This window comes from Chionomys nivalis, chromosome 1 (genome assembly GCF_950005125.1).
Source record: "Chionomys nivalis chromosome 1, mChiNiv1.1, whole genome shotgun sequence".
Lineage (NCBI taxonomy): Eukaryota > Metazoa > Chordata > Mammalia > Rodentia > Cricetidae > Chionomys > Chionomys nivalis.
This window is the reverse complement of record NC_080086.1, coordinates 64,370,148-64,512,066: the sequence shown is the minus strand read 5'-3', so window position 1 is coordinate 64,512,066 and position 141,919 is coordinate 64,370,148. Positions and strand designations below refer to the sequence as shown.

General features: G+C 44.0%; 5 protein-coding genes, 1 long non-coding RNA gene and 1 other non-coding gene across 17 annotated transcripts; 6 read left to right on the top strand and 1 right to left on the bottom strand.

The window, feature by feature from the left end:
* Positions 1–5,170: 5,170 nt before the first annotated feature.
* Positions 5,171–11,836, top strand: Fam136a (family with sequence similarity 136 member A). Its single transcript, XM_057778158.1, has 3 exons — positions 5,171–5,293; positions 6,004–6,144; positions 10,027–11,836. The coding sequence occupies exons 1-3, from the start codon at positions 5,207–5,209 to the stop codon at positions 10,213–10,215; spliced, it is 417 nt and encodes a 138-aa protein (XP_057634141.1). The 5' UTR covers positions 5,171–5,206; the 3' UTR covers positions 10,216–11,836.
* An 868-nt stretch (positions 11,837–12,704) lies between these two features.
* On the top strand, positions 12,705–17,600 carry Snrpg (small nuclear ribonucleoprotein polypeptide G). The gene is made up of 4 exons (XM_057773188.1): positions 12,705–12,794; positions 15,415–15,437; positions 16,221–16,345; positions 17,414–17,600. The coding sequence occupies exons 1-4, from the start codon at positions 12,763–12,765 to the stop codon at positions 17,462–17,464; spliced, it is 231 nt and encodes a 76-aa protein (XP_057629171.1). The 5' UTR covers positions 12,705–12,762; the 3' UTR covers positions 17,465–17,600.
* A 15,347-nt stretch (positions 17,601–32,947) lies between these two features.
* On the bottom strand, positions 32,948–41,936 carry Pcyox1 (prenylcysteine oxidase 1). Its single transcript, XM_057783357.1, has 6 exons — positions 41,772–41,936; positions 40,756–40,962; positions 39,222–39,396; positions 36,931–37,142; positions 36,454–36,606; positions 32,948–34,437 (listed from the first exon to the last, which is right to left on the bottom strand). The coding sequence occupies exons 1-6, from the start codon at positions 41,881–41,883 to the stop codon at positions 33,779–33,781; spliced, it is 1,518 nt and encodes a 505-aa protein (XP_057639340.1). The 5' UTR covers positions 41,884–41,936; the 3' UTR covers positions 32,948–33,778.
* Positions 41,937–50,263: 8,327 nt separating this feature from the next.
* Positions 50,264–50,334, top strand: Trnag-ccc (transfer RNA glycine (anticodon CCC)). The gene has a single exon. It is a non-coding gene; the product is annotated as a tRNA-Gly (tRNA).
* Positions 50,335–50,668: 334 nt separating this feature from the next.
* On the top strand, positions 50,669–84,723 carry Tia1 (TIA1 cytotoxic granule associated RNA binding protein). 6 transcript variants are annotated; one of them, XR_009056707.1, is made up of 13 exons: positions 50,669–50,889; positions 64,511–64,607; positions 66,717–66,815; positions 69,385–69,439; positions 69,608–69,640; positions 70,866–70,953; positions 74,420–74,495; positions 75,024–75,132; positions 75,878–75,973; positions 76,089–76,173; positions 77,009–77,132; positions 77,273–77,381; positions 77,968–78,106. XR_009056707.1 is itself a non-coding variant. In XM_057763208.1 (13 exons), the coding sequence occupies exons 1-13, from the start codon at positions 50,864–50,866 to the stop codon at positions 82,252–82,254; spliced, it is 1,164 nt and encodes a 387-aa protein (XP_057619191.1). In that variant the 5' UTR covers positions 50,669–50,863; the 3' UTR covers positions 82,255–84,723. The 6 variants fall into 6 exon arrangements, 5 of the variants coding, with proteins under 5 accessions (XP_057619191.1, XP_057619202.1, XP_057619222.1 ...); XM_057763208.1 differs by lacking the exon at positions 77,273–77,381 and adding an exon at positions 82,128–84,723 and having other exon boundaries at positions 77,968–78,116; XM_057763219.1 differs by lacking the exons at positions 69,608–69,640; positions 77,273–77,381 and adding an exon at positions 82,128–84,723 and having other exon boundaries at positions 77,968–78,116.
* Positions 84,724–91,146: 6,423 nt separating this feature from the next.
* Positions 91,147–130,655, top strand: C1H2orf42 (chromosome 1 C2orf42 homolog). Of its 6 annotated transcripts, none has more exons than XM_057772040.1 (10): positions 91,147–91,264; positions 97,121–97,374; positions 98,783–99,617; positions 100,719–100,829; positions 102,445–102,549; positions 111,939–112,043; positions 116,270–116,377; positions 120,775–120,875; positions 125,921–126,083; positions 130,069–130,655. In XM_057772040.1, exons 3-10 carry the CDS (start codon positions 98,795–98,797, stop codon positions 130,275–130,277), a joined length of 1,725 nt encoding a protein of 574 aa, XP_057628023.1. In that variant the 5' UTR covers positions 91,147–91,264; positions 97,121–97,374; positions 98,783–98,794; the 3' UTR covers positions 130,278–130,655. The 6 variants fall into 6 exon arrangements, with proteins under 6 accessions (XP_057628023.1, XP_057628064.1, XP_057628056.1 ...); XM_057772073.1 differs by lacking the exon at positions 91,147–91,264 and adding an exon at positions 91,358–91,400; XM_057772047.1 differs by lacking the exon at positions 91,147–91,264 and adding an exon at positions 91,459–91,831.
* Positions 130,656–133,002: 2,347 nt separating this feature from the next.
* On the top strand, positions 133,003–135,747 carry LOC130885026 (uncharacterized). Its single transcript, XR_009058128.1, has 3 exons — positions 133,003–133,088; positions 133,306–133,439; positions 135,189–135,747. It is a non-coding gene; the product is annotated as an uncharacterized LOC130885026 (long non-coding RNA).
* The last annotated feature ends 6,172 nt before the right edge of the window (positions 135,748–141,919 follow it).

Genomic DNA, 141,919 nt, shown 5'->3' with positions numbered 1-141,919 from the left:
GTGCCCCTATGAGTGTACAGAGCCTAAAGCCAGAAGAGAGTATCTGATCCCATGAAACTGGAGTTTCAGATGGTTGTAAGCCACCGTGTGGGTGCTAGGAATTGAACCTGGGTCCTGTGCAAAGTAGCTAGTGCTCTTAACTGCTAAGCCATCATCTCCCCGGCCCCTTAATTCACTTCTTGTCTGTCACGGCCTTTCTCGTCCAGCAAGGAAGACGCAACACCGGAGCTATTCTTGCTAAGCAGTTTATTTCAGGACTTTATTCACAACTTCTTTCTCTTTCCTTTTCTCTCTCTCCTCTTGGGCAAACCTCTCTCTCTTTTCCTCTCTCCCTTCTTCCTCCCTCTCTCTCTTTCTCCCCCTGGGCAAACCTCTCCCAGCCCTTAAGTAGGCCTGGGCCGCCAACCCCAGATTGCCAGGTGGGCACTGCCCATAGGTCCACGCATATGAAAGCAGCTGACGATCATTGCATGATAACAGCATAAGTCAGGCCTAGTTGATATTAGGAGTTGATTATCACAGAGAGCACTCGCTTTCGGGATCGCGGAGGGCAGGAGCCAGCACCATGAGGTGCGACTCCACACAGCTCTCTACACTTATCAAGTACTTTGTCAGAGCACTGAGACTAGTAACATATACTGGCCACTGCTGGCTCCAAAACTGTTATTCCTGCCATCCTTGACCATGAGAGTCACACTAATAAGAGAGTAAGAGAAAGACACACACCTTCAGCAACAATAATAACTGTTTACCTTGTTCCTCCTAGACACAAGCTCACAGCCATCACCACACCTAGGAGTTAATAATACTGTCCACACTTTCCAGAAGGGAGGAAGGGTGGCTCCATCACTGTAGGGCGCATAGTCAGAGGCTGAGAACACAGAGGGCAGTGTGATGCTCAGCCCTCGATGGAATCTGCAGTCTGTGTTTCCTCAGCTCCAGACTTCAATAACAATCCTGATCATAATCCAGAGAAGATCGTAATTGAGGGGCTAGAGAGATGGCTCAGCAGTTCAGAACACACTGCTCTTCCAGAGCGCAGGAGTTCAGTTCCTATTACCAGAGATGGACAGCTTACAGCCACCTGTAACTCCAGCTGCAGAGGAGCCAACGCCCTCTTCTGGCTTCTTCAGGCACCTGCACTGACATGCGCCTACACACACACACACACACACACACACACACATTCGCGCTTAAAATTTATTTCAAGAAACAATCTTAAGAAGGGATGGCTGAAACTGTGTCGACTCCCCATGGTAGCCCTCACCTATGGGGGAGTGGATGGGGGATGGACTGGAGGGAGGGGAGGGGGCAGAAGGAGAGGAGGGAGGGAGAACCTTGATTGGAATGTAAAATGAACTAAAAATTAAAAAAAAAAAAGAGTTGGCTGAAGACATGGCTCTGTAGTTAAGGTTTGCTCTTGAAGAGGATACTGTTTAGTTCCCAGAACCCACACAGTGATTCACAGTTGCCTGTAACTCCAGTTCCAAGTGATCCAGTACCCTCTTCTGGTCTCCAAGGGCTCCTGCGTGCATATGATCCACATATACTCATGCATGCTCACATATATACACAAAAAAAATCATAAAAAAGAGAGAGATAATTTGTTTACAACTGTGCACACCTGTCTCTCTCCCTCTCTCTCTCCCTCCATCTCTCCCTCCCTCCCTCCCTCCCTCCCTCCCTTTCTCTCTCTCTTTCTCACACACACACACACACCTGAAATAAACTTTCACAGAACAGTTATCTGACCCTTACTGTGTATGAGGTGCTAATTCAGGGCCTTCTGTTCCATCATGATCTGTTCTGCTTTGATTCCCACAGCACTGAGTACACTAAGTGGCAACAGGAGACCCCACCCAGCACATCAGAGGCACTGCCTGTTTCCTGATGTTGGGGGCAGTTGCTAATCACACTGAGTCTTGGAGTGCCAATAGGGGCTGCCTGAGCCCCTCTATTACAAGATTCACCCTATGGCCACTACCCCTCTTGAGTATGATCACCTTCTTGGGGTTCTAAAGGCATACATGCCTCTTGCCTGAAGTAATCAACCTATCTGAGGATTCTGTTAACAATCACCCCCTCCCCTCCCTGCCCTAAGATTTGTTCAAGTAATGATATTTGTATTTTAATTTCATTCCTCTTCCATTTTCCATATAGTCACTGAATATATGAGAGCAGGGGGAGACCACATAACTGGCCGCAGAAGAGGAAGGGAAGGCTTCCCTTTAAAACTTGGAGAGGGAGCTAGGTTGGGTGCACGCCTCTAATCCTAGCACTCAAGAAGCAGAGGCAGGTGGATCTCTATGAGTTCGAAGCTAGCCTGTTCTACATACCAAGTTCCAGGCCACACAGTTATTAGTTTCAGATCACCAGAGTTATCTGGTAAGACCCTGTCTCAAACACTAAAATATAATGCCAGGTGTCGTGGCGCACGCCTTTAATCCCAGCACTCAGAAAACAGAAGCTAGCAGATCTGTGAATTTGAAGCCAGCTTGATCGTGTACATGGTGAGTTCCAAGACAGCCAGGGATACATAGTGAAACCCTGTCTCAAATAAATAAATACTAAGAAATAAAAATTCAAGAGGGGCTTTATTACAAATGAGAATAAGATGAAGCTGGAGAAGTGGTTCAGCAGTTAGAGCACTGACTGCTCTTACAGAGGACCCAGGTTCAATTCCCAGCACCCACAGAGAGGCTTACAACCACTTGTAACTCCAGTTCCAGGGATCTGATGCCCTCTTCTGGCCTCCATGAGCTCCAGCATGCATGCAGTTTATATAAAATAAGATAAATATGTTTTAAAAAGAGAATAAAGAGGGAGAGACAGAGACAGTTGCCAGGAGAGGGAACTGTGGGGCAGAGGAGCCTCTTCAGAGAAAGTCTCCAAAGCAGTCCCAAGAACAAAGGAAATAGGAACTTTCTGTGTGCGTTCTGAGGAAATGGAGGGCAGTTCATATCATATCAACATAGCAGCCGTGACAAAGAGGATGGAAGAGCGGAGTACTGGTCAGGACCAGTAATCAGGGAATGCTCTGAGACCACAGCACAGACAGCTAGCTTCTTAACTCCCACAGAGAGCTGCAGAGGGGTCTGACCCGTTGTCTTCAGGTTGTGAGATCCGGCCTTTAAAAAGTAAACACTGTCCTAACAGGAGCAGGCCCATGTTCTGACACGTGTCAAGAGTCACTTTCCATAAATACCACACAGCCACCCTCTCTTGCGTACTGAAACTAACAAAGTCGTATTAGCAAGGACTTCAAACCACAGGTCAGTGTGAATAACCAAGCCTTAATGAAGAAGAGGCTGCTGAATGCCACCGTACATTTTAGGCATGAAGGGAAAGAGAAGTGTTAGACTGTGCTATTATAAAGAACTTTCTATGGGATCTGGACTCATGAAGTCAGTCTCAAGAGAGACTTCTTTCCACAGTGCGGTGTCAGCCAGGCTGGCTAGGGCGTCTTGCCCCGCTAGGATTTAATGTTCCAGAGCCTTTACTTTGTCTGCCTGGATTTTCTGCCCAATGAGAGAAAAATGAACAGTAAAGAACCCACTTCAGACCCCATGCCAAGTACTTGCAAAACACCTGAACTGTTGGCAACCGCTGTCATTGTCAAATCGGGGTTATCCTGCCATCTAGTGGCCAGTAGAAGCAAGTGCCTAAAGTCGCCAGCACTCACGCGCCCATCTTTTTCCACTCCAGTCGATTTCCACAAAGCTTCTTTTCGGTTTCGTCCTTTTTTGTTTTTAACCTCTTTCTCTGTTTCGTCCACGGAAGCTTGCCGTGCCTGCCTGGCATTCTTTTCCTGCTCCTGAGTGTCAGGCAAGGACCTTCTGGTTCAATCTAAAGGCCGGGCGGTGGTGGCGCACGCCTTTAATCCCAGCCCTCGGGAGGCAGAGGCAGGCGGATCTCTGTGAGTTCGAGGCCAGCCTGGTCTACAGAGGGAGTTCCAGGACAGGCTCCAAAGCTACAGAGAAACCCTGTCTCGAAAAACCAAAAAAAAAAAAAAAAAAAAAAAAAAAAAAAAAAAAATCTAAAGATTCAATACAAGCTCACCTCTAAGGGAGAGATTTCCGCGAACACTTGAACCGTTCCCTTCCTTCTCTCCAGCGGGACCACCTACTGCCCAGCTCTTCCAACACAGCCTGCAACTGCCCCCTTCCCTCCCTACTGCTGCTCCTCTCTGCACCCCGCCCCTACGTCGTAGACTAGCGGCCATGAGTGTTTGACAGATATCAGCATAAGACTATAGAAATGGGAGCGTGAGGGCACACGGCCCATAAAAGCAATCCAGGAGTTCAGGAGCGGCTCGCTCTTACTACCATCCACACTCTACAGCCTCGATATCCACAGGCCTCCCGGTATCCCTCACTGCTCTTTAAGCTAATTCCTTTCACAATTACATGCAGAAATGCAGATCTGCCCTACCCTAAACCAGAAGAAACCCGTATCTACAAATAATTTCTTCAAGAGTACCCTTTAGTCACAGTAACTAGTCACGCGTCAAAACTGTTCACCAACTGGGAAACTGAGTAAAGAAATTGTGGTATATACATCCAATGAAATTCTACTCCGCAACAAAAAGGAACCAAGACAAAATAATAACTGATCAAACTGTACACCCAAGAGCTAATAATTACATTAATTTTTTGGTGTCTTGTTTTTGTTTTTAATTACAAAGGACGGGGGGCGGGGAGAGAGAAAAGGAGGAAGAAAAGAAGGCCGATCCGCCTGGACCTCGATGGCCACCAAAATCTTGATCTGCTTAAGAAGCTGGGGCGTACGCAGTCTCCTGCCTGTAGTTGCTTAATCTGGACGCCAGGAGGCGATGAGGGCTCGGGAAGGGAGTGCGGGCTGAGAACTAGGTGTGCGACGGCCAGGGGGCGGGACAAGGTACCCGGTAGACTTTGCGGTGAGCCGGCGGGGGGTCGGGTTCAGCTTGAAAGGACGGGACTGAGTGGCTAGGGGCCGAGGCGTGGCTACGAAGGGCTGGGCGAAGAGGGGCGGGGCGTGTGGGAGGGGCGGAGCCGCTAGAGGACCCGGCATGGGCGCAGGGGGCGGGGCGTAAGGGAGAGGCGGAGCGACAAGAGGATACGGCACGGGCGTAAGAGGCGGAGCTTGGGGACGGGGCGGAGCAATTAGAGGACTCGGCACGGGCGCAGGGGGCGGGGCGCAGCGGGTGCACGCGGGCGCCAGGGTCGCCATGGCGGAGGTGCAGCAACTCCGAGTGCAGGAGGCCGTGGACGCCATGGTGAAAAGTGTGGAGAAAGAGAACATCCGGAAGATGCAGGTGGCTGCGCGGCCTCGCATTCGGGTGGGATTGGAAAGCCCGGGCGGGGGTGGGGCGGTGACATTTGAGCGCGGGGCCGTTTCCTCCATCCTGGCCTCGGTTACGCGTGTTCAGCCGCCCTTGAGGTAATCCGGCGCGAGGCCCGAAAGGCCCAGCTCAGGAGAACCACCAGGACTCTTCTGGCTGTCCTGTGCTGGTTCAGATGCCCCGAACCCTGAACACCGCGGAGACGGCCCCGCCTCCTTTCCCTGCCTGCTTCTCTTAACCTTACGACCCCACGGTCGACTGTGGGTCGTCCCCCTAGTGGGGCGTTGACTAACCAGGCCGACCTCTGAACTCTGCCTTAGATACCTGGTTTTCAGAATATGTTTTCTTCCACCCAGTCGTGGGCGCGTTGTGTACCCGTGAGACAGGGGCTCGTTTAACCCAGGTTGGCTTCCAACCGCTGATCTCCCTGCCTCCCACCTTCGGAGTGCTAGGATGGATCACAGGCTTGAGACTCCTCCTTGGTGGTGAGGATGGAACGCAGGGCTATCTTAGAACTAGGCAAGCGCTCTCCCAAGAACATAAATGCTAGCTGGGGTAATCGTCCCGGTCTCACAGGGAAAGTGAAGCAAAGGGTGGTGAGGAAGATACAGGCTGAAGCATAGCCTCCAAACCCTGGTAGTTTCAAGAGTCTCTATTTTCTAACCAGGCTCTGCCCTCCCCAGGGTCTCATGTTCCGGTGCAGCGCCAGCTGCTGTGAGGACAACCAGGCATCTATGCAGCAGGTGCACCAATGCATCGAACGCTGCCATGCACCTTTGGCTCAAGCCCAGGCCTTGGTGACCAGTGAGCTAGAACGGTTCCAGGTGAGGAATGCCTCAGAGTTCTCAAGTCCTTGAACAGCTCTTTGGTGAGACAGGAGAACAATTTATTCTGCTGTGGGGCCTTAGTTCTGTTAACACTGGTGGCAGTCCTTTGACCAACTGGTATTCTTGGGGTTTGAAATTTTGGAAAAGGCCCTGGAAATTGAGTGCTTTAAGTTGTGCCGTATTTTCCCATAGAAATGTACTTTTTCCATAACAATAGAAAGTTAGCCAGGCGGTGGTAGTGCACGCCTTTAATCCCTGAGGCGGAGGCAGGCGGATCTCTGTGAATTCAAAGCCAGCCTGGTTTACAAGAACTAGTTTCAGGCCGGGAGGTGGTGGCGCATTCCTGTAATCCCAGCACTCCATACTTTTTCCATAACAATAGAAAGTTAGCCAGGCGGTGGTAGTCCACACCTTTAATCCCTGAGGCAGAGGCAGGCAGATCTCTGTGAGTTCGAGGCCAGCCTGGTCTAGAAGAGCTAGTTCCAGGACAGGAACCAAAAGCTACGGAGAAACCCTGTCTCGAAAATTAAAAAAAAAAAAAAAAAAAAGAACTAGTTTCAGGACAAGCTCCAAGCCACAGAGAAACCCTATCTTAAAAAACAAAAAAAAAAAAGTTGCCAACAGAGTTTATAGCCAAGTGACTTTATGCCTTTTTGATTGTCGTTTGATGTGCTGGGTGCCAAAAACAATCTATGTCGTGTAGTATAAAACTTAAAATGCACTCATATGGTGGCTCGCAACCACCTGTAACCTCAGTCACAGGGAATCTGAAGCCCTCTTTGGCCCTCTGTGGTCATTGTACACATGGTGGTGCACAAACATATATTTAGGCAAATACTCATACACATAAAAGGTAAGAATCTCAAAAGAATTAAAACATACAAACTTAATTATTATTTTCTTCATTCTTTGACTATTTCATACATATAATATATTTTGAAACCATTTTTACCCCCCCCCCCCCAATCTCCTGGACCCATTTTTATAAGTCTTCCTCCTATTCTTTTTACTTACTGTTTCCTCTGGATTCAATTAAGGTTGGATGTATGAGCATGGACAATTTAATAGTGTTGGCATGACTAAAGAAAAATGACTGCTTCCTGCAGCAACCTTTAACTGCCAGTAGCTCAGGGCTGGAGAGACGGCTCGGTGGATTAGAGCACTTACTGGTCTTAAGACCCAGGTCAGGTTCCCAGCACCCACATGGCAGCTCACAGTCATCTGCAAATCCAATTGCAAGGGATATGACAACTCTTCTGAGCTCTGCAGGTTCCTACACACACGTGGTACACATACATATATTCAGGAACACAATAACTATCGACCAGGCAGTGGTAGTACACCCCTTTAAACCCAGCACTCAGGATGCAGGGCCAGGAGAGTCTCTGGGTTCGAGGCCAGCCTGGTCTACTGAGCAAGTTCCAGGATAAAAAAAGAAAGAAAAAACTAGCTCCTCAGCTAAGAAGGGACCTCACGAGTTCCTCTTCTTGGATTAATTTTTAAAATAATGTAATTTCCTGAAAAGTTGACTAAGGTATTAAGTCTTTAAAAGATGCAGATTATTGGCTAGCTCAGTACTTGCTACACAAGCCTGGCAAGTTGAGTTTGATTCCCAGAATCCACATAAAGATGGAAGGAGGGAACCAGCTCCACAAGTTGTCCTCTGACGTTATAGGCATGAAACAGCGCACATGCCAGTTACACGTGCACACACAGTTTAAAAGGTGCAGACTAGAGGAAGACCTTCACGATATTTGTGAACTTAAACCCTCCCCAGAACATCTTCTGTTTAGGACACCTGGAGAGAGGCTTCCGTAGTACAGAAAACTCAGTCATAAAAAGCATTAGTATTCCACAGGTTTTTGAGACAGGGTCTCAGCTCTGGCCTGAAATTCAGAGCAATGCAACTGTGTCTGCCTCCCACCTGCTGGGATTACAAACCTGTGACACCAGGCCCCTACAGTGTGCTATAAAATCTCCTTTTCCCTCCTGGAACAAAAACTGTCCACACCTTCATTTTTCTCCCTTCCTCTAAGTGTATTTTGTGGGATTGGAAGCACTCATCTAGTAGCATGGGGTTCCATTCACCCGACAGTTACACCTTATGTGGGATACTGTAACACCTGGTTCTGTGTTACCCTCTTGGTACAGTTCACGTGCCACTGCATTGCTTCTTTTTTCATTTTGAAAAACTTCCAGATGAGATCTTTAGAAAGTTGGTTCTTGGGCTGCTATATGAGTTTCTCCTTCCTTCACTTTAGTCACTGCCTGCTAACTCTCGCTCGCAGAGCTGCTCACAGTGGTGATGAGGACGGTACCCACAGGACTAGGTCTGCAGTCTGTACTTAGCCCTCTGCCTTGACTGTCTGCACAGTAATTCCCTCTCCTTTAAGCATTTTAACCATCTGACCACAGAACACCTCACTCCTGGTTTTCCACCTTCCAGGCCATTTGTCTCTGCTTCCTTTGCTGTATTTGCCCCCTTCCAGCTTCTGCCCAGTACAGCACACAGACCCGCATTGGTCCTGGCTTTTTTATTTATTTATGTATTATGTACATGAGTGCTCTGTCCTCGTGCACACCAGAAGAGGACATCAGATCACATTACAGATGGTTGTGAGCCACCATGTGAATGCTGGTAATTGAACTCAGGACCTCTGGAAGAGCAGCCAGTGCTCTTAACCACTATGCCATCTTTCTAGCCCTAAGTCCTGACTTCTTTTCTCATAACTGTTAATATCCTACAGCAGCGATGTCCAACTTGTAGCCTCTGGGTCACATACAGCCCAACATAAAATTATAAACCTATTATGAGACATTTTGCATATGTGATTGCTATCTTTCTTTTTTCTTTTTTTCTGTTTTGTTTTTGTTTTTTTTGAGGGGAGGTTGAGACAGAGTTTCTCTGTGTAGCCCTGGCTGTCCTAGAACACTCTGTAAACCAGTCTGACTGGGAACGCAGAGATCCACCTGCCTCTGCCTCCCAAGTATTGGGAGTAAAGGCATGTGCTACCATGCCTGGTAGTTTTACATTTCCAGAGCATAAAGTTTATAGATAACAGTATGGCCAAGAGAAGCCAAAATGTTGGATACCCCTGACTGCTTACTTATATTCACTCCTGAGCTCCTGACACATATCCCACTCTCTTCTTAACGCCTCTACGCTGGACTGTAAATTCCATGTGGGCAGGAACAGTTATGCCTTGGTCGTTTCTGTATTTCATGTTAGAAGAAAGCCTGGCATATAGTAGATGCTTGACAAATGTTTGAATTGTTTTTCTGTAGCAAGGACAGACATTAAAGAATTAAAATGTCTGCTAGGGAGATGATTCAGGGGTTAAAGCACTTGCCACACAAACATGCCCAGAGTTCAGTTTACCAAAAACTATTGTCTCTTTGGCATGGCAGCCCACCTGTAATTCCAGCCTCAGAAAGCAGAAGCAGGGACTATCTAGAGCAAGCTGATAAGCAAGACTGACCATATTAGTGAGCTCTGGGTCTGGTTGAGAGCTCCTGCTCCAGTGAATATGTGGAAAAACGTGGAGGATGGTACCTTGGGCCTCCACGTCCACAGATACACATATCTAAAAACACACACCACACACATAAAAAAATGAAAGAAGAAGAAATTTAACAGTAGTCTTTTGTTTGCTGCTAGCATCTTGAATATAATTCATTTTTTTCGATCCTCTACTTTCTAATAGTTCCTAGTCTGAGACTTCCCAATGGTACCTTCTGTTTTAGCTAAGAAAATATTGTACTTAGTAACTGGTAGAGAGATCTGTATGAAACCTGTAACCCAAGGCCTAACATGGGACCAGCACCAGATAGTGGAAGCCAACCTCTCAGCCTTCTCCTCTCTCTTCCTCCTCACTACAGGACCGTCTGGCCCGGTGCACCATGCATTGCAATGACAAAGCCAAAGACTCCATAGATGCAGGAAATAAAGATCAGCAGGTGAAGCGACAGCTGGACAGCTGTGTGGCCAAGTGTGTGGATGACCACATGCACCTCATCCCAACAATGACCAAAAAGATGAAGGAGTCTCTGTCATCCATCGGGAAATAAAATTGTTTGCCAGTGACCACGGGTCTGAGGGCACGCTATTTAGAAGGAAGAATGGAAGTTTAATCTGTTAAGCAAGTTTATGAATGAGGAAAACTCAGGACACAGCAAGTTCCAGGCAAATGCTGCTCACCTTTGCATCTGAATCTTAGAAGGTGAAGTGGAAAGAAGCTGGTGCTGAAATTCGGATGACATATAGCACAGGGAAGAATTCTAGATCCTAAATTTTCGTGTGCAGGTGCTTGTTCTGGCAATAGAGATTGCCCTTTTACCAAGGGCTCAGACTCTCACGACACAGACATCTGGTAAAGTTGGAGGAAGGTGTGTCTGATACCGAGCTCCTGTTTCCCACAAGCGTCCCCACACCTTGCATGTGCTTCGAAACAACACCCAGTTTAGAGGGAGGAAAGGGGTTCCTTTGTCTTATATGCAAGGGCACAAAGTGGGTTTAAGATACAGGAGGGAGAGTAGCTTGAATAACTTCTGAAGGCTCCTTGTACTTTTTGGCCATCAAGATGGGAAAGTCCACTTACTCAAATTCTGTCAATTCTGGAAGCCCCTGAAGGAAGGCAGTATCACAGTGCATGGGAAACAGCTTCCTTCTCTGACTTGTGTGCAAATGACACATTTCCATGAAGAACAAGGGGATGTGATTGTCACTCACATACCAGTAGCTAAGAGTCAAATGGGAACTGTTGAGATGTACTAGGTTTGGGAAAACCTAAATTTTACAAAGTAAAAGTCCAAACCCAGTATTACTCCCTCCGCTCCCTGAATTCACAGAGCCTTTTGGAGGTAATCCTCTAGCAACAAGACCTAAAACCAACCAATTTGGGCCAAGGAAAACTAGGACCACTACAGAGCAAGAGAGGCACACACCTTACCAAATGCCATTTTTGCCTGGGGTTTTGCAGTGCAGTGTTGCTGCCCCAACATGGCACCTTATCTTTTGCATAAGTACTATGTTGTGTTTATACCAATTAATTACTTGAAACAGTGATAAGACTTGTCAGTTTGCTGTCAGGCCTGCAATATATTTTCCAAGTGGTTTTGTTTTTAAATAAAGTTTCATTGTCTCCAACTCTTTCCTAATGGGTAGTGATACATCAGTATGCCTCTGAATTTTAAGACATCCTAAGAGTGCATAGTAGCAGATGGGAAGCATTAAGGGAAAGTCAGTGCTTGAAGTCTCTTAATATAGAAAAGATACCCAGAGCCAAGTGGTGGTGGCACACACCTTTAATCCCAGCACTCGGGAGGCAGATCTCTTGAGTTTGAGGACAGCCAGGCCTACACAGAGACACTGTCTCAAAAGCCCCTCCAGAAAAAAGGATCGGGGTGCAATGGTTGAGGGAAGGATGGTTGCCCTGGTCTGAGGACAGCTTGGACTACATATAGAGACGTCAAAAAAAAAATGGCTGAGTTGTTTCAACGTTCGTTTTCTAGTTCAAACTAACACACCAAGTGGTGGGAAGAGTACATAGTTTAAGACTCCTTGTGCTGCCGGGCGGTGGTGGCGGACACCTTTAATCCCAGCACTCGGGAGGCAGAGGCAGGCGGATCTCTGTGAGTTCGAGGCCAGCCTGGTCTAGAAGAGCTAGTTCCAGGACAGGAACCAAAAGCTATGGAGAAACCCTGTCTCGAAAATCCAAAAAATAAAAAAAAGACTCCTTGTGCTGGTTAATTTTCATCAACGACACAAACTGTAGTCACAAAGTTAGGAACCTCGGCTGAAGAGCTGCCTCCAACCGACAAATCTGTGGACAGCATGTCTGGGGATGTTCACTTGAGGACAGCGCCATCCCGAGAAGGTGCACACCTTATCTATCCCCAGGACACGAGGCAGAGGCAGGCGCAAGACCTCAGGACTTACATGTGGTTCGCCTCGCATTTTATGTGCAGGGACCGAGATGTGCCTAGTGAGGCTCGGGAGGCAGTGTTGGAACTGCGGGTCAAGAACACCAGGCTCTGGATTCACATCCTAGGCAGCCTCGGCCCCCTCCGCTACTGGTGCAGAGAAACCATTCGTTAATGTGGGTGCTTCAGGAGCCGTCACCTTCGCCTGGGTACACTTGGCAAACAAAGGGATGCGTGGTGCAGCAGCCTGTAATCCGAGCACGGGAGGCAGAGACAAGACGGGTTCCAGACCAGCGTCGAGTACACGGTGAGCCAGAGGCCCGCATCAATTCCACCAAAAACGGGGAGGGCGAGGGAAAGGGGGGAGAAACGACGAAAATGTAAATAGAAAGAAAAAAAAGGGAAGTATTTTTAAAAAGTGACACTCAGAGAAGCGCGGAACCTGCCGTGTGAATTTCACACAAAGGCCGCTTACTAAGGCACCGCCTCTCAGTCCTGGCCAGTCACAACGCGACCGGAAGCGCGGCTCTGCTTCAGGCGGTCTTCTCAGTATCGCGAGACTAAGATAATGCTTACCGGACAGCGGTTTCCTCGCGCGGCGGTGACGTCAGACATCCGCGCCCGGCCTGCCGCGCGTGCGTCTGTAAGGCCGCCCGCTCCTTTCCGTCGTGCCGAGCCCGCTGAAGAGCCGCCATGAGCAAGGCCCACCCTCCCGAACTGAAGAAGTGAGTAAAGCCCACCCGGCCGAGGCCGCGCGAACGCTCCTCCCGCCTTGCCTCGGCTGCGCCCACAGGTCCCGGCGCTCGTGGGTGCCGGAAGTAGCCCTGAAGTCCGGTCGGCATGGTTACCGCGGTGGCGGTTCTCCGCCTTCCAAAGGCGGCGGCCAGAGGGCTACCCGGTTGGGGACCAAGGCAGCAGTCTACACCGAGGCGCGTGGTTCCTCTGAGGAACCAGAAACTCACAGCTTTAAAAAGTACATTTGACGGGCTGGAAAGATGGCTCAGCGGTTCTTCCTGAGGACCAGGGTTCAGTTCCCATCACTCACGTGCAGCTCACAGCTGTAACTCAAGGTCTTACACCCTCACACAGACATCCATGCAGGCAAACACCAATCCACATGAAATAAATTATTTTTAAAGTGCATTTGGAAAGCCGGACTTGGTGGCTCACTACTTTAATCCCAGCACTCGGGAGGCCGAGACCAGCCTGCTCTACACAGCGAGTTCCAGGAGAGTTAGGGCTCTTACACAGGGGGTCAATACTCAGGAGGTTGAGGCAGGAGGATTACCGCGCGTTCCAGTACAGTCTAGGCTAAAAAATGAGACCCTGGCACAGACAGGATGTATTTGTATTTCTTTGGACTTTTGGAAGTACCGTTCCTCTTTTCTCCTTGTAAAAATTTTTAAGTTTAGGGGGCTGGAGAGATGGCTCAGTGGTTAAGAGCATTGCCTGCTCTTCCAAGGGTCCTGAGTTCAATTCCCAGCAACCACATGGTGGCTCACAACCATCTGTAAAGAGATCTGGCGCCCTCTTCTGGCCTTCAGGCATATATGCAGACAGAATATTGTATACATAATAAATAAATATTTTTTAAAAAAATTTAAGTTTATAGTGAGGTTTTGTGTGTGTCTGTGTTTGATGCCCACAGACATGTTTGTGCACGGAGGCCAAAGAGGACTTCTGATCCGGATTCGGTGGAGCAGTAGTTAGTTGCAGGAGGTTGTGAGTTCCCTGGCGTGGGTACTTCATGCCAAACTCGGGTTCTCTAGAAAGCAGAAAGTGCTGAGCCATTTCTCCAGCCCCAAGAATTAGGTTTCTGATGCATAAACACACTTGCCTTCTTGCATGCAAGTGAAATTTAAATGTTGTGTGGTATCTTGCCCTTGTCCTAAATCCGTAGAGGAACATCCGTTTTCTAATCAGAGACAGCTAGTTTTTGCATATTTTTAATCTGCGCTCAGTAAAATCAACCAGTAAGACATCAGTGAGTTCAACAGAACCTAATTTAAAGCTTTGGTCTCCTCGGACACTACTGACTGGCCTGAGCTTGTCGCATATGTAATGCTGAGATTCTGCAAGGTGCAAGATGAATATTGGGTCGTTTATCTGGCCACATAATCTGCTTTATGTATAGCCTGTTTATTACTGGTCCTGTAAAGACGCCAGTGCACGGGAAAGTTCACTTTTACTAATTTTGTCTTTGAGTACACATTTTTTATCAAATCTCTTTCTGAAACCTTCATTTTTAGTTGGATCTGTTAAAGATCTATTAAACCATAATGTGGACATTTTAAAAAGTAGAAATTACCCTGCACTGTTGGTCTTATTAACGAGCTAATGAATGAAGTCTTATATTTTCAAAAATGATCATTGGTTTTAAACAAAAGAACTGTTCTCTACTTGTAATTTTAAATGTCCTTTGAGTCTTTACAGATGTACTTGGGCCTTTCAGAGACTGGAACTAGTGATTGTGTCTGTATTAGTTGTGTTTTGACTTTTTTGTTGGTTTGTGGTGTTGTGGTCGAGGCAGGGCCTTATGCATGCCGCACTACTCCTGAACTTTATTCCCTGTTCTCTGAAGTTTGATACCTTCCTCATCTCATCCCTAAATTTTATGAATTTTAAAATACTGTTAGATATGCCTCTTTTATTTTCTCATAAGTCCTTCTTCTACCACTTCTTGCTCCTAGTTTAGCATAACAAAGTGGTTCTTAATCACATCTAACCAGTTATCTCAGTAGTTTCCAAGTTGAGCTCCCTGTCCTGAGTGTATTCCCCTTTCCACCTCTTTTTCTTTTATATTTTTCTTTTTAGATTTTATTTATTATGTATACAGTGTTCTGCCTGCATGTTTGCCTACATGCCAAAAGAGGACACCAGATCTCATTATAAATGATTGTAAGCCTCCATGTGGTTACTGGGAATTGAACTCAGGACCTCTGGAAGGGCAGCCAATGCCCTTAACCTCTGAGCCATCTCTCCAGCTCTTAAAATTTGTTGTCATGGTAAGTCTTGGAGCTGATGAAGTCTGCTGTAACAGCCCTCTTGGAACTTGCTCTGTAGACCAGGCTGGCCTTGAACCTGAGATCCTCCTGCCTTTGCCTCCTGAGTACTGAGATTAAGGTGTGTGCATTTCAGTGCAGATGCCCTGGGATGTTCTAGAGCTGAAGTTACAGTTGGTGATAAATCACCTGGCGTGGGTGTTGGAAACTGGTCAGGTCTTCTGGAGGAGTATCAACATCTGAGCCATCTTCTCTAGCCCCAGAATATTATTTTAATTTAACTGAATCTGTGCTTGTTTATACTTTTTTAAGTAGGTCATAATTTTTACTCTTGCTTTTTCAGATTTATGGACAAGAAGTTATCATGTAAGTTTCTCACCAACTTAATTTCTCTGTTTCTTTTTGTCTTAGCAATATATAATCTTTGGATACAATATAAATTTAAAGTACACAAATCTAATCATCTCCATTCAGATTTCTCAGAGTTCCAGCTAGAATTTTTTTTTTTTTTTTTTGCCTAATTTCCAATTTCCAATACCTAATACTTTATATCATCTGTGCCTCCCTGACATCAGAATTGGGAGTTGCCAATGTTGTGATATTTGAAACTTTATCAACTGTTTTTTCTTTGAACAAGCTACCAAGAATATCAGGCAAGCAGCAATTGCTGTTTTTTGTGAATATGTAGAAAATACAGCCTTTACCTGACCCGTGTATGAAGTATATTGAAATTTTAAAATACAGGGGTTTTAACCTTCATTTAATTCTCTAATCTATAATACAACAGCTCTTAACCTTGAACCCTGCTATTTGGAATTTTGGTTCCTTTGTGTAAAGATATATGTGTAAACATATATATGTTGGGGAGGCTTTGTTGGTGGGGAGTCATTGACCCAGGGTCTTGCTATGTGGTCTCGGGTTCCTTGTGAATCAGCCCTCTTTCGTTATGCCAAGTGTTGGGATTATAGTCATGAGACATCACATGTAATGTCTTCAAAGGCTAAAACGTAGGAAAGGAAGAACTAAAACATTAGGCTGGTGTTGGGCAGATAGTAAGGGTATGGGATAGTGGTCACACTTTCTTTTCCTCCCTGATATGTGATGGATGGTTGACAGTTAAGGGCTTTATTGACACTTTTCCCCTTACAGTGAAGTTAAATGGTGGCAGACATGTACAAGGAATACTTCGGGGCTTTGATCCCTTTATGAATCTTGTCATTGATGAATGTGTGGAGATGGCAACTAGTGGGCAACAGAATAACATCGGCATGGTGGTAAGTAAAGGTGGATGTCAGGGTTTTGTTTAATACTTCTTCACTTCACTTATATCAACTTCTCAGATTAAATCCAAGTTAGTTACCCTATGAAAGGCAAATAAAAGGAAAGATTGAGACTTTGCATTTCCTTTTATCTATGGACACATTCAACTGTGATAATATTCCAGCTACCTCGAGATAAAATCTCATCTCTGCGGAGCCTTCTCAGCATAGGTGATGGAACAGCTAGCTGATGGAAACCGTTTGTGAACTTTGTCCTGTAAGACATGACCATTCGTAGCCAGACTTGATTACAGTAGAAATTCTCTAACACACATATGATACCCCAAGATATCTTGTTGATAATATACAGGTTTCAGGAGTTGGCCAAAATGGTTTGGCTGTTTTTATTTGGTGTATATGGATGTTTTGCCTGTGTGTATATCTGTGTGTCATGTGTTTGCCTGGTGCCTATGGAGGCCAGAAGAGAGTGTCAGATCCTCTGGAACTGGAGGTGCAGATAGAGCCAGTACTGTGAACCACTGAACCATCTCTCCAGCCCCTGGCTCAGCACTTAAGGGCACTTGTTGATCTTGCAAAGGGCTGGGTTTTGGTGCTATATTCAACTAAATGTTTAAACTATCCTTTGGCCGGGCGGTGGTGGCACACACCTTTAATCCCAGCACACGGGAGGCAGAGGCAGGTAGATCTCTGTGAGTTCGAGGCCAGCCTGGTCTACCAGAGCTAGTTCAGGACAGGCTTCAAAGCTATAGAGAAATCCTATCTCGAGAATGAATGAATAAGATAAGTAACTTTAACTTGGTTTCTGTGGCTTGAGAAAAGCCTCACTGATGTGTCATGTTAGAAAAGTATTATTTGTCTTTTAGATTAACTTTTGGGGGGGGGGGTTTCGAGACAGGGTTTCTCTGTAGCTACGGAGCCTGTCCTGGAACTAGCTCTTGTAGACCAGGCTGGCCTCGAACTCACAAAGATCTGCCTGTCTCTGCCTCCCGAGTGCTGGGATTAAAGGCGTGCGCCACCACAGCTCAGTTAGATGAATTATTTTCAACTGACTTTTTTCTCTAGGTCATACGAGGAAACAGCATCATCATGTTAGAAGCCTTGGAAAGAGTCTAAACAATGACTGTTCAGCAGAGGAGTCCACATACTTCCCCAAAGGACTGTTTGACTTGGGTGTAGAATTGGGTCATGTACATTTTCATTAAAAAACAAAAACAAAACTTTTTTGCTAAATAAACTTTTGTGATACTCGGAGTACATGCATCTCTGGTGTTCTGAGTGTTGAAGTTGAATAGTTTCTCTTACACCAGATGTTCTTGAGCTGTTTTATGAACTCAAGTGGAAGCTTCTTGACTCAATATGAAAAGAGCTAAGAAATCAGTAACATACCCACGCCTTTAATCCCCCAGCACTTAGGAGGTAGAGGCAGGCGGATCTCTGAGTTTGAAGCCAGCCTTGTCTACAGAGCTAGTTCCAGGACTGGCACCATAGCTACTTAGAAACCCTATCTCGAAAAAGAAAAGGAAGTCGGTAACACTGAGCATGTGGGCTACAAATGTATGACTTTCAAACATTAGTTCTAGTGCCTTTGACCTCCTGTGACTTCAAATTTGGGTTGAGTCCCTTATACAAAATTCTTGGAACAAAGGAGTTTCATGTTTATTATATGCCATGAGCTGCCTTCGTTACTTTTCTATTGTTGTGGGAAAACACCATGACCAAAACAATTTATAGGGGAAAAAGTTTGAGGGGGAGCTTACAGTTTAGAGGATGAGTCTATACATCATGGTAAGGACCATGGCAATGGGCAGGCATGGTGCTGGAGCAGTGGCCTAGGCTTTTGAATTCTCAAAGCCTACCTCTAGTAGCGCGTCTAATCCTTCCAATCAACTGGAGACCAAGTATTCAAATACATGAGCCAATGACCGTTCTCAGTGAAGCCACTACAGGATCCAAACCAAAACAAGAAGTTCATATATATTCCTATTCGTAACTATATATGTTGCTTCTTGATAAGAATACCCTTTTTTATTTTGTGGCACCTATACCAGTGAGCCAGCTGGCTAGCCTATAGTTTTTTTGTTGTTGTTGTTAAATGTTGAAAAGCTTCAGGTTTTTGAGTGTTTTAGGTTAGGGTGCTACATTGCAAGTATACTTTAGCAGGACTGGTAACCCAGGGGTGGTTGCTTAACAGGCTAAAGGACTTGGGTTCAAAACACCAACTCTGAGCCACTCCATCCCCAGTAAAATAACCCCAAGTTTAGCACAAGAGCAGTAACACAAGACACAGCATCGCTACTTATGTCTGACTTAATCATAAAGTGGGCAATTTTTTTTTTTAATCTTTTTGTTGTTGGAGTTTAGTCTTTGAGACAGGGTCTCACTGTGCAACTCTGACTGTCCTGGAACTTGCTGTGTAGACCAGGCTAGCCTCAAAACTCAGCTTACCTCTGCCTCCCCAGGGCTAGGATTGTGTGTGCCACTGTGCCTTGCTAGTGGGGAGAAAATGTGAAGAGTAGGAGCAGGCTTCAAAGAACAGCCTTCCTTTATAAGGCGATGCCACCCAGACCAGGACTTACAAACTGGAGGCTGCATTCTAGCCCTCAGTAATTCTAAGCTAAGATGTGACCTTTTTTGTGCCTCTGGGTGTGTGTAAAGGAAACCTGTGAAGGGTGGTATGTGCACAGGGGAGCTCCTGGAACAGCAGAGTGGCTCTAACAAGCCATCATCAAAGGTGGCTGCTGCCTACTCAGCTAAATCTAGTTGAGGCTGAGTGTGGTACTGAACGCTTATAATGCCAGCATGGCAGAGGTAGGTGGATGTCCGATTTCAGGGTCAGCCTGGTCTAGTGGTGAGCTCCAGACCAACCAAGGCCATCTGGTAAGACTTTTGATTGTGGCTCTCAGGGATGGAGCTGCTTTGAAACAGTGACAGTGGATAGATAGTACAGCCCATTCATTATTCAGGCAACTCTTAAGAGTCGTTAGTTCTTCAGTATATAGGCAACCATCCTGTGTAGCCAAACTTTAATGATTCTCACTATGTGTTATGGGAGTTCTATTATGCTTTTTCCTTTGGGAAATTTTGTGAGGACTTTGAAGTTTAAATAATTCTTCGGAAAAAAATCCCTGCCACCGTAGAATCATATCTGCATACAGCAATCCCTGTTGTGCCCTCCTGGTGACATGGAGAAAAGGAAGGGTGGAGATTTGCTAACTGGGCACACCTAACCCCAAGTATGAAGGGCGTGCAGTCCAGATCCAGAGCTTGGACCGTTAAGGCAAGCGTTGAGTGAATGAGTATAGAGATAGCAGGATGATCTTTGTAAAGGAAGAAGAGCAAGGCATCGGGACCTGCCCTTTCTGAGCGCATATGAGGGGACAGGCCCATATAGTAAGACTAAGACACAAAGGGCACAGTTCGGGAACAACTCGGTGTTTGCAGTGCCACCATGCTCTTAAATAGTAGTGGAGTGTCTGGTCCCCAAGGCAGTCCTTTCCCAAGGTCAGGCGTCTGGAAAAGGGCCTCCACTCAGGGGGTTGAGGAAAGTTACTGCTTGCTAAGAGCAGTCTTTCTCCTTATCTCTGGTAGGAAGAAGTGTGCCCCTTACAATGACTAATGAACCTTTGAGAATAGGCATTTACATACTTGCTGAATTTACCACTCTTGTCTGGGGGCTGGCCACTTTCATCCCAGACTCACTGAGTCTGCAACTATATTGTGCAACTAGAGAGAGTAATGGGCGCAGGCTTTTTTCAATAAACAGGCAGCCATCCCAATACACCCTCAGATCCCTCGGGTCACGTCAGTCACCTCCTTCCCTTGGCCAACACTACACCTCCTCTTCCGGACCTGAACCCCACAGGAGCTGGACTCTGGCACGTCTCTGTTCAGTTTCTTTAAAAGAACCCAACCTCCTATTTGGAAAGCATATGGTGGGCCCTAGGGTAAGAATTTCAACCTCTCTTCAATTTCTCTTCCTCTGCTGCTCCAGCCATAGGGTTATGGGCACCTGTGCAGCCTGAGATCTGAATGTAAATCCTCATACTTGAACACTAGAGGTGAGTCCTCACTTACCCATTGAGTCATCATCCCCTGCAGTCTCCGCAGCTTAGCTTTTCCTTTACTGTCAGTCAAGGTCTCTGGGTTGTGTGTCTTTCCAGGGAACTGGAACTCTGTTCCCCTCCAGCCCCTGCCCTGTCCTTTACTGTGGAGAGGAAGGCAGGATCATAATTTCCTTAAGGAGTCAGAGGTTCCAGAGCTGGAGGTAATGTCTTTATGTAAACTCAAGTCACTTGGGAGATTTTTTTTGTGTTTCAGGGACGTGCCTCAGTCCAGCTTGAGAAAACAGCGACCAGAACAGTGTGTTGTTTCCCATGGCCTCAGGTATCTGGCTGAAACCCACTTGCCCATCTTTAAAAGGATATAGTCCCTAAAGGATGTGTTGGGACCCCTGAGCACTGGGCAGCTGTCATATTGGGCATTCTGTGCACAACTGGCAGCTGGGTTGCTTCCTTTATTGTCTGGTGTGACCTTGACCCTCTGAGGAGTGTGGTAGCTGGGTCAGACACCAGCTTTCCTGGTGACATGACTGAGTTTTCCTTTCAATAAAAAAGGTCTTGTCCTTTATAACCCACATAGGTTCTCCCTACCTCTCCTCTGAACACACCGGTGACAGATGAAGCCTGCCCAAGGTCTGGAGAGATGTGAAGATGACCTCTTTTTACTATTCTATTTGTATGATAACATTTTTCAAAATATCCCGTTATTTTATTTTTATATTCATTCATTCATTTTTTGTGGAGCATCTCGTCTACATGTATGTTTATGCACCACATGAGTGCCTAGTGCCCATGGAGTTCAGAGAGAATCCTGAATTCACTGGAACTGGAGTTACAGATGGTTGTGAGCCACCATGTGGGTGCTGGAAATTAAACCTGAGTCCTCTGCAAGAGCAACATGTCCTTTGACCACCAAACTGTAGCTAGTCTTTCTTGTCAGACTTTCTCTGGACCGCCAGTCCCCAAATAATGACATGGAGAGTTATTATTAATTATGAAATCTGGCTTTTCGCCTAGGCTTGTTCCCAACTAGCTTTTATAATTCAAATCCGCCTGCTTCTATTCATCTGCACTCTTCCACACGTCTCTTTACCACCCCTCCATCTGTACGCCCAACTCCCACTGTGGCTGGCTGGCTTCTGCCTCAACAGATTCTAACCCTGAGTTCCTTTCTCTGCCCAGAAACCCCACCTAACAACTTCTGCCTAGCTATTGGTCGTTCAGCTTTTTATTAAACCAATCACATTGACATATCTCCACATAGTGTACAAATATCTCACAACACTGAGCCTTCTCTCCAGACCCTATGAAAGGTTTCTCATATATTTAAGGTTGAATTATATTCTATGGCATGTGTACATGGTGTCTTTTTGATAATCACATTCACATCTATATCCACCCCATTTTCCTCTTTTATAATTTAATGAGATTTGTCTGCAGTGCTGACGGCAGGTCATTACTTTTAAATTATTTTATTATCTGATGTGTATGGATATTTCCTACATGTTCAGTTGGAACCTACTGCTCATTTCTGCTTCATCAGGAAAGCCCCATTCCTCTTCCTCCCTTCCCCCCCTCTCCAAACCCCACCCTCTCAGAATCTCCAACAAGGGAAAGCATCGAACAGCCTTGTTCTGCATTCTTGGTGGCCACAGCAGCTCCTCCCCTGAAGTTGCCAACCCACCCAAGTCCCCACCTAACGTGGTCACTTTTGACCACACTTGGGCACAAACCCAGCTTATGGCTGGTACGTCATCACCCCTCACCTATAATCTATATAAACTCCCTGCTTTAGTCCAGGTGTGTGACTTCTCTGGCCTCTATCTCTGGGACTAGAGAGCTCACCAGGGAGTTGCTTTGCTCAAATAAACAATCTGTTCTTTTACTTTTTCTCTTTGGCTTGATCTGGCTTACTGTGTCAGCAGAGAAACAGTATTATTGTGATATAAAAAAATTAGTGCAGGGGCTGGAGAGATGGCTCAGCGGTTAAGAGCATTGCCTGCTCTTCCAAAGGTCCTGAGTTCAATTCCCAGCAACCACATGGTGGCTCACAACCATCTATAATGCAGTCTGGTGCCCTCTTCTGGCCTGCAGGCATACACACAGACAGAATATTGTATACATAATAAATAAATATTTAAAAAAAAAAATTAGTGCAGCCTGTATGTCTATACACTACATTGCATGAAGAACCACAGAGACTAGAAAAGGACATTGAATCCCCTTGAACTGGGGTTACAGATGGCTGTAAACATCTGGGTTTTGGGAACTGAACCCAGGTTGTCCGTGGTCATGTTCTTAACCATTGAGCCTTGACTCAATGTAGGCCCATATTTCTACATGGTATGGCGACCAGAATCTCAGGCCACAGTTTGCACCTGCCACACAGGAGGTGGTCACCCAGCATTTACTGACAGGCTGTCGCCAGGGTCAGGATGTTGTTCCGCTCATTCTTTGTAATTTGGTGGATGCCTGGGATAAAGATGCTAATTCAGCCTACATGACAGAGCTGGCATACAGAGCAAGGAGATAGGGAGATATGACAGAGAGGGCAGAGAAAGATGTGAACTAGACTAAAGTCATTCACCTGGTTACCTAGGAAACAGAATGCTAATGAATTTACCCTCAGTTTACATTTAGGTATAAAGGCTGTTTAGAGAATAAACACAAGGAAATTTCAGGATGTAAACTTAGGATTTCATGAGGGATCATTGAGAATCTCCCTCCCGAAAAAGCCATGTGAGTTGTATCTTTAATCCCAAGCCTTCCCTCTGGTTCTGAGAAATAATTTATGGTCTGGGCTAGTACTGGACCATGACAACTCAGCCCTCGCCCCATTTTCTTTATCTGTTCTACTTATCAGCATCATTGTTCGTAGTGTAGGAACTATAGAAATGCAAACATCTTTGGGGATCCTGATGTCAGGATTTAAGTGTTTACCTTAATCTAGATATGTGCTCTTTTTATTAGTGAGTTCACTATAGTGAACACATTTTAAAAATAAAACAAGCTAGAGAATTGAATATTTTCCCTAATATATAAATAGGGACACGAAAGTACAACCACTATTCAGAAAAATGCAAAACTACACAACCAGAAATAGTCAAATAAATACAAATTGGGAATAATAACAAGTATTGAAGAGGATGTGGAGAAATTGAAGTATATTACACTACTGGTAGAAATGTAAATGTGACAGCCACCAGGCCAATATAGGAGAGCTTCAGATTTTTGTTGTTGTTTTTTTTTTTTTTTTTTTGGTTTTTTCGATACAGGGTTTCTCTGTGGTTTTGGAGCCTGTCCTGGAACTAGCTCTTGTAGACCAGGCTGGTCTCAAACTCACAGAGATCTGCCTGCCTCTGCCTCCCGAGTGCTGGGATTAAAGGTGTGCGCCACCACCACCCGGCAATCAGATTTTAAAAGAGAACCATCATATTTTCTAGCAGCTCCTTTTCTGTGAATATATGGTAAATATTTTAAATCATTTAAATTCAAAACAACGGTTTATGTTATCACTTCTTCCAAGGCAAGGTCCAGTGGTGCACACCTATAATCTTAGTCCTCTGGATCTGAGCACCGTAGTGACCATAACTTATCTGTGATAGGGATTATGGTTCCTGTTTAAAGATAAAGAAAGCAGACCAGGTGAGGTGGAACATGCAGGGAATGCCGGCACTCACGAGACTTGAGTCACAGTGACTTGTAAACAGGCACTGTGCTTTCATTTCCAGCCACCCAGATCTGAATAATCACACAAAGACCATATTGATTACAACACTGGCCAATGGCTCAAGCATATTCCTAGCCAGCTCTCATATCTTAAATTAACCCATTTCTATTAATCTATGTATCATCACAAGGCTGTGGCTTACCGGTAATGTTCTAGTGGTAAGGTTCTAGTGTCTTTCTCCTTGGGCAGCTACATGGCATCTCCCTGACTCTGCCTTCTTTCCTCCTCTATCTCTGCTTAGGATTTCCCACCTTGCTATATTCTGCCCTGCTATAGGCCAAAGCAGCTTCTTTATTAATCAATGGCAATAAAACATTCAAAGCATACAGAGGAGAACCCCACATCAGTGACTGGGCATCTCATAAAGTTTAGAACTCTCTAATTTAGATATGGATCTCTTCTAACAGACCTCTGTGGTTTCATGTCCCCCAAGAGGCATCTTTGCTTGTTTTTTTTTTGTTGTTGTTTTTTGGGGTTTTTTTTTTTGTTGTTGTTGTTGTTGTTTTTCAAGACAGGGTTTCTCTGTGGTTTTGGAGCCTGTCCTGGAACTAGCTCTTGTAAACCAGGCTGGTCTCGAACTCACAGAGATCCGCCTGCCTCTGCCTCCCGAGTGCTGGGATTAAAGGCGTGCGCCACCACCGCCCAGCTCCAAGAGGCATCTTGTAAGCCTTTTCTCCTCCTCCTACCATTGTGTTCCTATGTTCTAATCATTTGGGTGTGTGTTTGTTTGTTTGTTTGTTTGTTTGTTTGTTTGTTTGTTTGAGACAGGGTTTCTCTGTGTAACAGTCCTGGCTGTCCTGGATCTCACTCTGTAGACCAGTCTGGCCTCAAACTCATAGAGATTGTGCGTCTCTGCCTTCCAAGTTCTGGGGTTAAAGGTGTGCACCACCACTGCCCAACTGCTCTAACCATGTTGCACCAGAACTGAGATACAGTTCAGAATACAAGCATAGCCTGCCTAAGGCCCTGCGTTCAAATTGAGCAAACCCACCATGTACCACATGCACAATAAGAACCTCTCCAAGAGAGATAAGAACAGGGACACACAAAAAGTAACAATGTGACTGCTTGTGCCTGACGTGATCATTACGTGGGAGTCATTGCAAAGGGTAGAAACAGGCTTTCATAATATGTGTGCCAGTTCCTGTGGCAAGGATTCTAATTGGTCTTAATAATAAAAACCTGAAGTCAGCAATTGGGGGTGAAAGCTGAAGGATCAGAAAAGCAGAGCAGCGAGCCACTAGTTCTTACCTCTACTAAATCCTCAGATCCAAGGGGCCAAGATCCTGTCTTTTCCTGAAGAACAAAGTGCAGAGCTAGCCACACTAGTTAGCCAAAGAGGTCAGGCAGTAGTGACACACATCTTTAACCCCAGCACTCAGAAGACAAAGACAGGGGCAAACCCGATCTCTGTGAGTTCAAAGTCATCCTGGGAAAGAAGAGACCCAGAGTTAAGTGGTGGTAGCTCACAACTTTAATCCCAGCCCTTGGGAGGTGGAGACAGGAAGTGATATGGCTGGGTGGAAAGAGGAATCTAAGGCAGGAGGAGACAGGAGCTCAGGATTCAGTCTGAGGTTTTGTAGAGACAACATTCGGTCTGAGGAATTTTTTGTTTGTTTGTTTTTGTTTTTGTTTTTGTTTTTTTCGATACAGGGTTTCTCTGTGGCTTTGGAGCCTGTCCTGGAACTAGCTCTGTAGACCAGGCTGGTCTCGAACTCACAGAGATCCGCCTGCCTCTGCCTCCCAAGTGCTGGGATTAAAGGCGTGCACCACCATCGCCCAGCTCGGTCTGAGGAATTTATAGAGCAAAGAACTAGTGGCTCTGTTTCTCTGATATTTCAGCTTTCACCTCCAAATATCTGACTCTGGGATTTTATTATCAAGACCAATTAGAATTCACACTCCTGAGAAGGGCAATGAGAATGCTGTTCATCACACAGCCATCCAGCTGAGCTTACCTATACCTCACAAACCCAAGAGATGTGCGCTGCAGGTGACAGCCTTCTAACCGTCAATCATTCCAAGCAAAGGCTTGAGATGTGTGTTTGTGATCTGAGAAAAGGCCTGAGCTAAAAGCTGTGGAAATGGCACGTGCACATGGTGTGAGCTTCTTCTAGAACGGCACAGTAGTTCTGACAAGCTGTGGTTGAAGGCTGCTGCTGTATGCTCAGCTACAGCTTCTACTTGTCAGGCCGTGGTGAAAGGGCAGCCAGTGGGACAGACACAACCAACACTTTCTGTGGGGCCAGTCTCCAACAACATCTCTCACATGGGAACAGAAAAATGTTGAGTATATGGCATTTTGGCCTATTTTTCTGGTCTTTGGGGAAATTTTTTAAGCTGTAAACTGGGTTGGGATTTCGATGACCCATTTGAAGGCCATCTTTTTCCTTAATCTACAGCACAGGCCATGCTGTGTAGCTATTGGTAGACCAGTTAGCTAAGATTTCCCACAAGTGTCTTCCTGATGGTTTGGACTTAGTATCCTGTAGTTACAAACTACATCAGGGCTCTCCAAACCACTCTGGTATCTCTGTATATCTTATGTCTCTTGACCTAGTACCAAAGAGTCTGAAATTTTCATATTTCCTCTTTTTAAAAATGTGGCCTAAAACCAGGCATGGAAGAGTAAGCCTTTTAATCCCAGCACTCAGGAGGCAGAGGAAGGCAGATCTCTGTGAAATCAAGGCCAGCCTGGTCTTAATAATGAGTTCCAGGACAGCCTGGGCTACAAAGAGAGACCCTGTCTCAAACTAAGTAAATGAATTAATTAACTTAATTCAAAAGACCTAAAGGGCTAGAGCATGGTCCAGCAGTTAAGGCTTGCTGTTTTTCCAGAGGATCTGAGTTCAGTTGCTAACATCCACACTGGACACCTCACAAACTCCTTCTTTTGGCCTCTGTGGACATACCCATAAGTACATGCATATACATTGATATAGAATAAGGTTAAAAAAACCCAACTAATTATCAGAGTTTCTTACAGCACTATTTGTACTGCTCCTTCTCAAGCATGATTTTACTCTCCACTTGGAACAGAATGACCTAGAGATGTGGCTGAAACAATGGGCTGTTGCTCTTAACAACCTGACCACAAAAGCTTACACTGCCATCTAGAATTTGTGCCTTTAAAAACAAAAGGCTGGGGGCTGGAGGGATGACTCAGAAGTTAAGAGATGGCTCAGAGTTAAGAGCACTGGCTGCTCTTCCAGAGAGCTTGAGTTCAATTCCCAGCAACCACATGGTGGCTCACAGCCCCCTATGATGAGATCTGGTGAACTCTGCTGGCATGCAGGCAGAACACTACATATAATAAATAAGTAAATCTTTTTTTGTTGTTGTTGTTTTGTTTTTGAGACAAGTTTTCTCTGTGCAGCTTTGGATCCTGTCCTGGCACTCATTCTGTAGACCAGGCTGGCCTTGAACTCACAGAGATCCACCTGTCTCTGCCTCCAGAGTGCTGAGATTAAAGGTATGAGCTACCATTGACCAGCAATAATTAACTCTTTTAAAAAATGGGAAAAATGAGCTGACTGCCAAGTACCCGTCTGTAAAATCTTGCTTGCTCATTCTCCTAGTGGTTTTAGAATAGAAAATGAGAAGACCAACTGGACCTGGGATGGAGGCCTTTTAGGAGTTATCCTGGCTTTGGTCCACTCAAGAATACATCTCCTCTCTTCCTCTCTTATTGGTATTGGAGTGCTTATTCCCAAAAGATTCTTGCAACATACATAGAGACACATGCATGCACATAAATAAAAATTTAAATTATTATTATTATTTTTTTTTTTTTTTTTTTGTGGTTTTTCGAGACAGGGTTTCTCTGTAGCTACGGAGCCTGTCCTGGAACTAGCTCTTGTAGAACAGGCTGGCCTCGAACTCACAAAGATCCGTCTGTCTCTGCCTCCCGAGTGCTGGGATTAAAGGTGTGCGCCACCACCGCCCGGCAAAAATTTAAATTCTTATTTAAAAAAATGTCCTAAGCTTCAAAAAGCCCAAAAGAATTCAAACAAAAAGGAAGAGATGAGCTGGCTATATAACATTTCCTGGGATATAAGGGATCCTGGTTCAGCTCCCAGGACAACAAAGGAAAAAAAAATGAAAAGACAGGCATGGTTCCCTAGCAACCTTGGGGAGGATGTGCCAGTAGCTTCAATCTAAAGGGCTAACTCATAAGAAATGTCGTTTCTGTGCTTCTCCAAATGGGGGCCAAAAAGCTGTCAGGGCTGGTTCCAGCACAAGGGTCCAAAAGAACCCCCTGAAACATGTTAGTTTAACAGCTCTGTGGGAAGGCTTCCCTTCTGTCACTAGTAGGGGACACCCTACTTGGCTGCTGTAGCATTGTGGGCGTGGCACTCACTTCAGGGCTGGCTCTCCCAGTTTTAACTCTGGTGTTCTAGAGAAAAGACCTTTCCAGAAATCCCAGGGCACTATCTACATTCAGCAGCTCAAACCAGAGGGAAAATGGGTAAGAAACAGGAAAGGAAATTTCCTTCCGGTAAGGAGAGGCTGTAGGGTAATATTTGTCTTATGGTTAAATAAAGGGGGAAGAAGAACAGAATAGAATAGAACAGACAGAACAAGACTGCATGCCAAGGACTTGCAGTGAGTGCCACGGAAGATGCTTCCGCAAGGGTGGGCTGTTGGGCTGCAGAGTCTCCATTTGGTGCCAAGGAAGCCCACTGGGGACTGAGGAGGTTGCTGCTGCTCAGGCTCAGGCTCCATGTGCTTGGCAAAGTACTTTCCAATCAGGCCTCTGATTCTGTGAGAGGAACTGCTGGGGTTATCCAGCAGATCAGTGACCGCAGAGTTTAAAGTATGGTTGCCAGATGTGATCTCACACACACCTTTAATCCCAGCACTCCAGAGTCAGAAGCAAGTATATTTCTGTGAATTTAAGACCAGCCTGGTCTACAAAGCAAGTACTAGCCTAGTCAAGGCTACATAGTAAGACCCTGTTTAAATAATGATGACAACAACAACAATAAAACAAACCTGAGAGAACCAGTCTCAGGGATGTCAACAGTCACTAACAGCATCCAGCCTGCTTCCTACCACCGAGGACCTCTCAGCCTTGATCATACTCCAGCCTTAAACCTCTTGTGACAACAACTCTCCCTTGAAGGCGCAAGTCATAAACAATCCCACACCAGTTTGGAATTGTGATGGTGTTGCGAGAGGTCCTTCTGCTCCTCCAGCCAATACTCCCTACAACAAAATGCCTGTGGAGCATTTGTTAACACCTAGCCCATCATGTACCGCAAGAAGGAGAGAGACAACACTTATGGGTACCACGACTTCACCCTTCGGGTAAAATGGAGTATGAAGTCAAAATGGCAGTACTCAGGCCAAGGTGCGTTTGCCTGCTCCCTTCAACTTCAATGCCTTGTATTCCCACAACCCTGACAGATCACTAAGCCTCACTAGGCCTCTGTTCAGAAGCTCCAGATTAGCTTCACCCCTTGGCAATGACTTGATTTTACTGCTGTCAGGGACTAGCATGGGAAGGAGTCGGATGATAGGAGAGCAAAAATTTCCACAGTATAGCAATCAGAACCACTGCTTGGAGCCTGACTCAAGTGACTTATGATGTCTTAAACATTCAAACCTTAATTACTAATTCCCTACATGGGCAATCTCAAAACAGATCTGATACTGTAAGGTGTGCTACTGAAGAGGATGAGGGCTGGAGAGATGGCTCAGAGGTTAAGAGCACTGGCTGCACTGACAAAGGTCCTGAGTTCAATTCCCAGCAACCACATGGTGGCTCACAACCATCTGTAATGAGATATGGTGCCCTCTTCTGGCCTGCAGGGACATATGGAGGCAGACCACTGTATACTTAATAAATACTTAATAAATAAATAAATCTTAAAAAAAAAAAAAAAGGAGCACTGGCTGCTCTTCCAGGGAACTTGGGTTTGATTCTCAGCATCTACATGACAGCTCACAACCATCTGTACCTCTAGTTCAAGGGGTATCTGATACCCTTTTCTGGTTTCTGCAGGCACTAGGCACACGTGCAGTGCACAGACATACATGCAGACAAACACATATACACATCAAATAATGAAATAAATCTTTTTTTTTTCTTTGGTTTATCAAGGCAGGGTTTATCTGTAGCTTTGGAGCTGTCCTGGAACTAGCTCTTGTAGACCAGGATGGCCTCAAACTCACAGAAATCCTCCTGCCTCTGCCTCCTGAATGCTGGGAATAAAGGTGTGCGACACCACAGCCCAGCTACAGATTTATTTATTTATTTATTATATAGGTTACATCTTAAATTGAGCATACTCAGAAATGCAAACCCCATTCCTGCAAAGCATCCCATGTGAAAATGTAGTTCTGGAACATTCTTACTGTCTCTAGGGGGAAGAGCATGAAGTTTTGGCGTGTACCATGAGCTGCTGGCTGTATCTTGGCTTTGAACTCCCTTGGGGCACTGTATAATTACCTCAGAAGCCTTAGGATAAGTTTCTATAAGGACTGCTCTGCAGAGAAATGCATGGCCCGTCTCCAAATGGTCTTCCTAGGACCTACAGTTGGAGCTATATACATTTTCACATTAAACTTTTGATAACTTTTTTCTGAAACAGAGGCTCACTTAAACAGTTTTTTTTTTTTTTGGTTTTTCGAGACAGGGTTTCTCTGTGGTTTTGGAGCCTGTCCTGGAACTAGCTCTTGTAGACCAGGCTGGCCTCGAACTCACAGAGATCCGCCTGCCTCTGCCTCCCGAGTGCTGGGATTAAAGGCGTGCGCCACCATCGCCCGGCTTAAACAGTTTTTTAAAACTTATTATTATTACTACTACTATTATTATTTTAGACAAGGTCTGAGTGCATTGTCCTGGCTGGCCTGGAACTCACTACATAGACCAGGCTAGCATCAAACTCATAGATCTGTCTGCTCCCACCTCCCAAGTGCAGGGATTAAAGGCTTGTGTAACCACACCTAGCTAAAGATTTTAAAATTTTTTCTTATATGTATGTGTATTTGGTCTGCACGTATGTCTGTGCACCAAGAATGTGCCTAGACCCCTGAAATTGGGTTTACAAACTGTTATGAGCTGCCATGTGGGTGCTGGGAATTGAACTCAGGTCCTCTGGAAGAGCAGCCAGTGCTCTAAACCACTGAGCCAACTCTCCTACCCACTAGCAAAATTTTAAATTATAAACCCAAATACATCCCATTACAAATCAAAGTCCACACACTATAGAAATTTAATTATCTTGCATTTCCCTGCATCTGCAGCTGTCCTGCCATAGGTGGTGCTGATCCGTCTGCAGTTACAGTCAATGGAAAAGATGAGAAGTAGTGCTGCGTGCACCTTTAAACCCAGCACATGGGGAGTGGGGCGGGGGAGGGGGCAGGCTGTCTCTATGAGGCCAGCCAAGGCTACATAGTGAGACCCTATCTGGAAAAAAAAGAAAATGCCAGAAATAAGTTGTAAATTTTAATTGACTTCCATTATGGTAAATTGTTACAATTTTTCTACTTTATAATTAATGTTGTTAATCTCTTACTGTGCTAAATTTATAAATTAAAACTCCATCACAGGTATATTGTACATGTGGAAAATAGAACAGATGGGGCTCACTGTTTCCCAGCTCCGGTTGCCCACTGGGGGCTACGAAACACATCCATCCCTCAGATGAGGAGATGCTGTATCAAATCCACAACAGTGTTCTTGACAAACCATGTTCATTAAAACCACAACAGGAAAAAATACAAATGTCTCTGGACATATCAGAAAGAATGCCAACCTCTTGCTAGACAATGAGTCTAATTATTCCTGTCATGATACCAACTACATCACGCTGCTTTCTCCACACATTACTAATACCCACAGCTGTACCAGGGAGAATAATTTTTAAGAATCAGGGTTTTCTTAGACCACTTTGCTGATGCAATGCTATAATACGGTGAAAAGACCTGGATTTTATTCCTTGAGACAGGGTGTTGCTACAGCCCAGGCTGGCCTTGAACTCTTAATCTTCTTGCTTCTTCGGTGAAAGTACTAAGTTTACACACATGCACCACCAAGGCAGGCAAAATTGCTTTTTTTCTCTTACTACTAGTGACTATGACGGTCACTGGTGACCTAGCGGTAGACAAAAAGCTAGATTTCTTGAGTGTGACTACATAGAGAACCCTGAGCTTCCACAGACAACGACAGCTGAGAGCCACTCGCTGTCTTAAGACTTCAATGACGCCTTCTTACCCTGAATGCTCAGCATCTGAAGTGATCTCCTCTGAACTAAGTCGCCATGGAGCCTGGCTCTACGGTCAACTGCTCTGGGCTCCCCCACGTTGCCTCTGCTGCAGTGCTAGTCCCCATGGCGACCAGTGCTGAGGGTGGACCGAGCAGTCACTCTGACACGGGTCTGCTGCGGTCATGGTTTGTGTTCCTTAGCACTTTTAAGGCACTCAAAGCTCTCTATAGAAGGTCTAACCCCACATCCAGGATTTGCTCACCTTTGGCTGCAGGCTAGGAACTTGAACTTGACAAAGCTACAGGCCAAGATCCCATTCTCTGGATGTGGGGCCCAGGAGTTCTTGGGGTTATTCTTGGGGCTGGGATTGTAGCTCAGAGGAAGAGCACTTGGCCTTGTCTGGGATACTCAGGGTCTTGGGCTCAATCCCTAGCATAACGTAGAAACGCACAGGCCTCCTCACAGGAGGGCCTGGTATCACAGTGTCGATATCCTGATTTAATAGCCTATATCCATCCAGTTCCCACTTCACAGGAGATCTGTTTCTAGCTCCGTGCCTATCCATAATAAAACCAAGATGGAAGCAATAAAGGAATCACATTCTTAAAGTCAAGACTTCAGGCTTGCACACATTTACATTAGGAAGTGTAAATTGCCAGGAACCGGACCTCATGCCTGTATCCCAGTACATGGGAGGCTGAGACAGGAGGATTGCTGTGACTTAAAGACTAGCCTGGACTACATAATGAGTTCCAGTCTGGGGTACAAAATAAGACATAGCTTCAACACCTCCCAAAGAGGGGGAAGAAACAGGGAGAGAGAGAAAAAAAATATATTGCTCTATAATTTGAAGCAAACGCAGGCCCACATCCAGCTCACTGAGTCCAAATCCAGGTGTTTATCAGCGGTGCACACCTTTAATCCCAACACTTGGGAGGCAGAGGCAGGTGGATCTGTGAGTTCAAAGCCAGCCTGGTCTACAGAGCGAGTTCCAGTAGCCAGGACTGTTATACAGAGAAACCCTGTCTCAAAAAACAACCCCTCCCCGAAACGTCTGGGGAACTCTGCCAGTGCCTCCCCGTAGTTAAAAGCCAGGCCTAATGGCGAGAGCCTGTAAACCCAGGCTCTCCGGAGGCTGAACAACTTGGTGAGACCCAGTCTCAAAAGAAAAACCACAAAGAGGGCTGGGTGTAGCTCAGTTTAGTAGCAGAGTGCTCGCCTAGCATGCACAGGGCCTTAGGTTCAATCCTCCTGTACCTCCCCCAAACCGAAGAGGAGGACATGCTGGCTGAAGATCAAGCTCTCCTATGCACAGGAACATCGCGTTTGCCCCTGACCCACACGAAGAGTGCTGGTAAAGAGTTAAAATCATCTCTGCTGCTTCAGGCCTTCAGGAGCAGGATGCTCTGGGAAGGGCAGTGCTCACTTACAGCTCCGTCTTAAGTTTCTCATACAGGTCATCCTGGTCAATCATGTCCTCGTTGCCGTTCCAGCGATGGTAGGCAAGGAGAGCTGCATTGTAGCCGGCAATGGCGCTCATCTCCATGCAGCTCGCAGCAAACTCAATGCCATTGAGGTAATAGAGCCGGTCGTGGAGGATGATGGAGGGACACTTCTGAGGGGGCGCATAGTGAGGATAGGGCAGCCACTGCTTCCGCGCCGCATAATCATAGGACAGGAAGAGCTTTGAGATCTGCTCTTTGGTGAGAACGTCCCTAGAGAAGGTCTTCCACACGTGCATGCCGTCCACTGCCGGGGCTGGACCCTCCTTATCTCTTACAGAGGCCACAATGGACAGGCTGTTAATAAACATATCCGAGTCGTCAGTGACAAGAACCGTGGAAAGGCCAAACTGATCCTTGGGTCTGGAGCTGAAGAGAGTGGAATTGAGTTCTCCTTTAATGAAAGTTGTCACCAGGTGCTGATACGGGTCATTGAATTCCTCGATGGGTGGGTCAAAATTGCGGAAAGTTATGTCGGACATCTTCTGGTTCAATGGAGTAGCCACAAGGACAATGTCATAGAAGCCAGAATGAGTCTCAGATCCTGTTTTATATACCACTTCATACATCTTCGTGGGATTTCCTAGAGAGCACGGAGAAGAATATAGTTCTTAGTGCTTCTAACATACTCAACTTCAGGCCTTCTAAAAATAATCCTGCAACATTTCTTGTCTTGGTTTGTATACATGTGCTTTTGTGTGTGGAGGCTAGAGGTTAACCTCAAGGGTTACCCCAGGAGCTGTCCATCTTTAATTTATTTTAACATTTATTTATTATGTATACAGTGTTCTATCTCCATGTATGCATGAAGACCAGAAGAAGACACCAGATCTCATTACAGATGGTTGTGAGCCACCATGTGGTGGCTGGGAATTGAACTCAGGACCTCTGGAAGGGCAGCCAGTGCTCTTAACCACTGAGCCATCTCTCCAACCCCCTTGCCTTTTTTCTTAAGATTTACTTTTTATTATTATTTTATGTATTAAAATGTTTGCCCACATGTATGTCTGGAAACTAAGTGCATGTCTGGTTCCTGTGGAGGCCAGAAGAGGGTGTCAGATCCTCTGGAACTGGAGTTCTGACAACTGTGAGCTGCTATGTGGGTGCAGAGAATTGAACTTAGGTTCTTTGCAAGAGCAGCAAGTGCCCTTAACCACTGAGTCATCTCTCTAGCCTCCCACCTTCCTTTTCTCTCACTGTAGCTCATCATAGGCTATGCTGGCACCAGCGAGCCCCAAGGATGTTCTTACTCTCTCCAGCACCTCAGCTACAAGCACTTGCCAGAACGTCTGGCTCTCTGTGTGGGTCCTGGATTAAACTCAAACTCTCATGCTTGCGTGGCAAGCACTTCCCTGAAAAGGCTCTTATCGTCCCAGCCCTGCTTTTATTTTGAGAGTGTCTCATGTGGCTTAAACTTACTACGCTGCCAAAGAAAACGCTGAGCTTCTGATCCTCCTGCTTCCACTGCTGGAGTATCGGAACTGTAAGGTGAGTGCTGTCACCTAGTTTCTGTGGTGCTGGAGGTCAATCCCATGACTCTAGTGTGTGTGGTGTGTGCAGAGGTACATATACACACCTATGTAAGTATGTGTCTGCATCTGGACATGCACACAAAGAAGAAGACACGGAGGGTCATGTTCTATCGCTCTTTGCCTTGTTCCCTTAAAGCAGGGTCTCTCACTGAACCTAGGGCTGGCAGTAAACTGTAGTATTATTTCTATCTATACTATCCACAGTATGGGGCGGGGGGGCGTTTGCAAGCATATCTGAGAGACATCTGGTTCTTGTTTTTAAACATGAGTGCTAGGGATTTGAACTCAGGTCCTCATGCGTGTGCAGAAAGTGCTCCTACCCACTGGGCCATTTTCCCAGGCCAGAAAAATCTTTTCTTCTGGTATCTCTTATAAAGTCCTGGCATCTTACACAGCTCATGCAGATATGTTCCCAACTGTGCTAAAGGGCATGACCCTGGCTCATTGGATATAGAAAAAAAACCTCATTCTCAAAGGGAATGTTCCACATTTTGTTCTTACAGAGTAGAAAATTGTCCTCAAAGTAATACAATTGGATATATATCCCTTAATTTTTTATAAGCATAAAGAAGCTATTGGAAGTATAGAAGTATGGCACCTGAGTTCAAATCCACAGCACCCATGTAAAAAGCTAGGCTTGGGGGCATACAGCTTTAATCCCAGAATTCAGTAGGCAGAGGCAAGTGAATCTCTGTGAGTCTGAGGCCAACACAGTCTACATAGTGAGTTCCAGGACAGTCAGAGCTACTTTAGACAGAAAAACAAAAAAGGTATGTGTGTGTGCGTGCACACATACGTGAGCGATAGTTTCTCCCTGAGCTATCATTTTTTTTTTTAAATATTTATTTATTATGTATACAATATTCTGTCTGCATGTATGCCTGCAGGCCAGAAGAAGGCACCAGACCCCATTACAGATAGTTGTGAGCCACCATGTGGTTGCTGGGAATTGAACTCAGGACCTTTGGAAGAGTAAGCAATGCTCTTAACCTCTGAGCCATCTCTCCAGCCCCCGTGAGCTATCATTTTTGCAAGAATAACCAGGAACAATGAAAGTTCAGCCTCACCTGTCTGCTTGGTCCTTGTCTTCTCCTCTATGGACATTACGGAGCCACTTATGAGGTTGCTGCTGGAGGCTTGAAGGAGCCCTGAGCAAACAACTTTATTACCACCTTCCACCGCCCAAAGGTTGGAATCAGCCGCTGTCATCGATACTGCCCCTGTCAGAAAGGGGCAAAAACACATTTTAAATCTGTCTTGGTCAGGTAAACGGCCCGCTCATTGTCCACTTAGACATTCTGCTCCAAATGCCTCCAGACACTGCCAGGTAACTCTCAGGGCAAAGGTCTCTCCAGGTGAGAGCCACTGGAGCTAACAGAAGCACAGGACCCTGAAAACTCACAGGTAGAAATACACTAGTTGGTAACAATGCTTGAGACACTAAGCAAGGCAGCCCCCCATCCCAAGCCTGATGCCAGAGCTCCCACCCCAGTGAATAAGTTCCTTAGCTATGGCCACCCTGATTTCCTCCAATAATGTCTTACCCACAAAGGCATTGAGGTCAGTGCTTTGACCAAAATTGACTCGCATGATAGGAGCGACCATCTCGTTGAGGAACGTCTCAGAGAAGCCTGCTTTCTGCAGATTTTCACGGAGAGTTTGGTTAAGCAGTCGGACGTAGTCATCCCCTCCAATGGCAAACATTAACTTTTCTACACTGCTGAAGGCATAGTCATGGGACTGATAACGATAGATCCTTGAAAAAAAGAGAAACAGTCATTAAACCCCACACAGGATGGGGCTACAAATAGCCTCAGAAGAATGGGACTGATGCCAGGCTTGAGAGGCTGAGGCAGGACTGCAAACTGCAGACCAGCCCTGGATACACAGTGAACTTAAATTTTTTATATATATATATATCTGTTTATTTGGTTTGGTTTTCTTTTTTTTATAATTATTTTTTTAAAACAAATTTATTATGTATACAATATTCTGTCTGTGTGTATGCCTGCAGGCCAGAAGAGGGCATTACAGATGGTTGTGAGCCACCATGTGGTTGCTGGGAATTGAACTCAGGACCTTTGGAAGAGTAGGCAATGCTCTTAACCTCTGAGCCATCTCTCCAGCCCCCTTGGTTTGGTTTTCAAGACAGAGTTTCTCTGTATAGCCTTGGCTGTCCTGGAACTCACTATGTAAACCATGCTTACTCACAGAGATCCGTCTATTTCTGCCTCCCTAGTGGTGGGATTAAAGGTATGTGCCACCACCACTCAGTTTGTGAAATTCTATTTTTAAAAAAAAAAAAAAAAATCACCGGGTCCTGGTGGTACGCATCTTTAATCCCAACACTCAGGAGGCAGAGGCAAGCAAATCTCAGTGAGTTCAAAGCCAGCCTGGTCTACAAAATGTGTTCCAGGACAGCTGGAGCTGTTATACAGAGAAACTCTGTCTTGAAGAAACAAACCAACCCAAACCAAATTGAAAGCAAACATGATGCTGCTACTCTTGCAGAGGACCTGGGTTCTGTTCCCAGCACCCAAGTGGCAGCTCTTGAATCACCCGAAACTCTTTTCCCAAGAGATCTTATGCTCTCTTTTGACCTCTTCGGACACCAGGCATGCACAGGATCAGACATATGCAGACTAAACAGACATAAAATTGTTTTTGTTTTGTTTTTATCATGAATTGACTTCCACATTTCCGAGTGATGGGTTCCTACCAGTCAGGTGAGGCACAGCTCAATCTCATCTTTCACAGACTTTGTTCCTCCCCTCTGCCTTTCACCCCAAAACATCGGTGCTATTAATATTTCTCACTTAAAGTCTAGAATACATAATCTGACAGTAAAAGAAAAACAAAAAACAGGGATGGTAAGATGTCTCCAAAGCATTTTGCCTCACAAGCTGGATGACCTGAGTTTAATGCCCAAAACCCACAGTGGAATGAAAACTGACTCATAAAAGCTGTCCTCTGCCAGGTGGTGGTGGCGCACGCCTTTAATCCCAGCACTAGGGAGGCAGAGGCAGGCAGATCTCTGTGAGTTCAAGACCAGCCTGGTCTACAAGAGCTAGTTCCAGGACAGGCTCCAAAGCCACAGAGAAACCCTGTTTCGAAAACAAAAAAAAACAAAACAAAACAAAAAAAGCTGTCCTCCATGTAGCCGCATTCCCATCACACACAACACACAATGATAATAAAATAAAATTAAAAAACAAACAAAACAAAAACTAAGCCTCACTTCAGTTTTACATTACTGTAAATGCTTATGCTCAGTATCTCTTCATCTAAACACCAGCACAGTGCAGCAATGCAGGCACTAAGAGGGAGACTCCAGATTGAGTCGGCATGGGTGGGAGCTCCAGCTTTACCAGTTCCTAGGTGGGTGGGTGGCCTTCCACACTCAGACCCGGACATCCTCCACCTTCCACATCTGCAAAAGGCAGCCAGCGGCAGTGGCTCCGGAGCCAGCGGCCATGAGAACTGACGCCTTTTTATTTTTCAAACCCAGCTTCTAAACTGTGCTTTGCAAGTGTGTCTTCAGTGCTGCCAGACGCTCTTAGATGCTGTACAAAAGTCAACTCCTTAAATGGAGGGAGAGTCAGGCATTCCAGGCAAGTGCTCAGCCGCTGAGCCACATCTCAGCCTTTGCAAAGCACAATTCAGAAACAAAAGCAATCGGGATGTTCAGCTCCCAAATGGAGTGATGATCTGCACGTTTTCTGTGAGACATTTTGCCTAACAAAGTGGTGACTAGGCAGAGAACTAGTTCAGGGAACTAACATTCCAGTGCCATCAGGTCGAGAGGTCTCAAGTTCAACAAGAGCGGCATAGTTACCTCATGAACTTGTCTAGCAGGTCTTCTACCCACATGTGCATTCTCAGGGACTGGAATCCATAGCGCCACACAAGCTTAATCATGTTGATTATGAACCAGCTGCTCTCCTCAAACACCAGAGACTTTCCATTGTACACCCCCATCAGGCCACCCGAAACCGGAACACTGGAGAGGCCTGGCAAAACAGAGGGAGGGGCTCGGGAGATGGCTCGGTGGTTAAGAGCCCTTGCTGCTCTTGTAGAGGACCTGGGTTCAGTTCCTAGCACTCATGGCAGGCAGCACACAACCACCTGTAATTTTAGTTCCGATGCCTTTGTCTGGCCTGCCTAGGCATCTACATTCACATGCACATACCCCCACAGATGCACACACACACACACACACACACACACAATTTAAAAAAATAAAATAAATCTCAAACCAAAACAAAACAAAAAACCCAGAAGAAAGGTACACAAGAGGTTTCTACATTGGCCCAATGAAGAAAGAATTTGGGGGAACTTGCCAGGGACATTGTGAGTGAGTGACATAGGGACATCCCCAGATTTCAGGAGACACATTAGTGTTCTATGTTTGAAACAGTGTGGACACTGTGCTGACTGCTCAATTCTCACAAGATGACATGCTAGGAAGTGGCCAGAAGATCATGTACGTGTACCAAATTAGCCCTACTATTCTTAGTCATGGAGAATGAAGCATCAGCCAGGGATGGAAGGGCAGCTGAGGAGTAAGATGTACTCCTTCTCCTATGTGATCTCACTGTGTGAAACCAGGAATTTCAGGTAAATGCAAAAAGGCCCGAGTTACCCAATATTCCCATAGAGGGCATGCAGAGGCCTGCCAGACTCCCTCACGACACGCCCTGATCCTCTGCCAGCAGTGCATCAGTCACGTGTCCCTGTGAGCACAGGTCTCCGTACCCTGTTTGAATGACTTCAAGCCAAGTGTTTGAAGCCTGTAGGTCTCATTTTCTCACCAGAAAAATGAGCTACGGTTTCTGCTAGTTCAAAGCACCCTGACTCTTCAACCCAAACCCAGGGGTTTAGGAACTGACAACAGGGGCCATCAAGATGGCTCAGGCCCTAAAGGCATCTGCTGCCAAGCCTGATGACATGAGTTCAATTCCTGGGACCCACACGGTGGCAGGAAAGAAGTGACTCAGTTGCCCTCTGCCCTCCATACACACTCTGCAGCACTCAGACCTACACCCCACCCCCACTGTCACACAAAACAAATAGCTAAAACATAATTTTTTAAATAAATTTTTTTAAAAAAGAATTGGTATCAGCAATGCACACTCCAGCCTGTGGTTGTAATTCCAGAGAACTGCTGACACACAGATAACCAGAGTCTCATTACAGGAGAGTGGCTCAAAGCTAAACCTGTACCAGCTGCTAAACTCCACAGCAAGAGAAACAGTTTCACCGACTTCTCTGTAGAAGACAAGGCAGAAACATCTCAGTTCTCTGTGTGATGAAAACACCTAGAGCCAGTCACACAGAAATCTGCTTAGCTCTAAGACCCAAACACATACCCAGATCTTTGACGAAGCGCTTCATGTGCAGATTCAGAGGGTGGATGACGGACCCCCCTGCCTCATAGTCATGACCCTGCACCTTCAAAGTGGCCAAACGGCCCCCGACTTCTCCTCTTTCAAATACATCAATCTTCACGTCCTTCCCAAATTTCTTCCGAAGGTAATAGGCTGAGGAAGTGCCACCAATTCCAGCGCCAACGATTGCTGAAAGGAGGAAAAAAGAGGAACGGTTTGTTTCCCTCTTAGCGGTGTGGCTTTTGTTTTTGAAAGGCCATTAACCAATAACAGACATTACTCAAGACTATAACCAACAACTTAGGGGAGCCTGGGGGCTCACACTCCCTGAATCTGGACAGGCACTGTAGATAAAATTGCAAATTAACAGTAGGTTAAATGATGCCCAAGCATCCTCACAGACCACCGGACCCACGAACCCTTCTGTACCCAATTCCTGGGAAGGCATGAATGGGCCAGTCCTGCACGCATTTTAAATAAAGTGGCCGCCATCTTCGCCCAGCTTTGTTCTTTGTCTCTCTGAGGCCCCAACACCATGAACGATCCCGAAAGATACAGCTTCAGATGGGGACAGAGCGCCCGGAAGTGAAAACACGAGGCTAGCAAAGCCAGGAAGATAACCCATCCTCTGGTTAGCTGCAGCAGCTACGGCCTCGCAAGCAGAGCGCAGGTGCGGGGAGGCGTTCCAGCTCTTTCGTGGGGGTGGATGGGGGACAGACCGGTCCCTGTGTGGTGTCTGCGCGCCTCAGTCTGCTAATAAGATAGACAGACTCAGCTCCAGGGACAGTCAGAAGCAGGCTCCCTAGGGCATCCAAGCTCCTAGTGTTGAGGACTTCCCATCCCAGGCTGGGGCTGCAGGGATACCGGGTGCGGAGCCTGCCCACGCCTCCAGTGGCGTGCTTCAATAGCGTGCGGCCCGGTCCTTGGAACCCCGATCACCACCCCACCGCGGGAAGACGGACCTAGGCACTGCCTCGCTCCGTATCCCCCACACCTACCGATCCTGTCCGGCGGGGCCCGGGGCTCGGCGCTCGCCTGGCTGCCCAGTTCACACAGTAGCAGCCCCAGTCCGAGCAGCAAGCCCACCAGCACCACAGACTCACGCCCCATGGTCTCCGCAGCCGCAGACTGACCGCGGGTCGGCCTGCAGACCTGGAGCGCTATGAGTCTGCGCGCACTCGCCCCGCCCAGCCACCGCCCCAGGGCACATCGCCACGCCCACCCAAAGCACTCCGGTCCTTTGCTCCCCTGGCTCACCCTATCTTGTGTTCTTGACACAAGGCCACTATATCCCCAAAGTCCATTCTGTCCCCGGAAGCACACGTCCAAGGCGTAGTTTGAGGCCCACCTCAGCTCTCCTCCTTCCTTCCCTCCTCTCCTGAAGACAGAGCTCACTCTTCTTCACAAACGCCCTCTGCGGTCCTCTAAATCGCATGCATGCTGTGAATACATGCGGTCCAATCTCAGTCAAAAAAACAGGCAAGCTGGCCGCTAACATTTCCAAAGTGAGCGCTTTGTTCCAGGAACTCCTTAGCTGCGTGATAGGGAAAGAAGGGAGATGGGGTATTGTGAAGTAGGAGGAGCAAAGCACGGGGCCCACGTCCACACGAATGAAATTAGAATGCCAAAAGGGTCTTCACACATAAGGTCTGTTTCAACTTGTAGAAAACACTAGAAATGCTGTCCACCTTCCTCTAATTACCTAAGAACAAAACACAAGGGGAGGACTGGAGACTTGACTTAGTGGTTAAGAGCACTGCCTGCTCTTTGGACTGGACCAGAGTTCCCTTTCCAGCAACCAAATCCTGGTGGTTCACACAAGTCTGTAACTCCAGCTCCAGATGCCTTCTTCTGCATACACACTCGTATGGATAACACAATTTTTTTTTTGAAAGAACTGGAGAGATGACTCGGTGTCTAAGGGGTCTTCCTGAGTTCAGTTTCTGAGTTTACAACTGCCTGTATGGAACACCAAGCTCCAGGGAACCCTCTGACTTTCACGGGCATCAGAACAGACACAAACACATATAAACAAACAAACACATAAAGACAAAGGGGTCTCTCCTCCCTCCTCTACCTGAAAGGATGTAGGTTTATCACCAAAGACAATTTTAGACGTTTTAAGTAAAATATCTAGGAAGCCGTTAGGTTGTCCTAAGTTCCTGAACTGAATGATTGGCATGCCAAATCAAAGTGGACTCACTGCTGAAGTTGTTTCTGTACTTCCAACGTGAAACTAAGTTTTCTCTTGGCCTTCATGGAAGAAGGGACAGAGAGATACAACAGTCGATGGCTCCAGGAGCACAGGAGAGAAAGGAAATCCCCTCTGCTTCAGCCTTCCCAAAGAAAGTTACTTGGAGGCCAGTCTGCTCTTCCTTTTCAGCTTCTCCTTTCCTCTGCCCTTGTCAAGTGATCTCAGACTTATTATGCAGTTCAGGCTGCCCTTAAATTCCTCATCCTCCTGCCTGCTCACCTCCCGGGTGCTGGGATTTGACAGGCTTTCATCGACTAGAAATCCACAGAACAAACTTGAATAAATAGAAATATTTATTCTCTTGCTATTTATTTGCCTTCTCACAGCCATCCAGTTACAGAAACTCAAACTCCTTGTCCTTGTCTGATGCCTTATCATTTCTCTAAAAACTGATTGTTCTTTGAAGACACCTATTCCAAGTTGGCTTCTGGAAAGCCATTCGTTACTCTGGGGCATCTTCCAAACTTCTGTTTGATTTTCTCTTATTTATTGAGATATAGCCTCACTGAATAATCTTAGCCTGCCTCTGCCTCCTGAGTGCTGAGATGAAAGGAGTATGCCACCACTTGGGGCTCCTTGTCTCTTGTTAGTGTAGCTTTGTTATAGTGGTCTGTCCTAAACAAGAACTCATAAAAATGAAGAAAAAAATATTTTTCCTCTCCCCTAAACTGTGTGCCATACTATAAAACACACCCATACAGTGAAAAGAATGTTTGGGTGCCGAGAGGCTGATTCAGTCAGAGGCTGTGCTTGCAAACACGAGATTCTGAGTTCAAGTCCCAGAGACCATGTGAAAAATCTAGATATGGAAGCATGTGCCTGTGATCTGAATGCTGGAAGACAGGAGGGGCCCCAGAGCTTGCTGGCCAGGCAACTAAACCTAATTGGCAACCTCCAAGTTCAGCGAGAGGCCCTCTTTCAAAAATTAGGGTGAAATCTGGTCAGTTGAGTCAGTGGTGGCACATGCCCTTAGTGCCTACACTCAGGAAGCACAGGCAAGCAAGATCTCTGAGTTTGATGCTAACCTGGTCTGTTGGAACATGATTCAGGAATGGTGTCTTGTGAGGAGAATTCTGAGTGCTTGTGAGAACCCCCACCACCCCCACCCCCCACCAAAAAAATTTAAAAAAAAAAGTCTTGAGCTTTTTCAAAACACAGAATTGGGGGGCTGGAGAGATGGCTCAGTGGTTAAGAGCATTGCCTGCTCTTTCAAAGGTCCTGAGTTCAATTCCCAGCAACCACATGGTGGCTCACAACCATCTGTAAAGAGGTCTGGCGCCCTCTTCTGGCCTTCAGGCATACACACAGACAGAATATTGTATACATAATAAATAAATAAATATTAAAAAAACACACACACACACACAGAATTGGCCAGGCAGTGGTGGTGCACACCTTTAATCCCAGTACTCAGAAGGCAGAGGCAGATGGATTTCTGTGAGTTTGAAGCCAACCTGGTCTATAAAGCAAGTTCCAGGACAGGCCAAAGCTGCACAAAGAAACTCTGTCTCGAAAACCAAAAAACAAACAAACAAACAAAACCAACGAGTAAATACAGAATTTTTTTCTTCAAATATGCTTTTATGCTCCTCCCAGATGTAGCAGATAAGAGTTTACTTCCGGTAACTCAGTATTGCTTGTCTGTTGCTATATTCAACTAAATGTTTAAACTATCCTTTGTATGCTATGGAAAAACATGTTTTGTTTTGTTTTGTTTTACCACATGTGACCTCTCCTAAGAACTTTACTCGTGTGACTTTGGTTTTTTTTTTTGGTTTGTTTTTTTTTTTTTTGGATTTTTTGAGACAGGGTTTCTCCGTAGCTTTTGGTTCCTGTCCTGGAACTAGCTCTTGTAGACCAGGCTGGCCTCGAACTCACAGAGATCCGCCTGCCTCTGCCTCCCGAGTGCTGGGATTAGAGGCGTGCGCTACCACCACCCGGCTCGTGTGACTTTTCTTAACCCTCAGACTACATACAGATTGTCTGATGCTCTGAATAAAATAGGCTATCGCATGAGACTTTAGTCTGTCTCATTTATCCATGCTCTAAGGTCTCACTACCTCTGGAGTGGTGACATTGGGCTACAGAGTGAGTTCTAGAACCTAGAGCTACATAGAGAAACCATTTCTCAAAAAGACAAGAATAAATAAATAAGTCAAAGATGCATTGAGGAAGATACTCAATGTTAACATCTGTGAGAAAAGCTGTGGCTCTAACGTGACCCCTTTTCTCTTGCCCACCCCCCAACAAACCCCAAAGAAACAGTATATGAACATAAAGAACAGTGTTAATGAAAGGAAACTGAGTTGGATACAAAGAAAGGTTGGGCTTGGGTTCCCAAGATGACTCAGCCGGTAAAGATGCTTGTGGTCCAAGCCTGGTGACCAAAATCCTATCCTCCAAAGACACATGAAGGTTAGAAAGAACCAAACCTAACCAGTTGTCCCCTGGCTTCCACGTGCACACCGTGGCCTGCCTCAGGTCTCACTGAGCCAGCAGTATTTGGGGGGAAAAGCTGATAAGCAGTGAGGGATTGGGGTGATGGAAGTAACAGCGGACAGACAAAGAGAATGTTTGCCATGTTTGAGTGGTTGGTGGGTCAGTTCCAGAATGCAGGGGTGGAGGTGGAGGTTGGTGGGTCAGTTCCAGAATGCAGGGGTGGAGGTGGTTGGGAACCAAATGCAAGCGCTGCACTTAGCAGTCTAGAATGCAGAGAGTACTCCTCCCATACATCTAGTTCCGGGGGATCTAACATGGTCTTTTGGCCTCCTCAGAGACTGGCATACAGAAAATAAAATAATTAAAAAATTAACGTTTTGTCTACAAGAGCTAGTTCCAGGATAGGCTCCAAAATCACAGAGAAACCCTGTCTCAAAAAAAAAAAAAATTAACGTTTTAGCCAGGTGGTGATGGCACACACCTTTTATCCTAGCACTCAGGAAGCAGAGGCAGGCAGATCTCTGTGAGTTTGAGGCCAGCTTGGTCTACAGAGCTAGTTCCAGGACAGCCAGGGCTGTTACACAGAGAAACCCTGTCTCTAAAAAATAAAAACAAACAAACAAAAGTTTTATTTTTTTAATTTTTATTTTTTTTTAAAAAAAGAACTTACTGAAAAAAAAAAAAAAAAAAGAACTTACTGTTGATTTCAACTAATGTCTGCTGCTCAGGCTCCCCTGCCAGCTCCTGTAGGCGGTTAGGTCACTTTGGGGCAGTTAACTAACCCCACAAAGAGGCCCTTAACAAATGCAGACAGGTTGCACATGGACTGACTTCCTGCTTTCTGTAGTTTCCAATACCCTTGCTCTACTGACCCCCTGCTCAGCTCCTTCCCTGTAACCTCATTCTTGCCCTAAAATATTCAGCAACCCCTACACAAACTGAATTTCAGTTGCTAGAATTTTCCCTCTTGCAATAATCTCTTACTGATTAAAATCTGTCTCTATTAATTTGTGCATTTCCATGCTTGTCTTTGAGAACAGAGATCCAAAATTCTGCTGCTGCTCAGAGATCTTCCTGACTCTGCCTCTGAAATACTGTGCTAAAGTTACAGCAGCCACATTCTTTCAAGAGTAGAAGTTTCAAACGGAAAACATTAATATTTGTGCACAAATAAGTATTTTCTTCTAATAGAACAATCATTAAGACTGTTGCTAATTTTGAAAAAAAAAACTCAAAGAACTCTATCAACAGATAGGAAATGGTAAATTGTTTCATCTCTCAGCTTTCACAAATTCTTGGTTTTTCAAGACAGGGTTTCTCTGGGTAGCTTTGCCTGTCCTGGAACTTGCTTTGCTCTGTAGACCAAACTGCTTTCAAATTTACAAAGATGTACCTGCCTCTCCAGTGCTACCACAGCCCCCCACCGGGCCAGTTTTTGGAAAGTCTCGTCCAAACATTTGCAACTAAATATCCAAGCTGGCTGCGTCCACTTGAGCAGAAAGCAGCCCTGTAGACAATGTATCCTTCTGAAAAACAGAAACCTACCCTAGATTTTGGAAGGCCCAGTTTTCAGGAATTTGAGTTACAGAAGATTATTGAGCGCGTGATTGAACTATTTCCTTTGTGTATTTTCTCTAAAGTCTTTCTCAGACAGACGTATATGTTATTGAGCTGAGTGTTTGTGGGGAGAAGGTCCGTGACCTCCAGATCAGAACAGAAATGGGAATAGGAGGCTGAGCAAACAGTGGAAGTTTAGAGCTAACAGCCTTGGTGGCTCTCCAGATCTTCTCACATCTGGTTCTAAAGACCTTTGTAGTTCGGGTTAGCTATAGTGTAGATTGAGCGCCGCCTAGAGGTTTATTGTTGCCAAAGCAACTTCACGTTCAAAGGCCTCCGACAGTGAGCCACAACCTTCCCGGAGCCCCCCAACACTGAGCACGCCTAAAGATCAAAAGTAATGGTCTATGTGACAGTTGTTATGGTATTTATCACTTTCATCTTGAATTTTGTTGAGGTAAAACAGCTAAAATTAGAACACTTAAAACTGTATTTACCCTGAAAATAATGCATAAAGAAATGCTGCCAGGCATGGGGCTCATGACTGTAATCCCAGAGACAGGTGGATGTCTGTGAGTTCGAGGCCATTCTCTAGATCTACAGAACAATATCCAATTTAGCCAAAACTACACAGTAAGACCCTGTTTTCAAAGTGTGTGTGTGAGAGAGAGTCAGAGAAAGATATACCATTTTTCATGCTTATATTAGCAAAAACTAATAAAATTAACAGCATCTCAGTATGAGCCTAACGGAGGCCATAGAGGAGGCCTGACTCGAAAGCACTCTCAGTGGGATACGAACGATGACTACAACCTGTGCCTTTGTTGCCTCGCTCCCTGGAATGCTGGAATTACAATTGTGAGGCCTCGCAGAGGACACAATTTTGCCTACTATGATTTTTTTTGTTGTTGTTTTGTTTTTCGAGACAGGGTTTCTCTGTAGCTTTGAGCCTGTCCTGGAACTAGCTCGTGTAGACCAGGCTGGTCTTGAACTCACAGAGATCCTCCTGCCTCTGCCTCCCGAGTGCTGGGATTACAGGCGTGTGCCACCACCTGCCCAACTCCTACCATGATTTTTACACACACACACACATACACACACACACAAACACACGTATAATTCAGTAATTCCATGATTAGGAATCTATCCTACAGAAATACAGCTTAAAAAAAGAAGAAAAGAATGAAAGAGGGCTGGAGAGATGGCTCAGTGGTTAAGAGCATTGCCTGCTCTTCCAAAGGTTCTGAGTTCAATTCCCAGCAACCACATGGTGGCTCACAACCATCTGTAATGAGGTCTGGTGCCCTCTTCTGGCCTGCAGGCACACACACAGACAGAATATTGTATATATAATAAATAAATAAATATTTAAAAAAAGAAAAAAAAGAAACTACCTTTGGTCAAGTGTTACACCAGTAATCCCCAAATTTAGGAGATTAAGGCAGGAGGATTGGATTTGAGACAAACCTAGTCTAATATCAAGGTACTATCTCAAAAAATATATATCAATTTTTTTTTTGCTTTTCAGAGACAGGGTTTCTCTGTGGTTTTGTATATAAATTTTTTTATATTAGTTGTAAATTAGTTGAAGTTTTGATATTAGTTGTAGCAAAAAAAAAGTAAGATGGTGATAGCAAACACCTATAATCGCAGCACTCGGAAAGCAGATGAAAGTGAATCTCTGAGTTCAGGCCAGCCTGGTCTACAGAGTGAGTTCCACTATAGCCAGCCAGGGTTGCATAGTGAGATGCTGTCATGAAAACAAACAGACAAACAAACAAAACAGAACGAAAAGAATAAAAGAAAGAAAGATTACTGAGCTGGCAATGGGATGAGACATAGAGATTATTGTAGTTGAACACTTCTGTTGATAAACTAAAACTCCCTTTAAATAGATTTTCTTCCAAAAAAAAGGTGTTCAAAATACATTACACTTTAAACATTTGTCACACTCTTCCCTTAAAATTACTATTTATTTTATTTATTGTTATTAATTTTGAGAAGGGACATGTGACCACTTAGTTATCTCTCTCTTCCTACTAGCTATGATTTTAATCTGAGACCAAATCTTTCTTTGTTCTCAGGTGTTAAGAGGAGAAAACATGAGTTTAGGTGAAGCAGATTTGTAACCACGTCTCTCCTGCAGAAAATACTATGTATCTTCCTGGTCCAATCTGAAGGGAATGTCCAATCTGCATAGAACACTGAGGTCCAAGGGCTTGTATTGCGGCACCAAGAACGCCATGAAGACAAAGTGGGCTTTGGAGAAGCTACACACAGCTCTGTGTCCCACCACCCCATCTCTTCCCAGACAACCAACCACTGTTTACCCTGCAGGGGGATGGGAGGGGTTATTCTTAAGTTGCATTGGCTGCCCTTCTACTCCTGAACGTCTTTGCTTACTTCTCTGATCTGAAACGTGGCCACTACGGCAATATTTGTTATCTTTCTGTAATATAACTCTATATAGTCTGAAAATATGACTAACTCTAAGGAATTTATAAAAATGAAAATCCCAAACATGTTAGTGTAAACCAATTTTTCTCAACCTGTGGTCGCGACGCCTTTGAAATACTTCTGTCTCCAAAAATATTGACATTAAGATTCATTACGGTAACAAAATTACAGTTATGAAGTTGCAATAAAAATAATTTTATGGCTGGGGGGGGGGGTCAGTACCACATGAGGACCTTTAGGATCGCAGCATTGGGAAGGCTGAGAACTACCGGTGTAAAAGAACGACATGGGATACATAAGCTTTCAGATCTTTAAGAAATGCTTCACATAATGAGGAGAGTGCTGTAAGAAAGGATAAGGAGTTCAAGAACCACATTCCGGAGCCCTAACTCGGAGTCCTAAGCAAGGACTGACTTTTAAGATTCTTCTCACCAATTTGCAATAGTAACTGTTCTTATAAGATTTTCAGTTACACTGAGTATACCAAAGAAATCCAGACTCTGGCGCATGAAAATACGGGTCCCACCCACCCCCAAAAGTTATTGTTAAGAAGGCATTATTTTCTTACCACAATTCTTATTTCCAAATAATAACTTTTTTATCTCGATTTTTCAGAGAGTTAAAAAAAATTCAACAACATTGGAATGAGAAAAGATGAATTGTTCATAAAGCAACGAAAAAGTTCCAAGTATCAATACGTGTTTCCAGATACATTAAGAATCTAGAAGCCAGTGAATAGACTAAGTATCTCCTAGGAGTTTCTGGAGGCCGCTCGTACCAACAGCGCCGCTGGTGTAGTGGTATCATGCAAGATTCCCATTCTTGCGACCCGGGTTCGATTCCCGGGCGGCGCATGTCTTTTTCCTTCCTATTAAAACAGGAGAGCTTGAAAAAAGAAGTCTTTCCTGCTATAAAAATACTGTCGATTCATGCTTTAACCTCCCCGAAGATTTTTAGTTCACTATATAATTCACTAACGAAACACTTCTGGAAGTACACAAATCCCGGCTATCGGCATTACGCCTGCGCAGTCGGAGCCATCCTTTGCCGGGTGGAAGCGCGGCTGCGCAACAAGTGACTCTACGGCTTGAAGCCTAGAGCGGCGGCCTGGGGGTTAGTGGGTCAGCTGGGTACGCGCATGCGCGGCGCGGGTCACCCGGCTGGCGGCTCGTCTGCGTCCGGCTCGCCGCCATCTTGAATCGGGGCTTCATTGTTCGCGGCGGTTCGGGCATTTTTCTCTAATTGCGGCCGAAGGAGCCGGCGAAGTACCCTCCAGCCAAGCGAGGAGGCCCGCTTTCCCGCAGCCATAGCCGCCCCAACGATTTGGGAGGTAGCGAAGGGCAGGGAGCTGGACCCTGAGGTGCCGCCGCGACCGCAGCAGCCATGGAGGACGAGATGCCCAAGACTCTGTGAGTCTGGAGCAGCGATGAGGGAGGAGGGATGGTGGTCGCCCCGGAGGGAGGCCGCGGCCCAGAGCCTCCCCGCAGCCTGTTGTTCTCCGTGGACGCCGCGCTGTGGTGTTCCTCCCTCCCGTGCGCACGCCAGGATGCTTAGAGCCGAGACGGGCGGAGAGGACGATGGCGGGAGAGGGCTCGGCTGTCAGCCCCTCGGCTGGCCGCGCCCGGGCCCCCAGACCTGGAGGAAGGACTTTTCATTCAAAGCTCTCCTCAGGACTCGGCACACCCTCCTGTAGCCCCTGCTTGCTGCCCCCCCCCCCGCCCCCCCGGTCCTCGATTCCCCCTGGAACCCCCTTTCACTTTCTTCTGGTAGGGCTTGTTTTTATTTCCATTCTGGAGGCTGAGGTAAAACTTTATTCTTGCAGTTGAGAACTGGAAACAAAAATACCAAACCAGACCTCTTTCTTGAAAATCTTGGGCTTTCCCTCTGTAGCGCTCCCCTGACCCTCCCTCGACCAAAAACCTAACTGGACACCCAAGGATGTTGAAACCGTCCTTAAGAAATGGAAATGTCACTCGGAGGAATGCATCTACTGAGGGAAAGTGGATTTAATTAAAACGCATTTACCACCACTTGCTAATAGTGATTGACTTTGTTACGGACGCAGCAACTGTAGTGAGTCTCAGCATCTTTAGTGAGTCTCGAGTAACCCGCGCTGAGGACGCTTTCTTTGTCGTTGTAACTTCCCCTCTGCGCTCTTTGTTTTCCAGCGCACTGGATGAGGGGATCCTGCCTTTGTTGCATTTCACAGGGCGAAAAGGAAGCGTTCAAGGAATTATGGGTTGTTTTTGTTTGTTTTCGGTATATTTGAAGATTGCGACTTGATGTCTGTTACACTTCGTTTATAAAGGGTCAGTTCATATAAATGAAGTAGATTTAACAACTATCATCTCACAGAGTTTAACTTTGCACCTGGTTCCAGACATAACTTTTTGTTTTAATTTTTAGAACCCCATACTTTTAGAGCTATGTACATTTGGGATTCCTTTTGAAATTTCCTACATATTAAAATTGTTCTGAAGTACGGACAAATTGTTATTTAATCCCCTCCCAGTTTTCAATTTCTTTTTTGTTTGTTTGTTTTATTGAGACAGTCTCATTGTGTAGCTGTCCAAGAACTCACTATTGTAGACCAGGTTGGCCTCGAACTTGAAATCCACATGCCCCCACGCCCAGCCTCAATTTTCAATTTCAAGTTGGTATTTTTAATGTATATGTGAAATGTACTTTTTAAAAAAGCAAAAAACAAACAAACAAAAACCCGTCTCTTTATAAGTAGGCCTGGTTGTCCATGAACTTGCTACATCCCCTATACTGGCTTAGAACTGTAGTTTCTGCCTCAGTCCCAGGTACAAGAATTAAAGTCTACCATGCCCAGTGTAGTTTTTTTTTTTTTTTCCTTCCTCCCTCCCATGGTGGCTGGCCTGGGACTCCCTTTGTAGACCAGGCTGGTTTCCAAACTTGAGGTCTTCTTGATCTGCTCCCCAAGTCCAGGCATGTACCATCTCACCTGGTTTACACTGTTCTTGACATATTAAATATTTTGCTAGTTTATGGGACCTTAAAGTAGCTTTTTAGTAAGGTTGTAATACTTGGGCATGACCCCTTGTTTTTTGAAAGATTGTATCTGTAGGTGAATACTCTCTAAAATCTCTTAGACACTATTTGTGGGAACTTTTCCCTTTTTTGTCTGGTATGTTATTTCACTTGTGTGAGTATTTTTTTCTCTATGTGTGTTGGGGAACCTTTGAAGTCAAAAGGCGTTGATTCTCTTGGACCTAGAGTCAGGGATGGTTGTGAGCCACTATGTGAGTGCTGGGAACCAAACCAAGACCCTCTGCAAGAACAAATGCTGTTAACTGCTGAGCCATTTCCAACATTATGAATTTTTTTTTTTTTTTTTGGTTTTTCGAGACAGGGTTTCTCTGTGGTTTTGGAGCCTGTCCTGGAACTAGCTCTTGTAGACCAGGCTGGACTTGAACTCACAGAGATTCACCTGCCTCTGCCTCCCGAGTGCTGGGATTAAAGGCGTGTGCCACCAACGCCCGGCCATTATGAAATTTTTATTTGACTCCCCCCCCCCAAAATTGCCAGAAGTATCTGGTAACATAATCTTTTCAGTATATAGGTGGATATATCAATGACTTTTCAAAGCAGTGTACGTGTACAAAAATAGGTGTTTAAATAGTATGAGATTGAAACCAGGAAAGTATTGGAGTTTATTCACCCACAGAGAGTTTGTTGAATCCCTAGTTTGTGTCAGATGCTTTATTAGTCTTTATTAGAACTCTAAGGAAACTGCATTTTATAACCAAAGGAAAGCTAAGCTTAATGTTTCAGCAGTTTACTCAGACACGTATTTTAAGAAAAAAATCCTTGCTGGACGTAGTTGTGTACACTTTTAATCCCAATACTTCCGGAGGTAGAGGCAGGCGGATCTCTGAATTCAAGGTCAGCCTGGTCTACAGAGTTACTACTAGTGAGAGCCTGTCTCCAGAAAAAAACAAACACCAACAACAGCAACATAAATAAACCCTACAGTTCTGTTCCCTGTTGTAGCAGTGGCTAATTTTCATTTGTGTCCTTGAGTAAAACATCCCATTCAGGAGTTTTCTCCCGAAAGTAGTCCATAATTTGAATTTTCCTGTTATCTCTTACCCTGTTGCTGCTGCCTTCCTCAGTCAAAACTTCCATTCTCCCACTCAGGCAATCTTGGTTAAATATTGGTAGGTACTAACCCTAAAAGTTTTCCCAACAGTGATTTTTTGTTTTGTTTTGTTTTCTGAGACAGGGTTTCTCTGTGGTTTTGGAACCTGTCCTGGAACTAGCTCTTGTAGACCAGGCTAGCTTCAAACTCACAAAGATTAACCTGCCTCTGCCTCCCAAGTTTTAAATGCTCACCTTACTGACTCTGGGAGTCGGGGTTTTCTTTTTTAATATGCATTCTCAGCCACAGTCTGGTGTGTGGTGAGTCATCACTCTGGTTTGAAAATTGGGGGTAGTTCAAGAAGTCAGTCACGATTTCCCTTTGAAGAGTACTGCTTTCCTTTCCCCTGTGCTCCCGATTGACTGAGAAGAGCATCTTCGTTCGGTTAGTATTCAGTGTCACCTTGTTAAGTTAGAGATTGTCAGCAGTCACTTTGTTTTTTCAACACAGGGTTTCTCTGTGTAACAGCCTGGAACTCTGTAGACCAGGCGGTCCTTGAACTCACAGAGATCCGCCTGCTTCTGCTTCGTGATTAAAGGTGCTTTTCCACTGCCACCCTGCAAGTCAGCATTAATCTGAAAATATATTGTGAGAACAGTCAAAAGTTTATACAGCAAGGTAATTTTTGAGGAATGTTCAAGGTATACCTAAGTTTGGACATTTGTAGTGAGTGGTTGAGTGATGTACACATATTATTCTTCTCATGTATAAGAATTTCTCCATAATAAAAAGAATAAAAAAATATGTATAGTGAATCTGAATTGGCTTTGGTCACTTTAAAACTTTGAATTTGTGTATTAAAAACTGTGGACTAAGCTAGAAAAACATAGTCCTAGTTGATAGGATTTCCTCAGATCCACCTAACATCTTTCATGTGGTTTACTGTCAGAGACAAATAAGTACTCTTTTCAGATAGCTGTGTGGTTACTGTGTGGCCATATGGCTACTAAATTTGTAGGGCTCTAATTTTTACGGCAGAACTAATAGCCTGCAGCTAAATAATTACAGAATACTAAATGGCCTTTCTGCCACCCGTGTGTATTTGTAATTTTCGTCCACTCCACTTCTCTCCAGACAGTTTGACCTGATAATTTGTATGAACTAGCATACTAGCATCTCTTTTCTCTTTTGGATTGGGTTGTATTTCTCCCCCTCCCCCTTTTTTATTCTTTTATTTTTATTTTTTTTTGAAACTATGGCTCTTGGCTTGGCCTTGTGCTTGTTTATTCTTAATTAAGGATTAGATTTTCACTGGGTGTGGTGACTCACACCTTAGCACTAAGAAGGCTATCTCTAAATTAAAGGCGAGCCTGGTCTACAGAGCTAGTTCCAGCACAGCCAGGGATAAATAGAATAAATAACCAGGCATGATAGCTCACTCAGAGGTAGACTGGGGAAGGTCAAGGGTTCAAGTCCAGCCTTGGCTACATGATATTTTGTCGCAAAATAAAGTTTTATGGAAGTCACAAATAATAAAATTTAAAAAAACAAAAAACAGGTCTTGGAGAGGGAATCGATGATCTCCTTAACACGTTTTTTGATTTATTTACATGTATGAATGTTTGCCTGTGTGTATGTATGAGCACCGCAAGGGGACCTGGTGTTTGCAGAGTTCAGAAGAGGACATTGGATCCTCTAGATCTGGAATTACAGATAGTTGTGAGCCACCATGTGAGAATTGAACTGATGTCCTCTACAAGAGCAGTAAGTGCTGTACACCTTTGAGCCATCTCCCAGCCCCTCATTAGGACATTTATAGAATCCTTGAAACATTCGGGGCAGAGTTCTAGACAGTAGTTAACTAATACTTCCTTGCAGGCGGATCTCTGTGAGTTCGAGACCAGCCTGGTCTACAGAGCTAGTTCCAGGACAGGCTCCAAAACCACAGAGAAACCCTGTCTTGAAAAACCAAAAAAAACAAACAAACAAAAAAAAAAAACTAATACTTCCTTTTTTAAATCTCAGCTTGTAAAGAATTTCTCATTAGTTTAAAAATCTACCTATGCTTTTCCCTGAAATTTTCAACTTTTCTCTTTATAAAACCGCACACATTTTAATATGGTGTGGCTAAAAACAAACCCAATCTAATGTTCTTTGTAAGTTAACGGTCTAGAGCTATGTTAATAAAAATTAATATTTCAATAGTTTTGGATTCCATTTTTATAACTATTTGATTTAAGTAGGAGTGGGGAGTGTTGAGACAGGCTCTCGTGTAGCTGGTTCTTTCTACCTCTGCCTCCCAGATGCGGGATTACAGGAGTATTCCTACACTACCTGGTTCTTACAGCTGTTGGAAAACTTAGTTATCCGTTTCAAAAATCTATATTCCTCGGGGGATGTAGCTCAGTGTTAAAATTGCTTGCTTAGCACATCCTAACTTCAATCCTGGTAAATTGAATTTAATGAACTGTCCTGACAGGAGCTGTTGTCACTAGTAGTACTGATGCCCTGTCAACCAAATCTCACTTGTTAGACGATAGTCACTTTGAAAACCTACAAAAGGGGCTGGAGAGATGGCTCAGAAGTTAAGAGCATTGCCTGCTCTTCCAAAGGTCCTGAGTTCAATTCCCAGCAACCACATGGTGGCTCACAACCATCTGTAAGGAGGTCTGGTACCCTCTTCTGGCCTGCAGGCATACACACACAGAATATTGTATACATAATAAATAAATAAATATTTTTTAAAAAACCTACAGAAAAGTAACAAATGGTAGACTGATGATTCATTGCCTTCCTGGTGGGATTACCAGTTAACTACCATTTAGCCAGTGTACAGTATTTGTTTCCGTGTGGGTTTTTTGGGTTGGTTGGTTGGTTTGTAAATTTTTAGATCACCTTTGTTTCATTCATTCATTCATTCATTTGTGTGCACGCGCGTACACATGCAAGCACATATGCACATGACTTGGTATGTGGGAGGGGGGTCAAAACACTGTTGGGTCTATTCATGTGGGTCTGAGGGATCAGACTCAGGTGGTCAAGGTCGAGTGCCTTAACTCACTCAGCCATCTTGCTTACTCTTTGGTTTGGTTTCTCACGGTAGGTCTTTGTGTAGCTCACACTGGCTTTGAAGTTCTAGAACAACTGATGTGTGCTACCATACCCTAGCCAGCTATGTTTTTGTTTTGTTTTATTCTTTCTGGTTTTTTTTTTAACTGAAGTGTTTGTGTCGGTTCAGATGCTTTTTTTTTTTAGGTCTTAAATACTGTATAAGAACAAGGGCGGCCGGGCGGTGGTGGCGCACGCCTTTAATCCCAGCACTTGGGAGGCAGAGGCAGGCGGATCTCTGTGAGTTCGAGACCAGCCTGGTCTACAAGAGCTAGTTCCAGGACAGGCTCCAAAACCACAGAGAAACCCTATCTCGAAAAACCAAAAAAAAAAAAAAAAAAAAAAAAGAACAAGGGCGTTCTTGTAGGTAACCATAATATGCTTTCACCTTGAGGTTAACATTCATGCACTAGCATGGGAGTGAGTGTGCATGTGTGTGTGTTGATCACTTAAATCCAGGTGTTCCAGTAGTGCCTACTTTCCCGGCTTGGAGACATCCTCGCCTCAGGTACAATGTTAACTAATATATTGTTTATTTACAACTGCCAAAGAAGACAGGATGTATGGGTGTGGGTTTTTCTCCTTCCAAAAAGTTCATGCCCTGGATGCTTAGACCATTGTATTAACATCTTAGGGGCTGTAAAGTCTTAGGGCCACCGTCTTGGGAAAGGGTGAATGTAGTTCTTACAAGACAGTTGTTACCAGCAAAACCAACCAAGGTACTGGGCCGTTTCTATATTTATGTCTGTCTGTCTGTCTGTCTGTCTGTCTGTCTGTCTATCTATCTATCTATCTATCTATCTATCTTTCTACTTGAACACATTATGCAGCCAGGGAGTTTCAGAAATGCTAGCCAGCAGAAACGTAAGCCAAACTAGCCTTTGGATATTACCCAGCATCGCATATTTTGATATTTTGTTATAGAAGTACAACAGTCTGAAGATGGCATTTTTTATTAAATTTTTAAAATGATCTTTTCTCATTTTGCATACCTATCTCAGTCCCACTTCCTCCTCTCCTTCCACTTCCCCAAAGATGGCAATTTTCATTTCACTGACTTTACTGGTTAACTTTTTCCACACCTGACTTGACTTTATAGTTCTGTACAAAATTGGCACATGATTCAGAAATGGTTCCAGTAAATGCCAATGTGGTGTTTGAAGTGCTTAGAGCCAGGCCTGGTGGTACAGCCTGTGATCCCAGCTACTCTGGAAAATGAGTCAGGAGGATTGCAAGTTCAAGGCCTACATGGACAACTTAACAAGACTCTTATGTCACAGTTATGAAAGCAGTTTTAAAGGGCTGGGGATGGTAAAGGCCCTGGGTTCAATAGTCTACAGATAATGATGACAAAGAACCCTGGCTTGTAACTGTTCCTGTACAATGTTTTGTGTCAGGATAGTAAATACAAGTCACAAGGAAAAACAAAAAAACTGAGTAGTATAAATGCATGAGGAATTTATTTAAAATATATTGGAATCAAATATAATGGCATACACTTTCAATCCCAGTAGTCAGAAAGCAGAGGCAGATGGGTTTCTGAGTCTGAGGCCAGCTTGGTCAACATATCGAGTTCCAGGACAGCCAATTCTATATACAGAAACCCTGTTATATGTGCCGGTCATATATGTCATATTTGTGTATAATGCATAATATATACATCTATGCACATATATAACTTTCTGCAGGAAGAGTGTGGAACTTAGCTTAGAAAATAATTTGAAAAAGAGACAACTTTTAGCCCACATTCAGAATCAAGTCATAGTCTGTCCCATTCCATCCTTGGAAGGACACTGCCACCACATCTTCCACTGGGGTCAGGTTGTTGCTTGCCACAAAATACATTTTCTTTAGGCTTTGCTTCTTTGTTGTTTCAGGGTCTTACTAAGTAGTCCAGCCTGGCCTGAAACACCATGTATTCCAAATTGGCTTTTCTCACTGTTGGTTCTCTTGCTTCCACCTCCATAGTGTTAGGATCGTGGGTCTGTGCTGTCACACCTGACCTAAAGAAACATTAAATAAAACTAAGAATGGATATAAACTATAAGTCCAGGTATGGTAGGGCTTACCTATAGACTAACACACAGAAGACAAGGAAGGAGGATTAAGGAGCTTGAAGACACCGTGATCCACATATCATAACCCTATCTTTTTGTTTTGTTTTTTTTTTGGGGGGGGGGTTTTCGAGACAGGGTTTCTCTGTGGTTTTGGAGCCTATCCTGGAACTAGCTCTTGTAGACCAGGCTGGTCTCGAACTCACAGAGATCCGCCTGCCTCTGCCTCCCGAGTGCTGGGATTAAAGGCGTGCACCACCACCGCCCAGCCCTCTTTTTGGTTTTTTTTTTTTTTTTTTTGGTTTTTCGAGACAGGGTTTCTCTGTGGCTTTGGAGCCTGTCCTGGAACTAGCTCTGTAGACCAGGCTGGTCTCGAACTCACAGAGATCCGCCTGCCTCTGCCTCCCAAGTGCTGGGATTAAAGGCGTGCGCCACCATCGCCCGGCTCTTTTTGGTTTTTCAAGACAGGGATTCTCTGTAGCTCTGAAGCCTGTCCTGGAACTCACTCTGTAGACCGGGCTGGCCCTGAACTGACAGAGATCTGCCTGCCTTCTTCACCTCGAGTGCTGGGATTAAAGACGTGTGCCACCACCACCCAGTTTTTTTTTCATGACCCTATCTTTAAAAAAAAAAAAAAAAAAGACAAATAAACCAAACAAAAGATAAACTTTCGCAAAGTACAGAGAACTTACTATTTTACTCCAGCATGGGAAGGTTGCACATTAGCCTGCACTTTCTGTTGAGAGCTAGTATTATTTATCTAATAGACTTGAAACAGCTCTATATAAAATCTCGAGGGCAACATTAGTCTATTTACTGAGATAATAGTTCACTCCTTATGTTATTTGCCCTTTGATTTTATTGCTTTTTCTGTCCCCACATTTGAGACAGTGTTTCTCTATTTGTCCCAGACTTGCTTTGAACACCTCAACCTCACAAGGGCTGAGATTATACCAATATATTTAGCTCTCTGGCTCCTCCCCACTTCCACCTTCTCTGAAGGAATATCTTGTGTATCCTAAACTGACTTCAAATTATATAGACAAGGGATTTCTGATCTTTCTGCCTCTGTCTTCCAAAAGCTGTGAATACAAACATGTTGCTAGATGGTTGGTTTATTGTACAGTAGGATTGAATCCAGGATTTTTGTGTCTGTTAGGCAAGCATTCCACCAGCTGAACTGCATCCCCAACCCCCTAGCTTAATTTCCTTGATAATGAAAAGGTTATTTATGTAGGTTATTTGTAATTGTGCTGAAGGTTAAGATCATTACTGTAAGCACCTATGTGTGGGTTAATTGATGGAGGCCTCTGGAGGTCAGAGACCAAGAAAAGACACTTTACACAAATAAATGTAAAGACAGAACAAATAATATTTCTCATTTCAAATATTTTTTTAGACAAGATTTCGCTTTGTAGCCCAGACTGACTTTGAACTCACAGCAATCCTACCTCAGCTTCCTGAATGCCATGTTAACAGGCATGAGCTACCACATCTGTCTAGGCAATATCTCTTCTTCAGTGAGTTTATTCTGTTTGTGTAGGTGTGGGTGGGTGGGTGTTGCCTGCAAGAATGTCTATGGACCTGCCGGGCGATGGTGGCGCACGCCTTTAATCCCAGCACTCGGGAGGCAGAGGCAGGCGGATCTCTGTGAGTTCGAGACCAGCCTAGTCTACAGAGCTAGTTCCAGGACAGGCTCCAAAGCCACAGAGAAACCCTGTCTCGAAAAAAAACCAAAAAAAAAAAAAGAAGAAGAAGAAGAATGTCTATGGACCATGTGTGTGCAGTATGAGAAAGTCCAGAAGAGGGCATCAGATTCACAGAGCCTGGAGTTGTGGACAGTTGTGAGCCGCCATGTGGGTGCTGGGATCCAAACCCTACTCCTCTGGAAGAGTAAGTAGCCAGTGCTCTTTACTATTCGTATTACTATCTTCAAACTAAGTTGATATCTTTCAGAAGATTTCTCAGGAGCATAGTGATACAAACTTGTAGTTTCAGCTACTTGGGAAGCCAAGATGGGAGAGGATTGTGAGTTTGAAGCAGCTTAGGTCAGACAACAAAGTGAGAAATGCTCAAAATAACAACAAACTCCACTATCTCTACAAAATACTAATGAGTGCGTCATTTCCATGAGGAAATCTTTACCATATCGCAAAGTGGAAGTGGTAGAGTAAGGTGCTGTCCTCTAGTACTGTCCTGTCACTGTGCTCCAGTGTCAGCGAAGTAGTGTTTAATTTATACGGATTTGCAATCCTAGGAATGTGCTTTTGCTTGCTTTATATTATTTCCATGTTTATTTATTTATTCTTGTTATTTATTTATTTGGTTTTTCGAGACAGCATTTCTCTGTAGCTTTGGAGCCTGTCCTGGAACTAGCTCTTGTAAACCAGGCTAGTCTTGAACTCACAGAGATCCACCTACCTCTGCCTCCCGAGTGCTGGGATTAAAGGTGTGCGCCACCACTGCCTGGCTCATGTTTATTTATTGATTAATTTTGAGAAGGGATTTTACCATGTGCCTCAAAGTTGTGGTTTTCTTGCTGTTGCTTCCCACGTGCTGGAATAACAGGTAGGCAGTGCCATTTCCAGCCCTGGAATTTCTTGAAGGCACAAAATTTGCTGAGATGCTAGAGAATTTTCAGTGTTCACACAGCCTCCCCTCGTAGTAGCATCATACATAACCACAGTACAGTTAGAAAAATAAATTGAAACTGTTAATTTCAGACTTCAACCATCTTCTTATCCCCCCCCAACCATTTCTGTCCCAGGATCCAGTCCAAGATGCCACATTATTTCCAGTGATCACTGTCCACATTTTGTCCAGTGGACATTGTATCTTCCCTTCAGTCTGGAAGGCTTTCTTACATGACTTCATACTTTTGAGGGGTATTCATTATGGCTTGTTGTTTAACGGGAGTTCATAAGGCTAGAGAGTTAAGGTACACTTTCAGATCAGAAGACTGGTCTAATGGCAAAAGTGTCAGTAATAATATTTTAGAGGAAGCTACTGTGAGGCTGTGCCAGTATCTGTTTTTCCTTACATTTCACCAACTAATTTTAGCTTCTGTGGGTACATCTTGCCTGTAGTAATTACTAAGATAGCATTTTAACAGTGACTTTCTATTCTATCTTCCCTCCTCTGTTTGTTAATTAGTGTACAGCAAAGACGAGCTGTTTTGCCCTATCTAGAATCCAGGAAGGATTTCTCATTCTTTTATCCAATTTTAATTTTAAACTTTTTTTTTTTTTTTTTTTTTTTTTAGGTTTTTCAAGACAGGGTTTCTCTGTGGTTTTGGAGCCTGTCCTTGTAGACCAGGCAGGTCTCGAACTCACAGAGTACTCTTCTAGAGGACCCAGGTTCAATTCCTAGCACCCACATGGGAGCTCACGACTGTCTGTAACTCTAGGATCGAACACCCTCTCACAGACGCGCATGCAGGCAAAAAACCAGTGCACACAAAATAAAAATAATTAAAAAAATAAAAAGAGTGGCTTTGGACCTGTGATGTCATTTAGTTGGAAGAGTGCTTGCTTGGCATATGCAAAACCTCAGGTCTGATCCCCTTATAAAACCAAGTGTGGCCGGGCGGTGGTGGCGCACGCCTTTAATCCCAGCACTTGGGAGGCAGAGGCAGGCGGATCTCTGTGAGTTCGAGACCAGCCTGGTCTACAAGAGCTAGTTCCAGGACAGGCTCCAAAACCACAGAGAAACCCTGTCTCAAAAAAAAAAAAAAAAAAAAACCAGCCGGGCGGTGGTGGCGCACGCCTTTAATCCCAGCACTCGGGAGGCAGAGGTAGGCGGATCTCTGTGAGTTCGATACCAGACTGGTCTACAAGAGCTAGTTCCAGGACAGGCTCCAAAACCACAGAGAAACCCTGTCTCGAAAAACCAAAAATAAATAAATAAATAAATAAAAATAAAACCAAGTGTGGTCAGTACTTGGGATCAGAAGTTCAAGGTTTCCTCTGCTGTGAACTACACGAGCTCCTGTCTCAAAATTAAAAAAAAGGACAGTGTTTGTTTGGTTTGTGCTGGAGATGAGCCCAGGCCCTCTCCCTTACTGAGCTACTACTGTTACTCGCTCTGCTAGTCCTCTGCTGCAGGGCTACCTCTTTTAAAGGGGTCAGGTTTTAGAGAATGGCTGACATCTCTTTTTTTTTTTTGAGACAGGGTTTCTCCTAGCTTTTTGGTTCCTGTCCTGGAACTAGCTCTTCTAGACCAGGCTGGCCTTGAACTCACAGAGATCCGCCTGCCTCTGCCTCCCAAGTGCTGGGATTAAAGGCGTGCGCCACCACCGCCCAGCAATGGTTGACATCTGAATTTTTGTTTTGTTTTGTTTTGTTTTGTTTGTTTTTTTTATGTCTAGTATTCTGTAACCTTCAATTGAGTTTTAAGCTTGATAAGCCTGGCCTGGTGGTACAAGCCAGTAATCCAGGGTTTGGGAGGTAGAGGCAGGAAAATTGCAAGTTGTAGGCTGCTTTGGAGTTCATAGTGAGATCCTGTCTCACAGAAAAGAAAGTTTATAGACTTAGGTCAGACTTTTATGACATGAGCCCGTCATAAGTGGTACTGTCTAGTTTGTATTTTATGTAGTTCCTTGCTGAGAAGTCATAATGGTATCAGCCAAGGCTTTCTCTTTGAAGTCAGGTTCTTTACCTTTTTGCAATTTGCTAAGTTATGTTTTTGCTGACATTGGCATACTGTCAATGTTTAATTCCATGCCAGTTTTTTTAAAGATTTATTTATTTACTATGTATACATTGTTCTGTCTTCTGCATGTATGCCTGCATACCAGAAAAGGGCATCTGCTCTCATTACAGATGGCTGTGAGCCACCATGTGGGTGCTGGGAATTGAACTCAGGACCTCTGGAAGAGCAGTCAGTGCTCTTAACCTTGGAGCTATCTCTTCAGCCCCTCTATGCCAGTTTTTTAAAATTATTTATTTATTAATTTATTATGTATACAGTGTTCTGTCTGCATTTATCCCTGCAAGTCAGAAAAGAGCACCATATCTTATAGATGGTTATGAACCACCATGTGATTGCTGGGGATTGAACTCAGGACCTCTGGAGGAGCAGCCATGCTCTTAACCTCTGAGCCATCTCTCCAGCCCCCTCTATGCCAGTTTTGATCCTCATTGTTAAAACTTCCTGAGTACTTATTTAACAAGCATTCTCCGTAAAGAAGTGGCCCCTCCATCCATAAAGCTTGCTTACCCTGACTGTTCTGAGCTCCTACTCAGAAGGCAGGGGAAATGGCTCCCTTTTCTCTTGTCATTCTCATTTTTGGAATAGTAAGCCCAGCATCAGCACTGGAAAAATGCCATGGGATGTATGGTCTTCTCTTTCCAAGTGCACCTTCTCTACTTACTATGTAGATGCTGTTTCTCAGTGCACCTCCTTTTGCCCTCATGCCCAGTGTCCTTATAGTCACAGTTGGCTCTGTGCTGAACAGTAGAAAAAAAGAAACTAAATTTACATTTTGTGGGCATGTAGAGGTGCTTATTTTGTCTTAGAAGAGTCATAAGTATGCCTGTGACTGCTCCCAAAATTATTTTCAACAAGCAGCTTTAGAAATATAAAGAAATCCACTCTACCCTACCCCCAAGGCAGGAGCTTACTCTGTAACCCTAGTTGACCTAGAACTCAGCATGTAGACTAGGCTGGCCTTGAACCTGTGCAGGTTTGAATTATAAGAATGAGCCCATCATGCTTGTCAAAAAATAAATCTAAAATGGTAAATTGTTTCCCTCTGTGTTCCAGATACGTCGGTAACCTTTCCAGAGATGTGACTGAAGCTCTCATCCTCCAGCTCTTTAGCCAGATCGGACCTTGTAAAAACTGCAAAATGATTATGGATGTAAGGGTATTTCACTCAGTCAATGTTCTTTCTTTCTTTTTAAACATGAAAGCGATCATTACTTCAAAACTTCTTCATTAATGTCTAAGTTCATAAGATCGGAGTGAATTTGTAATTAACCTGTTTAGTAGGCAGTCAAATTTAATTCTTTTGCTAAGTGAAGGAAGAATATTGAACTAATCTTTAGAAAGGATAGTGTGTATGTGCTCTTCTAAGAGCTATTGAAAGAGCAGAATTGTTTTACATGTAGTGTTGGTTGAATTATCTACAAGCGCAGTTATTAGAATGGGAATTGAGGTAGACCTTTAATGTAAAAAAATATATATGTAATGAAAAGAATTTTTAGTTTCATTTTTAAAGGTTTTCTTGCATGTCTATCAGACTGTAATGTATAGAAAATATCTCAAACTTACTCTTATGGTTGGTGTTAATGATGAATAGTTTCTAGTTTTTAAAACAGAGTTCATTGTTTATGTGTACAGGTGAATGAATATACATGTATGTGTACATGTATGTGGAGGCCAGATGTCAACATTGGTAGTTCTTCATGCATGCACAGTAGATAGGATCTTATAGTGTAATTTAAGATGACCTAGAACTTGCTATGTGAGCTAGGACAATTGCAGTCTACCTGCTTTAGCTTCTCAAATGCTAATATTACAATGTGTCTCTACAACCTGGCAATTAAATTATTGTTTTGTTTGTTTGTTTTTGAGGCAGGGTTGATGTAATTCAGACTGACCTGAAACTTGAAATGTTCTGCCTCAGCCTCCTGAGTGATAGAGTGACATATATGTGCTACCACTCCCCTCAGAATCTCAGTTATTGTAGAATAAGAGTTTTATTGAATTTTATATTTATCTCTGTGCTCTGAAATTTTGAACCAGTTTTCTTTAGTAATTCCTAGAAAACCATAGAAAGAATTGAATTAATTATAAAGTCATTTAGTATTCTACACTGATAAGCTCAGACTAATTAGGTTTATTTCTCTACTTTATTAATTTATCATAAAACATTTTGAAGCCGGGTGTGATAGAGCATGCTTGTAATCTCAGAACTCAGGAGACAGAGGCAGGAGGATCACTGCAATTTGGAGGTTGCTCTAGTCTACATAGTAAGTTCCACACCAGCCAGGGCTCCATAGAAAAAGAGTCAATAAATAAACAAACCGCATCTTGCTTTGGGCCAGAAGTTTGATTGGTGATAGAGTGCTTCCTTAGCAGGCACAAGGTCCTGGGTTTTGGGCTACAGCACTAGGGGAAAAGAAACAATCCAGATTTTATTTATTGTATCCCAGCTACCAGCAGAAAAGAAGAGGTGTTTTGTTTTTGTCTTTTGAGAGTCTTACTGAGTATAAGTATCCCCAGATGTCTTTGGACTCACCAGGATGTCCTCAGCATTCCTGGTACTGGAACTACAGATAGACAGATATTTTTTTCTCAGATTTAAAATTTTTATTTCATATAATGAGTGTTTTGCATACCTGGTGCCCATGGAGGTAGAAAACAGTATTAGATAACCTGAAATTGGAGTTAATGGATGGTTGTGAGCTACTATGTGATGCTGGAAAACAAGCCTGGGTCTCTGCAAGAGCAACAAGTGCTTTAACCTCTGCGCCAACTGTCCAGCCCCCAAGGGAAGAAATTTATAATTCTTTGCAACAGGCAGAGAACTTGTATCAGAAGTCCACTTTCTAAGACCCGTTGTAAATATTATCAGAGCCTGCTTGGTGTCCAGAGTCTAAGAACAGGCTGAAGGAGCTTAGTTAAAATGTTCTGTTGTTCTACAAATTGGAAGCAGTAAGATGTAAAGTTTGTAGCAATGAAAAGCAATACACTGGGTAGCAGTGTGGTTTATGGTAGAGCATTGTGTAAGGTGTATAAGGCTCTAGGTTTGATCCATAGCATCACAAAAAGAAACAAAAGGGAAGCTGCAGGGAAATTATACTAAGTATTTGCCTTTTTATCTGAAAATTTACTTGTAGGATGAGTGAGTCAATCATCTCCATAACCTGGTAACTGTAATTCCATATTAAATTTAAGAGGGGATTTTTTTTTTTTTTTTTTTAATGAAAGAGGTTTAAAATTGACTTCTTTTTTTTTTCAACAGACAGCGGGAAACGACCCATACTGTTTTGTGGAGTTCCACGAGCATCGTCATGCAGCTGCAGCACTGGCTGCTATGAATGGGCGGAAGATAATGGGGAAGGTAAGCAGTCAGAATTACAGAAGGTGACTTTCTCTGGAAAAGCATTTTCCTTCTCATCCTCCTGCCTCCACCTCCTAGGTGGGAGCAAAAGCATGTTCCACCACATCCAGTGTTATGTAGTGCTTGGGACGGAGCCGGGACTTTGACCAGCACTCTACAACAGAGCTACATCCCCAGTTCTTGGAAGAGAAAGTTTTAAGTTAGATTTTATCTTATTTATTATTATAATGTTTTAGAACCATTATATTCTCTTTATTGCAAAGGGTCAGTTATTTGTATTTGTATTTAAAAGGTAGGATGGGGCTATAGAAATGGCTCAGTATTAAGAGTACTGATTATTCTTCCAGGAACTGGGTTTGAACCCTTATATCTACATGGTGGCTCACAGTCATCTGCAACTCCAATCCTAGGGGACTGATGTTTTTTTCTTGCTTCTGAGGATTCTGCACACACATGATACACAGATGTACATTCAGGCAAAACACCCATATGTGAATAAATTTAAATTAAAAAAAAAAGGAGCTGGTTATTTTGACACACACTTTTAAACCCAGCACTCAGGAAGCAAAGGCAGGCAGATCTCTATGAGTTCAAGGCCAGCCTGATCTACACAACAGGTTCCAGGTTAGCCAATGCTACAATAGTCTTGAATAAATGAATAGGGTAAAACTTCTAGAGACCAGAGGCCTGTGTTAGCTCCTTTTCTCAATGGTGCTATGTATATGATAAACCTAAATGGTTATGGAACTATTCAAATTTGGATGAAACAGTAATATGAAATACAGATAGAGAGGCACGTATGGGTATCTTTGATTTTAAAAAGAAATGTGGTCAGGCTGTGTGGCCCGTGCTTTTAATCAGGAGGCAGGAAGATCTGAATTCCAGGCCTGTCCTACAGAGCAAGTTCCAGGACTACAAAGAAAACCCCTGTCTCAAAAAACCAAAAAAATAAAAATAGTAAAATAAAGAAAATAGAAAAGCCAGGCATAGTGGTACATGCCTTTAATCTCAGCATTCTCAGCATTACAGAGGCAGAGGCAGGTTGATCTCCATTGAGCTGGAGGCTAGCCTGGTCTACATAGTGACTTCCAGGACAGCCAAAGCTACATAATCAGACCCTATCCCCACAAAAAAAAGAAAAAAAAAAAAGAAAAGAAAGGAAAAGAAAAAAGATAAAATAGAACCAAAAGGTTTTTTTTTAAAAAAAGTTATTTGAACATTAGCAGAAATATGAAAAGATTAGCATTTGCCAAACTTATCTATATTAGCAGGACCTGGATGCTAAGGCAAGAGAATTAAGTTTAAGATTTGCCTAGGCTATAGAATAAATTCAACCTCAACCTGCAGACTTAGTGACTCATCTTAGAGTAAAATGTAGAGGGGCTGAACCAAAAATGTAGCTGCCAGTTCAATCCTCAGAAACATAAAAAAACAAAAAGAAAGATGAAAAACGTTAATGTGTTGAGAGGTTGTTGAGAGAGCGCAATAGGAAGAACACCTGCTGCTCTTCCAGAGGATCTGGATTTTATTCCCAGCACCCACACGAAAGCTCACAACCTTCTGTAACTCTAGTTCCAGGGGATTCTTTGCCTCTTTGACTTCTCTACAGGTGTGTTTATCTGGTACTAGTCACAGATATACACAGACATAAATGAAGGCAAAACACATATACACATTGTTGGTAATCTCCACTCTGGTCTTACTCCTCCCATTCCAGACCCTGCCCTCAGAAAGCCCACTGATGGTCAGCTCCTCCCCTGGAGTGGCTCAAGACCACACCCACAGGGTATTTAAGACCTGGTCACCAGACCTGTGAAGTGATTTCTTTCCTGCCTTTCTGAGAGTCACCTGGAAGTTATTTTGCTGTTTATTAAATCTGGATTTATTAATTCAGTCTTATTTGGCTTATTGCATCAATGGAGGAACCCAAATTGGGGATCTAATACTTGTAACACATAAATAAAATGAATTTTTAAAAAGAACAGAAAGAGGGGCTGGAGAAATGGTTTAGCGGTTAAGAGCACTGACTGCTCTTCCAGAGGACCTGGGTTCTATTTCAACACCCACATGGCAGTTTGCCACTGTCTGTTATTGCACCTCCATGAGTTCCAGTACCTTCATAGAGAAACACATGGAGGCAAAAGCACCAATGCCCATAAAACACCAATGCCGTAAAATAATTCAAAACAAAACAGAAAAAATTTATATTTATTAGTTAGAATTTGTCAAACTAGGCCTGAAGATGAATGTTAGACTAATTGGCATAAGCATCCCCTACACTTGCCTTGATTTCCTGTATCACAGGAAAATGTGAATTTGAGGTTTGTGTTTTTTTGTTTTTGTGCTTTTTGTTTGTTTGTTGTTTTTTAAAACAGGGTTTCTATGTGTAGCCTTGACTGTTCTGGAACTTGCTCTGTAGACCAGGCTGGTTTTGAACTCGAGATCACTTGCCTCTGCCTCCTGAGTGCTGGGATTAAAGGTGCGTTTCCGGTGCCACCAGTGTCCAGCTTGAGCTTTAACTTTATGAAATATATTCCATTTATTTATTTATGTTTGTTTGTTTTTAAAGGAAGTCAAAGTGAATTGGGCAACAACCCCCAGCAGTCAAAAGAAAGATACAAGCAGTAAGTACATTTGATGCCCTGTGGGCATTTGTTGTATTATACCCCATAGTTCTATTGTAAAGCATATAACATCATACATGTTTGCAGTAATATTTTGATCATTATCCTGATATGATTTAATATGTTTGTGTTAATAAATTTAAGAACAAATCTAATCTTTGTCATCAGGTAGTACCGTTGTCAGCACACAGCGTTCACAAGGTAATTGTATCTTCTTAAACATAAAATGAACTCTCTTGAAAGGGTATTCACTAACCACCTCAAATTTTTTTATTTGATATTGGTTGGGGGGAGTGGGGTGGAAGGATATAGTATTTTTATTTGTTTCTGGCAATATTTTTCCCTTCTTCCCATTGTTGACCAAGTGTGGCTTGTCCACGGTTTGTTGCTAGTTCAAGCTCTCTGTCCCCTGTGGTAGCAGCTGATGTCTTAGAAATACTTTCACCACCTAAAGGGCAAGATACCTTACTTTCCTGAGGTCACCTGGGCTTCATACCCAGATCTTCCAAGTGCTCAAGTTGCTCCTGAAACAGTGTTTCCGGAAGAGCAACCCAGTGTGTTGCTTAAGGCCTGCAAATAGGGGTAACTTTTCTTTCCAAATCTACTTTGTCAAAGTTGATATATGTGTCCATTTTAAAGTGTTCTTCAGCAAGTTTGGCTTTTCACATGTTTCCTTTGAGAATTGTTTTTAAAAACCAAAAACCAAAGCTTCACATATGAAATGACTATTTCTCTCCAATGTTTTTAATGGTACTGATATAAAGTGAAGGGATTATTGTTTTCATTCTGTTGCCTTCAGTCTTAGTTCACTTGCACATGGACTCACATAAACTGAATGGTGTAATGTCTGGGCAACCAAAACTGTTGGCTTTTGAGAAAACTGTCAAATACTTTAACATCAAACTGTTGCAATGCAAGGTATTTCTTTGATTGTTCTTCACAAAATAGTGACTAAATCAAGTATTTCATGTAGCTAGCTTTAGTAAACTGCCTTAAATAAGGCAAATCTAGTCTTCGTAACTTGCATTACCACTACTTAATTGTAATTTGTAAAGCATAGATATAGTAATAAAATGAATAACAGTAAATAATTATTATTAGAATGATAACTAAGTCTTACTTTTTTTGCAGAACTGAAAGTTTTTATGTTATTAGTTTGTTTCCTAGACCCTTGTAATGATTGACTTTAAGTAGACAGTGCTTGGCAGCTTCTGGGAGCTATTGGTCTTTTTAGAAGACTCTTTCCTGTGTTGTTACTTTGAGTTGTTATGTTTAAGACTGGTAGGATTTTATAGTGAGGACAGTATTTTATACTTGATTGTATATATAGTCTGTGCATTATTTTAAGAATTCTTTATTTGTATCAGTTGTAGTGTTTAAGTTCTGAAGTTGTGTTTTTCTCTTCACTCCCTCCTTCCTTTGTAAGATCACTTCCATGTGTTTGTTGGTGACCTCAGCCCAGAAATCACAACTGAAGACATCAAAGCAGCTTTCGCACCATTTGGGAGAATTTCGTAAGTAACAAAAGATAAATAAAATACCTAACTAGAAGAGATTTTATGTAATAATAACTATATAACTTTGTTGTGACTGTGAACCTTAATTTTAACCCTTTAAATATAGCATATTCCATTGCTTAGCTATCATCCCAGAGTCTTAACAGCAGGCTGTGTTCCCACTAATGAGTACTTGATCTTGGGTCATCTTAGACCCTTGCTCAGTTAGCAGCACCTTCCTCAGGCTGCTGTCATAGACATTCAAACCTCCTGGAGGTGTTGTGCTGTAATTGAAGGAGTTATTCAAGCATGTGTATGATTACATGCAATTTATGTTAATTTAATAAAATAAAACCTCAACAGCTCAACAGTTTTTATTGAAAAAACAGTTGTTGAATATTACTTCCTTAACATTTAATTCCTCCCCCCTTTAAAACTTAGCAATAGTGCTTTGTACTGTTTTGGGAAACATTGACTTACATTTGATAGTAGCCATGCATTTTAGGCCCTTTGTCAATATTTATTCATTACAGAAGAACTTTAGAAGTCTGAAAAGCATGCCATATTACAGTAAGAATAACAAGCAATTTCAGTATTTATTCAGAAGAAGTTGTTGAGTTCAGGGAAAGTGTCGTAGGCTTTATGACTCTGTTGTAGCTGTGGCTGGACTGCAGAGAAAGCAGATGGAGGAGAGGAGACTGAAAAGTAGACACCATAGCACTATGGTGAGTTTTCAGTGAGCGCGACCGTGAGGGTAGGACAGGACTTGGGCTATAAGTGGACTCTTCTGTCCCTTGACAGTTTCTTTTGTGAGAGCTGATTAAGAAAATAATGAGGTATTCATTTCTTGGTTGTTTTTTATAAACTTTGTTAGGATTTCAGTAGTGGTTGATTTGCTTTCAAGTGTCTAGACTAGGCAGGTCTTACTTTAACTTTGTTCTGTCAAGCTCTAAAAGTCCCTTCCTGCAGAATCTTGGGCATTTTTGGTTTGGTGTAGAGAATCTTGGTAAGTTTCATTCTGTCCTCAGAGTAGTCATAAGACAACAGAAGGCTTAAGAATTTCATTCTGATCTTTGCTTCTTTCTGTGCAAGTCATTGTAGAAGGAAGGAAGGGTCAAGTATATTTCAGGGCTGCTACTTGTGAGACACAAGAAAGAATAAAACCTTTCCTTACATGAACAAGGGAAGTAGCTATTCTGGTGGATTTTTGATTTTGGTTGAATTATCTTTTCTAATGAGAATTTTATTTAGAGTTTTAGATAAAGATTGTTTAATAATTATTGAAGGGCTGATAAAATGGTTCAGCAGGTAAGGTTGCTTGCTATCAGGCCTGATGACCTAAAACTCCACGTGATGGAAGGAGAAAGGTAAACTCCTGAAAACGGTTCTCTGGCTTTCATACATTTATGCACACACACACACACACACACACACACACACACACACACACACAAAATGTTTAAAAAACTGTAAAGTTAAATGACCTTCAAATTTAACAGTTTCATAACTTTGTAGTTATAAACTAGTCTATCTTTTTGTTAAATGTGACTACATCATATTTTTAGTCTGGATTTTTTTGTATTTATTTTTTTTATTTTTATTTATTTATTTATTTGTGATTTTTTTTTTTTCGAGACAGGGTTTCTCCGTAGCTTTTGGTTCCTGTCCTGGAACTATGTGTATTTATTTTTATGTGTGTGGATACATATATGTGTGCATGTGTATATAGGCCAGGTTTGACATCTAGTGCCTTCCTCCATCACTCTCCTCCTAATACACTGAGGCAGAATTTCTCACTAGAACCTAGAGCTCACCAGTTCTACTAGTCTAGCCAGCTTACCCTGAGTGTGCCCTGTCTTTGCCTCCCAAGCCCTGGAGTTACAGGTGAGCTGCCACACTGACGCGACATGTATATGCTGGAGATCTGAACTCAGGTCCTTTCATTTGCATGACAGCATGTTATCTGCTGAGCTGTTTCCCCAGCCCCAGTATTTGGATTTTCTTATGGGCCTACAATTGTTAATTTATTAATTTTTTTTCTTGGTAAGGTCTTTTTGTTGTGGCAATGTGTGTATTTAAATGTTAACTTATATAGGAAGTTAGCTTTCTTAAATTTCTTCAGAACTATTTGGCAATTGAAAGGACACATTCCTATTTTTGTTTGTGTTGTTTCTTGTCTTAAGGTGACAGGCTGGTAGGAATATTGGAGGGTTTCTACAATAGATGTCTCTGTAGGCAGTTTACACTGCTTGATTTATAGAAGGTGTGGGGTACCTGGTAGTCTATTAAATATTTATTGTGCAAATAATTCCCTAATTTATATAGCTTAAACCCTTTCTGTTACTTGAGTTTAGGGTCATATAGCAAATTTTGTTATAGAAATAAATCAACTACCAAATTAAATGCATCTGTGCCATGTAGATAATAGTTACTGAGAAGTGACTTATATTAGTTTAATCACAGAATCTCCGTCATTTTGATTGCACTTACTAAGTCACTTCTAAACTGATCTAAAATATGCTTGTGTATACTTACAATTGCATGGCTTTCTGACTTGGGTTCTTGTTGTAAACATGCATATTTTGTTCATGTGTCTTGAGAGAACAAGCATTGTGACATGTCTGGCTAATTTAAAATAGTGAAGCACAGTTTGAGTCCAGTTTTTGAGGTATGGAGTTTTAGCTATCGTGGCTGGGTTTTACTCAATCTCAAATAATAGGGCTCTGGTTATTTTGCAGAGTGTCTCTGAAGAATGGACAGAATTGCCCTGGCTAACTACAAGCTACGGTTCACAGTGGATAAATGTTGGCGTGCTTTTTTACTTTCTGACTTTTTAAAACTTTGTTTCATATCTTATAGTTTCCAATCAATCTTAATATGAATGCTGTTATGAAATTCAGTATGAAATCTTTTTTAAAATAGTTTAAAAGTAAAATGTGTTTGTAGTATTCTTTAATGATTTAGCATTTCTGAAGATGTCATGTTCTCAAAATTTACCCTAGCCTGAAATGGGGTATAAATTCATCTGAGAAAATGAAGAAATTAGCTTAAGGGATATATAGTTTTTTGATCTTTTAGTTTTCAGTTTTGTATTTTAATTTTTTGAATGATTAGGTAGAATATGGTGCCAAATAGCAAATTATAAATTGCATGGTTAAAGAAAGACATTATATTATACCTAAGAACCTTGTAATTACTAAGTGATTAATGAGAACATTTGCTTTCACCATGCTTAATATTTAGATGTTCATAAAACATTCTGAAGTGGGAAACATTCTTTATAATATAGACTTATATTTAAGACATTGATTTGCATGTCTATAAAATTAACCCTCATTGGCCAATAAATTACATTTTATAGAATAAAAGGTAAATTTTTATTAGTGGTTTACTGCTAGTGAAAGTGTAAAAATAAATTGTATATGACTCTTATTTTATGCCAGGACAGTTTACAAAACTCAATTTCCGGTGGCTTCTGTTTCAGAGATGCCCGCGTGGTAAAAGACATGGCTACGGGGAAGTCCAAGGGATATGGCTTTGTCTCCTTTTTCAACAAATGGGTGAGCACAATCAGAAGTGCATGAACAGTGCTGTAGAGTGGGACAGAAACACTCAGGTTGTTTTAATCTTTTTGTCTACTGTGTATTTAGTTCACTGAGAATTAGCACCTTCACTAGAAAGCAGTTCTTTTATTGTTTTTTTATTTAGTCATTTAGCTCCTGATACAGGCAAAATACTGATACTGTGTTTCAAACAATGCAAAATAAAAATGCTTACAACCAAAAAAACCAGCCCAAAATGTTTTGTGAAGGTACTTTCAATGATTTGTAATTGCTCTGTTATCCCAAAGACTGTGAGAGATATATACTGCTGCCTTACCCCTGTTTAGCATTCCCTAAACCCATTACCTAGCAAATGGAATTTAAAGACAACGTTGCAATTTTGAAAAGCTATTGGTATTACGTTCCATGAAGCATTTTCCTTTTTAAAAAATCTGTACAAAGCATCACGTTTTCTTTATTGCTATAAATTATTTGTAATTTATCAACTAATTACAGCTTCTTTATTGTCTCTAATGTGCGGAACAGGATGCAGAAAATGCCATTCAGCAGATGGGTGGCCAGTGGCTTGGTGGAAGACAAATCAGAACTAACTGGGCAACCCGAAAGCCTCCAGCTCCAAAGAGTACATATGAGTGTAGGTGCTTTGGAGAAGAGAAGCAATGTGGAATTGTGGAGAGAAAATACACTAGATTTTAAATGTTAGAGCTGTTCCCGGAGACTTATTGCAGAAATAGATGAGAAGCAGATCAAGACTACTGTTCAAAATGTACTTAGTTTTTATTTTTGTGATTTTAAATAATTATCTTATCTCTAATGTCAAGTCTCCTGTTAAATAGAGCATATGGGATAGTGTTTATGCATTCTTGGGGGGGGGCTTCATTCTAAACTAAATTTAGTATGTGTTGGGGCTGGAGAGATGGCTCAGAGGTTAAGAGCATTGCCTGCTCTTCCAAAGGTCCTGAGTTCAATTCCCAGCAACCACATGGTGGCTCACAACCATCTGTAATGAAGTCTGGTGCCCTCTTCTGGCGTACGGGCATACACGCAGACAGAATATTGTATACATAATAAAAAAAATTAGTATGTGTTTTTTTTGTTTTTTTTTTTTTTTTGGTTTTTCGAGACAGGGTTTCTCTGTGGTTTTGGAGCCTGTCCTGGAACTAGCTCTGTACACCAGGCTGGTCTCGAAATCTCAGAGATCCGCCTGCCTCTGCCTCCCGAGTGCTGGGATTAAAGGCGTGCGCCACCACCGCCCGGCTAGTATGTGTTTTATAAGCATTTTGATTGAGGAAAACTGTCGTTATAGTAGGGTAGTTCATGAATTAATCCTTCCAAATATGGGTAATGATTTGAAGATAGAAAATGTTTTCTCTTCCCAGCGAACACCAAACAGCTGTCGTATGATGAGGTTGTAAGTCAGTCTAGCCCCAGCAACTGCACTGTGTACTGTGGAGGAGTGACGTCAGGACTGACAGGTATGGGAGTTTGCCTGTGTGGCACCATGAAACTAGCTTAAACTGAAAAGCTTCATATCTGTGGGTTTTTAATACTATGAATTCTTTTTCCTGTGTTGTTTTTGTTTTCTAACAGAACAACTAATGCGTCAGACTTTTTCTCCATTTGGACAAATAATGGAAATTCGAGTCTTCCCAGATAAAGGATATTCATTTGTTCGGTAGGGGTAGTTTCTTTCAAAACTTCTTTTCTTAAGAAATAATTTTGAGCATTTAATACAATGGTTTTCTTAAGATTTTGTCTTGGCTTGTCTGTTTAAACCTCAGTTCAAGTGCATTCACCTGGATAACACTGAGACCTGAAAGAGAAACTTTTTTAGTGTATAACTGTGTGCTCATGTTTTTATTAACTTTTTTTTTTTTTTTTTTTTTAATTGACAAGGTCTCACTGTTCTGCCCTGGCTGGCCTCGAACTCTCAGAACTCCACCTGCCTCTGGCTTTCAAGTGCTGGGATTAAAAACTACTTAATGATATATTTTTATGACTCCCTCTTTCCAACTCAAGGCCAATAAAGCATACCATTCATTAAATCAAATTTCCTATGCCAGGTGTGGTGGTCCATTTCTGTAATCATAGCACTTGAGAGGTAGAGAATCTCTACAACTGTGAGATTTAAAAAAAAAAAAAAAAAATAGCGCTGGGCGGTGGTGGCGCACGCCTTTAATCCCAGCACTTGGGAGGCAGAGGCAGGTGGATCTCTGTGAGTTCGAGACCAGCCTGGTCTACAGAGCTAGTTCCAGGACAGGCTCCAAAACCACAGAGAAACCCTGTCTCGAAAAACCAAAAAAAAAAAAAAAAATAGCAAAGGAAATGTGGCATTTTTTTGGTGGGTAGGTACGGATCATTTCAGCATCCTCTGTATTTTTTTTATGGTTGCTTTGCTTTTCTCCCCCAAATGGTAGTCAAATTTATTTTTCATAATTTTTAAAAATAGTTTGTGTTCATAAATATTTAAAAGAGTTTATATTGGTGATTCTTAATATTGTTTCCAATAGGTTCAATTCCCATGAAAGTGCAGCACATGCGATTGTTTCTGTTAATGGTACTACCATTGAAGGGCATGTGGTGAAATGCTATTGGGGCAAAGAGACTCTTGATATGATAAATCCCGTGCAACAGGTGAGAGGGTCCTTGACTTTGGGATGGACTTGCTGGGCTAGTAATGAGGTTGCTTTAAAATGAAGCTTGTTGATGATCCTTGTTAATGAGTTTCTAGCTCACTTCATAGTATATAAGGGCTCTTCCTACATGTATTATAGTTCCGGAGTGGTGTGTCATGGATTGCAGTGGGGACATGATGAGTGTAACCGCCTCAGTTGACTCATGCTCACACAGTGGACTTTAAAATGCTCCGCCAAACCTAACAGGGTATTAAATCTTTTCTTAATACTTGGTAGATTTATTCACAATGATTTGGAGAACTCACAAGCATGCTTGGCCCAACTGAACAAAATATAAAGCTATAAATATACGTAGGCTCTAGTATTGCTGCTTTTTCTTTTTCTAGGCAACTGTAGTGGTCCAGACTCAGCACCACAGAGATTTCTGTGAGGGAGTTGTAAATGGAGCATAGATGTACTAGTGAGAAACCCTAAACCACATCTATACTTCATACATTCCCAATCTAGAGGAAATACTTACAGACAGTTATGAACAGCAAGTTCAGTCTATCCTTAGTCCATTGCCTGAGCCTTCCAAGGACTGCCATTTAGAGCAGCACATAGTTTCAGTAGTAGTCTTTCTGTGTGTGTGTGTGTGTGTGATGCTGGGGATAATCCAGGCCTCACATAGATTTGTATGCACTCATTCTACCACTGAGCTACATTCTCCCAGTTCAATCCTATTATTGCAGTTGTGGTGATGGTCCTGTGCTTTGGCTATGTGGTGTATTAAGACTGTATATACAAAGAACTTCAAGTAATGCTAAATTATCTGTTGTAATTTTACTTGATAGCAGCAAAATCAAATTGGATATCCACCAGCATATGGCCAGTGGGGCCAGTGGTATGGAAATGCACAACAGATTGGCCAGTATGTGCCTAATGGCTGGCAAGTACCTGCCTATGGAATGTATGGCCAGCCATGGAGCCAGCAGGGATTCAAGTAAGCACGTTTGCTCTTTGCCTTTTGTAACCTTGGAAAACATCAGAAAGAACTTAAGTATTGAGTAAATCATGTGACCCCGGGTTAAGCATAATGATAGCCTTGAAGGATTTTACCCAAGGTTCACATCATACCTCCACATGGTCTGTAGGGAATGTGTGCTCTCTCCCTCTCTTTCTCTCTCTCCATACACATGCAAACAAAATTGATGGAGGAAGGTCATTGGTTAAAAAATAAAGAAACTGCTTGGCCCTCATAGGTTAGAACATAGGTGGGTGGAGTAAACAGAACAGAATGCTGGGAGGAAGAGGAAGTGAGCTTAGATCCTCTCAGAGCCAGACGCGACGCAGCTCATTGCCAGGGCAGACGGATGAAGCTCCAACCCAGGATGGACGTAGGCTAGAATCTTCCCGGTAAGCGCACCTTGGGGTGCTACACAGATTATTAGAAATGGACTAAATTATTACGTGAGAATTAGCCTAGAAGAGGCTAGATATAATGGGCCAGGCAGTGTTTAAAAGAATACAGTTTGTGTGTTGTTATTTTGGGGCATAAGCTAGCCAGGTGACCAGGAGCTGGGGTGGCAGGAACACAGCCCGCAGCTCCCACAACACAAAATAAGATAAAATTTTGCCTAGAAATATTTTTCTTTGAAATGTGATTACAACAAAACAAATTTTGGTGATGTTTAATAATAAATCAACTTTTTTATTATTACATTTTGTTTATTTGTGTGACACACATACCACTTGGTACTCATGGTGCCCAAGGAAAACTTGTGGGAGTTCTTTCCTTCTGCCCTGTGAGTCTTGGTGATCTAGCTCAGGTTTCAGCTGAGTGACAAACACTTTGACCTAATGAACCATCTTACCAGTCCCAACTTTTTGTTTGTTTGTTTTCTGAGGCGAAATCTTATAAAGCCCATGCTAGCCTTGAACTTGATATAAAACTGATGATGACTTTGAACTCTTACTTCTCTTGCTTCGACTTCCCAATTACAGGGTTCCAACAACACACCCAAATAAATCAACCTTCTAGTGAAAAGTACTTGATAGTTTCTAAGCTTTTCATGTAACTGTAGCTCCTTACCTATTATTTTTTAAAATTTATTTATTTTTATTTTATGTACACCTGCATGTGTGTCTGTATGAGTGTGTTGAATTCCCTAGAACTGAGGCTTCCATGTGGGTGCTGGGAATTGAACCAGGTCCTCTGGAAAAAGCAGCCAGTATTCTTAACCACTAAACCATCTCTGTAGCCTCCTAATCTGTTGCAAGTCTCTTGGTTGCATATATGTTTGTATATCACCCTGGTGTCTGCAGTGGTTAGAATTGAATCACTTAGAACTGGACTTTGGATGGTTGTGAGGCACCATGTGGGTACTGGGAATTGAATCTGGGTCCTTTGCAAGAGGAACAAGTGCTCTTAACTCCTGAGCCAACTTCTGCAGCCCCTGGATATACATTGTTAACCCAGAGAAAAAGACTCTCCCTTTATGTGGGTTCCAGCTATCAAAAGGACTCCCCATTCTCTCTGTGTGTATGTTCCTCTGCCAGAGAATTTGGCCTCTGAGATGAGAGTTTGCTCTAGGAGCTTTCCTTTCCCCAAACTCTCTGGTCCCCCACTTGCACCACATAAGCTATTCGCCTCAGTCTTTTTGCCATTGTTACTTGTCTCTCCCCCTAATCAGGTTCACAGTTTAATCAAGGACATTTGGGCAGCAGGTTTGGTTCTTCATACCCAAGGTAACCAATGTCTCACAACATTTGTCAAAGTTGAACCTGTGATGATGTAGAACTCTGGCATTAACCCAGCCTCTGGTGTTTCTGTTGTTTGCCAATGCAGCCTTGGCTATGCCCACATGGCCCTGGACTTTGTTCCCTATGAGCGGATGAAATGAACGAGCAGTAACAAGTACTTTGATATGCATTGTGCTTTTTTTTTTCGTGTATGAAAGGTTTGTTCATACACTGTTATGTCACAGGGCATAAGCACCCAAATGATGCCATTTTATTTACATTTCTAAAAAACTAGGATTATAAACACATTAAATCAAGATATACCATAAGGCAGTTGAGATGGCATACTCTTAATCCCAGCTTTCAGGTGGCAGAGGCTGGTACATGTCTATAATTTGGAGGCTAGCATGGTTTACATAGCAAATGCCATGCTAGCTCAGGCAACAGTCCTTTTTCCAAAAAAGAAATGAAAGAAAAAAGAAAAGTGATATATTGTATATGTGTCTGAAAATGCCCAATTAGAAATATTCTGTAATGGAGCTGGGAAGATGGCTGAGCACTTAAGATCACTTGTTTCTACAGAGGACCCGGTTCTCAGCACATGACAGGTCACTCTGTAATTTCAGTCCAGAGATCCAGCTAGGCATGCTATGCACATCTATACATGCTGGCAAAACTCAAACATATAAAAATAAGTCTTAAAAAAAAGGAAAGATAAAACTTTAAATATTCTTTTTAAAACTACTTTAAAATTTTCTTTGAGAATTATAGATGTTAGTTTGCTCTATTCCTGGTAATTAAGTTTGTGTGTGTCTGTGTCTTTTTGCTTTGAGACAATGTATCTTGCTGGCCTGGAACTCACTGTTTTGAAACAGAGATCCGCCTGTTCTGCCTCCTGAGTGCCTGCAAACAAAGGGAATGGCTTGTATAATGTGCATCTGGCCTAAGTGGGGAGAGGTTTTTCTGAGTTCAAAGGAATAAGAGTTGCTGGGCGGTGGTGGCGCACACCTTTAATCCCAGCACTTGGGAGGAAGAGGCAGGTGGATCTCTGTGAGTTCGAGGCCAGCCTGGTCTACAAAGGGAGTTCCAGGACAGGCTCCAAAGCTACAGAGAAACCCTGTCTCGAAAAACCGAAAAACCAAAGGAATAAGAGTTAATAGATTAAAAATATTTTCTTTCTTTCTTTCTTCCTTTTCTTCCTTCCTACCTTCCTTCTTTCTTTTTTCTTTTTTGGTTTTTGGTGAAACTCACTCTGTATAACAGGCTGATCTGAAACTCACAGAGATTCGCCTGCCTCTATCTCCCAATTACTGGGATTAAACGTCCAGCCTAAAACTATTTTCTTGGGGCTGGAGATATGACTCAGGTAAAGAGCACTGGCTGCTCTTCTAGAGGTCCTCAGTTCAATTCCTAGCAACTGTATGGTGCCTCACAATCACCTATAATGAGATCTGGTACCCTCTTCTGACATGCAGGCAAACATGCAGGCAGAACACATAATTATATATAATAAGTAAATAAATAATATTTTCTTATAAAAATATAAATTACCCAAATGTATGTATTGTTTTGGGGTGTTTTTTGTTTTTTGGGGGGGTGGGTTTTTTGTTTTTTGGGGGGTTTTTGTTTGTTTTTGTTTTTCAAGACAGGTTTCTCTGTAGCTTTGGAGCCTGTCCTGGAACTAGCTCTTGTAGACTAGGTTGGCCTCAAACTCACAGAGATCCTCCTGTCTCTACCTCCCAAGTGCTGGATTAAAGGCATGCGCCACCACTGCCCAGCAGTTTTTTGGTTTCTTTGAGACAGGATTTTGCTGTGCAGACCTGGCTGTCGTGGAACTAGCTCTGTGGACTAGGCTATCAAGGCTTGCATCACCATGCCTGGCTGGGGATGCTTCTTTTTAAGAGAAAATACTTTTGTGTTTGTTTTTCCTGCCTTAACAGCTTTACTTATATTTGGGCTAAGAAAAGCTATGTCCCTTCATGCTGAAGAAATGGCTCAGTTAAGAGCACTGACTCTTCTTCCAGAGGACATGGATTCAATTCTCAGCACCCACATGGCAGCTTATAACTGTGTGTAACTCCAGTTCCTAGGGACCCGACACTCTCACACAGACATACATGCAGGCAAAACACCAATACATGTGAAATAAAATAAATAAGTTATAAACAAGAATAGAGAGAAGGTGCATCCCTGTGTATGTGCCCCTCACACCTGGCCTGACATTGTTAACAGTGGATTTCCTTCCCTCTGCTTCTCTCACTTTCTCCAACAGTCAGACCCAGTCTTCTGCCCCGTGGATGGGACCCAACTACAGTGTGCCGCCTCCTCAAGGACAGAATGGCAGCATGCTTCCTAACCAGCCTGCTGGGTATCGAGTGGCAGGGTATGAAACCCAGTGAAAGCAGACCACAGGATGGAAGCCAGGGGCTTGACGCCACAGGGAGGGTAGGAAAGCTGCTGTTTACTTAAAGATTTACCAGATCAGTCCGCACAGATGCCAGATAACAATGTATTTATTTAAAGGTTTCATCTTTTAATCATGAAATTACTTTTCATCCACATTGTTTTAAAAAAGGAACAAGATGGTGGATGTCTGCCAATTTTTGCCTTCATTATCTTTTTTGATAAAATTTCTCAGATCCTTGTTTCAAAGACAAATGCAGGGATTGCTGCCACTTTTTAAAAATTAAGAGGCAGAAAATTGCACAATGTTGAACTTTTTCCACTAAGGTAGTGTGCAGTTTTAGTTTGCATTCCTGCTAGGATTTAAAACATGTAATATAGATGTAAAAAGAAAAGCCGACCTGTGCAAAATCTAGAAGTTCTTTAGAACTTTCAGCGTATGCACGGGTCTGTGTTAGTTTTACAGAGTAGGCATTATGTGACCTATATCATCTCCACTGTTACCCTTTGGAATTTTTAAATGTAAATTATTAGTTTATATCATTTTGTATCTGCATTTTTCACAAATTTGTCCTGCCTTATGAAAATTCTGTAAAATATTCTTAAATGAAAAAAAATGATGTTCACTTAGATTGAAAACTTTTCTCAGATGGACTGAAATGACATTCATCTTGTTTTTACATGAGAAGGTGCCTCAAGGATCCCCTGTTGGATTTGTTTAAAGGGATTTTTATCTTCTGTGATAAACTTTGCCATCTACCAGGAACTATAAAAACAACAACTTGTGACTAAGGAGACTCTGCAGTGTGCTCAGTCCTCCCCCACATCAGCCTCATGTGTCAGCATCCATGTTTACATGTGTTGTTTCCTAAGATAGTTCCGCAAGTTAGCAAGCTTTGTATGTCATTCCCTTCCTAAAGGTGTCATGAAGAGTTGACGTGAGACGGGTTTTACGTTTGCATGTGAATATCACATACTTACTTTGATGGTCTTTGATAAAAACTCATCTGTTCTTGTTTTTCAAGAATTTTGAGACACAAAGTTGTATGTAAAGGAATATATTAATTTGATGTTTTCTATTTAGATTTACTTAAAGAAGTAAATCCACTTTAATGTGTACAAATGATAGCTGTGAAACTGTAGAATATTCCTCTGTCAGGCTTGGGATTCATTAAGAACTCCAAAATTAGCCTGAAGGACCAGCCGGGCAAAACATTTTTTTAAATATTCAGAGGCCAAAATATGAACAAGCAAACAAACAAACAAAAACCCTTAAAATCCTACCTCCTTAAACAGCCATCAAAGAAGAGGCTCCTCACACAGGCTTGACTTGGTTCTTTGGTCCCTGATCTCTAGGAGCTCCGGCATTATTTTTGAGGTTTGCTCTTTGCTGGCAATGTTCTAGCCTTGGGATTTCTAGTTCATTTCAGAGTCTCTTGGTTTGGTTTGGTTTCAGTGATGACCACAACCTCCTCCTTGACATCAGAGAGGAAGGAGCCCCTGTGAATTGTGGGTTTTGAGACCTGCAGAGAGCTCCCCGCATTTTACTTAGGCCTGTGGAATTGGAAGCATTTCCTGGCCTGTATCTTCCAGGTAGGAGCACTTGACTCTAACCTGTTCTCTAAGCCAGTCCTCTTGGAAAGCAGAGCCCAGGAAGACAGCTCGAAATGTGTGCTTCCCTGGAGCTCAATTCTATGCAGTTGTGCTGATGTTTCATTAAGTCACTGTGTATTTTTAAGTACTAATACATTGAAATTTGCTTTATGGAAGATGAATAAATTTTTTAAATACTTGAAAATTTTATTTCTTTGTAAACTTCTACAGATCAGGACAGGCAATAAAAGCAGCTTAAACAAAATACTAAAAATTATTTTTTAATTTGAAAAAAAATAAACCATACACATCAGGAAGCTATTTTGGTAAATTTTTCTTTTTTTTAGTTTTTTTTTCTTTTCTCCTGCCTTTTGTTTCTATTTTAGTACCCTCAGTATTTTTCTCTATTAAAGAATTTTACTTCCTTTGCAACTCATAGACCACAGGATCATTTGAGCACAAGTAATTTATTTTGTGCAAAAGTATAGTTTCTCTCTTCTTTTGACTCAGTACTGAGGGCTTTTATTAGCAGCATGTTCTTATTGCACAGATCTTAAAATGCACGTTGATTTGCTGTTGAGAAGGTGGTGGTGACGAGTTCCTGATGAAAGACTGACATTTTAGGAACATAGTTGGCGTTGGTTTAAATTTCAATGTTCAATCATTTAAATCATTTTCAACCTAAAAAACTTCATCCTGGTATAAGTATCAGGTAAGGAAATTAAGGTTTTTAAACTGAACTTCTTTGCAATATGCATTCAAGTTTTACTCTCTGGTACTGTATAGAAGCTGAGTGACTCTTTGTGGGTCATGGAGCCAGTATTCTTTATCCTGACTGTTTGGATATTAAAATTCCTTTATGTTTTCTATGACCTGTGAGATCTTCTTGCAGTGATTATTGTGTGTGTGAGTTTTTCCCAGTGTATTCTGTTGTTAACATCAGTTCTTTCACCATGTCCCTGAAGCCATGGTCTGCATAGGTCCCACAGAGGCTCTGTGGGCTGACCTAACTGAAGCCAGAGTCTGATCTTCCTGGTGAAAATGAGACGTGCAGTTCAGGTTTTCCTTCTCTTGTTTTACCTCTGTGCTCACCTTCCTTTTAGATTCGTGATGGAGTTCCTCAGAAGACTAAGTTGCATTCACAGTTAGACTCAATAAGAACTATAGGTGCTAGTGGGATTGTAGTTCAGGTAGTGAAACAAAATATGTGCGTAAAAGATTTTAAAAAGCAGATCTTTTAAACGAGTGATGATTTCTGAGAACTTTTACTTATTTATTGGTCAGCAGGTAAAGATGACTGCCACCAAGCCTGGTGACCTGAGTCTGATCCTTGGTCACACCTAGTGGAAGCAGAGCACTAACTCTCAACAAGTTGTCCTCTTGCCTCCACAGGTGTGCACCCCACCCACCCCATGGCCATAAATATAAATAAATATTTAAAGCTGTTGGTTCTTTTTGAAATATACATCATATATGTGTGTAGCTCTGCTTGTGGATGCAGGTGCCTGTGGATGCCAGAAGAGAGGGTGTTAAATTCCTGGAGTTGGCGTTACAGGTGGTGAGCTGTCATTGGTAGCAGGACCTGAAATATGTATGAACAGTACATGCTCTTAACTACTGAGCCTTCTTTCTAGCCCCTTTTTTTCTGTTTTTTTTTTTTTTTTTTTTTTTTTTTTTGCTTATTTTTGTTTTGAGGCAGAGTCTCATATATAGCCCTGACTTGCTTTGAACTCAGAGGTTGACCTACCTCTGCTTCTAGTGCTGGAATTAAAGACCTGCCTTAGTTACTGTTTTATTTCTGTAAGGAAACACCATGACCAAGGCAGTTTATAACAGAACACATTTAATTGGGGACTTGCTTACAGAGGGTTAAGTTCCTTATCATCATGGCAGAGAATATGGTAGCAGGCAGGCATGGTGCTGAGAGGGCAAGAGAGACAGAAAGGGATAGCGGCGGGCATGGGCTTTTGAACCTAAAAGCCCACCCCCCAGAGTCATACCTCTAGCAAGGACATACTTAGTTCTTCCTAAACAGTCCGCCAACATAACCAATCAAATATGTAAGCATGTGGGGGCCATTCTCATTGAAACTGTCACTGAGAAGTATTCCATTTTATTTATTGACAAACATCCCAAAACATTGAGTTTTCAGTCTTAATGGAATGATGGAATGAAGATGTTGCAACTGAGCAGAGGTTTTTTTTTCCTCCCTTTAATTTGAGGCATTACTCATGTGACTGTATGATTAAGGAGGTCTGTAATCCCACCACTTAGGAACTTGAGGCAGGAGAATGACCATGAGTTTTAGACCTGGCCTCAATGGGCATCTGCACATATTTATGTATAGCCTTAGAAATACACATAATTAGCCGGGCGGTGGTGGCGCACGCCTTTAATCCCAGCACTCGGGAGGCAGAGGCAGGCGGATCTCTGTGAGTTCGAGGCCAGCCTGGTCTACAAGAGCTAGTTCCAGGACAGGCTCCAAAACCACAGAGAAACCCTGTCTCGAAAAACAAAAAAAAAACAAAGAAATACACATAATTAAACTATTATTTCTTTTTTTCTTAAGCTTTATTTTTGTTATTTTTAAATCATGTGTTATCGTTTCCAAAAGAAATGTGTGCTAGGGGCTGGAGAGATGTCTCTGTGTTAAGAACACTTGCTGCTCTTCTAAGGGACATTGGTTCAATTCTTAATGTTGACTTTAACCATCCATAACTCCAGTTTCACAGACTCCAATGTCCTCTTTTTTTTTTTTCCTCCAAGACAGGTTTCTCTGTGTAATCTGTGTAGCCTTAACTGTCCTGGAACTCAGATCATCCTGCCTCTGTCTGGATTAAAGGCGTGTGCTACTGCCCAACTCAAGATGTCTTTGAAAGTCACCCAAAGTTCAGAATTCCATCAGTGAGGTGTTTTCTCACCTGGTTAATTACAGTATAATGCAAGAGCTGAAAGAAGGGACTTGGGCTGTGTGAGAGCCAGTTACATTTCAAGTTTTAATTACAATATATAAGAGATCCATTAAACAAAAATCTTCTGCTCTGCAGGCCCCTTGCCCAAGGACAGATAGTTCCTGAAATGCTGAAGGCTACTGTTTATGGGAGTTAACAAGCCACACGGTTTCAGTACCCTAAATAAGTTTGTTTGACCCATCTGTACCGGATGTGCTTGATCACATGTGGACAGGTGGTTCACAGGCAGGACACACATCAAGATATATACCTGTCCCTGATTGGATGTGGGCCGGAGGTACATCTGGATGAACGTGATGGGAAATGCGATGAATTAGGGGTTTTTCTTAAGCCTTTGCCTTACCTGATTCTGGGCCATTATTTCCCAGGAACATGAGTATGTACCGGGCCAGAGCCCATCCACCTGGCTAGTATTTAATTAAAACTTGCTTCAAATTTGGCTTTAAACCATGGTAGTGGTTTTATTCTTGAATAGTGGGATTCATGGCTGAAGAGGAGGCTGAGTGGTTAGGAGCACTTGCTGCCCTGGGGAGGACCAAGTTTGGTTCTCAGCACCCACAGTGGACAGCTCACAACTGCTTCTAATTAGCTAGATGACCTGGTGCCCTCTTCTGGCCTCCACAGGCACTTCATTCAGGTGCACATAGCAGTGGTTCTCAACTTGGGGGTCGAAGTTCCCTTGGGAATAAGATAACATCAGATGTCCTACATATCAGATATTACATTACGATTCATAACTAACAAACACAGTTGTGAATTAGCAATCAAAATTTTATGGTTGAGGATCACTACATGAGGAACTGTATAAAAGGACTGAAGCATTAGGAAGGTTGAGAACTACTGACATACATATGTACACATTTTAGTTATGATAAAAATATTCACTTAGAGCAAGGAGTTTGCACCTTCCTAAAATCTACAGCATAATTAGTCTTTGAATCAAAGCTTCCTCATACAGATGGTTGAATCATGTGAAGCAGAGTTCAGTTACAGGATAAACCCAAATATGTATTAGGTGGTGTTCTAGACATGAATCTCCCTAACTAGAATCTTCTAGAATCTGTTTTGGGTTTGGTAGAGGTTGGTTTCGTTTGAGATGGGGCCTCATGTAGTCTAAGCTAGTCTCAGACTTGCTGTGTAGCTAATACTTTCTGACCCTCCTGCCTCCACACCCCATTTTCTGGGATTACAGGTATGTGCCACTATGCCCTGTCTTATGCAGTCCTGAGGAGCAAAGACCCCCTGTGGTTGCTAAACAAGGATTGTGCTAACTGAGCTGCATCCCAGCCCTTGTAGCATGTGCTTGTTGGGCATTTCTCCAGGGACCCTCTAGGTAGATCGTTGTGCTGCCGTACTTTTATCTGTGTACAAGTGCTCTTCTTTACCTTCTATTTGCTGGCCCAAGTACTAGCAGGACCATGAAAGGGAGGTACTATAGCTCTGGGTGTTGAACCTAACTGGGGTGGCGAGAGAATGAAGTAAAAATGAACACACAGATGCACAGAAAAGCTGTTTGTTCATTGCACTGAGCTAATGAACAAACCTCAATACTCCAGAAGATCAGGGTGTTTATTACATGCGGCTGATTAGAACAGCAGGGTTTCTGGTATACAAGAGGATCATGGAGGCATGTTTAGCTAATCGTGGTAAGAACAGTCTCTTCAGGGGAGCAGTCTTCAAAGTGCAAATTCAGGGGGAATAGCTGTGGTATACATTTTCTGGATATACTGGCAACAGTCACACTCAGACCCCTGAGTAAGGCTGTGCCATCCCTCTGAGCCTCACTGGGATCGAACAGACAGACAGCTCTGCCCTTTTCTCATGGGTCCGTGGCTAGGGCCTGTGACATGGTCGTGTCAGCAGTTCACTCAGGGCTTCCTGCACTCCTTCCCTGAAGGGACTTCTCCAGCTTTCACAGTTCCTTCCCTTTTGGGTACAGTAATGAATTCTTTAAGGTGGGAGATAGAGAGGTGGCTCAGCAGTTAAGAGCATTTGCTGTTCTTGCAGAGGACTTGGGTTCCGTTCCCAGCACCCACATGGCAGTATACAGCAATCTATTTCCTCCTATTCCAGTAGGTCCAGTGGCCTCTGGGCCTTGCAAGCATATGCACTAGTACATGCAGGCAGAACACTTTATAACATTTAAAAATTAATGCCAGGCATGGTGGCTCACGCCTTTAATTCCAGCATTCAAGAGGCAGAGGAGGCAGATCTCTGTGAGATTGAAGCCAGCCTGGTCTACAAACCAAGTTCCCACTGTTACACAGAGAAACTCTCTCTTGAAAAACCTATATAAATAAATAATCTTAAAACAGAAGTAGCAGCCACAGTGGCTGAAAGCTAGAGGTCAAGGACAGTAGACCGTGTTTAACCTGCTTGATGCCCCAGTCCAGTCCCTAGCAACAGCGTAGGAGGTTAGCCCTGGGTTCTCAGGAAAGAGTCCTCTACTAGTCCTGAGCTCCCTTGGCTTCCTTTCTGCTACACAAAGGGATCCAGCTCATATTGCGATTTGCTTCCTAATGTGTCTGAGCCTCTGGGATTGACTTCACGTCACCTCTCTCTACTCTTCCTGCCCTCACATTGTTTCAAATGGTGCACGAGATAACTGAAACTACAGCACGCCTCTCAATACCTGTTATAGTTTACCCAACACCATAGAATCCTAGCTCCATTCTTGCATAAACCCTTCAGAGCACGCTGACCTGTTTTTGAGTGAACACTTTATTATCAGGCAGGAGACAAAGATCAAATGCTGGGACTGGGGACAGCTGTTAAGAGCATTTGCTTCCAAGCACTCAAGTATCAGTTGACAGCCATCTATAATTATAATTCCAGGCGATCTGATGCCCTCTCTCCTCCACCGGCACCAGGCAAAACACCCATGTAAATTTTTAAAAGTTGTTTTAGTTTTAAGGGAGTGATGAAAGATTTGTTAACAAAGGTTGGAACAAAGTAAACTGGCTAATGACTAGCGGACAGACAATAGCCAAGTAGGTGTACAGAAAGCAACTATTACTTGCAGACCGCGGGGAGAGAAGGAAAAATAGAACAACATACTTGGAGCCACAGCTGAACTCCTGACCCTTCCAAGGAATCCATTTACCACAAGAACAGGAATATGCAGGCCTAATGGAAGTGGAGAAACATTCCACCAGATAGGGAGACAGTGGGGTTGCCAGATACCACAGGGGACATGCAATGCAGTGAATGGCGTAATAAACGTCCTGTACTTAATGGCAATTGGAAAGAGTTGCAGGCTGGCACAGCCATGTGTTCCAAGAAACCTTTATAAGAGAGAGCATAATGTGAGGGGCCAGCTGGCTGATTCTGAGAACAGAGAGGTGAGCATCAAGGGGTTTTTCATGAACCACGGTACAATGAATGAGAAAGAAACAGCACCCAGAAAGAAAGTGCTTGTATGTTTCTACTTGACAGTCTGATATTGAACCTTAGAGCAAAGGAGAAACGGAGGTTTGGGAGCTGGAGAGATGACTCAGTGGCTAAAAGCACAGCCCATTCTTTCAAAGGTCCTGGGTTCAATTCTCAGCCACCAGACAGTGTCTCACAAGCATCTCTTAAGGAAACTGAGCTATTGAAAAGCCATGTTTTTGTTAAAAAAACAATCATCCAGATGATTCGAGAATGAGTATGAATTTTTAAAGCCAACTGTGGAGAGGAGAAAGCTCTTCTTTAACTTCTTCCTCCAGTTTCTGAAACAATATTAGGAAATTTGATCCCAGGAAAGACCACTTCTACGACTGAGAAGAGCAAAATTTGGTGAGAGTAAAGCAGTTTTTCTACAGCTCCACCCCAGTAAGTAGCCAGGGTAGAGAATTTTCCTACAGGCAAGCCTCACGTAAACGGCATTGCTATTTGGAGTAACTGAAAAATTTCTGAAGAACTTAGATTTATTCTGTATGATTCTGAAAAGCGAATGTACATAAAGCCTGTTTCGGCTCATTCCAAGAGGGAAGCGTTCAAGCTAATGGGCAAGTGCCACGGGAGGAAAAGAACCATACAAATGAAACAGAGCGCGACGCAAACTCGAAATTGCAGCTGGTTCTGCTAATAAAATAGAGCGTCAGTAGCAATGTTTTCAGTACAGAGTTGTTTCGGCTCGAAGTAGTCGGGGTCACACGGGTGTTTTCTGTACCTCTAGGTCAAGCTAAGAAGCCCACGAACGTGTGACAGCCAGAGTCTTCTCTGCTGTTTCTATCACTAGATCATATCCGAAAAGCAGCGCTCTCAGCTGAGAACACTACAAATCCCATCGTGCCTCTCCAGCTGAGGTGGGAGGGTCCTTGGTGCACGTGGTGGCTCTGACCAATAACGACTATCGTTACAGCGAACAGTTTGACCGCGTTTGTAAAAGGCCGCAACAGGCAAAGAGAGAGGCGGCGAGGGCGGTCGCCATCGAGAGGTCCCTAGGGGTGCGAGACAGGTAAGGGAGCCCCCTGTGTGCGAGGCTGGGCAGCGGCCGGGCACAGCTGGGGTTGGGAGTCAAGGCGGAGAATGTGTTCTCGAAATTGCGTGTCGGGGTAGTTACACTTCTGGTGGGGCCTCACTTGGCACCGGAAGTGAGTGTCGTGCGGAGGATGCCGGGATGCAGGTCGCATGGGAAATGCGTTTTGCAGACGGATGGTCCCGGAAGCGGCGCTTAGGCGCGCGCTCCTTAACACAGTGGGACTGAGGCCCGGACTCTGTGATCTGACAGCAACCCACCTGATTCCCCACACTCAGTGAAGTCTTGCGAGCCTTGACACTTCGCTCCAATCCGACAGTCTCATCCCTAAATAGCGCCTCCACAGATCCCTTCAGTGAATGCGCTACTCCAGCAGTTCCTCCTCACCTGGGGAGCGCTAAACACGTCCAAACCAGCGTCCCACACACCGATCTGCAGCTGGGTGGCTTCAGGGCGAAATCCACCTAGTTCCTGGGTTCCCTTTGCCAGCGCCAGGCGATGTTCATCCTCTTTGTAAAGAGAATCGACCGTCCCGAGACCCTTCAGGTTTCCAGCGCAGCTTCTTCACAAGTCGCGTTCCTTGTGTATCCTTTAAAGACAGATAGTCTGCAAGCCGGGCTCGGTTGCGCTGCCTGTTATCCCGGCACTCGGGAGGCAGAGGCAAGAGGATCTCGAGTTCGAGGACAGCTAGGCTAGGTCGCAGACCCTACCCCCCACGTTTACCCCCTCCCCCAACACTAGCTGGGCGTGGTAGCGCACGCTTTTATCCCAACTTTCTGCTTGAGACCGGCGGGTCTGTTGAGTTCAAGGCTAGCCTGGTCTAGGAAAACCTCTGTCTCAAAAAAGAAAACTGTAATGAGTCATAGTAGTACATGGTTTTTTTTTTTTTTTCTTTTTTGGTTTTTCGAGACAGGGTTTCTCTGTGGCTTTGGAGCCTGTCCTGGTCTTGTCCTGGTCTTGTAGACCAGGCTGGTCTCGAACTCACAGAGATTCACCTAGTTTTAAAATTCAAATAGTAAAAAATGAAATGTAAATCTCCATTTCCCAGGTCACAGATCACTGCTGAGACAATAGACAACTATACTGTGTCCTTTCTTTTTTAAAAAACAACAACAACAACAACAAAATGTGTGTGTGTGTGTTTCAGTATGCCAAAGGGGTTGGTTTCCTTGGAAATAGAGTTATAGGAAGTTATACGCCCCCTGATGTGGGTGCTGGTGACCGAACTTGGGTCCTCTAGAAGCAGTACATGCTCTTAACCACAGAACCATCTCTCCAGCCGCCCCCTCATTAAGTTTTTTTCTTTTTAAAACAAAACATAGCATACACAAAGCACTACCCCTTTTACACTCCACAGCATGTGTTGATACATGTTCATTACACAGATACAGCTTTTAGTGGTTTTACAGTAGCCCATTACCTAGTTACACTGTACTTAGTTCTTTACTGAAAGTTCTCTTCCTGTTATGCAGTTAGGAAATCTCACAGAGGATCTTTGTGATTTGGAGGTCAGCCTGGTCCACATATTGACTTGAAGAACAGCTCAGGTGTACATAGTGAAACCCTATCTCAAAAAGCAGAGTAGGGGCTGGAAGGATGTCACAGTCATTAAGAGTGCATACTGCTCTTGGAGAGGGTCTGAGTTCAATTCCCAGCACCCATGTCTAGTAGCTCACAACTACCTATAACTGCAGTTCCAAGGGTATCCAGTGCATCAGTCCTCCAGAATGCCTGTACTCATGACATAGCCTGACACAGGCACACATGGACGTGTGATTAAAAGTAAAAATGAAAGTATATTCGTACAAATTATGATATCTTAGAAGTGAAATTATTAAAGCAAAGTGTTTATTACTACATATTTTGATTTACATCCTTTTCAACAGAATGGTGAGATATATTCACATTAACAATGTGACAATGAATACTTTACATTCTATTAATAAGTACTTTGCTAAAATTTTACTTTCTGGTTTATTCGTGTGACTTACAGTGCTAGGGATTAAATCCGGGGCCTTCAGCATGCTGGGAAGTACCTCGTTTCCAGGCTTGTAACTCCTGTAGAGGCCTTTCCATATAAAGTCCTAACTCTTCTAAAGCTCTTTTCTGGTGACTCTTTTTCCTCCCTAAGAGGGAATTTCTGTTCTGGAACTCACTTTGTAGACCAGGCTGGCCTTGAACTCACAAGATGGCTTTTTTAAAAAATATATATATATAATATTTATTAATTATGTATACAGTATTCTGTCTGTGTGTATGCCTGCAGGCCAGAAGAGGGCACCAGACCCCATTACAGATGGTTGTAAGTCACCATGTGGTTGCTGGGAATTGAACTCAGGACCTTTGGAAGAGCAGGCAATGCTCTTAACTTCTGAGCCATCTCTCCAGCTCCGCTTTTTTTTTTTTTTTTAAATTTTAATTGGTACGAGGGACTGAAACTAGAAGCCTCTGGGTAAGCACTCTATGATTAAACTATTTCTCAGCCCTTGCTTTAAAAAAATTTTTTTTTAACATTTATTCATGTACATGAGTGTCTGTATACCACCACCCAGATGCCTGGTGCCCTCAGAAGTGAAAAGGCATTGGATCCCTTAGAGCAGGAGTTAGAGATGGTCATGAGCAACCTTGTGGGTCCTGGCAACTGAACCCAGTTTCTCTGCTATTAACCCCTGGGCCATCTCACTGGCCTCCCCACCACCTTTTTTTCTCAAAAGATTTGCTTATTTTTATTTTATGTGCTTGAATGTTTGTTTACATGTATGTCTATTCATCCCTTCAGAGACCAGAAGAAAGAATTAGACCTCTGGAGCTGAACTTACAGGCAATTCTGAGTAGCCATGTGGGCACTGGGAACTAAACCCAAGTCCTCTGCAAGAGCAACAAGTGCTCTTAACCACTGAGCCATCTGCAGATCTCTCTTTTTCTTTTTCTCTCTTTCTTATGCCTTTAGCATTTGAATTTCATTGTCCCTCTCTTTTATAAGATAGTAATAGTTTTATTGAAATGCTGTACACATAGAATCAACCTTTTAAAAAATATTACAACTCAAGAGATCTTGTAAATCTACAGAATTGAAAAGCATTTCATAGAGTTGTATAATATCTTTCATCATCCCAAAAGAAACCATCACTACTAAATCCCTTCTCCACCCAGCCCTGTACCATTAGACTCTTTCTGTCTTTATTTTCCTATTCTGAATGTTTCATTCATGGAATCATACAATATATGATCTTCTATACTTAGCTCCTTTCATGCAGATACTATTTACAGTGGCTAATCATGAGAAATCTTGCTCAACATACATATTCAGTAGTCTGCAAATAACACTACAGCAGATACCATATGATGCCCACTGTAGTCAGATGACTTTAAGGGAGAAGACTATGCAGATGCAGAAATCTTAGGTTGTCTGTGGAAATAGTGAGGGTACACCTCCTTTGGAAAAGGCTTTTCAGATCTGAAAATGTTCAGTGTTCAGAGATAGGCATGTTTACTGTGTTTGAACATTATGCAGTGTTTACATGTTTTGAAATATATAACCCAGCATTGTGGTCCATGCTTATAATCCTGTTACGTAGGAGACTGAGGCAAGAGCATTATCAAGAGTTCGAGGCCTGCCTGGGCTATATAATAAGTTCCAGGTCACAGAGTAAAACCCTAACTTAAAAAAATAAAAGAAGGAACTGGGAGGTGGTGGTGCACACCGTTAATCTCAGTACTCAGGGAGTCAAATGCAGGCAGATCTCTGTGAGTTCGAGGCCAGCCTGGTCTACAGAGTGAGTTTCAGGACAGCTAGAGATACACAGAGAAACCCTGTCTCTAAAAAGCCAGCAAAGCAAAACCAAACCAAAACAAAAAGGAACAGGTGGTGGTGGTACACGCCCTTCATTCCGCCACTCAAGGGACAGAGGCAGGTGGATCTTTGTGAGCTCAAGGCCAGCCTTGTGTGCAGAGCTAGTTCCAGGACGCTCAGGACTATTAAGCAGAGAAACCCTGTCTTGGGGGAGGAAATGTGGATAAACAAACATGACCTACCAATACACTGAAATACTGCATTAAATAAAGATTTGCAGGAATTAGAATGATAGCTCAGCAGTTAAAAGTGCTTGCTGCTCTTTAGAGGACAAGAGTTTGGTTCCCAGCACTCGTATCAGGCAGCTTTTTAACTGCATGTAACTCCAGCTCCAGAGGATCCCATACCTTCTTCTGGCCTCCATAGGCATCTGCATTCACATGTGTATATACTCATACAGACAGATACACACTACAAATAAATCTCTGGAAACATTTTAATTAGTTGGGTATGCTACCTCATGCCTTTAATCAGGAGGCAGAGGAAAGGGAATCCCATTATTTCCAGGAGTTTCAAGCCCGCCAGGGCTACATAGTGAGACCCTGTCCCAGAAACAAAGCAAAAAGACTCTGCACAAGCTAATACAAATATGCATGTGTATGTGTATTTGTAAAGTTAGTTCTCTATGATTTTTATGTAGAATTGGCAGTATGTTATACAATCTGATTTGCCCCTAATTTTTTTTTAAAAAAGAATCACAAGACGATTATTTCTTTTTCTTTTAATAAAAAAGCATTGGGGGCTGGAGAGATGTCTCAGCAGTTAAGAGCACAGGCTGCTCTTCCAGAGGTCCTGAGTTCAATTCCCAGCAACTATCTGTATTGAGATCTGGTGCCCTCTTCTGGAGGCAGAATGTTGTATACATAATAAATAAATAAATCTTTAAAAAAAAAAAAAAGCATTAGCCGGGTGATGGTGGCGCACGCCTTTAATCCCAACACTCGGGAGGCAGAGGCTGGTGGATCTGTGAGTTTGAGGCCAACCTGGTCTGCAAGAGCTAGTTGCAGGGCAGCTAGGACTGTTACACAGAGAAACCCTGTCTCGGTGGCGGGGAGGGAGAAAAGAAAAGAAAAGATGGTTCTTATAGTGAAGTTCCTGTCTTGCAATATTAGGACCTAAATTCTGATCCACAGAACACACATAGAGTCAGGCACAGAGGTGCATACTCGTGATCCCAGTGCTTGGGAGGCAGAGCCAAGAGGATCCCTGGGGTTTGCTTGGCAATCAGTCTAGACAAAATGGTGAGTTCCAGGTTCAGTAAAAGACTGTTTCAAAAAATGAGGCGTAAGGCTGGAGAGATAGTTCAGTGGTAAAGAGTATTTGTTGTTCTTGCAGAGGACCAGGGTTCAGTTTCCAGAACACACATGGTAGCTCACAGTAATCTGTAACTCCAGTTCCAGGGGATCTGATGCACTTTTCTGGCATTAAAGGCAGTGGTGGCTCATGCCTTTAATCCCAGCACTCAGGGAGGCAGAGGCATGTGGATCTCTCTGAGTTCAAGATCAGCCTAGTCTACAAAGTGAGTTCCAGGACAGCCAGGGATACACATAGAAACCCTGTCTCGAAAAACAAAGAATTCAATGAAAAATAAGAAAACATAAGGGACTCAAAGATATTATGTGTTACATTAGGGAAGATGAATGACCAGTTCTATACTGTAAATTCTAGTGCTCTGTCAGCCCTGTATAATGGCGTTATTATTGCTACATTACTTTCTTGTTAGAAGTATAAACTGTTAATTTTCATAGCAGTATCTGACATATATTTCTCAAATAATTGTTAAACATTGGGCTGTAGATCCTCTGGGGCCTTTTACTTTTGCTGGTGTTCTGCTCTGAGGACTGCCCACTACTTCACGTAGGCCATGTGTGTGCTCTACTGCTGAGGCGGTCCCGGCCCTGTTAGAAATGGCCCTTGCCTATTTCTAAGTAGAAGGAGCCATCTTTGTCATATGACAGCTGTCTTCTCTTGTTTTGCTTTAGGCTGCCAAGATCTCTATCTAGAGGAACTGGAATCTGACTGGAACCCTGAGCCAGAGCTTTGCCAGGGGGAAACAGAATGTCTGCATTGTTACAGCAAACAAAGATCAGCCTCCAGAAGACTTAGGCAGGGCACATCTCAGTGCACGTGGGCATGCCTGTCAGTGCCGTCTGATCATCACAGACTAATGGGACACACTTGGGGTCTCATGGACACAGGTGCCACTGTTCTCCGGGCACCCTGGCAGCGGGTACAGGTAGGATTGGAAAGGATTGGGCCGGGTTCTGGAGGACCAGTAAAAGGGAAGTAACCCATCTTCCTGCGCTCTGGTCTTTTCTTAGTGAGACAGGTTCTCATGTAGCCCAGGTTAGCCTTGAACTCCTTTGTAACTGAGGATGACAATGAATTCATATTCCTCTTGTCTACCTCCTGAGTACTGGGGTACAGGCATCTCCAGTTTATGCAGTGCTGAAGCAGCTCTCCAGTCCCAACAATAAGGAGGCTAAGGCAGGAGACTCTGGAAGAATTTGAGACTAGCCTGGGCTACTGTCTTAGTTAGGGTTACTATTTCTGCAAAAAGCAAGCTGGGGAAAAGGGGGTTTATTTGGCTTACACTTCTATATCACTGTTCATTCATCAAAGGAAGTCAGGACAGGGCAGGAACCTGGAGGCAGGAGCTGATGCAGAAGCCATGGAAGAATGCTGTTTACTTGTTTCTTTCTTTCTTTCTTTCTTTCTTTCTTTCTTTCTTTCTTTCTTTCTTTCTTTCTTTCTTTCTTTCTTTCTTCTTCTTCTTCTTCTTCTTCTTCTTCTTCTTCTTCTTCTTCCTCTTCCTCTTCCTCCTCTTCCTCCTCTTCCTCCTCTTCCTCCTCTTCCTCCTCTTCCTCCTCTTCCTCCTCTTCCTCCTCTTCCTCCTCTTCCTCCTCTTCCTCCTCTTCCTCCTCTTCCTCCTCTTCCTCCTCTTCCTCTTCCTCTTCCTCTTCCTCTTCCTCTTCCTCTTCTTCTTCTTCTTCTTCTTCTTCTTCTTCTTCTTCTTCTTTTTGGTGTTTCAAGACAGGGTTTCTTTGTAGCTTTGGAGCCAGTCCTGGAACTAGCTCTTGTACACCAGGCTGGCCTCGAACTCACAAAGATCCACCTGTCTCTGCTGGGATTAAAGGTGTGTGCCACCACCTGGCTCAGCCTGTTTTCTGACCACCAGCCCAGGGATAGCATCCCACAATAGTCCATCATCAATCACAAATTAAGAAAATGCCCAGCCTTATAAAGTCATTCTTTCAATTGAGGGTCCCTCCTTTCAAGTAACTCTAGATTGTGTCAAGTGGAAATTACCTAGCACAGCTGTATTTTGTTGTTGTTGTTGTTTTTTTTGGGGGGGGCTTTTATTTTGAGACAGGGTTTCTCTGTGTATCTCTGACTGTCTTGGAACTCACTCTGTAGACCAGGCTGGCCTTGAACTCACAAAGATCTGCCTGCCTCTTCCTCCCTGAGTGCTGGGATTAAAAGTGTGCGCCATATAATCGCCCAACTCTCAGCTACATTTTTACAAGCTAATCTGAGCTACAAAGTGAGAATCAATGTCAAAAATAAATAAATAGAAATCCCTCCCTCTCTTTTTCTCTCTCTCAACGTTAACTTTGTGTAAATGTGTTCTCCTTTCTCTCTAGGGGCTGTGAACAATGGAATCAAACTCTCAGAGGACTAAAGTTCCAGCTTTCTTATCTGACTTGGGGAAGGCCACATTGAGGGGAATCAGGAAGTGTCCCCGTTGTGGTACGTACAATGGAACCCGTGGATTGAGCTGTAAGAACAAGACATGCGGAACCATATTTCGCTATGGTGCCCGGAAGCAGCCTAGTATTGAAGCTGTCAAAATCATCACAGGCACTGATTTACAGGTGTACTCTGTGCGGCAAAGAGACCGGGGCCCTGACTACCGATGCTTTGTGGAGCTAGGTGTTTCAGAGACGACAATCCAGACAGTGGATGGGACAATCATCACTCAGCTGAGCTCTGGCCGGTGTTATGTCCCCTCATGTTTGAAAGCTGCCACTCAAGGCATCGTGGAAAACCAGTGTCAGCACATCAAGCTAGCAGTAAACTGCCAGGCAGAGGCCACCCCTCTGACGCTGAAGAGTTCAGTCCTGAATGCTATACAGGCCTCCCCAGAAACCAAACAGACCATCTGGCAGTTGGCCACAGAACCTACGGGTCCCCTGGTTCAGAGAGTCACCAAAAACATCATGGTAGTGAAATGCAAGGCGAGCCAAAAGCACAGCTTGGGCTATTTGCACACGTCCTTCATGCAGAAAATCAGCTCCAGAAGCTTGTCAGAGCGCCGCTTCTTCTGCTCCTGCCAGACTCTGAAGTCACACAAGGCCAGCGTTCCCAAGGCTGAGGCAGCCCCGCGGTGCATTCACTTCTTTGCTTGTCTCTGTGCCTTTGCCAGTGATGAAACGTTGGCTCAGGAATTCTCGGACTTCCTAAATTCTGATGCCAGCGGTAGGTGGGGAGATCGACAGTTATTCAGTGTTTATGAAATGGCAGAGAAAGTGTGCCACTGCTGCCTGTGGAGCTTGTCCTGATAGCCTTTACTTTCAGGTGCTAGACAGCACAGATAAAACGCACTCCTTTTTCAGTGTGTGTGTGCTATGTGTGTACAATGGCACACATGTGCGTATCTTAGGACAACTCTGATGTCAGTTCTCTCCTTCCACCGTTACAAGGGTTCCAGGAATTGAACTCAGGTCTGAATGGGAAGTACTTCTATCTACTGAGCCATCTCAGGTCCGAATGGCGAGTACTTCTTCTATCTACTGAGCCATCTCACCAGTGCTGCTTTTTTGAAAACACAGCTACAACAGAGCCAAAGTGTAGACAGGCGGAGTTGGCACATACCATTAATCCCAGTGCTCAAGAGACATGCTATACAGGCCTCCCCAGAAACCAAACAGACCATCTGGCAGTTGACCACAGAACCTACGGGTCCCCTGGTTCAGAGAGTCACTAAAAACATCATGGTAGTGAAATAGCCCAGATCTCTGTGAGTTCAAGGACAACCTGGTCTACAGAGCAAGTTTCAGGACAGCCAGGGCTACACAGAGAAACCTTGTCTTGGAAAAAAAAAAACCCTCAAAAAAATAAAAATAAAACATAGTGTTTTGCTAAAGTAACACAGCTGCCCTCAAACTCAATTCTCTTGCCTCCCCTACATGCTGGGATTATAGGCCATGGCCACCAATCCTGACTAGCATTCCTTCTCTGAATTCCAGCCAGCACAGCACAGGCATAAAAGTTGATTGGATAGTTGAAACTGTTGATAACAAGAGATGAACATTTTTGTTGAGACAATGAATTTAGCAAAGTGTGTGCGCGCGTTCGCACATGCTGGACATGGACCTCAGAGCCTCATACACTCCAAGCAAGTGCTCTGCATCCAAGCCACTTCCCATTCCTGAATAGAACACAGTGTTTGGGAGAGTTCTCTCAAGTAATTGATTTTACATCAGGCAACTGGTCTTTCCTGTTTTGTTTTGTTTTTTAGTTAGGATCCCATACTTTCTCTTAGATAGTTGTAGTAATTCAGAAACTTTTCTTTTTAAGGTCTTAAAGATATAATTGTGCCCCAGTTAGGCTGCCACTCAGAATCGTCTGTCTCAGCTTGTGACTCTGCTGCCTCTAAGCCACGGAAGAGGAAGAAGGATGAAGTATCTGGTGAGACACTTTTACTTATTTGTTTGGTATTTGGAGATTGTCTTCTGTCTTTCATAGAATCTGAGGAATTATGAGAAAGGACTCTTGTTCTTTTGTTTTGTTTTTGTTTTTCAAGACAGGGTGTCTCTGTGTAGACCTGGCTGTCCTTGGACTCACAGAGATCTGCCTGTCTCTGCCTCCTGAGTGCTGGGATTAAAGGCTTGAGTGACCACCACCTGTCTTAGATGCTTTAGATTATTATCAAATCAATTTTTATAATTTTACAGAATTTAATATGGTATTTTATTTTATGTGTGTCTTACCTGTATGTATACACATTACATGTATGTTTGTGTACCGTGTATGTATCTGGTACCTGAGGAGGCCAAAGAATATGGAATCCCCTGGAACTGGAGTCACAAGAGGTGTGAGCCACGATGCAGGTATTGGGACCTAAACCCAACTGGTTTCTCTGCAAGAACAGCCAGTGCTCTTAGCTGCTCATCCATTGATTGCTCTAGGCCCAGGTTTGCAGACTTCTTTTAAGATTATTATTTTTTGTCTGGGCTGGATTGGTAGCTTCACTAGTGGGTAAAGGCTCTTGCTATCAAGTCAGAGGACCTGCGTAATTGAGGTCGATCCCTGGGACCCACATGATGGAACAAAAAAGCTAATTCCCCTAAATTATCCTCTGACCTCTACATGTGCCCTGTGGCACACCTGTAAACACACATACAAAAATAGATAAAAATATTGAGGGCTGGAGAGATGGCTCATAGCAGCTCACAACTCTCTGTAACTCCAGTTCCAAGGGTTCTGACATCTTCACAAAGATATACATAAAGGCAAAAACAGCAGTCCATGTAAAATAAAAATAATCTTTAAAAATCAATCAAAATTTAACAAAAAATGTAACACTGTGTGTGTGTGTTCTTGAGTGAAGGTTGGTTCTCTCCTTCTACTGTGTGGCTCCCAGGAATTGAACTCGGATCTTTAGGTTTGACATGTACCTTTCTCCACTGAGCCATCTTACTGACCTGCAGATTTTGCCTGGAGAGTTGAGTGATAGGTTGGGACTGACATTTTTGAGACAGAGTCTCACATGACTGAGTCTAACTTTGAATTTACTGTGTAGCTTTAACTCTTGATCCTCCTGCCTCTTCTTCCCACCTGCTAAGGTTACATACCTGGCTGCAGAAATGATGTCATGTTTTGTTTTGGTCTGGTTTTTGGATTTAAGTTTGTTTTTCAAGACAGCTTCTTTTGTGTAACCCTGGCTGTCCTAAAACTATCTCTGTAGACCAGGCTGCCTCAAGCTCACGGGGATCTCTCTCTGCCTGCCTCTACTCTGGAGTGCTGGGATTAAAACGTGAGCCACCACCATCTGATTTTGTTTTCTTTCTTGATACAAGATCTCCTAAATCCCAGAGTAGCCTCAAAGTGGAAGATGACCTGAATTTATTCTCCTGCCTCCACTTCCTGCTTGCTGGGATTACAGGTTTATGCCAGCATCCTCAGTTCTTGGGGCATGGAAGCTCAATCCAGGATTTAGAGAGTGTTAAGTGTGTATTCCACCAGCTGAGTTGCTTCCCATTCTTTAAGCGTGTTAAGAATTGTAATCTAATCTGTGCTCTAGGTGCACAGATGAACAGCTCACTGATGCCGCAAGACACAGTAACCAGCAATGCAAGGAAGAGTGCCATGAGAAAGCCTGTGGTTGCTTCTTCACTGAAAAGGCAGGGTAAGTTTCCCTTCCTAGAAGGGGCTTCATGGGTAGAAGCCATCCGGAGGTAGCCTAAAGGAATGGTCAAGAGAAACGCTGTGTGTTGTCTCCTGTGTTGTGTCATTGACATGAACAGCAGCAGCGGACGGGGTCACCGCCACCGAGGGCTCTCCTCTTCTCCAAGGTCAAATCATGCTCAAAGCCAAGCTAGGATGGAAAGATGGTCCAGCAGTTAAAAGAGCATTTTTTTTCCTCTAAGATATCATGAGTTTGGATCCCACCCCTCTCTTGGACAGCTCACAAACACCTGTAACTCTAGTTCCAAAGGATCTTCTGGCCTTGGAAGAACACATACACACAAAAACAAAACAATCTCGGCCAGCTGGCACACCTTTAATCCCAGCACTGGGAAGGCAGAGGCAGGTGAATCTCTCTGTGTTCGAGGCTGCCTAGTCTACAGAGCTAGTTCCAGGATAGCTAGGGATATTAGAGAAACCATGTCTCGAAAAAAACCAAAAAAAAAAAAAAAAAAAGGTGGGGGGCTCAATAGAACTCTTTTAGAGAGGAATTAGGTTCAATTCCTAGCATGCACTTCAAGCAACTCACTTGTTGTATGTAACTCAGCATGTAGACCACTGGCTCTGAACTTTTGATTCTACTCCAAAAGTACCTCCTGCTCCAGGGCATTCAGCACCCTCTCTGCCTCCAAGAGCACTGAGCAGGCCTGGTGGATATACATGCCATGTAAAAAATAAATAAAATCTCTAAATTTTATTTTATTATTTAGCCTTTATACACCTGTTGTTTCGCCTGCATATATGTCTGTGTACTTGCATTCAGTGCCCTCAAAGGCCAAAAGAGGCTGTTGGATTCCCCGAGACAGTTGTGAGCTGTATTGTGGGTGCTGGGAATTGAACCCAGCTCATTTGGAAGAGCAACCAGTATTCCTAACTGCTGAGCCATTTTTCCAGTTTAATTTTTAAATTAAAAAATAATGAATTATGCTGCCTATGTGGTGGTGTACTTCTGCAATGCATTCAATAGTAAGAAAGTAGAGTTCAAAGTCAGCCTGGTCTGCACTGAGTTCCAGGCCAGGCAGGGCTGCATGCGAGACCTTCCTTTAAAGAACTAAGAAGAAATAATAATAGTAACGCTCAGCCTATAACCATAGAAACAGAGTGGGTCAGTGCTTTCCAGGGTCAGTAGAAAGGTGTCTAAATGCAAATGTTTGTTGTCTGGACTGTGGCTGAACATATGGTAGAGTGCAAAGCTGTGTGCACCCACCACACACACACACACACACACACAAGAATGCAGAGCTGTGTTCTATTGTATGGAAAACTGGTGAAGGGCAAATGACTGTGTCCTGTCATTTTCTCTAGTGACTGTTTATTCTATACATTTAAACATGTTACTCTGGGGAATCTAGGTGAGGGGTATACAGGCTCTTGGAGTTTTTTTTTTTAAAGATTTATGTATGTATGTATACAGTATTCTGCCTACATATATGCTTGCAGGCCAGAAGAGGGCACAAAATCTCATTATAGATGGTTGTGAGCCACCTCATGGTTGCTGGGAATTGAACTCAGGACCTTTGGAAGGGCAGGCAGTGCTCTTAACCCCTGAGCCATCTCTCCAGCCCCAAATTTTGTTGTTTTAAGTTTGGGGACTGGGTCTCACTATGTAGCCCAGTGTGTCTTCCAGCTGCAAGTCTTACTGCCTTAGCCACCTGAGTACTTACTTGGGTTATAGGTGTGCACCATCACACCCAAGGAAGCTTTGTATTCCCTTCAACTGTATAAGAACATACAATCATATCAAAAAGTTGTATATATTCATTTAGAGAAAAAACTTAAAAATTATTGAAAACAATTTTGTTTTGTTTTTTGTTTTTCAAGACAGGGTTGCTCTGTGTAGCCCTGGCTATCCTGAAATTCACCCTGTAGACCAGGTTGTAGCAAGCTTTTTTGTCAGCCTCCAGCTCCCAAATAATGACATGGAGACTTCTTAATAATTATGAAAGCTTAGCCTTCATAACTTAGGCTTGTTCGTAACTAGCTCTTACAATTTAGCTTAATCCATTTATATTAATCTACATTTTGTCATGTGGTGTTACCTCTTCTATCTTGCACCTCCTGTTGCCTCTCCATGTTTGGCTGACAACTCTACCTTTCTTCCCAGAGTTCTTTCTCTGCCCAGAAGCCCCACCTAGACCTTCTGCCTAGCTATTGACTGTTCAACCTTTCATTACACCAGTCATCGCAATACACCTTCACATAGTATACAAATATCCCACCACATTAGGCTGGCCTCCAATTCAGATATCTGATGCCTCTGCCTCCCAAGTGCTGCCAACACCTGAGGAAACAAAATTATTGTTATGGTTTGTTTTTTAAATATTTTTTATGATTTATTTAACTTTATTTTATGTGCATTGGTGTGAAGGTGTCAGATCCCCTGCAACTGGATCTTCAGACAGTTGTGAGCTGCCATGTGGGTGCTGGGAATTGAACCCGGATCCTCTGGAAGAGTACTCAGTACTCTCCAGCCCCTTTTGATTTGTTTGTTTGTTTTTTCAAGACAGGATTTTTCTGTGTAACAGTCCTGACTGCCCTGAAACTAGCTATGTATACCAGGCTGGCCTCAAACTCAGAGATCCGCCTGCCTCTGCCTCCCAAGTTCTGGGGTTAAAGGTGTGTGCCACCACTGCCTACCCAACTGAAATTTAAAAAATTTTTAAAGCTGTAGTTATATCTTTTGTTTTGTGATGCAAAAGATTGAATTAGGGCCTCAAGTATGCCAGGTGTGTATACTCACACTGAGCCCCATATGCCCCAGCTCTTTATTCTGGCCCCTTTAACTTCCATCCCTTATTACTGTATTTCTCTGTTGTTTCCTCCAGGGCTTCAAGATTTTAGCCATTTGCCTTTTATTTAATGATAAGTCTTCTGCATTTCTGTGTACATTTTCAGTTACATGTGAACATGCCATAACAAATCAAATTGAATGACCTCTCTTAAGTTGTGTGCTCAACTTTTTGTTTTATTCTTATGTAGGCGGACATTTTTCTCCTGCCCCCTAGTTCCCAAATAATAAACACAGAGGCTTAATATTATTTATAAATGCTCAGCTGATAGCTCAGACTTGTAGCTTGCTAACTCATGCATTTGAATTAACTCATATTTCTATTTATTAGCATGGCACATTCATTTCTTGCTCCCTCTGCATCTCACTGACAACTCCTGACTCCACCTTTTTCTTCCCATCATCCTTAGTTTGGTTTCCCTGCCTTAACATAGTAAGATTATATATAAAAATACAATTATTAAGAATTACAATTATCATATCTAATCCATTTATATTTGGCAAAATTAGAGATAATACTTTGTTATCTATCTTACCTTTGTAAGTCCAAAGTTTTGTACCTAATTTATCTTTTATCCTAACTAAAGAAAATTATAGCTAGCTAATCCTCAACTCCACCAAAAACCCCAGAAGGGTGAAATGTTACCCAATGGTAGGGATCTCAAGCTTACTGGACAGTCACCCAAAGTTTCTCTGTAATGTTGGAGCATCCAACTCTGGCTTACAGGCCTTGCATATCTGACAGTCTTTTCTGTGAAGCAGGGAATTTTGAAGGAATGTCCTACCTTGTCTTAGCAACATTTGGCAATTGCCTTTCTTGCATCCTGCTGGTCCCGACAGTAACTGTCAGCATTTAAACCAAGGGCAGTTTCTTCACCCAGATGGCTAGCTTTAGCCATGAAGAAAACAAACTCCAATGGCATTTCTTCAATGCCCATCATCCTCTTTGAAGTAATTGGTGCTGCCAGGAATAGACAAGTCTCACTGTTAAGAAAAATCTAAGTTCTTAAACCATTTCAAATGCCATATTCTGCAGGTATTTAAAGTGTTTGAAGATTGCCTATCTACCCCAAATGTATTTCTTTTTTCTTTTTTTTTTATTGAAAAAAAAATTTTCTGCTTCCTCCCTGCCTCCCATTTCCCTTCCCCTCCTCCCACACCTCTCCCCCTCCCTCCACTCCTCTTCTCCTCCCTCTCCAGTCCCAAGAGCAATCAGGGTTCCCTGCCCTGTGGAAAGTCCAAGGTCCTCCCCCCTCCATCCAGGTCTAGGAAGGTGAACATCCAAACTGTCTAGGCTCCCACAAAGCCAGAACATGAAGTAGGATCAAAACCCCGTGCCATTGTCCTTGGCCTCTCGTCAGCTCTCATTGTCCGCCATGTTCAGAGAATCCGGTTTTATCCCATGCTTTTTCAGTCACAGTCCAGCTGGCCTTGGTAAGCTCCCAATAGATCTGCCCCACTGTCTCAGTGGGTGGGTGCACCCCTCGTGGTCCTGACTTCCTTGTTCATGATCTCCCTCCTTCTGCTCCTCATTTAGGACCTTGGGAGCTCAGTCCGGTGCTCCAGTGTGGGTCTCTGTCTCTCTCTCCATCCATTGCTAGATGAAAGTTCTATGGTGATATGTAAGATATTCATCAGTATGGCTATAGGATAGGTTCATTTCAGGTTCCCTATCCTCAGGTGCCCAAGGAACTAACTGGGGACATTGCTCTGGGCACCTGGTAGCCATTCCATGTTCAAGTCTCTTGCCAACCCTTAGGTGGCTCCCTTAACTAAGATATGAGTTTTTCTAGCCATGGATAGGGGCCACTGAGTCTATAATTTGTGATCCTAAAGAAGCTAAACAAGAGGGTAAACCCAAGGAAAAACATATAGTTATCCTCCTGGCTATGGGAAATAGACAAGATTGCCGGACAAAAAATTGGAATCTTGGGGGTGGGGTGGGATGGGGATGAGGGGAGATGGGGAGAGAAAAGTGTGAAGGAGAGGATGAGGGGAACTGGGGGAAACGGGATGATTGGGGATAAAGGAAGGTTGGATAGGGGAGCAGGGAAACCCAAATGTATTTCTGTATGACCTTGAAAACCTAACTAACATGACTATAAGTTTGCTATTATAGATGATTGTTAATCTGTATTTCTTAATTATATATTACATTTCTTAAAATACTTTACCTTTTTAAAGATTTATTTATTTATTTTGTATACAGTGTTCTGTCTGTGTATGTTCTGCAGTCCAGAAGAAGGCGCCAGAAATCATTACAGGTGGTTTTTGAACCACCATGTGGTTGCTGAGAATTGAACTCATGACCTCTGGAAGAGCAGCCAGTGCTCTTAACCTCTGAGCCATCTCTTCAGCTCTATTTTTAAATGAGCTTCATAAACATAATACCCTAAACTAGAGTAGAAATATATATACAGTATAACAAAATTATCTTTAAATTTATGTCAGTAAACCAAAATCTATACTAATATAAAATATGTAAGATTAATAATTGTTTTTGGATAATGTAGATTCAGTAATCTACCCTTTTATCCTATCATTTCTATATCACATCCTCCTTTCTTTTTTTAGAAAGAGATCTCTGGATTTAACTATTTTGTTTAACCTTATTTTGACTATGACCAATAACAATTTGTAAACAACCCCACCCCTTAAATAATAATAAATATCCATAACCCATCTTGTGAGAATGCGGACGTAGTTCTTTAGACTACTTCCTGTTGATTGTGGATGCTAGTAATCCTTGGACCCTAAGAAAATTTAGGATAATTCTTAATTCTTGGCTGTGGAATTATGCGAGGCTGGATCATCTCAGTCAGCAGCCTGGAAGCTGTCTGGATGTTGGATCACCTGGTCCATACTTGTCATTGGTGTTTGTTCCCCTTGCTCTAAAAATATATAAACTTTATTTATTTATTTATTTATTTATTTATTTATTTATTTATTTTTTGGGTTTTTCGAGACAGGGTTTCTCTGTGGTTTTGGAGCCTGTCCTGGAACTAGCTCTTGTAGACCAGGCTGGTCTCGAACTCACAGAGATCCTCCTGCCTCTGCCTCCCAAGTGCTGGGATTAAAGGCGTGCGCCACCACCGCCCAGCTATAAACTTTTTTTAAAGGTAACATACATACCTGTCTTAATACAAGTATAGATTGTGCATTGGACACAAGTCAGCCAAAGGTGATTTTTGTTTTATGTTTGAACAGGTAAAATATACACCATATATCATGTAGTTCTTTTAGGTTCATTTCTTTGTATTTGTAGCCAGATTTTTCAGGGGATCTTCCTCTATCAGACCTGATTTTTCTTAACCCAGAATAATCAGAACCTCTCATTTCCTGTGGAAACAAAAGCATAACCTCTCCCCAAAGTAATATATCTTTTGACTTTTTGTTTGTTTGTTTTGGTTTTTGGTTTTTCAAGACAGGGTTTCTCTGTAGCTTTGGAGCCTGTCCTGGAACAAGCTCTTGTAGACCAGGTTGGCCGCGAACTCACAGAGATCTGCCTGCCTCTGCCTCCCGAGTGTTGGGATTAAAGATGTGCACCACCATGCCCAGCTATATCTTTTGACTTAAATTTTGAGGTCAAGATAATTTTAAAATATGTAGTTTGGTTTAATATGACAGTTTTCATAATCCAAGTTCTCTTAGCAGTCAAAAATTTTAAAGACAGCACAATAATATAAGCCTCCCGAGTGTTGGGATTAAAGATGTGCACCACCATGCCCAGCTATATCTTTTGACTTAAATTTTGAGGTCAAGATAATTTTAAAATATGTAGTTTGGTTTAATATGGCAGTTTTCATAATCCAAGTTCTCTTAGCAGTCAAAAATTTTAAAGACAGCACAATAATATAATCTGTGTATTTTCCATCTTTATGTGGCTATTTTGTTGTTTTTTCTTTTCTTTCCCAAGACTACATGTATTTTTAAACACACTGTAGTCCATTTAGAGGTTTTTATTGCTGTTTGTCTGAATCTGTCCTTACTGAGCATCTATAACCTTTTCTGTCTGATTATGCAAAAAAAAACAAAGACAACTGCTGTGTAACTTAGATCATGACCTGCTGGTCTGGCTCCTCCCCGTTGGTTCCCCAAGAGTGTAGTCTCATGGCGGAGGCACATTTACCACCAGCTCTGAAAGCCATGTTTACTACCCCAACTTTGGGAAGTTTCTAGATCCTTGTTGCCACCAAGTAGCATCCTGCCGGCTGCTCATAAACACCATATAAATGTTTGGTAGTAGAACCTCTAAAAATAGCCACCTGTTTTTTGCTGCTGGCACTGAGCCAGAAAGTTATCTCTTAAAAGAGACATGCCTCTGCCCAATGCCAGCAAACAGCCCACTAGAGAAAAAGCAGCTACCAATAAGCCATGCTTGACTCTGTTCTTGTGTCTAGAATCCTTCCATAAGCCTTGACAGGTTTTATGTGAAAATTTTGGCCATACCTAGGAACCCTGTATATAAATGGAAATTTCTTTATTTTTTTTAAGATTTATTTATTTATTATGTATACAACATTCCTTACATGTATGCTTGCCAGAAGAGAGTGCCAGATCTCACCATAGATGACTGTGAGCCACCATGTGGTTGCTGGGAATTGAACTCAGGACCTCTGGAAGAGCAATCAGTGCTCTTAACCTCTGAGCCATCTCTCCAGCCCTAAATGGAAATTTCTTGACCTGACCCCCTGTTCCTAAATAACCACTCTGAGGCTTATATTAATTGTAAACACTCAGCCAGTTGCTCAGGCTTATTACAAACTAGTGCATACCTTTTAAGTTAACCCATATTCCTTGTTTACACTCTCCCATGTGGCAGTACCTTTATTAGCATGGTATGTTATCTCCTGGTGCCTCTATACCTGCTGGCTATTCCTAACTCCACCCTTCCAATCGTCCTTAGTTTGTTACCCTGCCAAATATTCCTGCCTGGCTACTGATCAATAACATTTTATTAAACCAATTTGAGTGAAAAATCTTTATAGTGTACAAGAGGATTATTCTACAACATTCTTATTTTTTATTACTAGTTTTATTTAATGTGGACAGGTGTTTTGCCTGTTTGTATGTCTGTGTAATATATGAATGACGAATACCTGCAGTGGCCAGAAGGGGCATCTGATCCCCTTGGAACTGGAATTATAAACAATTGTAAGATGCCTTGTGGGTCCTGGGAATCAAATCCAGGTCTTCAAGAGCAGCCAGTGTTTTTAACCTCTGAGCTATCTCTCCAGACCCTGGTTTGGCTTGATATGGTTTTGAGACAGTCTCACTATGTAGCCCTTAGGCTGTCCTAGAACTTGATGTGTAGATCAGGCTGGCCTTGAACTCACAGAGATCCACTTGCTTCTGCCTCCTGAGTGCTAGGATTAAAGGCATGAACCACTACACCCGACCAATCTTTTTTTCTCAAAACTTACTATGTAGCCACAGGTCGCCCTGAACTCATTTTTCTCCTCCCTCTATGTCCCAAACAGGCATGTCACCACTCCAGGCATGCCAGTCTTAGTAGGAAACAAATAGTTTCATTACTGAGAGAGTTTGTGTATGCAAATCCATACTCAGAATTGGAAGTAATTTCTATAAGAGGGTACAGGATCCCTAGGAACTGGAACTACAGTGGTTGTGAGGATCAGGATTAGAGTGCTCGGAAGATCAGCGTCTTCTGAGCTGCTAACACTTCCTAGCCTGGGGCAATAGTCTCAAACCTGTTGGTCTTGAGGGCTTTCATTCATTTTTGCAAATGAATTTACTTTTGTTCTTTTGAGACAGGATATCATGTAACCTAGACTAGCCTCCAACTTGCAATGTGGCCCAGGCATGCCTGGAACTTACCATTCCCCTACCTCTGCCTCCCAAGTGCTGGGATTACAGGGTTACACCATCAGGCCCAGTATAGATGGATTATTTTTTTTTAATTTTTTTGGGACTGGAGAGATGGCTCAGCAGTTAGGAACACTTGCTACTCAAGTTCAGGTCCCAGAATTCACATTGGGTAGCTCATGAACACCTATAACTCCAGCTTCAGGGGATTCAATGGCCTCGCTGGCCTCAGAGGGCACTGCATGCACATGGTGCATTTACATATATGTAGGTACTCGTGTATACACATAAATGAAAATAAATGTTTTTTAAAAAGTTTGGGGGATGGAGAGATGGCTCAGAGGTCAAAAAAACTGGCTACTCTTCCAGAGGTCTTGAGTTCAATTTCCAGGAACCACATGGTGGCTCAAACCATCTAGACTGGGATCTAATGCCCTCTTCTGGCATAAAGTTGATAGAGCACTCGTATACATTAAATAAATAAATAAATTTCTATAAAAAAGAAGTCTGTTATCACACTGCACATCATAAAAATGTATAATTGTTATATGTCAATTAAATAGAAAAAGTCCTGGGACCTATTTCACTTAGTTTATTTTCTCTGTACTTAATTTTTATGTTTTTTTTTCTAAACTACTTGACCGTTTCAAGCTTTAGTTAATTATTTTGAAAGAAAAGTAAAGTTAATGAAAAAAGTTTTTTTTTCCTTTTCCTAGTCTGTGGTCAGCTGTTGGATGAGGCACAAGTGACTTTGTCCTTCCAAGACTGGCTGGCCAGTGTCACAGAGCGCATCCATCAAACCATGCACTATCAGTTTGATGGTAAGTATGCTGGAAGGAGGAAGCATCAAAGAGATACGCAATAGCTCTGCTCTGATTCGTGCGAAAACACAGATCCACAAGAAAGTAAAAGTCAGGCTGGGTGTGGCAGTGCTGAGGCTGGGGGATTGCCCTGAGTTACAGAGTGAGACCTGGGCCGGGCGGTGGTGGCGCACACCTTTAATCCCAGCACTTGGGAGGCAGAGGCAGGTGAATCTCTGTGAGTTCGAGACCAGCCTGGTCTACAAGAGCTAGTTCCAGGACAGGCTCCAAAGCCACAGAGAAACCCTGTCTCGAAAAACCAAAACCAAAAAAAAAAAAAAAAAAAAACAAAACCAGAGTGAGACCTGTTTTGTTGTTTTAAAGAAGAGTGAAATAGAGGTATAGCTTAATGTTAGAGCATGTGTTGTGCATACACAAATCTCTGGGTTCAGTCCCCTGTACTAAGAAAAGAAAATATGCTACCCAGCTGGCTCGGCAGTAAAGGCACTTGCTGCCAAGCCTGACAACCTGAGTTTGATCCCCAGAACCCATGAGGTAGAAGGAGAGAACCAACTCCCACAAGTTGTCCTCTGACCTCTATGTGGCAACACATCCTTCCCTCCTCCATAAATAAATAAATGAATATAAAAACAACAAACAAGCAAAAGAAGAAAAAGTAGACATCAAGGTAGAAAGAACTAAATTAAATAATTATCATTACTAGAGTACAGAACCTGCAAAGTGACGTTAGAGATAGAAGAAGGAGAACAGCAGATAAAAACTGCTGCCAGCCTAGGTCTTTGTCTTTGCACTTGTGTCTTGTGGGGCAGATGTCAAAGTCTTATATGCATTGTAAGTCAAAGCAGGGAGGGGAAGGCTCAAGCAAAGCCTAAACCTGTGAAAACTAACAGCTGTGTCTGGTGCAGAGCTGAGGAAGGGTGGGGCACACAGGGTGGATCGGAGCAGAGGCGATTATTAGTGTGTGCCCGCTGCTGAGCACATCTAGGTGGATGGGATGGCAGTTCTTCTTTGTCTACTTGACTAGATTTGGGTTCATCCAGAAGCACACCACTGAGTGTGTGATGAGGAGGATGACAGGGTTTTGACTGAGTGGGTAACACGATCCCATGAGCTGGGATGAAGACAAGAAGTGCAGCAACCAACGCATCTCTCAGCTTTCTTTTTTCGTTGTTGTTGTTTTTTTGTTGTTTTTGTTTGTTTTGATTTTTTTGAGACTACGTTTCTCTGTGTAGCCCTGGCTATCCTAAAACTCACAATGTAGACCAGGCTGACCTTGAACTCACAGATCTGCCTGCCTCTGCCTCCCGAGTGCTGGGATTAAAGGTGTGCACAACCACGGCCCAACTCACCTCTCTGCTTTCTGACTGGTTGTGATGGGACCAGCTACCTCACACTCCTGCTGTCCATAGCTAGACTCTCTCTTGTCACCCTCACTTCCCCACCATGATGAACCTGTGAGCCCAAACAAGCCCTTTCTTCCTAAGATGCTTTTGTTGGCGGTTGTTCCAGCAGAGTTCCAATACAGGTTTCCTAGATTGGTCAGGTGATGAAGAGCTCCATTCTTTTTGGGGCGTTTGAACTAATTGACCCTCAGAATCCACCTAAAAACTGAGTTAGATGTTGTGAACTTTTAATCCCAGTGCTAAGAGGGTGGCCAGACACTCGAGCCTAATTGACAAGCCTCAGGTCTCGATGAGAGACCCTGTCTCAAAAATCCAGTTATGGAGGAGGAGACAGGAACCCTGGACTCATCTGTGGTAGACAGGGAGAACTGACTGCTGCAGATTACCTTCTGACACATGCACACCTACAAGTGTGTGCCATAGCCTGCATGTACTCTCTCTCTCCTCTCTATCTCTTTCTCTCGTAAAACAAATCAGAACTAGAGTGATGGCTTAGCAGTTAAGAGCACTTATTGATCTTACAGTGGATATGAATTCAGTTCCCAGCACCCACGTGTTGGCTCCAGGTCCCCAATTCCAGGGGATCTGACACCTCCTACTTTCCTCAGGTACATACATAGTACATACACAAACATGCAAACAAAACACTTATAAACATAAAATAAATCCTTAAATTTTTTTTAAATAAATAGATGAATTTAAAAAAATGTTTTAATAAGCAAAACCACACAGACAACAAAGATAGGAACATAGTCCTAAAAAAACCTTGAAAGTCACCTCTGACCTCCACACACCTGCAGACAAGTACACATGCACCTGTCCACATAAATGCACACATACATCTCTACACACCAAGTACTAACTAAGTTTTGACATTGGCCTTCTACAGTCAGTACAAGTAGGCAAGCCAGGAGGTGGTAGTGCATCCCTTTAATCCCAGCCCTCGGAGGAGGAGGCAGGTGTAGCTCTGGGACTTCCAGAACAGTCAGGGAAACCCTGTCTTGAAAAACAAAACAAAAGAGACAAAATTGAGTACAGAGTAAAAGTATTTCTATTCTAACTCACCTTTCACTTTTATTTGCTTGTTTGGAGTTTCTGTGTTTTGGTCTTTTATGTGTACGTGTGTGACTCTGTGTGTGCCCCACATTAGAGCAGCTGCCACAGAGGCCAGAAGACAGTGTCGGGCTCCCCAGATGGGGAGTTGCGAATGGCTGTGAGCCACCTGACATTGGTGCTGGCTACCAATGCTCCTATGCTCCGGAGGAGCAGCAAGTGTTGAGCCCTTTCTCCAGCCCCCTAATTTACGTTTTTGTTTTTTGTGTTTGAGAGCTATGTAGCCCAGAGTGGCCACAAACTCACAGTCCTGCCTCAGCCTCAGAAATGCTGGGATATAGAGTGTCCCGCCATGCCTAACTCATTTTAATGTATTCTTTAACATTAGAAAAGTGTTTAGATTTATTTAACTGGGTAATTTGCCCACATGTGTGTATGTGTACCATATGCATGCCTGGTATCTATGAAGGGAGAAGAGGTAATCCTCCTGAAACTGGAGTTATAGTTGGTTGTGAGCCACCATGTGGGTTCTAGGAACCAAACCTGGGTCTTCTGCAAGAGCAACAAGAGCTCTTAACTGTTGAACTAACTTTTCAAGTCAACTAGAGTATTTTTCTCAGAGCCGTGCATGGTGGCACACTCTGTAATTCTAGCACTCATGGGACAGAGGAAGGAGGATCACGACAGGTTTGAGGTCAGCCTGATCTACATAGTGAGTTAAATTCAAACCAGCCTGTGCTATAGAAAAAGACCATGTCTAAAGTATGTCTTTCTTAGGCAGGCATGGTGGCACATTCTTTTAATTCCAGCACTGGGGAGGCAGAGGCAGGTGGATCTCTGTGAGTTTGTGGCCAACCTGTTCCAGGATAGCCAGGGCTACAAAGAGAAATACTGTTTCAAACAAACCAGAACAGAGCCTTTCTCTCAGGTGAGCCACAGCTCTGTGCTTATCCATGGAACTCTAGCTGTTTCCTTCTGCTAGATTAAGAAAAAACTCTGAGCTCATGCACCCCTCTACAGTCAACTCTGTTGACTTTTTCTTCATCCAAATTAAGAGATTAGGATGTTTTCCCACATCTAATGTGCCGGGGAGTCACAGATGATACTGACTGTACCTGCCACACTCAAACCCCGTTAATCTTTAGCACTCATGGTTCTGACCATGCAAATGAGAGCAACCTCCTGCTTTGCTTAGACATGAATGCAGCTGGCAAGTGTCTGGGCATGGAAGGCAGGAATCAATCAAATGGACAAGCCCATCAGAGGCTCCTCAGCTCTACTTCAGTGTTCTCAGTTCTTATGCCTTTCAGTGGGAGAAGTCTACTCTGGTGGTGGTCACCCACCTAGCAATCTGCAGTCATTCTTGGTGGAGGATAGGTGTGTTATGAGCAAGGGATGAGGGGCAAGACTGATGCCGTCCTTGGTTCATGAAATCCCATTAGCCTTTTTGTCTTTGAATAAAGAAACCTCAGGTATTATTATTATTGTTATTATCATTATTACATCTTATTTTGTTGGGAGAAGGGCACATTCATGCCGTGGCCAATGTATATCAGAAGACAGCTTGGTTCTCCCTTTCCAATATGTGGGTTCCATGAACTGAACTCAGGTTATCAGGCTTAGCGGCAAATACCTTACACATTGAACTGTCTCCCCAGCCCACAGCAGGTACTTTTGATTACGGCCCCATCCATTCCTTTCCTTTTCCCTCTCCTTGCACAGTAAGAAAACAACCAGTTTCTTTTAATAACATCCTTCCTTTTTCTGCAGGTAAACCAGAACCCCTGGTGTTCCACATTCCTCAGTCCTTTTTTGATGCCTTGCAACAGAGAATATCCGTAGGAAGTGCAAAAAAGCGGCTCCCCAACTCCACCACAGGTGCGGAGTCTCCCTAGGAAGAGCAGTAATAATTGTGTGGAAAAGTCTACAAGGGACTTTCAGGGTTAGCACGTCTGGGTGTGTCGCTGGAGCATGAAACCTGAAGTAATTAGCTCTTAGAACAGTGGCCAACCCTCCGAAAGAGATACTTTCCCCAGTAAGTGTGAATGGAAACATTCAGGAAATGTAAACCTCATAAATGACCAGCAAGGATTGTTTGATACTTCTAGGTGTGCTACAGTTTCCACAAAAACATTGAAGGCCCAGTGGCCAAAAACCTAAAGGAGCATTAATAAATATGTCATCAGTATGCAAATGGAAGTGAGGTTCCACTCTCCCAAACATGATTGCTTACAATCTTTGAGAGCATTTGTGTAAAACTGACAGAAGTACAGAGGGGAACTCTCCAAAACCTGGTCTGGAGGATACATTTCCAGTAGAACATTACGAATATAATTCTGCCAGGCGGTGGTGGCGCACACCTTTAATCCCAGCACTCAGGAGACAGAGGCAGGCGGATCTCTGTGAGTTTGAGGCCAGCCTGGTCTATAAAGTGAGTTGCAGAACAGCCTGGGCTATTACACAGAGAAACCCTGTCTCGAAAAACAAAATTATAGAATAAAATAAATAATAACTAATATAATCCCAACCTGGGACCTTTCATCACAACACTCAGGAGGCTAAGGCAGGCCGATCTCTTGAGTTCGAGGCCAGCCTGCTGTGCAAAGGAAGTTCCAGGACAGCCGGGGCTACTGGAAACTCTGTCTCAAAAAACAAAAACATAAAAATAGAATATAATTCCTTAGCAAATCTGTTAGAATGAGCCTCCCCAGTAAGATTAGAACTTCAGAAAGTTGCTGTAGGAAGACAACAGCAACTAAAAACCCAAAAACCTTGTGTTACTGTTCTAGTTGCTGTGTCAAAATATCCAAAGAATGCAACTTAGTAGAGAAAGGTTTATTTTGGCTCACGATGAGGAATTGATAGCAGCTGGCCACGTGGCATCCTCAGGAAGCAGGGAGAAATGAACGCTGATGCCCAGCTTGCTCTCTCCTTCCTCTGTCTAGGACCCTAACCCACAGAATGGTTCCATCCATATTCAGATGCAATCTTCCCACTTCAGTTAATCTATAGCTCCCTGAAAAACACTCAGAGGCTGTTTCCATATTGACTTTAAATCCCATCAAGTTGACAGTATTAACAATCATAAGACCACGTGTTGGTAATTTGACACCAAAGCACATCACTCTAAACCTTGACATTCACCTCTGGTTTCCATAGGTACATTCATCTTACTATAAAGAATACATCCAGTTCAACATCCTAACTTCACATAGGCGCTAACATTTCCAGTAGGTCTCATCTAAGAAATCGTCAGGCTTGTTACCAGCTATTAATGGGAACCAAGTTAGATCTATTACGTAGTAGCATAGAATCTCTGTGGGATGGGACATATCCATTTGGGGAACACCTCAAAATGGGAAAATTGGGGTACAGCAAGGAATAAATGGATAAAAGCAGGACCAAACCCCATCAGGGCAACACCAAATCCTTTACTTTCATGTTGGGTATCTGGAGTTCCAAAGGGCCTGGGGAGCCCCACCCCCACCAGCTCTATTGCCTTCCTCTTGAGACAGCTCCACTCCATGTCTTTCCATGAGAAATGTTTCATGGTCCTGCTCTCATCAACATCCTGGGTTCTCCATTGCAGCTTGGGCTATACCTTTACACCTGTACCCAGTAGCCTCTCAGGAATACCACACCTGCCAACTTTGCCTTCGGTGGCTCTCTGGAACCAGGGCACAAGACTCCATGGCTTCTTCTGTCTTTCATTTTTAATGCCTGCAAAACCAATACCTTGTGGACAGTGCTGCCAACTCATTTGCAGTGGCCATTGCGTGCCGACTCTGGGGAGCACTTCCTAGGCAGTCGTTTTGAGAGGGAACCCTTCCTATGGCATCCTCAGTCTAAACTATTTCTAGTGAGTCTGCACTTTCGTGAGGTGGAGACTTTGTCCTTTATGGTCTTGCCCTTAAGACCCCTCTCCTGTTGTCCCAGAGCAGAGTGCCATGTTTGTTTTTAATGGCTCCAACCCAAGTTACAGCTGCGTTCAATCCTGCATTATCTCTGTTGTTAAACTTGCTCATGCACATTTTTCATATGTTTTCTACTCCTTTTTTGTACTTTCTCCCCGGGGACCTGAATAAGCAGTAAGCGGAAGCAATGATACGCGGTCTGAACGCCATCCTGTCTTGAGATAACTGGTACTCCATTCCTTCTGAGTCCAGCCTCACTCAAGCTTGCGGAACACAGACAGAATGTAGCCAGTTTCTTTGCTTGATATAGAACATGAATGCCTAACTGGCCCAGTTCCTGATAGAGTCTTCTCTTCTCCCTGAAAGCACCCGATGCAGGCCTCTCTCGGCACTCGGGACTCCCACAATCCCCAGCAGAATAGCCCATCAAGCCCTGCTTACAGCACTCTAGCCCACAGAGTCAAACTCTTCTACTTTCCTCCAATAAACCAATCCAGAGGCCCATGGACCGCATAGGTTTATCAAATCAACAGCCTTGACTCTTAATATTTCTGTATTAGTTACTTGTTGCTGTGATTATACTCTGACAGGAAGTAATTTAAGAATGGAAGGTTTGGGACCAGAAAGATGGCTCAGTGGTTTTGGGAGCACTGGCTGCTTTCCAGAGGTCCTGAGTTCAATTCCCAGCAACTACATGGTCGCTCACAACCATCTGTAATGAGATCTGGAGCCCTCTTATGGCCTACAGGCATACATGCAGATAAGACACTGTATACATAATAAACAAATTTTAAAAAATTTAAAAAAAAGGTTTTAGGCAAGATTTTACGCCTGGTCTACAGAGCAGATTCCAGGACAGCCAGCGACACTCAGAGAAACTAATCTACCTTGAAAAACAACCAAAAAAAAAAAAAAAAGGAAAAAGGGTTTATTTTTGCTTCCCACTTTGAGAGGTTGCAGTCAGTATGGTAGAGAAGGCATGGCATCAGGAAAATGAGGCAGCAGGTCACACTGGCTGCAGCTAGGAAGCAGAAGTTAATCCTGGTGCTTAGCTTGCATCCTCCTTTCTATTCAGTTTGGGACCCTGTCTTAGTTAGGGTTTCTGTGGCTGTGAAGAGACACCATTACCGCTGCAGCTCTTATAAGGAAAACACTGAATTGGGTAGCTTACGATTTCAGAGGTTCATCATTATCACCACGGTGGGACATGGTAATGTGCAGGCAGACATGGTGCTGGGGAAGGAGTTGAGAGTTCTACATCTCGAACCACAGGCAGCAAAAGGAGTCAACACTGGGTGTAGCTTCAGCATAAGAGACACTTTCTCCAACAAGGTCACACCTCCTAATAGTGCCATTCCCTGGGAGCCTATGGGGGCCAGTTACAACCCCCTAGCATAATTTAGAAACTGCCTTATACACCTGCCTAGAGATGTGTGTTCTATTGTTGGTTCTAAATCCAAAGACGCTGACCTTCAAAATTAACCATTATGCCAGGCACATGCTTTTAATCTCCGCATTCAGGTGGCAGAGGCAGGTAGAACTCCAGGAGTGTGAGGCCAGCCTCCTAAACATAACCAGGCCAGTCAAGGATACATACGGAAACCGCATCTCAAAAACACCAGCAAACAAAAAGATTAACCATCACAAGTTTTTTTCTTAAACACCCCTATACTTTGTGTAAGGGAGATTTTACTTTTAGAATAACTTTTTAGAAATAAAGGGAAAGTGGGTGGAGAGAGAGCCACCAGGTGGTCAGCAGCCAAAAGTGGCTACAACTGGAAAGCAAGGGTGTCTCTTCTGTAAGTTGTCATTTAGTAAGTCCACTCTTGAACAGCACAGGCAGTGAGTTCATGAGACTCTGAGACCCTTCGTCCTCATAGCTTATCTGTCTGGTTCTGATGCCCTGAAACTAGAGGCCTCACATACAGTAATGTTAATTCCCAGCTGTGCCGCGGGCCCTCTGGTAGAGCAGCTTTAATCCCACGTGCAGGTGGTGGGCAGGCAGTCATCCTTTAAAGGACTGTGATCTGACACATTAGCTCTCGTGTGGTAAGAGGTTCTCAGAATAGAGTGCCCTGCACATAGCTCTACCAAACAGAGGAACAGTAGCGCAGGGGCCTGGATACATCCTAGAACTACAGAAGAGAAACAAGTTTCTAAGGTCTAGTGAGCATGCTGAAGAACCCACAGAGACTTCTGTCCTGGAGCTCCTTATCATTTGGTTAGTCAGTATCTGCCAGACTGTTACACACTTGCAGAACAAGTAGAATTTCAGGCCTGTGAGGAGAAACATCAAGCGACAGGCACCCGGAGAGGATGTCGCTTTCTGGTATTGAAGTTGTTCCTTCCTTTTCACTGCAGCTTTCGTTCGAAAAGATGCCTTGCCACTGGGGACCTTTTCCAAGTACACCTGGCATATCACTAATATTCTGCAAGTTAAACAAATTTTAGACACCCCAGAGGTAAGAGTTGATTCCTCAGAAGCCGTGTGTGCATGTATGTGTGTGTGTGTGTGCATGCACATGCTAGTACATACATATGCACATTTGTGGGTGAGGCTAGAGGTTCACATTAAGTGTGCTTTTTTTGTTTTTGTTTTTCGAGACAGGGTTTCTTGTGTAGCTGGTCTGTCCTGGGACATTAGGTATCCTTTTTTTTTTTTTTTTTTTTTTTCCAGGGAGGGTTCAAGACAGGATATCTTTGTGTAACAGTCCTGCCTGCCCTGGAATTCACTCTGTAGACCAGATCTCAAACTTAAAGAGATCTGCCTGCCTCTGCCTCCCAAGTGCTGGGATTAAAGGTGTGCCCCCATTGCCCAGCTAAATGTCTTTCTTTTTTTCTTTCTTTCTTCCTTTCTTCTTTTATCTTTATTGGTTTTTTTTGAGGCAGGGTTTCCCTGTACTGGGAGTAAAGTTGTGCACCACTACTGCCTGGCAAGACATGGTCTTTCATTGACCTGAAACTCCACCAATTCAGTCTAACTGCCCAACAAGCCCCAGGGGTCCAGCTGGCTCTTCTGCCCCACCTTATTTTTTTTTTTTTTTTTTTGGTTTTTTCGAGACAGGGTTTCTCTGTGGTTTTGGAGCCTGTCCTGGAACTAGCTCTTGTAGACCAGGCTGGTCTCGAACTCACAAAGATCCGCCTGCCTCTGCCTCCCAAGTGCTGGGATTAAACCCACCTTATTTTTTGAATTAGTGTCTTTCTTTGGCCTTGAGTTCACCAAACAGATTAGGCTGGCTAGCCTGTGAGCTCCAGGGTTCCATGTGTCTCTGTGTCTTCAGCACTGAAATTACAAACAAGTCCCATCACACGTGGCTTTCTAGAGACAGAACTGAAATTCAGGTCCTCCTGGTGCATGCTAAACACTTTACTAACCAGGCCTTCTCCCCAGCTCTTGAAATTCATTTTCTCATGGAAAGGGTTATTGAGACATAGTCTGTATAGTTCTGTGCCTAATTTTGGTAGGGATTCATGCTTTTGGGAATGTCTTAAAGGCCAGTGAGATGACTAAGCAGGTAAAGTTTGATATAAAATGGGCTGGTGGCAATCCTTTCAATCCCAACACTAAGATGGAGGCACGAGAATCAAAGTCATTCTCAGCTGCATATCAAATTAGAGGCCAGTCTCAACTATATGAGACGGTATAAGAAAAAAAAAAAAAAAAAAAAAAAACGAAACTACCACCTTTGGGGTCAGAAAGCAGGATTTGGGGCCATGCATGGTGGTGAATGCCTTTAATCCAAGTACTCAAGTCAGAGACCAGCCTGGTCTACATGGTGAGTTCCAGACCAGTCCAAGCTACCAAGTAAGACCCTGTCTCAAAAAAAAATAAAGAAAAGGCAGGATTTTCCTTATGAATTAATTAATGATCTCCTGGTATCTATGAAGACCCTAAACTTCACTGATTGACACTAGGAAAGATATTAATAATAGTGAAGTCACTGGGTCCAGTATAACTAAGTTATCCTCCCCAAACTATAATTTGACCTCTATCTATTGTTGTCTTTCACCAGGGACTGCATTTTCCAATTTATTTATTTGCTCTGTGTGTGTGTGTGTGTGTGTGTGTGTGTGTGTGTGTGTGTGTGACATGTAGAGGTCAGAAGACAATGGGCCCTTCTCTCACTCTGAGTTCTGGGGTTGACTCTATTGTCGGCCTTACCAGGTGCCCACCATCACCAGCTCGGCCATCCATCACAGGCCCACACTGTGCATCTTAAAACAGTTTGCTGAAGTAGATCTGAAATTTTGACAGCCTTTTCCCATCCGACAGAAGTTGACTATTTCAGAACCCCCTACATAGTGTGACTCTGACACATGCAGGTTAATTTAGCCAGGCTTAGCAGCTCACACTTAAAATCCCAGCACTTGAGGTGGGGCAGAGGCTCAAAATCTATTCTTACAGGGCTACATAGTGAGACTGTCTCAAAAACAACAACACAAAAGGATTAGATTAACACGAAAGCATCATTGTGCTCAGAAGTAAGGTTTTGATGGCTGCACAGCTTAGGTGTGAGCCCTGGAGCAGCCCAGGAGCAGCCCTGAAGGCACTTGGAGAATGTTAAATCCAGCTGCTAGCCTAAAGCAGTGGCATTCAGGAAGGCACAAAGACCCCAAGGCTACATGAGGGGCAAGAGCTCTGCTGCCTGGGCACCTGTTCCTGAGTGTCCTTTGCTGTCTGGCCCATCCTCCATCCACCTGGCACTGATATCTGCTGTGTTTAAAGGGGGAGAGGGGCACTGACTTGCTTAGGTCACTAGTAAAGTGGCTGAATCCCAAGGACAGGGAAATACCAGGATGTGAGATGAGCAGAATGTTCCTGTGGGGGAACAGAGGGCCTGTGCCAGCTGTCACTGATGGTGGAGAGCTGATGGATTCAGTCCACACATGGTTCGCATGGGATTCAAATGAGAGAAAATCCCAGCTGATGTAAGGAAAGACTCACTTGACAATACCAAAGAGGAGAGCACCAGCTCTGCAAGCACAGGACCCCAGTTCAAATCCTCAGCACCATAGTTTTCTTTTTTAAGATGTCTTTATTCTATAGTGTTCTGCCTGCATGTACACACAAATGACAGAAGAGGGCACCAGATCGCATTACAGATGGTTGTGAGCCACCATGTGGTTGCTGGAAATTGAACTTAGGACCTCTGCAAGAGCAGCCAGTGTTCTTAACCTCTGAGCCATCTCTCCTACCCAGCATCCACCATGCTTAAAAAAATAAAATAAAATAAAATAAAATAAAATAAAGGGGCTGGAGAGATGGCTCAGAGCATTGCCTGCTCTTCCAAAGGTCATGAGTTCAATTCCCAGCAACCACATGGTGGCTCACAACCATCTGTAATGAGGTTTGGTGCCCTCTTCTGACTTGCAGACACACACACACAGATAGAAATTGCATACATAATAAATAAATAAATAAACAAACAAATAAATGTTTAAAAATAAAATTAAAAAAAAGAGAAAGAAGCTGGGCGATGGTGGCGCACGCCTTTAATCCCAGCACTCGGGAGGCAGAGGCAGGTGGATCTCTGTGAGTTCGAGACCAGCCTGGTCTACAGAGCTAGTTCCAGGACGGGCTCCAAAGCCACAGAGAAACCCTGTCTCGAAAAAAAAAAAAAAAGAGAGAGAGAGAGAGAAAGAAAAGCTGGGTATGGCCACACAGGCCTGTAAGTCCAGCATTATGAGAAGTGGAAACAGGTTTTGGGGGGACTTGATGGCCTCCAGCCCAGCTCCAGGCTCAGTGAGAGACCCTGTCTTGAGGTTCGGAGTGATAGAGTTTAACCCCTCATCCTCTTTGGTCACTCTGTGTGCACATATAGGCACATGTACCTGCACACACACTTACATATACAACACATACATACGAGTTAAGAGCACTGACTGCTCAGCTGGGTGGTGGTGGTCTTTAATCCCAACACTCAGGAGGCAAAGGCAGGCCAGCCTAGTCTACAAGAGCTAGTTCCAGGACAGGTCCCAAAGCTGCAGAGAAACCCTGTCTCAGAAAACTTTAAAAAAAGGAGAAGAAGGAGGAGGAGGAGGAAGAGGAAGAAGAAGAAGAAGAAGAAGAAGAAGAAGAAGAAGAAGAAGAAGAAGAAGAAGAAGAAGAAGAAGAAGAAGAAGAAGAAGAAGAAGAAGAAGAAGAAGAAGAAGAAGAAGCAGCAGCACTGCCTGCTCTTCCAGAGGTCCTAAGTTCATTTCCCAGCACCTACACGGCTCACAGCCACCTGCAGTGGGATCCCTTTTCTGGCATAAAGGCATACATGCAGATAGAGCGCTCATCACATATAAATAAATAGATCTTTAAAAACACACACATACATGGATTACAAAATAAATGTTTGTAAAAGAATGTACAAAAGAAAGTTTATTGATTTGCCTACACTTAAAACAAAAAGAATATCATGGGTCTTGGAGCTGGCTGGGAGGTTAAAAGTATTGGTTGTGCTTCTAGGGGACCCAGGTTCAGTTCTCAGCACCCACATGGCCACTCACAAACACCATGTAATTGTAATTGTCTCTCCAGCTCCTGGGAATCCAGTGTTCTTCCTTCTGGCTTCTCCAAGTACCCAGTACATGGGAGGTGTACACACCCACTGCCAGCTCCCAGACAAACCCATGACAAGTCTCAGTCTGGACCTGTGGCCCCTCCCAGCACTTTTCACCCCGCCCTCTATCCCAAACTCTCCAACCCAGGGACTCTCCTTCCTATATAACTCAGCCATTTTGGCTACACTCTCTTGGTGTTGCATTTGGTTCTCTTAGTTTCCATGTGCTGTTGGTACTCTTGCGCCTTGCCCCACCTGCTCTTTTCTCTTCTTCTTTCGCTCCCCACCCCTTCCTTCCATGACCTGGTTCAGTCTGGACCTTTACAGCTATCTCTGGCCGTTCTCTTCCATATCTCCACTAAACCCTTCCCCTCAGCCATGCCTAGGAGCAGTCATATCCTCATTTTCATTCACACACATATATATAAATAATAAGAGTGATGGGGGGTCATGGGGTTATTTACTGTTGGTTTTTTTTTTTGGGGGGGAGGACGACAATGTTTCTCTGTATAACAGTCCTGGCTGTCCTGGAATTCCATTTGTAGACCAGGCTGCCCTTGAACTCACAAAGATCCACCTGCCTCTGCCTCCTGAGTGCTCAGATTAAAGGCTTATGCCACCACCACCCAGCTAAAATTGATATTTTTTAAAAGATAAAAAGAAACAAGAGACTTATTGGCACCCAAGATGCCTGAATTTCAAGTTGTCTGTCTCCCTTTCTTTTTTTTTTTTTTTTTTTTTTTTTTAAAGATTTATTTATTTATTGTGTACACAGTGTTCAGCCTCCTTGTATGCCTGAAGGCCAGAAGAGGGCACCAGATCTCACTACAGATGGTTGTGAGCCACCATGTGGTTGCTGGGAATTGAACTCAGGACCTCCAGAAGATCAGCCTTAACCTCTTAACCTCTGAGCCATCTCTCCAGCCCTGTCTCCCTTTCTTACCCTTCTCTGTGTCCAGATGCCCCTGGAAATCACTCGGAGCTTTATCCAGAACCGGGATGGTACTTACGAGCTGTTTAAATGCCCTAAAGTAGAAGTAGAGAGCATCGCGGAGACCTATGGTCGGATGGAGAAGCAACCAGTGCTGAGACCTCTGGAGCTGAAAACCTTCCTCAAAGTTGGTAAGTGACTTTAAGGAGCATCCCTCCCTTGAGGGTCACCCTTTCTCTGTGCTGCAGAGGTTCTGAATCTCCTCCTCAATCAAAGCTCATGCACTCACTTCATCAGAGCCTGCAAAAAGGCTCTTGTCTCTTCTTAGCTGGTGCTTGCTGTACTGCTAGCAGCTGGAAGACGCGAACCATGGGCAGATAATGGAAGAAGCAGTGAAGTCCCTGCAGCCCTCCCAACTCAAAGCAGCATCACAGTTACTTTCATGTAAACCTCTCCAGACTCCCTTTGAGCTGGAGTTACAGATGGTTGGGATCCACCCAGTGTGAGTGCTGGGAACTGAACTCAGATCCTCTGAAAGAGCAATAGACTCTACTATGGAGCCCATCTCTCCTGCCCGTAATATTAAATTTTCCAAAAGCAATCTTTAGCCTACACGTTTTAGCACATGTAAATGTTTGATCCTCTGGAGTTTATTCTTGCATATGTTATTAATATGCCAACCATCTTCTACTTTCTTCCAGATGGTTATTGGTTGATGTCTAATACTTAATGTAAAAAAAATTTTACACCATACAGTGGTGGTGCATGCCTTTAATTCCAGCACTGGGGAAGCAGAGACTGGTGGCTCTCTGTGAGTTCAAGGCCAGTCTGGTCTCTCCAGAGATACAGAGGAAAAACCTGTCTTGAAACCTATCCTCCCCGCAAAAAAAAAAAAAAAAGAAAAGAAAAAGAAACCTCTCCCCCATGCAAAAAAAGAAAGTTTTGTTTTTGTTTTTGTTTTTTTGGTTTTTCGAGCCAGGATTTCTCCGTTGCTTTTTGGGGCCTGTCCTAGAACTAGCTCTTGTAGAGCAGGCTGGCCTCACACTCAGGGATCTGCCTGTCTCTGCCTCCCAAGTGCTGGGATTAAATGTGTATGCCACTACCGCCTGGCAAGAAAGAAACTTTTACTAGGCCAGGTATGATGGTGCTCACTGTTAATCCTAGCATTCAGGTGGCAGAGCCAGGCAGATCAGTGAATTCCAGGCCAGCCAAGGTTACACAGACCCTGTCTCAAAAATAAAACATACTTCCATGTGTTTTTGTTACTGGTGGGAAATGCCATTGGTCTGTATAGACACTTATGTGATACCACAGTCTTTGGCATAGTGACAGTTTGGACCAGATGGTAGAACCATGCAGATTTAATTCTGTCTTTGAACTCGGCCCTCTCTTGCTAGTTTCTCTTCTCAGTCTGGCCCTGCTGTCACTGTGGATATTCTATTTTATACCATAAACCCAGCAGTGGGCTTTTAAATTTATTTTGTGTGCTTGGGGGAGTGGGAGCCATATGTGTCTACATGTTTATTTACTTATTTAGGAAGAAGAGTGTGCATGTCACAGCGGGCATATAGAGAGGGGTCAGAGGGCAAACTGTGGGAGTTGGTTCTCTCCTTCTACCGTGAGGGTTCCAAGGCTTGAATTCAGGTATCAGGCTTATTGGCAAGCTCCTTGACCCTCTGAGCAGCCTCGCTGGTCCTTAAAACATTTTTTTTAATTATTTATTTATTTATTATGTATACAATATTCTGTCTGTGTGTATGTCTGCAGGCCAGAAGAGGGCACCAGACCTCATTACAGATGGTTGTGAGCCACCATGTGGTTGCCGGGAATTGAACTCAGGACCTTTGGAAGATCAGGCAGTGCTCTTAACCTCTGAGCCATCTCTCCAGCCCTCCTTAAAACATTTTTAAGTAGTTACAGCAGCATTGGTCTCTCTTCCAGTTCTTTTCCCTTTCCCTTTTCTTTTTTCTTTAACCCCATGAAGGATTTTTTGTTTGTTTGGGTTTTGTTTTTGTTACTTTCTTTACATTTAATATGTTTAGGGGTGGGGTAGAGAGCCCTACCAAACAAAGGACAGCTTGCACCGGGTGGGTCCTAGGTGATTGAATCAGGCTCCCTGAAAAGTGCCTTTAACCGCACAGACACCTTGTTGGCCCTGTTCTGTCTGTTTGTTCTGGTTTCCTTATGTAACCCTTGCTGTCCTGGAACTTGCTTATGTAGGCCAGGCTAGCCCCCAGCTCACAAAGATCTTTTGGACCCAGCCATGAGAAGCTTAATAGGAACAGACCATCCAAAGGAAGTTCTCAATGTTCCAACCATTATCACCTGCCAGTGTAGGACCCAGCCATGATAAGCTTAATGGAGGCCTGAGTCTCACCGCACAAACTGAGATTACCAGGCACAGACCATCCAAAGGAAATGCCTAACGTTCCAACCATTGTAGATAGGATCACCTGCCCGCACACATTCACCAGGACACCCGTAGACAAACGTCAGCCAATCAGGGGTCCTGAACCTTAGAAGTCCTTCACACCCACCTTTACTATTACAAAAACCCAACTCTAACTGAGCTCGGGACTCTCCGATCACCCCAATACATTGGAAATGCGGAGAGACTGAGTTTTGCAAACTTGTGTAGAATAAAGGCTCTTTGCTTTTACACACGGGACTCAAACTCCTTGTTGGTTTTGGGGGGACTTCGTGGATCTGGGCATAACAAGATCCATCTGTCTCTACCTCCAAAGAATGCTAGGATTAAAGTCGTGGGCCACTAATTTCTTATTTAAAGTTGAATAGAATAAACTATATCTGCTGGGCGATGGTGGTGCACGCTACCCACCAGCACTGGGGAAGCAGACTCAGGCGAATCTCTGTGAATTTGAGGCCAGCCTGGTCTCCAGAGCAAGTTCCAGGACAGTCAGGGTTACACAAAGAAACCCTGTCTCAAAAAACCAAAAGAAGAAAAAAAAAGAAAGAAAAAGAAAACGGTGTTACAAAACTCAGACTCCGGCACGTGGGTTTCCGTGTTCCTCTTTTTACCCTGTTCATATTACTCTCCTCGTGCAGACCGCTCCGTCCTCTGAATTTGCTAGTCAGTGTTAACCATGCTTTGCAGTCAGTACATGGGTGGGTCCAGGTGTGTGTGGAACTTTCAGAAAGACAGAGATTGGGGCTGTTTGTTCTGTGGCTGGTACAAGTTCCACCTGGGCACAAATGGGAGGGCTAGGATTTCTACCCGTCTCCCCACACAGCCATCATTTGTGAATGCTGGTGTTGATAGCAGAGCCCAGTGGGGTGCCCTCCACCTCCACTCAGTGCCGCCCATCTCCCAAATAAATCACTCACATGGAAGCTTACTCTTACTTATAAATGCCCGGCCTTACCTTCTGGTTTCTGGCCAGCCTTTCTTAAGTTAACTCCTCTACCTTTCGCCTCTGGGCTTTTCCTTTTGTTACTTCTTTTTTTTTTTTTTTGGTTTTTTTCGAGACAGGGTTTCTCTGTGGTTTTGGAGCCTGTCCTGGAGCTAGCCCTTGTAGACCAGGCTGGCCTCGAACTCACAGAGATCCGCCTGCCTCTGCCTCCCGAGTGCTGGGATTAAAGGCGTGCGCCACCACCGCCCGGCTTTTTGTTACTTCTGTATATCTTACTTTCACTCTTATCCATGACTGGTGTGTGGCTGGCCCCTAGCATCCCCTCTCCTTTTCTTGCTCCTTTACCTCTCTAGCAGATTTCTCCTATTTATTCTCTGCCTGCTAACCCCACCTATCCTTGTTCCTGCCTCGCTATTGGCCATTCAGCTCTTTATTCTTAATTTTCTTGTTATAGTATGTCTCTGTGTGTGCATGCATGCCCGTGCATGCATGCACATGCATGAGTTGTCCGTGTGCCACAGCTTGTATATGGAGCTCAGAGGACAACTGTGTGGAGCTGGTACCTATCCAACTTTATATAGGTTCAGGGGATTAGACTCAAGTTGCCAGGCTTATGCCCCAAGTGCCTTTACACTAACCATCTTACCAGTCTAGATCTAGAGTTATTATATACTCCACAGTGAGTATGAGGACATTCTGGGCTCCAGTAACACCCCGTCACAAAAACAAACCAAAAACACAGGAATAGTTTTAATGGAAGTCAGGTGGACCCGTACTAATTAACCTCCCTTTCTACCTTTTGTAGGGAACACTTCCCCCGATCAGAAGGAGCCAACACCCTTTATCATTGAGTGGATCCCAGACATCCTCCCGCAATCCAAGATTGGTGAGCTTCGAATCAAGTTTGAGTATGGTCACCACCGGAATGGACATGTGGCTGACTACCAAGATCCAAGGCCACCCCTGGACCAGTCTTTGGAGCTGGCCCCTCTGACCACTATCACTTTCCCTTGAGGCAAATCAAGAGTTAATTTTGCGGAGTTTGCACATCCCCAACCCGACCACTGTAAATCCTGGTAGCACTTAATACGGTCCCTGCTAATGAACTGCCCTTAGCTAAGGTGCAGGTGCTCAGAACATCTGTGTGGGTGGGCACTGCTGTGTACAGTCTTCGTTATAAACTGAGCACTTATTTCTGACCAGAGTTTTAAAAGCAGTGAAGTCCGGGTCATGGGCCTTCTCATGGATTCACCTGCAGCTCATTTTTCGGTAATTCTCTAAAAAGTCAGCGGCACTGGACTTTAGCCAACAGTGTGGAAAAGTCATGATGCCCTGGGCAGAGAGAGTGCAAAGGATCCGCCTGAGCGCGCCGATCCTCTATCTTGATGGCAAATAAAGTACAGTGTCACTTTTTTAAAATGGTGCCATTGCTGTCGTGATTTCACAGTCAGAAGCCTTTGGGTGAATTTACTTTGTAGTCAAACAGGGAAAAGTGGCTAGGGCCAAGGGATCAACGACACTTCACTTTATTTTCCTTTAAATTTTTGAGCAGCTGAGCATTCAGGAGGCAGAGGTAGTCTCTGTGATTTTGAGACCTAGTTTCTGTGATTTTGAAGTCTATATTAGTGAACCCCAGGACAGCCAGGGCTACATAATGAGAACCTGTTTCAAAAAAACAAAAAAAGAACAGCTGATAAAATTCAAAACCTAGTTCTGAGTTCACTCATCACAGAATGGAGATGGTGCAGGCAGTGGGGACTTCCTTTCTAGAAGAGGAGGAAACATTTCCTACACACCTGCCATGACTTCTTTTTTTTTTTAAATATTTATTTATTATGTATACAATATTCTGTCTGTGTGCATATCTGCAGGCCAGAAGAGGGCACCAGACCTCTTTACAGATGGTTGTGAGCCACCATGTGGTTGCCTGGAATTGAACTCAGGACCTTTGGAAGAGCAGGCAATGTTCTTTTTGTTTGTTTGTTTGTTTGTTTTTTGTTTTTCGAGACAGGGTTTCTCTGTGGTTTTGGAGCCTGTCCTGGAACTAGCTCTTATAGACCAGGCTGGTCTCGAATTCACAGAGATCCGCCTGCCTCTGCCTCCCAAGTGCTGGGATTAAAGGCGTGCGCCACCATCGCCCGGCCAGCAGGCAGTGTTCTTAACCACTGAGCCATCTCTCCAGCCCCCTGCCATGACTTCTGTGTACACTTAAAACACATCCAACACGTCCGTTATTGAGTCTCATCTTTCTCTAGAGTGTAGGCATTACTCCTTGCAAAGCTCAGGAGCCTCACGGAAGCTACAGATCTGGCTCTACACAGCACTAAAATTTTGTTTAGTTTACTTCGATGTATGCTTTATACTTGAAATATTATATTGGTTTGAAATGAAGGTTTTTTCTTTCATGTTTTGTCTACATATATGTATGAGTACCACGCGGGTGCCTAGTGCCCTGGGTAATAAGAAGAGGTTGTTGAAGCACCTGCAACTGGAACTAGGGATGGTTGTGAGCCATCATGTAGGTGCTGAGAATCCAGGTCCTCTGAAGAGCAGCCAATGCTCTTAGCCAGTCATGTCTCCAGCCCCTTGATATAAATGCATTACAGTTCATTGTCTTTGACCAGTTGGAAGCCACAAGTAGACCTGATATGAGAGAAACCCAGCTCTGGCCTGCTTAGGAAAAAAAATAAAAACACAAGGAACTGTTTCTCTGGAGATAAGGCTGGACAAACACCTTGTGAGGTGGGGTGCGACCAGGCCTTAGGAGCCCTGTAAGGCTTGCTGCGCTGCAGCCTGTCAAACTTGAGTGTATAGGGCTCACTCGGGAATCTTAGCTGAGTGTGTAGTCTTACCAGTCATGATGGGGCACACCTTCGAGGCAGCCTAGTCTACATAGGAAGTACCAGGCCGGCCGAGGTGAGGCCCTGCCTCAGAAAGCCAAAGTATATCTGAGTAAGCTCCAGAGCAAGGGTCCAGGACCCGCATTTCTAGGAGGCACCCTGATATTGCATGAAGTGCTAGGCTGGAAACTACACTTCAAAAGACATCCTGATTGTGCATGTGACCTGTCTCCTGCCTTTCCCGGCTCCGACTTGGGGGAGAGGGCTAGCTTGTGCTCCCTTGAGCGACTCTACAAATGGCCTAGCTCGTGAAAAATCAACGCTGAGTTCCAATTCCTGAGTCTGCATAGAGAAACAGCATGACGGGAGCGGGGGGCGGGGAACCGCTCATATTGCCAGAGATAGTACTTTCTGTTCCTGAGACACGATTTCAGTCGATGACATACAGTCTCCTGGTCCTCAAACTTCCCTTGACTCGCAGCACGACGTTGCCAAGCTGTTTAGCCGACCAAGTAAATCAGGGCATGAAGCCACGCTTCCGCCCACACTGGCACAGGGGACGCCGGCGAAGCACGCGGCCCTGCGGCCCCGCGAGATAACGCCACCGCGCCGCCGACACGCGTCGCCCCCAGCCTCACCGCCGCTGTCCTTCCGCCAGGCGGCGCCGCAAGTTAAGCACGCACCTCCTTGTGCGCAGCCGCGCTGGCGCTCAGGACACGTCACCACCTTCGCGTCCTTTCTGGAGAGCGCGGGAAGGAGGGCGCTGTGGGTGGTGACGTCTCCGGGGTTCCCCCGCGAAGCTTGTGCGGGCGGGGCTGGGGACGTGGCGATGGCGGAGCTGAAGGGGAGGAGACGTGTGGGGCGGGGGATGGGTAAGGGAGATGGGCTTGGGGGAGTGGAAAGGACTGTGGGGGAAGGGGGAGCCTGTAGAACGGGTCAAAGGATGGAAAGGGGGTAGGAGAGGGCTCGAAACGAGAAAGGAGAGGTGAGAATCGAAAGTGGGGATAGGGGCGAGTGGGGGAAGGAAGGAAGCGTGGAGGGGAGGGGGAGGACGGAGAGTTGGGGAGGGGATAAAATGTTGAAAGGAGAGTATTGAAGGGGAGAGGGTAAGGCGGTAGGGAAGAGGAGGATCTGAAATTGAGAGTGGGCGGGTTCTTAGAAGTCCTGCTCCCCCACCCTCCCACCCCCTTCTTACTCCACAGACTCAGTCCTGATGCCTCCAAGGTGTGTCTGTGCTTCTTCCTGCAATGGACTTTTGGACAGTGCAGCCAGCCACTTCCGGCCTCCTTTAACCGGAGGACCTCCTCAGAACGTGGTTTGAGATTCTGGCCACCAGGTACTAGTGGCCTTGCGCCTCACAGACTATGAAGTTCATTGTTCTCTCTTCCGTCTCTAAAGGCAGTCATCCCCCAGTCTTAACCATACTAAGGAAGGCTTTGTGTTCCTTTGTGTTCCCCTGCCCCGGTTGTTAGCAGAACCTTCTCCCATTCCTGTGCGCCCCAAGGCCTCCCGGTAATGAAAAGGTTAGAACGTGGAACCTGCTCAGAACTCAAAGTGTATACCAGAGTTTATCCTACCACCAGCCTAATCCCTTGTCCTTAGGGGCATAGCACACCCAAGTGCCATGAGACACCCTTCCTGCCCTCACAGAGTGCCCACCTTCTTTGACAGTGCCAAGGCATTGCTGAGAGGATGGCCTGTCCCCTAGAGACAAGCCAAGCCTGGGTAGCTTGAGCAAGGGCGTGCAGGCAGGGTCACACAGGACTGCCTCCTGGAAGACGTTATGAGGCAATTCTCCCCCCACAATCCCTGGCTTTCAGAAAGTCAGGTGAGAAGCTGAGGTATGAGAACCATCCTCTTTGCTGAAAAAAGGGGATTCCCTCTCCTCTCAGCAGGAGCATAGTTGAGCTGTGGTTATGGAGACTTCTCCAGCTCTGTTGATGGGTCTTCTCTGAGTGAGTGCCCAGGACCTCCTGGGGGTGTGAGGTAGCTGTGACCTTCACTCCTCTCTGGGCCACTCCTGCTGATTAGTACAAGACCACTTCGGGTTTCAGGTGAAAGCCAGCATTTGAGGTTTGAAAAAAAGAAAACAGAGGTAAGGCAGCCCTCCCTGCTTGTGTCCTTCAGCAGGGGTGGCTAATGGAAGGGCTCCTGTGTCAGAGTCCCTTATTCCTCAGGGTCTAGCAGGGGTCCCCCTTTCTGCACCTGCTCCTGCAAACCCACAGTGCCTGTGAGGGCCTCGCTCCATGCTCTGAGAACAGTAGCTATGCATAGGCCTTGCTGGAGATAAGAGAAAACTTCAGGCAGAAGGTTGGATTGGCACACAGTTTTCCCCCAATTGTCTGGTTTGGGGGACAGGGTCTCACTATAATAACCCAAGCTAGCCTCAAACTCAGGAGCCTGCCTGAGCCTTCCTGGTGCTGGGATTACAGGTGTGCAGGCCTGACTTCCCCCTCGTGGAGAACTTGGTAGAAGTGTGGAGCAGAGAATAGACCAGGATAAGACGGACGCTGTATGTGTGTAGAGGTGGTGTTTCTGTGGAGCCCTTGAGATGGCCAGAGGTTCTCTGAGCCTGGGCGATAGAACCTGTGGCAATGGAGAGAGGCCCTTCCCTCTGCCTTTGCTGGAGAAGCAGTTCTGTCCTGACTTGGCTGTCATGAGACCTGCAGGCACAGGCCCTCAGCCACAGGCCAGAGGGTCTGAGCAGCCTCATGTATCTGAGTCTGTTCATTTGTGTCCGAGCTGCCTTGGGAGCTAGGGGTGGAGCTCAGTCAATGGACCGCTTGTCCAGCGTGTGCAGATCCTTGGGTCAGTCCCCAGCCCCACATAAACTGCACCTGGTGCCTCATACCTGTAATCCGAACATTCAGGTAGTAGAGGCAGGAGGATCAAAGTCTATCCCCAGCTTTTTAGGCATTTCAGGGCCAACCTGGGCTATCAGTAATCCTACTTTAAAAAAAAAATGAGGAAAAGGGCTGAAAAGATGACTCAGCAGGTAACAACACTGGCTGCTCTTGCAGAGGACCTGAATTCGGTTCCCAGAATCCATATGATGACTCAGAACCATCTGCATCTTTAATTCCAGGAGTCTGACTCCTCTGACCTTCATGGCCCTGGGCACACATGTGCACAGACATAAATGCAAGCAAAGCACTCGTCCACATGAGATTTTTTTTTCAAATATTAAAATAAGAAGGAACCATGAAGAACCAAAGGGGGTTTTCCTGAGAAGGACAGAAGGAAGTGCTACCAGGGCTCATGCTCATGGGACCAACCAGGGCTCTACCACAGGGACCTGGATGAGATCATTTCCTCGGCCTGGTGGCTCCTGCGGCGAGAAAGAGGAGCTCCAGTCCACTGTGCTCAGTGTGTCAGCGGCCGGCAGTGTTCAGTTTGCACACCCTCAACTCTGTGAACTTGCTAAGTTTCTCACCTTGGACCTGCATGAACTATCACGGCCACATCTGAGCCCTTCAAATCGGCACAGGCCGGGGAGCTGTGGGGAAGGGCAGAGAGGAGAAGAAAGAGGCCTCCCACAGCAAGCTAACCAGTGTCTACTGTCAGCCTCTGGCAGACACTTCAAGGAAAGTGATATCAGTACAAGGCAGAGAGTAGGAAACTCGAGATGAAGGCACAGGCTGACTCCTGGGTCAGGGAGGGGAGCTGGAGGGGGGTCAGGGGGTTGACTGCAGATGGACACAGTATCCGGAGGTGAAAGGAACTGTTGCCATCACACTGGGAAAGCTGCCACTGGAACTGATACAGACCTGTGGTCATCTGAGCTCTCGGCTGCTAAGTGCATGGAAAGGCAGGGCTGTAGCGAGAGAGGGAAGTGGCAGTCCCCAGCGAGAGGAACTGGCGTCCTCACTCAGCCATTTGTGCAACCTTTATTAACTCACGCCCTGGGCTAGGCTTTGGCTAGGAAGCCCTGTTCCCGAAATGTTTCCGTCCTTGTGAAGAGAGAGCCAGAAAAGTGAGAATAGGGTGCAGTGTGTCAGAGGTGACGGTGCTATTGAGAAAGTCAGACCGTGTGGGAGCAGCAGGAAGTGTGGGACCAGTCGCTTCTCCGTTGTTTTTTTGTTTGTTTGTTTGTTTTATTAAAGATTTCTGCCTCCTCCCCGCCACTGCCTCCCATTTCCCTCCTCCTCCCCCTATCAAGTCCCCCTCCCTCGTCAGCCCTAAGAGCAATCAGGGTTCCCTGCCCGTGGGAAGTCCAAGGACCACCCACCTCCATCCAGGTCTAATAAGGTGAGCATCCAAACTGCCTAGGCTCCCACAAAGCCAGTACGTGCAGTAGGATCAAAAACCCATTGCCATTGTTCTTGAGTTCTCAGTAGTCCGCATTGTCCACTATGTTCAGCGAGTCCGGTTTTATCCCATGCTTTTTCTCCGTTGTTTTTAGAGCAGGATGTGGGCCTTAGTGGTCGGTAGGACTGCACCAAAAGGCAACACCGGGGAAGCCCTCAGTCTCCGATTGGAGATACGTTTGAGTCTACCCCTTTTCCAGCCACCATGTTTTCTGATTAAGCTGGCCATGACAGATTGTGAGTGATCTCTGCTCTGGAGGCTGGCCAGGAGGAACCCTGAGTTTGAGATCAGCAACAGTAGTGGACAAAGGCTCAGTTGGTAAGAGTGCATACTTAGCATGCACAAAACCCTGCATTAGACCCCCAGCACCCATAGACTGCCCAGCAGAGGGAGAAGGTAGGAGCAGAAGGATCAAAGTTCAAGGACATCTTTGTAATTATCTCAAGGCCAGCTTAAAGAAAATTCATCAACATTTAGAACCCTGTTCCTTTGAAATATGGATCGTCTAGCCGGGCGATGGTGGCGCACGCCTTTAATCCCAGAACTCGGGAGGCAGAGGCAGGCGGATCTCTGTGAGTTCGAGACCAGCCTGGTCTACAGAGCTAGTTCCAGGACAGGCTCCAAAGCCACAGAGAAACCCTGTCTCGAAAAACCAAAAAAAATAATAAAATAAGAAAGAAAAAAAAAAAGAAATATGGATCGTCTAGCCAGCAGGGAACCTCTGCCTTTCTCTGCAGTGCTAGAGATGGAGCCCAGGGCCTCGTGCACGCATGCTGTACATGCTCCACCGCTCAGCTACCGCCCCGGCCCAGCATAGGAAGCTTGCACACGCTACACATAAAACCACAGCCCCAAGCTCGTTCTGCAACTCAATATGGGTGGGCATGATGATCCGGTCATACTATCTTCCAGTTTTCAAAGGTTCAGGAAGTCAGGGGTATTAACGAATGCCGAGAAGGGACAGCTCCCATATACCGTACAGCAGCCCCACAAGCCACAGGCCATGTGCAGGACAGAAGGGTACTGGTGCACACTCGGCTCCTGTGATTTTTATTTCAACTTTTAGGTGAATTTTGTGTGAGTAAATATGGAAGCAAAGAAGCCCCATGGCCTTTGTGAGGTGGGGAGCTGACCGTATTGTCTCTGGAGATAAATTTATAAGGATGACTCACTGAGGAAAAAATAAGCCAGGATCTCCAACTGGAGTGCATTCCCTGAAAGCTAGGTGTGGTGACTGGAAAACGGAACTTCACGCTGTGTGTAAGCACGACTTCCGCGAGAATGAGTGTTACCTTGTGGGCTGTGGCAAAGCGAGAAGTATGTCCTCAGCTACTGTTCCTGCCCAGGGGGTGGGGCTGGGAACATGGAGGAAGGAGGCCACGACTGAGACGGTGGCCATGGGGCCCAGGGAACCAGTGCTTCCTCGGCAGGCTCTGGGCAGCCCGTGCCTGGAAGGCTGTCTCACTTCACCTACCTCGTCTGTACACACTGAGGACGGGAAGGTTTGTGGACAAAGCAGGAAAGATCAAATATGGGATAATGTAAATCTTACCGTCAATAGATCCTGTGATTAAGCTGCGTGCCCTATCCAGCATCTGGTGTCTACACTAACCTGTAGGACGTCTGAACTGTGGTCCCAGATGCTCTCCGAAGCTGAGGGAGTCGGGAATGAAAATGGACAACATGTAGAGGGCTGTCTGCTGCGCCCCTACCTGGTAACTTACGTTCTTGGTGTCACCCACCCACCTGAAGAATGAGCAACACACTGGCCTGTCAGCAGGGGTGCTGGACGGCAGGGTCCTAGCCAGCTCCACTGGGTATTCCTCTGCGTTTTTCTAGCTCTTCTGTGAAGTTCTGGCTTCCTCTTGTGCACAATACTTGAACTCATCTCTCTTCATCCTTCAGGCTCAGACATGTGTAAAGACAGGCTGCCGGGTCCTTCCCTTACCGTAAGGTGATGATATCCTAATGTAAACGGGATTCTCCCTGCTTGCTTCCGCTGTACAGAGAGCTCCCTGGGAATCCCACAAGAAGATGTGTAAGGAACTGGGAAGTGTGGTACCTGTCCCCAACCACAGTAACATGTAGTGTGAGAACCAGGGCACATCTTCAGGGAGGCCAGTACTTTAAATACATGTCTGGGCAACACTCATGAGAGACCACCAAAGCAACCGTACTTACCTAAACTGGCAGCTGTCTTGGCAACACACTACTGATCTGATGACCACCATGGTCTACTTCTTCCCACTAGCCCTGCCTTAATTCAATTGCTGCATTCTTGCTTAGCTGGTCTTCCTGTATGCACTTTCCCTTACCATAACTGGCTATGCTGTAAATTTGGGGATGATTTGAACTCGTGGTCTTTAATCTTTAAGACATATGTTTTACTAATGAGATGCATGTTTCAGATTCGTGCTGCTCCCTTGCTTAAACCCCTTCGGTGGGGCCAGGGCAGTACTCTCCCAGCATGCATGCAGCCCTGCGTTTCCCACAGTGCTCTATGCCTAGGTGTGTTTCTGAGGTCTGCCGAAGGTCTGATTTGTGACTGGGTAAGTGAGTAGGTGAGCCCTGTCCCTTCCTGTACTTGACTGACAAGCCCAAAGAGGATCACCCTTGGTCCCAGCACCCCTAGGCTCACCCCTGCATAGTGAATAACCCAGCCCAGCTCTATGCCAGGTGGGAGGCTTGGACCCAGGCTTCCCACATCCTCAGGACAAATGTGGTTCAGGACTCTGACACATTAGGAATCGAATCTACTCCTAATCACACACAGATGCTTCAACCAGGCTCCCAGGTTTAGATTATGCCCTCATGAAAGAAAAAATTTCCTTGTGGATTTGTTTGTTTCATTGTTGTTTGTTTTTATTTGTTTGATTTTGGGTTGTTGGTTGGTTTGTAGATAGGGTCTCATTGTGTAGCCCAGGCTGGCACAGAACTCACAGTCCTGCTGCTTCATCCTCCCCAGTGCTGGAATTACTGGCATTGGGCACCGTACCAATAGCAGGAACTGGGGTGGGACTGAGGGTTGATACCTGCTGTTGAACTGTATTTTGTTAACTTGGCAGACTGATGTGTCTCAAGGCCCACCTTCTGGCATCTTTCTGCCTTTCAGTTAACTTTTTCAGGGCCTCAAGCCAGGATGTCCTGACAGGAAACCCGAGCAACACCAGGTTCTTTCTTTCTGTTCCTGGGTTTTGAGTGGGTGAGCACAAGTCACTTCCTTGGAAGCTTCTTGCTGCTCCTGACCGGCTTTGCGTGTGTAGGGGAGTGGATGGCCTCCAGGGTCCTCTGCTCTTTGTCCGTGGTATTCTAACAGCACTGAGGGCAGGAAGCACTGCGCACATCCTCTCCGGGGGGCACGGACTGCTCTAGTGTCTGAGGTCTGGCTGCACTTGGCATCTGTGAAAGCAACTTGCTATCAGACCACATGGAGCGCACTTGGCAGAGGTCTCAGACCACAGCTCCAGCTGAACAATTGTAGCTAAGCAAAGTTAAAGGCTGCAAGTTGTGGCTGTCAGGGCAAAATTAACACCGGAGAGGTTTAATGAGTTACCAAGGGTTGCGTGACTTAAGGGTTTATCCTTCAACTATCTGTGATCTTTGCAGGATAAAAGCTGTTTCCCCAAAAGCACTAAGGAGAAGTTCAGAGAAACAGAAGCAGGCAGATTTCTGTGAGTTCTAAGCCAGCCATACCTACATAGTGAAATCCGGGCCAACTGGGACTAAATAGTAACACCCTGCCTTAGAAAGATATGGTGGGAAGGGAGAAAGCCATGAACATAAATGATATTGTCACATACTGTGTGGTAACTACAAAGTGGCTAACTATGAAAATATCTGCAGCTTGACGGTATATTGAATATGGAATTTTTTTTTTAAAGCAAAGAACTCCAGACAATGATAGCCAGCTGAAGGCGCCCTAACAATCCTCACAGAGATAGATCTCAGCAGGAATTGAGTCTCAGGTTTCTTTCCTCAACCTCTAACCTCAGACAGCTGCAAATGCATATTCCTTGTAGATCCAGTCTCTGATATACCGGATGGAAATTTACTGGGGCTTTCTCGGAGGCCAGACTCTCACAAACTGGCCTGCCCCATGGGACTCTTGACAGTGCCAGATATTTCATGAGGACCGGCATTCTCAGTTGATTGAGTCTACAAAACGAAACCAAAGAACTGTGTCTTAAAACTGACTTAGCCTGCTTAATCGTGCACAGGGGACACTCTATTCTAGGCTGGGAGTTGCGCAGATCTGAGGTTTGTAGAGTCTGTGAAAATACCGGAGACTTTTGTGTCATTTGTTCTCTCTGGGGACGGATGACCAGCAGTGGAGCTGCTAGAAAGGGTGGATGCTGCCTGGCAGGAGGGTGACACCTGCAGAGGAGAGAGGAAAACATAGCCAGAACTTTCTAGGCTTCTCTGGAAAAGGGATGAGGAGGAGAGGAAAGGGCAAGCAGAGAATGGTTGACCATCGACTTCAGAAATGCTGCCCAACTGCCTCTGAGGTTTCCCAAGTCAGGGAAGAGGAGAGGCTGCTCGTGGCCTGTCAAGTGCTGGCTATCCCGGAACGGCCATGTGGAGAGCAGCAGGATGTCAGAAGCCACTGATGGCTGCATAAAAAGGGACGTGGGGCACCCTCAAAGATGTGTGTCTAAACAAAGCAAAACATTGCTCTAATTCTGCTTTCAAATGTTGGTATTTCCTTCTTTAAGTAGGTAATTTGCTTGCATGACTCAAAACTTAAAAACAACAGACAAATTAGTATATATCTCCCCTTTTCCAGGCTTTCATTTAGGAGTGGTTGTACAAAGAAGTTCTGTATGTAGTGGCAAAAGATGTGATTACAGATAACAAATGTACTGTCTCAAAAATAGCTATGAGAGGTTTTGTTGTTGTTGTTTTTTGTTGTTTGTTTTGAATTAATACCTCACTATGTAGTCCTGGCTGGCTTGGAACTTACCGTGTAGACCAGGCTGGCCTCAAACACACAGAAATCTGCCTACCTCCTGAGTGCTGTTGTTAAAAGCATGTGCCCAGCAAGGATTTTTGTTGTTATTGGTTTTGTTATTTGTTTATTATGTAGCTCTAGCTGTCCTAGAACTCACTACATAGAACAGGCTGGCCTGGAACTCTGCCTCTGCCTCCCTGGTGCTGGGATTAAAGGTGTTAGACATGCCCAGATTTTCTTTTCTTTTCTTTTCTTTTCTTTTCTCTTCTTCTTCTTGTTCTTCTTCTTCTTCTTGTTCTTCTTCTTCTTCTTCTTCTTCTTCTTCTTCTTCTTCTTTTTTTTTTTTTTTTAAAGAAAGAGTCTCAGCTAGGCAGTAGTCCCAGCACTTGGGAGGCAGAGGCAAGAATAGCTGAGTTCAAGGCCAGCCTTGTCTTCAGAGTGTGAATTCCAGGACAACAAGAGCTCTGAAAAGAACTCTGTCTCTAAAACCAAACAAAACAAAAACCACCCTGCCAACTTGACATGCCTTCTTTACCACAGTCCCAATCTTTATCTCCATG

Coding starts and splice junctions, on each gene's coding strand:
- Tia1 (XM_057763208.1), top strand. CDS start 50,864: ATGGAGGACGAGATGCCCAAGACTCT. Junction 69,440..69,607: donor TCAAAAGAAAGATACAAGCA/GTAAGTACATTT, acceptor CTTTGTCATCAG/GTAGTACCGTTGTCAGCACA. Junction 78,117..82,127: donor TGGAGCCAGCAGGGATTCAA/GTAAGCACGTTT, acceptor TTTCTCCAACAG/TCAGACCCAGTCTTCTGCCC.
- C1H2orf42 (XM_057772081.1), top strand. CDS start 98,795: ATGGAATCAAACTCTCAGAGGACTAAAGTTCCAGCTTTCTTATCTGAC. Junction 112,044..116,269: donor CATGCACTATCAGTTTGATG/GTAAGTATGCTG, acceptor CTTTTTCTGCAG/GTAAACCAGAACCCCTGGTG. Junction 116,378..120,774: donor GCTCCCCAACTCCACCACAG/GTGCGGAGTCTC, acceptor TTTTCACTGCAG/CTTTCGTTCGAAAAGATGCC.
- Snrpg (XM_057773188.1), top strand. CDS start 12,763: ATGAGCAAGGCCCACCCTCCCGAACTGAAGAA. Junction 12,795..15,414: donor CACCCTCCCGAACTGAAGAA/GTGAGTAAAGCC, acceptor TTGCTTTTTCAG/ATTTATGGACAAGAAGTTAT. Junction 16,346..17,413: donor AGAATAACATCGGCATGGTG/GTAAGTAAAGGT, acceptor TTTTTTCTCTAG/GTCATACGAGGAAACAGCAT.
- Fam136a (XM_057778158.1), top strand. CDS start 5,207: ATGGCGGAGGTGCAGCAACTCCGAGTGCAGGAGGCCGTGGACGCCATG. Junction 5,294..6,003: donor AGAACATCCGGAAGATGCAG/GTGGCTGCGCGG, acceptor TGCCCTCCCCAG/GGTCTCATGTTCCGGTGCAG. Junction 6,145..10,026: donor GTGAGCTAGAACGGTTCCAG/GTGAGGAATGCC, acceptor TCCTCACTACAG/GACCGTCTGGCCCGGTGCAC.
- Pcyox1 (XM_057783357.1), bottom strand. CDS start 41,883: ATGGGGCGTGAGTCTGTGGTGCTGGTGGGCTTGCTGCTCGGACTGGGG. Junction 39,397..40,755: donor GCGCTTCGTCAAAGATCTGG/GTATGTGTTTGG, acceptor CTGTTTTGCCAG/GCCTCTCCAGTGTTCCGGTT. Junction 34,438..36,453: donor GACAAGGACCAAGCAGACAG/GTGAGGCTGAAC, acceptor CGTGCTCTCTAG/GAAATCCCACGAAGATGTAT.